The 132,791-nt window shown below is 34.6% G+C and overlaps 14 protein-coding genes, 2 long non-coding RNA genes and 1 pseudogene across 24 annotated transcripts; 8 read left to right on the forward strand and 9 right to left on the reverse strand.

Moving 5' to 3' along the window:
* Positions 1 to 29,990: 29,990 nt before the first annotated feature.
* Positions 29,991 to 32,314, forward strand: LOC110649139 (trihelix transcription factor ENAP1). Its single transcript, XM_021803574.2, has 2 exons — positions 29,991 to 30,170; positions 30,553 to 32,314. Exon 2 carries the CDS (start codon positions 30,851 to 30,853, stop codon positions 32,048 to 32,050), a length of 1,200 nt encoding a protein of 399 aa, XP_021659266.2. The 5' UTR covers positions 29,991 to 30,170; positions 30,553 to 30,850; the 3' UTR covers positions 32,051 to 32,314.
* A 372-nt stretch (positions 32,315 to 32,686) lies between these two features.
* On the reverse strand, positions 32,687 to 37,564 carry LOC110649138 (pentatricopeptide repeat-containing protein At3g16010). 4 transcript variants are annotated; one of them, XM_058149375.1, is made up of 5 exons: positions 36,851 to 37,564; positions 36,375 to 36,532; positions 34,358 to 36,232; positions 33,213 to 33,477; positions 32,687 to 33,103 (listed from the first exon to the last, which is right to left on the reverse strand). In XM_058149375.1, exons 2-3 carry the CDS (start codon positions 36,457 to 36,459, stop codon positions 34,392 to 34,394), a joined length of 1,926 nt encoding a protein of 641 aa, XP_058005358.1. In that variant the 5' UTR covers positions 36,460 to 36,532; positions 36,851 to 37,564; the 3' UTR covers positions 32,687 to 33,103; positions 33,213 to 33,477; positions 34,358 to 34,391. The 4 variants fall into 4 exon arrangements, with proteins under 4 accessions (XP_058005358.1, XP_058005360.1, XP_058005371.1 ...); XM_058149377.1 differs by having other exon boundaries at positions 36,375 to 36,681; XM_058149388.1 differs by adding an exon at positions 33,563 to 33,668 and having other exon boundaries at positions 36,375 to 36,911.
* Positions 36,803 to 37,905, forward strand: LOC110649140 (uncharacterized). The gene is made up of 2 exons (XR_002493699.2): positions 36,803 to 36,921; positions 37,557 to 37,905. It is a non-coding gene; the product is annotated as an uncharacterized LOC110649140 (long non-coding RNA).
* A 683-nt stretch (positions 37,906 to 38,588) lies between these two features.
* On the reverse strand, positions 38,589 to 44,271 carry LOC110649137 (heat shock 70 kDa protein 14). Its single transcript, XM_058149370.1, has 10 exons — positions 44,096 to 44,271; positions 41,689 to 42,922; positions 40,861 to 41,088; positions 40,648 to 40,743; positions 40,338 to 40,562; positions 40,005 to 40,199; positions 39,760 to 39,906; positions 39,503 to 39,652; positions 39,285 to 39,415; positions 38,589 to 39,040 (listed from the first exon to the last, which is right to left on the reverse strand). Exons 2-10 carry the CDS (start codon positions 42,856 to 42,858, stop codon positions 38,827 to 38,829), a joined length of 2,556 nt encoding a protein of 851 aa, XP_058005353.1. The 5' UTR covers positions 42,859 to 42,922; positions 44,096 to 44,271; the 3' UTR covers positions 38,589 to 38,826.
* A 13,609-nt stretch (positions 44,272 to 57,880) lies between these two features.
* Positions 57,881 to 65,061, forward strand: LOC110649145 (regulator of telomere elongation helicase 1 homolog). Of its 4 annotated transcripts, none has more exons than XR_009149937.1 (5): positions 57,881 to 59,010; positions 59,832 to 59,885; positions 63,948 to 63,975; positions 64,065 to 64,519; positions 64,594 to 65,061. XR_009149937.1 is itself a non-coding variant. In XM_058149409.1 (5 exons), exons 1-4 carry the CDS (start codon positions 58,930 to 58,932, stop codon positions 64,163 to 64,165), a joined length of 264 nt encoding a protein of 87 aa, XP_058005392.1. In that variant the 5' UTR covers positions 57,881 to 58,929; the 3' UTR covers positions 64,166 to 64,195; positions 64,484 to 65,061. The 4 variants fall into 4 exon arrangements, 3 of the variants coding, with proteins under 3 accessions (XP_058005392.1, XP_058005389.1, XP_058005385.1); XM_058149409.1 differs by having other exon boundaries at positions 64,065 to 64,195; positions 64,484 to 65,061; XM_058149406.1 differs by having other exon boundaries at positions 57,881 to 58,047; positions 58,146 to 59,010; positions 64,065 to 65,061.
* Positions 60,726 to 61,779, forward strand: LOC131181362 (uncharacterized). Of its 2 annotated transcripts, XR_009149939.1 has the most exons (4): positions 60,735 to 60,924; positions 61,174 to 61,231; positions 61,306 to 61,410; positions 61,729 to 61,779. It is a non-coding gene; the product is annotated as an uncharacterized LOC131181362 (long non-coding RNA). The 2 variants fall into 2 exon arrangements; XR_009149938.1 differs by having other exon boundaries at positions 60,726 to 60,924; positions 61,306 to 61,773.
* On the forward strand, positions 64,255 to 68,425 carry LOC131169164 (uncharacterized; annotated as a pseudogene).
* A 111-nt stretch (positions 68,426 to 68,536) lies between these two features.
* Positions 68,537 to 69,888, reverse strand: LOC110649146 (transcription repressor OFP14-like). The gene has a single exon (XM_021803581.2). It carries the CDS (start codon positions 69,786 to 69,788, stop codon positions 68,925 to 68,927), a length of 864 nt encoding a protein of 287 aa, XP_021659273.2. The 5' UTR covers positions 69,789 to 69,888; the 3' UTR covers positions 68,537 to 68,924.
* A 2,685-nt stretch (positions 69,889 to 72,573) lies between these two features.
* Positions 72,574 to 74,064, forward strand: LOC110649144 (uncharacterized). The gene is made up of 2 exons (XM_021803578.2): positions 72,574 to 72,974; positions 73,288 to 74,064. The coding sequence occupies exons 1-2, from the start codon at positions 72,773 to 72,775 to the stop codon at positions 73,899 to 73,901; spliced, it is 816 nt and encodes a 271-aa protein (XP_021659270.2). The 5' UTR covers positions 72,574 to 72,772; the 3' UTR covers positions 73,902 to 74,064.
* Positions 74,065 to 79,556: 5,492 nt separating this feature from the next.
* On the reverse strand, positions 79,557 to 80,183 carry LOC110649143 (uncharacterized). The gene has a single exon (XM_021803577.2). It carries the CDS (start codon positions 80,181 to 80,183, stop codon positions 79,557 to 79,559), a length of 627 nt encoding a protein of 208 aa, XP_021659269.2.
* Positions 80,184 to 81,232: 1,049 nt separating this feature from the next.
* On the reverse strand, positions 81,233 to 82,682 carry LOC110649136 (uncharacterized). Its single transcript, XM_021803568.2, has 3 exons — positions 81,899 to 82,682; positions 81,675 to 81,746; positions 81,233 to 81,570 (listed from the first exon to the last, which is right to left on the reverse strand). Exons 1-3 carry the CDS (start codon positions 82,457 to 82,459, stop codon positions 81,562 to 81,564), a joined length of 642 nt encoding a protein of 213 aa, XP_021659260.2. The 5' UTR covers positions 82,460 to 82,682; the 3' UTR covers positions 81,233 to 81,561.
* Positions 82,683 to 83,534: 852 nt separating this feature from the next.
* LOC110649135 (ras-related protein RHN1) lies at positions 83,535 to 86,653 on the forward strand. Its single transcript, XM_021803566.2, has 7 exons — positions 83,535 to 83,751; positions 84,396 to 84,473; positions 84,564 to 84,731; positions 85,000 to 85,048; positions 85,615 to 85,688; positions 85,966 to 86,059; positions 86,300 to 86,653. Exons 1-7 carry the CDS (start codon positions 83,713 to 83,715, stop codon positions 86,398 to 86,400), a joined length of 603 nt encoding a protein of 200 aa, XP_021659258.1. The 5' UTR covers positions 83,535 to 83,712; the 3' UTR covers positions 86,401 to 86,653.
* Positions 86,654 to 87,134: 481 nt separating this feature from the next.
* On the reverse strand, positions 87,135 to 92,833 carry LOC110649141 (protein ALTERED PHOSPHATE STARVATION RESPONSE 1). Its single transcript, XM_021803575.2, has 4 exons — positions 91,575 to 92,833; positions 91,146 to 91,321; positions 89,589 to 89,812; positions 87,135 to 88,078 (listed from the first exon to the last, which is right to left on the reverse strand). Exons 1-4 carry the CDS (start codon positions 92,575 to 92,577, stop codon positions 87,295 to 87,297), a joined length of 2,187 nt encoding a protein of 728 aa, XP_021659267.2. The 5' UTR covers positions 92,578 to 92,833; the 3' UTR covers positions 87,135 to 87,294.
* A 6,903-nt stretch (positions 92,834 to 99,736) lies between these two features.
* Positions 99,737 to 100,809, reverse strand: LOC110651596 (probable glutathione S-transferase parC). Its single transcript, XM_021806971.2, has 2 exons — positions 100,432 to 100,809; positions 99,737 to 100,341 (listed from the first exon to the last, which is right to left on the reverse strand). Exons 1-2 carry the CDS (start codon positions 100,747 to 100,749, stop codon positions 99,997 to 99,999), a joined length of 663 nt encoding a protein of 220 aa, XP_021662663.2. The 5' UTR covers positions 100,750 to 100,809; the 3' UTR covers positions 99,737 to 99,996.
* Positions 100,810 to 124,713: 23,904 nt separating this feature from the next.
* Positions 124,714 to 127,567, forward strand: LOC110651595 (putative Peroxidase 48). The gene is made up of 4 exons (XM_058149420.1): positions 124,714 to 125,173; positions 125,749 to 125,937; positions 126,013 to 126,178; positions 126,766 to 127,567. Exons 1-4 carry the CDS (start codon positions 124,823 to 124,825, stop codon positions 127,353 to 127,355), a joined length of 1,296 nt encoding a protein of 431 aa, XP_058005403.1. The 5' UTR covers positions 124,714 to 124,822; the 3' UTR covers positions 127,356 to 127,567.
* A 48-nt stretch (positions 127,568 to 127,615) lies between these two features.
* LOC110651597 (probable glutathione S-transferase) lies at positions 127,616 to 128,660 on the reverse strand. 2 transcript variants are annotated; one of them, XM_021806973.2, is made up of 3 exons: positions 128,454 to 128,660; positions 128,193 to 128,369; positions 127,616 to 128,085 (listed from the first exon to the last, which is right to left on the reverse strand). In XM_021806973.2, exons 1-3 carry the CDS (start codon positions 128,505 to 128,507, stop codon positions 127,744 to 127,746), a joined length of 573 nt encoding a protein of 190 aa, XP_021662665.2. In that variant the 5' UTR covers positions 128,508 to 128,660; the 3' UTR covers positions 127,616 to 127,743. The 2 variants fall into 2 exon arrangements, with proteins under 2 accessions (XP_021662665.2, XP_021662664.2); XM_021806972.2 differs by having other exon boundaries at positions 127,703 to 128,085; positions 128,193 to 128,649.
* Positions 128,661 to 130,371: 1,711 nt separating this feature from the next.
* Positions 130,372 to 131,423, reverse strand: LOC110651599 (probable glutathione S-transferase parC). Its single transcript, XM_021806974.2, has 2 exons — positions 131,015 to 131,423; positions 130,372 to 130,922 (listed from the first exon to the last, which is right to left on the reverse strand). Exons 1-2 carry the CDS (start codon positions 131,336 to 131,338, stop codon positions 130,533 to 130,535), a joined length of 714 nt encoding a protein of 237 aa, XP_021662666.2. The 5' UTR covers positions 131,339 to 131,423; the 3' UTR covers positions 130,372 to 130,532.
* Between the last annotated feature and the right edge of the window lie 1,368 nt (positions 131,424 to 132,791).

The following is a 132,791-nucleotide window of genomic DNA, read 5'->3' on the forward strand; positions in this document are numbered from 1 at the left end:
TCAAATTTTAAAATTTAGAAATTATTGCATCATACATGAGGTAAGATGATGATGTGATAATCCACTTTTTTTTCTTTTCTTTTTCTATTTCCTCCATTTTTCTATTCTTCTTTAATTTAATTTTCTATTCCGAATTTTTCATTTCTCCAATTTTATTGAACAGTTAGGTCAGGAGCCAACTCTAAGGGTGAATTGATCAAATTGCCCATCGCTGGTTCGATTCGGTTTGCAAGTTATTCGATATTTCTTTCGGATCTCTGACCTAATTATTTGACCTACTTAACAATTCTTTTCTGTGATTTTCTCTTTTCCACTATGTTCGCAATAGTCCTAAGGACCGTAGAGTCACATTTTCCGGTTCAAAATTCAGGTTAAGACTGACCTCGCAGTCACTTTCCGGGAAGGTCACCCATCGCTGTGACTCCCGGCTCATTTAACTTTTTATGTTCTATTTTTCTTATTTGTACTTACCTATTAGGTAGTTATTATTTATTTGAGTTCAAGGCTTATCTATGTGTCTTAGACATGGTTCTAATTCCTTTAATTGTCCGGATTAACACCGATCACCGGAACAGTAAAATGTACCAGGCTATGTAAATAGGGGTATTACAATTCTCCCCCCCTTAAAATAAATTTCGTCTCGAAATTTTACCTGGTATTAGTTTTTGAACAACTGTGGGTACTGTCTCCTCATATCCTCTTCTCGTTCCCAAGTAGCCTCTTGGCCTGAATGATGGTTTCACAACACTTTAACCAATGGTATCTGCTTGTTCCTTTGCTGCTTCACTTCATAAGCCAGAATCTCTATGGGTTCTTCCTCATATGTGAGGTCTGGATTCACTTCAATTTCTTCCACTGGTAACACATGAGATGGGTCAGATCTGTACCTCCTCAACATATACATATGGAAGACGTTATGTATCTTTTCTAACTCTGGAGGTAGTGCCAAACGGTATGCTAAATGAACCACTCTCTCCAGAACCTCATATGGCTCAATGAAATAAGGACTCAGTTTTCCCTTTTTGCCAAATCTCATAATTTTCTTCCAAGGGAAAACTTTGAGGAATATTTTCTCACTCACTGTATACTCAATATCTCGCCTCTTTAGATTAATATAGGACTTCTGATGATCTGATTCAGCCTTAAGTCGATCTCTAATCAATCTGATCTTTTCCTCATTCTGTTGAATAATTTCTGGGCCAATAATTTTTCTTTCACCCATGTCATCCCAACACAATAGAGTTCTATATTTTTTGCCATACAGAGCTTCATATGGAGGCATCCAAATGCTTGATTTATAGCTATTATTATAAGCGAACTCAATCAAAGGCAAGTTTGTGTCCCAACTGCCCTCAAACTCAATTACACAAGCCCGTAGTATGTCCTTCAAGATCTGAATTACCCTCTCAGACCGGCCATCTATCTGTAGGTGAAATGTCGTGCTGAAGTTCAATCTAGTTCCTAGGGCTCTTTGAAGACTACCCCAGAATCTAGAAGTAAACCTAAGATTTCTGTCAGATACAATGGATACTGGCACTCCATGCAGTCTTACTATCTCATCAATGTATAACTTGGCCAATCTTTCTAGACTGTAGTACATCCGGACTGTCAGAAAATGAGCAGACTTGATCAGTCTGTCAACTATGACCCATACTGCATCATGGCTCTTATGTATCCTCGGAAGTCCCATCACAAAATCCATCGTTATTCTCTCCCATTTCCATTCCGGCACTGGTAGTGGATGTAATAAACCAACTGGAACTTGATGCTCTGCCTTCACTTGCTGATAAGTTAGGCATTTGGAAACAAATGCTGCTACATCTTTTTTCATACCCGTCCACCAATAGTGCTCTTTCAGCCCTCTATACATTTTAATACCACCAGGGTGTATAGCAAAAGGAGACTCATGTGCTTCCTTCATAATGATCGATCTCAAATCTACATCATTAGGAATGCACATTCTGCCCTAGTATAGCAGTAGGCCTTCATCTCTCACTGAGAATTCTGGTTTCTTACCCTGTCTGACTTCTTCTAATAGCTTTTGATATTTTTGGTCATTCTGAGTAGCCATTCTGATATGATCAATCAACATTGGCTGTACATGCCATGCAACTGCTGTCTGCCCCTCGTCATTAATCTCTAAGCTGGCATGCAATGCTCTCAACTCATGTACCATAGACAAAGGAGAAACATGTAGACTTGCCATAGTCTTACGACTTAAGGCGTCAGCCACAACATTTGCCTTTTTTGGCTAATAGTCTATCAGACAATCATAGTCCTTAATCAATTTTAACCATCTCCTCTGTCTCAAATTTAGCTCTTTCTGAGTGCCCAGATACTTCAAACTCTTATGATCTGTGTAGATGTAACACTTCTCCCTATATAAATAGTGTTTCCAGATCTTAAGAGTAAAAACAATAGCTGCTAGCTCCAAGTCATGTGTTGGATAATTCCTCTCATGCGATTTCAGCTGGTGTGATGCATATGAAATGACATTCCGATTTTGCATCAGTACACAGCCTAACCCATTGTGAGAAGCATCGCTATATACTGTGTATTCTTTACTCGAGGTAGGTAAAGTCAGGACTGAAGCCTCAGTCAAACATTTCTTCAATGCATCAAAACTCTATTGGCATTTATCCGTCCACTGAAATTTTATATCTTTTTGTAGCAGCTTAGTCAATGGAGATGCCAACATGGAGAACCCTTTCACAAAACGGCGGTAGTATCCAGCTAAACCCAGAAAACTGTGAATTTTCGTGATATTTCTGGGTGGCCTCCAATTAAAGATAGCTTCAATTTTACTTGGATCTACCTTGATGCCTTCTGCAGATACTATATGCCCCAAGAAGGATATTTTCTTCAGCCAAAATTCACACTTCGATAATTTGGCGTATAGTTGTTTCTCCCTCAAAGTCTGCAGTATAATTCGTAGATGTCTATCATGCTCTTCTGCACTCCTCGAATAAACCAATATGTCATCTATAAACACCACTATAAACTGGTCGAGGTATGGTTTCAAAATAGTGTTCATCAGATCCATAAATGCAGCTGGAACATTGGTTAACCCGAATGGCATGACCAAAAACTCATAATGACCATAGCGGGTTCTAAAGGCAGTTTTAGGAATGCTCTGCTCTTGTACTTTCAACTGATAATAACCAGATCTTAGGTCAATTTTGGAGAACACAGCTGCACCCCTCAACTGATCAAACAAGTTATCAATGCGGGGCAATGGATATCTATTCTTTATTGTCACCTTATTCAACTGCCGGTAGTCAATACGTAAGCGAAGAGTGCCATCTTTCTTCTTAACAAACAACACTGGCGCTCCCCAAGGTGACATACTAAGGCGGATAAAGCCCTTGTCTAGCAACTCTTGCAACTGTACTTTCAATTCTTTCAGTTCTGCTGGTGCCATTCTATATGGTGTTATGGAGATTGGGTCCACACCAGGCATGAGATCAATTTCAAACTGCACCTCTCTCTCCGGAGGTAATCCTGGCAACTCATAAGTAAATACGTCTGGATAATCACATACAGTAGAGATGTCCCTTAACGCTGGACTCCCCACTCGGGTGTCCATCACATGTGCCAAGTATGCTTCACACCATTTTCTTATCATCTTTCTGGCCAGTGCAACTAAAATAATGTTTGATGGCAATAACTGCCTCTTTCTGTGTATTATTACATCACCATACTGAGGGAGATCAAAACTGACTGTCTTCAATCTACAGTTAATCATAGCGTGATGCCTGGCTAACCAATCCATGCCCAAAATGATGTCAAAATCTCTGAAGGGCATTTCAATCAGGTCGGACAGAAAAGTATGTCATTGGATCACTAAAAGACAATCCCTATATATTCTATTTACCTTGACCTCCTGGCTTAATGGACTAGTTATTAGCACATCATGGTCCATGCTTATACACGGAATAGCAGTAGAACAAATCACACTAGCACTGACATACAAATGTGTGGAGCCAGGATCAAATAACACATATACGTCTTGGTCAAGAATTGAGAAAATACTAGCTACTACATCTGATGTTTCAGCCTCCTCCCTATGACACATTGTGTACACTCTAGCTGGCGCACCACTAGGTTTTGGCTGATTAACAGTGCTTTGACTTCCTGGGGTGCTACCCCTACCTCTGCTTCTACCTCTACCAGATGGCTGTGACTCTCTTGGAGTAGAGACTTGGACTGATCCCTCAGATGTGGCAGGAGGTCCAGATCGGCGTGGACTAGTACAATCCTTGGTAAAATGTCCAGTCCCTCCACAGTTAAAACATGCACCGGTGGCCTTGAAACACACCCCACCGTGTGTTTTACCACAAGTCTCCTGCTTGCCCGGTGATAAAGCTCCCTAGGTGCTTGCCGACTGCATCGGGTGGTCGGCGAGAAGAATCTGCCTTTACCAGATCTGTGGGAGCTGGATCCCCCAGACTGTTTCCTCTTCCTAGAACTGCTCTCAGTAGGTTGGCTAGTAGCTTTCTCGGTTTTCTCTTTCTCTTAGGTATTCTTCTTCACTGACCCTTCCATTTCTATCCTCTCACATTCTAAGGCTTGTGATATCAACTCAAAAAAATTCTGGTGTCGGAACCCCACTACTTGGATTCTCAATGTAGGCCTTAACCCCGCCTCAAATCTCTTACATCTATCTCTGGGAGTGGAGACCAAGCTTCTAGCATAGTGGTTTAGTCTTGAGAAGTCCCACTCATATTCTGCTATGGTCTTGTCCCCTTGCTTCAAATTCAAAAATTCTTGCACTTTCATGTCAACATAGGTATTGGGGACCCATTTATGTCTGAACTCCCTCAAGAAATCTGCCCATGTAAGAACAGGTGGCTCAACTAGGCTATAAGGGATGGTCTTCCACCATTCATACGCATCCCCTTGCAGAAGAGATACTGAGTATTCAAATTTTAATTCCTTGGCACATTACAACTTTCTGAACACCTTTTCCATTCGTTCTAGCCACTGTTCTGCTTCTCCCTTAAACTCAGTAGCCCCAAATTTCATTAATTTCTTATATTGCTGAGCCGGGGGCTGTGGTTATGCTGCAGGTGCTTGCATCTGAGCTTGTGATGGGACATTTCCCTCCATTTGTTGAAAGAATGCAGCCATTTGTAGTGCAAACAAAGCAGGGAACTGCGGTGTTTGAGAAGGAGCTGGAGTGGCTGACCCACTCAAGTTCTGGAGTGTTGGGGCTTCTCCTTGGGCCTCAGCCTCAACAAATTGCTCTACGGAATGATCTCCCTCTTTCATTCCATTTTCAGAAATTTCTACTTTCTGAAATCAAACACAAGGAGGTTGACCTCCATTAGTGCATATTCATGATGTTAATATGTCATATGTATCAATTTAGGACACTTGAGTAATTGTACTTATCAAAAGAAATATGCACATGCACAATCAAAAAATTCATTTTAAAACCATGCTCTGATACCACTAAAACATATCACACCTTACCCCTCTGTAAGGCCTAACATGATTCTGTAGTATACTTAATGACTTACCGAACTTCACCTACCGATAACCCATTAAGTACACTATAAGGGATTTTAAAACTATTTTCTTACTTTTTGAAAGTGATGAGTATTTTTGGTAGAAACCAAAAACATTTAATTGAAGATTAAAAGCTAGTTAAAATTGTTGTCCATTTTATTTTTTCGCAAATTCTGGAAAATTTTCGGCAGAGTGCCTACAGTAATTGAGAAAAATAAAAAATTTACCTGTGAAAAAACACTTCCAATAATAGCACTTCATCAAATCTCAACCACCAAATCACTCAATCAACACAAATCCATCCAATCTCCACAATTCAAAATAAGATTGTCATCCCAAATTTTTCCAAAATAAGTTATATACCATGCATTTTAAATATTTAATTTCATTCACAATTTAGTTCACAGACATAAAAAAAAAAAACCAAAAGACAATGTGATTACATATGACTGTACAACTGCTCAGTTACAAAAGTACATATGACTATAAAATTATTTACATCAAGAAATTACATGGGTATAATCAAATACCCATACAAAAGTATCTGAGTAGTCTCCAAAATCAGCAGCTCACTCTGCTGCTTTTTCCTTGTCTCTATCTGCAACAGCAAAAGAAGCTATCGCTGATTATAAAAATACTCAGTAGTGCAAAATAAAATATAAAATACGTAATGTAAAACATTTATTAACAATTCACAATTTCTTTTCACAAATTTCATAACTCATTATAACACAACTTTAGTCAAATAATTTAATAACACAGTGTTATCAATCCATACACATCTTAAGCCATGAAATAAAATTTCCGATCAATGCCGTGTTGTACACCATGATAAAGCAATCTACAACCTCACTAATCAAAATCAATGAGGGAGGTGGCTAGCTAGCTAATGAGTACTCATCCGATCTCGACCTCAACTGGTAAGCCAGAAAGAGAGGAAAATAAACAATCTCAACGCCATAAATGGACGAGGAATGATGTGGTACTATCATGCTAAGTGTGAACATAAAATCAATTCAAAATAATTTATTCAAATAATTTGTGAGAAATCTGGTCAATTTTCAAAGTCATATTCACAATCATAAATGGCAACACAATTCATAATTAATTTAAAAATTAAATTTTTAAAAATCATATATTTAAATAAAAATTACTATGCACAGACTTGATATGAGTCGCCTCTAGGCCTTGACTCAGTTATTTGTCCTTTCCGAGTCTTTTTCAGCTGAAACACATAATTGATAGTATTTCAGTACCTTATTTCATAATAAATCCAATAATTAATTCATATATACTCAATTCTAGCCCCAATATGCTTAAACTAACGTTCTTGAAAATTTTCATTTCGGGGTTACTATTCATATCAATATGTTGACTTTCTTATGCTTAATAGGGATGGGAAATCCACTTATACCCACATACCACATTTTGGATGCCAAATTTGTTGGTTTTGATTGTTTCTTTAAATTTTAGATCTCTTAGGTATAATTTTAAAATTTTCAAATTTGATGTCCTATTTTGTACTTTTTCATTGGTCATGTTGCTGTAGGAATTTGGTAAAGTATTCTTTATAAAACTTATTTCTTATTGTCTTAACTTTAATTCTTTTTTTTCTTTGAATCACTCCATTTGGAGTTTTGTAGCCCAAGTTATAGCTATTTGAACATGGCTAGCCGAATTGGTCTACCCAGAATTTCTGGGCACTTAATTTGGTTCTGGCAGTTTTGGATCACTACATTTGAGTGGCAAAATGACTGGGTTATGAGCAGATTTGGTTTGGTGTTCTTCAGGAAAGTTGTAGTGCTATGTCATACCTTTCCAATGCCACAAAAATCAGGTTATTTGGATCTGTATAGCCCTAGTTGAGTTCTAGGTTAATTGAGCTAAACACACAAATAATAAACTAAAATTTTCAACTTAAATTACTAACCTCCACTTGACTTTCAATTCTTCACTTTCTTCCTTTTCTTCTTTTCTTTCTTTCTTCTAATGCCTCCTCAAGTGAAGATAACAAGTTTTTATGAATTAATTTTGGAAAATTTAGGGTTTTGTTGAGTGAAATCAAGCTTGTATTCAAGCTTTAATAGAGGTGGAAATGGAAAGAGAGAGAGAGGAGAGGAAGAAGGCTACTGCACTTGAAGAAGACCAAGTAAAAAAATTGATTTTCATTTTATTTTAATTGTCTTTTAAGTTATAATTATCCCCTAATATCAAATTTTAAAATTTAGAAATTATTGCATCATGCATGAGGTAAGATGATGATGTGATACCACTTTTTTTCTTTTCTTTTTCTATTTTCTTCATTTTTCTATTCTTCTTTAATTTAATTCTCTATTCCGAATTTTTTTTTTCTCCGATTTTATTGGGCAGTTAGGTCAGAAGTCAGCTCTAGGGGTGAATTGACTAAATTGCCCCTCGCTGGTTCGATCCGGTTTGCAAGTTATTCAATATTTTTTCCGGATCCCTGACCTAATTATTTGACCTACTTAACAATTCTTTTCTGTGATTTTCTCTTTTTCACTGTATTCGCAATAGTCCTAAGAACTGCGGCGTCACATTTTCCAGTTCAAAATTCAGGTTAAGACTGACCTTGTAGCCACTTCCCGGGAAGGTCACCCATCACTGTGACTCCCGGCTCATTTAACCTTTTATGTTTCGTTTTTCTTATTTATACTTACCTATCAGGTAGTCACTATTTATTTGAGTTCAAGGCTTATCTATGTGTCTTAGACATGATTCTAATTCCCTTAATTGTTCGGACTGACACCGATCACCGGAACAGTAAAATGTACCAGGCTATGCAAATAAGGGTGTTACGACAATCAATCTTTGAAGCTGATTAAAATCGGTTGCTATTAACAATCAATTTTTTCCCCCAAAAAATTTTCACTTTTTTTTTTATTTTGATTCGCAAATGATTTGCAAAATCGGTTGCTGCAATAACTGATTTATGCAATCGATTGGGAATTGATTATAGAATTTTACTCCAAAAAATTTTCGCTCAATTTTTAAAAAAAATTAGTAATCAATCATCAGTTGTTAATTCACTTATATAAATTACTACTCATTTTCTTTCTCTTCTACTCATTTTTTCTCTCTTTTTTTCTCTTTTCTCTCATTTTCTTCATCATATTTTTCATTCTCACCTATTTTATTTATAATTTTTTTTCTAACATATTTTCTTTATCATTTTTTCTTTTTCATCTATTTTCTCATTTTTTTCATATATTTTCTTTTTCATATTTTTCTTTCTCATATATTTTCTTTTTTTTATATTTTTTTCTTATTTATTTTCTTTTTCACCATCTTTTTCTTTATCATCAATTTCTTCATTATCTTTTTTCTTTCTCATCTATTTTCTTCATCTTCTTTCTCTTTCTTATCCTTTTTATTTAATTCATTTTTCTTTGACATAAAGTAAATTTTTTTGCACAAATGTATTTTTGTTAGTAAATTATTTATAGTATTAATTTTTGGCAATTTTTTTGTTATAATATATATATTTAGTAACTTATCTTATAAATATGTTTCTATATTTAATTTTTTTTGTTAATATTTTTTATAATAGTTATTATTAATAATTTTTTGTAATATTTTAAATTAAATTTTAGTGCTAATTTTCATTAATAATTTATTATTTTAGTAATATTTAAAAATTTGATTTATTTAAATTTTTTATTTCTTATTTAGAAATTTAATTTTTTTTATAATTTTTTAAAATTAGTAATCGACTTTTTAATTATTAAATTAGTTATAAATAGCAATCGATTTATAAATTGATTACAAAATTATAAATTTAAAGACACTAAATTTTTTATAACTGATTATATTTCAGTTGTTAGTAGCAACTAATAGTTTTTTTATCAAAATTTTAATTTATTATTTTAAGTTTAATTAATTTAATAATCGATTTGGTTATTGGTTACTATTTATATCTAGGCTCATTGCAACCGATTGAATCGATTGCTAAATCAGTTGTTAAATCAATTAACAATCTATTTTAATATATTAGTAACCGATATAATTAGTTGCTGATTTTTTTTTTAGAATATTATTATTATTAGTCTTTTCTAATATGATGGCTTATCTACTTAGATTAGTTTTTCTCTTAAAAATTCTAAATTTTTTATAGGCCTCATTAGATACTATAATTAACTTTAAGTATTGTACAATAATTACGTATTCACTAATATATGATTGATTTTTGCTTTGATTTTTTTTAAGCGTATCCGATATGATTGGATATAATATGATAAGATTATATCAAAATAATAGAATAAAAAATGGGTCAGCTACTATAAGCATATTCACATATTAATTCTTAAGCATATAATAAATATTTGAATAGTATAGTTTAAATTATATTTACTGGGCAATTAAGAAAATATTATATATATTTAAGTCGAGGGCTCTCTTATTGAGACACTTATCCGCTTGAAAATCAAACATTCAAAAAATCACGCTTTTTAATTATAAAATAATTAATAAATGTAAATGAAAATAGTATTAAAATAAATAAAATATTAAATTTGAAATTTAATGATGAGAATAATAAATGAGAAAATTAATATTAAATGCAAAAAATAATTAGAGTTTAATAGAAATTTATTATTATTATTATTTTCTCAAATTAGACATATATTAATTGTCATTCAATACTTAATAATTGATGGTGTTTAATATATTTTAAATTATTAAATTCTCATATAAATATTAAATATCAATAATTAAAAATAAATTATAGGTGTACATGCAATGCATTTATTATATATTATAGACTTTGTGTGAATTTTATTAGAGAATTTTACTCATTGCATTATTTTAATTGATGATGTAATTGGTTTCTTTTTTCTTTAATATTTAATTTATCCCATATTTTAATTATACTTATACATTTATCTATGTTTCAATAAATGCCATTAAGAGTTTGAACTTTATATCTATTAAATAAAAAAAATCAAAATCTTAATAATAATAGAAACTTAGATAATATTTTTTTAATAAAGGATAAAAAATGACATAATCGTCTAATAAGAATTTAATATGCATCAGGTAAAAATCATTTTATAATATTATATTATTATTTTATAATAATTATACCTTATAAAATATAATAATTAATCAACCTTATTTTTTTTTCTTAAGTTTTTAAAGATAATAATAATAAATAATAGCAAAATTTTTATTAACAAAAAAAAAAACTGTTTGATTGATTAAATTCCAATAAAACTAAGATTAAAATCAAATACAGATAGAAATGATTAAAATAAAAAAAAAAAAACTTATTAAGTTTAAATTGGAATAGTTTATTTCAGCACTTGTTAAAAATAATAAATTCATATTTTTTTAATTAATTTTTTTATGAAAATTGATATTTTTTTTAAACATGGAAGTTATAATTTTTTTTAAACAACGATTTTTTTATTTTAATTAATTATTTTTATATTTTTTATTTTATATTACAATAAAAATATTTTTCATATAGTAATAAATATTAATAATTAAGTAAAAAACCTTTAATTAGAAGAAAAGGACAAAAAAAAATTTTAAAACACTTTGAGTATCACTTGGTATTGATCAATTTTTTTAAAAGTTATGAATTTATGTTTTTAGTTAATTCTTTTTATGAAAATCATGTTTTTTTTAAACATGAATGTTATGATTTTTTTTTTGAAATGATTTTCAAATTATAATTAATTCTTTTTCATAAATTTTTCTTTTGAATTACAAGAACAAAGAATTTTAAATTTTTACAAAATCTAAAATTAATTTAAATAATAAAAGATAATATAGTTATAAATAATATAAAAATTGATGATATTTTTGTCCATCCATAAATTCGTACTCCTTCGTATTTTAATTTTTTTAAAAATATTATGAACTCATAGTTTTTTTAATTAATTTTTTTTATCAAAATTGATAATTTTAAAAAAAATGGAATTTGTGATTTTTTTAAATGATTTTCTGATTTTTAATTTTTTTTATCAATTTTATTTTGGATTACAATATAAAAAGCGCTTCTCATATATTGCATTAAAGTAAAAATTTTTAATAATTAAGTAAAAATTGGCTTTAGAAGAAAAAAAGCAATAAAAAAATAAAATTAAAACATTTTGAATTTTAATTGGTAATAATCAATTTTCAAATTCTTTTTATGAAAATCAATAATTTTTTAAACATGGAAATTACCATTTTTTTAAAATTATTTTTTGGTTTTAATTTTCTTATAAATTTCTATTTTGAAATACAATAAAAATTAATTAAGTAAAAATGAAATATAAATAGGATAATATATATATATATATATATATATATATATATATATATATATATATATATATATATATATATATATATATATATATATATCAATTCAATTTAACTCCATAAACAGTTAGGTACTTAAGTTTAGTGCTTAATCTTTACATACATATCATGGCCTTTATCTATTTAGTTATTGTTGAGATCTCAAATTTAAAATATTGTTGCCATACTATCTATTATATCCAATTAATTAAAAAATTTATCTGTGATTTTTTTTAAATAAAAAAATAAAGCTTTCATTAAATAAATGCTAAATATAAATATAATATATAAAATTTTATATTACCATCATTTTGTAGATAAAAATTTAAGAAAAACCAAAATACACAATATAATAAAAATTATCTTATTTGAAAAACTTAATTGAGTTAATAAAGTATTTGACGTTGTCATTCAATGAGAAGTATGCTCTACTCAATAGTAATCTACCACTGTCACGACCCAACCTATAGGCTGGACCGGCACTAGGACCTGGGCTAGCCTAAGGCCCCTGAAGCCCGTAGTAAGCCTAACTATTCCTTAACCCAACTCTAAGGCCCATTTGGGCCCAATTTCAAGAATTCAACCGGACAGAGTCTTTGACTCACTCGAGCTGTAAACACAATATATATCAATTGGGGAGCTCAGCTCACTCTCCACATACTCATAACAACATAAAATAAATGGGAGCTCAGCTCCCTCATCTAGCCCAACACACATGCATAAAATAATAAGTTTACAGGTCCAAATTGACAATTTATATTACAGACCTAATTCAAATAAATATTTATAACACATGCGGAAATTCTAAGAGTTAATAAGTTTATACAAACATTAATAAACGACCTGCGAGGGAGAAAAGCAGGTTAACCTCAAAAATATCCTCCTGTAGCCTGGAAAAATATTGAATAGGAGTGAGCGTTCGACTCAGAGAGTAAAGTATCAATTTTAACCATAATCTCTATAACTATCTAAAGCTAATGCATCATGTAGAGTAAAATGCAACATCAGTAATATTTTCACATCAAAACCGAAAAAAGGTAATTTGGAGCACTCACACACCCAGTAATATCAATCATAATATATGGGAGTTGATCCCCTATACAGCTCTCTTAAATCCAACCTGTGCCAGCGAAGAACTCAAGCCGAACTTTCGCTTAATAAACCAAATCGGGGCCCCAGCGAAGAACTCAAGCCATGACTACCCCGAAGGACCGGGTCCCAGCGAAGATCTCAAGCTGTGACTACCCTTCCTATCCATAGCCAACACCACATCACACGCACACCAACGCACGCACACTGCTCCAAATTACCGCAACAATATCCATGGCACTTTAACAGTTGTGAATGCAACATAAAACGTGCCTAGAGTTTAACTACATAGATATATACATATAAGTGATGCATGGGCATGCTTGAACATATAATAATAGCGAAATTACAATTAAAATTAATATTTTACTCACAGACTTGACAGCGGTCACTGAGGAGGCTGGGCGGAGGAAGAAGGCTGGGCAGAGGATACAATCATTTAGTAAATTTGACTCAATACAAACTAAGAAAAGACCAAATACGTCCTAAGTCGTGTCGAAAATCTGGCAGAGTCTCTCTTACACCTAGGACATACCCAACTTACAAAAGGGCTCAAAACGCACTTCTATATTCACAATTCATACACTCATAACTCAATCACATCACATAGCCCCTCCTGGGCCCATCCAAACAGTCCTCAATCACAATATGTAAATTTACAGTTTAGTCCTTATAATTGATCATTTTTGCAAAAACTGCCCAAATAAGCTCTAAAAATTCTAAAACTTTGCCCCGCTATCCTTAGCAATATTACTAGCCTATTGCAAAAAGAATTATAATTTTCTGACCTATCACGAATATTCTATGGATTTTTAATCCCATTTAAGTACTAGAAAATTACGAAAAAGTAATGTTCGGGTTTACCTATGCGGATTCCGACTTCTGGGATGCCCTCGGGACGTCTGAAAATGGTGGGGTAGCCAAAATATCGATCCAATTCGGAGACTTTTTTGGTAGCTGATCTGTCTGGCCGAAAATTCACATACCTGGACAACTGTCGAATTTCTGCTAATTGAAGATACCTACAATAAGCCCACAACACGGGGGTTAGTGCATAAATTTTACGGAATTTTCTAAGCTTATTTAATGGTCGAAAAAACTCAGCTACGGTTCCATGGGACCAAAAAGCGATTGTCAAAAAATTTTTGAAATTTTTATTCATGGCTCGGCGAGTGCTGCTTTGGTACTCTCGGTTTTCTCGTGGGGTTTGCAGTGATTTGTGAAATGCAGCCCAAAATTGGAAAATAGACTAAAACTTCACGTGGGATAAGAAGTGGACCAAGCCTTGCTTCCCAGATGGATTTTTGGTGTTTTTTGGTGTCTATGGAAAACTCGAGAGAGTATATAGATGGTGTGTTTGACATGAACTACCGACTAAATGGTGAGTGCGAATCTGCCGGATTTTGGTCGGGAAGATGAAGCTGTGGCGTGCGTCCAGCGTCGCTCATGTGCCGATATTTCGGCTGGCGTTCGGGCGGTGCCCGGCAGTGGGGTGGCTGAGGAGGCGTCTTGGCCAGTGAGAGGAGGCGGGGCGGTGAGCGCGAGGGAGTGAGAGGAGAGAAACGGAAGAGAGAAAGAGAGAGGGAGGAGGAAACGTGCCCGGAAGAGAGGGGAGAATAAGAAGAAAAAGGAGGCGCGGGTCAGTAGGCCCAATCCAGTCCGGTTCGATTCGGCCTATTCGATTCATGATACAAAATTTTGAATTTTTACTCTACATTAAGACCGAAAATAAGGCCCAAAAATTTTGAAAAAATTCTAAAAAACTCAAAAAAATTCATAGACTCCAAATATATTTTTACCCAACTTGGTTTGCCACGCATTAATTAACTTCAAGAATTAATTTTAAAATCATCAAAGTTTTTATTTTTGAAAAAAATCGAACCAGATTTCTAAAATCACGAAAAGAATTTTAAATAATTTCCTAAAATTCAAATAAAATAAAATATCAATATTTACCCCAAAATAATAAATTTAAAAATTAGGAGTGTTACGTGCTTCACCCACTACGAGGAAAATTAAGTCCTCAGTTTCACACAAAGCAGAATAAAATGCAAGGGATTACACATTAAGCGAATGGGGGTACTTGCTATGCATGTCCCATTAGTGACTCAGTACTAACTTCCAGCAGCTGGCTCCTCCACCAAAACCTTATGTAACCATAGGGATGCAGCTTTGATCTTAGGTACCTCACTTGGTAGTCCACTTATGAAGTACGGTAGCTTCCTCAAAGCGTTTGCTCCTCAACTTCAAGTTTTCTTTTAGCATCCTAATACATCGAATTTGTAGTACATGAGAAGGATCGGGAATGTATTTCTGAGCATGGAGATGTGAAATAGGATGAACATGAGAAAGGTTGGGTGGTAGCTCCAACCTAGGCACAACTCCCAACTCTATCAGTAACCTCAAAAGGTCCAATATACCAAGGTGCCAACTTGCCCTTCTTTCCAAATCTCATGACTCCCTTTATCGGAGAAACCTTCAGGAATACATAGTCACCTACTGCAAACTCTACATCCCTCCGTCTCCATCCCTCTCTCCGCATAACTCTTCACTCAATCGTTTTTCAATCGTTTCCTGATTAAAGGAACTATCTCTGAAGTGTACTGCAATAGGTCTACATCATGCACCTTTGCTTCTCCCATTTCCGTCTAACATAGAGGAGACCTACACTTTTTTCCATATAGTGCCTCATAGGGTGCCATCCCAATGCTGTAATGGTAACTGTTGTTGTAGGCAAATTCCACCAAAACTAGCTGATCATCCCATTGACCTCCAAAATCCAAAACACTCATGCGAAGCATGTCTTCCAGTGTTTGGATTATCCGTTTGGACTGTCCGTCTGTCTGAGGGTGGAAAGCAGTACTAAAGTTTAACTGTGTGCCAAGTGCCTCCTGCAGCTTCCTCTAAAACCGAGAAGTGAACTGGGGCCCTCTGTCAGATATTATGGAAGCATGAACTCCATGCAATCTAACTATTTCTCGAATGTAGAGTCGGGAGTATTGTGCCACAGAATATGTAGTCTTCAAAGGCAAGAAGTGAGCTGATTTAGTTAGACGGTCTACAATTACCCATATCGAACATATCCTCGCGTGGTACGAGGCAATCCAGTCACAAAATCCATAGTAATCATCTCCCACTTCCATTCTGGGATAGGGAGCTCTTGCAGCTTTCCTGACGGTCTCTGGTGTTCAAACTTCACCTTCTGATAAGTCAAGCACTTGGACACGAAGTCTGCTATGTCTCTCTTCATGCCATTCCACCAATAGTTATCTTTCACATCATGGTACATCTTGGTGGAGCCTGGGTGGAATTTTACAGTGTATAGTGTGACTCTTGCATGATTTCGTTTCTGAGATTGTCCACATCGGGCACACATATCCTAGAACCTGGTACTAGGGCACTATCATTGGCAAATCCAAACTTACCAACTTCACCCTGCTGTACTCTTTCTATGATCTTTATCAATTGTTGGTCTCTGTGCTGGAAAACTCTAACTCTGTCTCGCAGGTCTGGTCTCACTGAAAAATGAGCCAACAATACCCCCTCATCTGAAAGATCTAGGATTAAATCTTGATCCATCAACTCATGTACTTCCTGAATCAACGGTCTCTTCTTTGCTGAAATGTGTGCTAAGCTGCCAGAAGATTTTCTGCTCAAATCATCAGCTACTACATTGGCCTTCCCAGGGTGGTACTAGATGGTGCAATCATAGTCCTTCAGAAGCTCCATCCATCTCCTCTGTCTCAAGTTTAAATCCCTCTGTTGGAAGATGTACTTCAAACTCTTGTGGTTGGTGTATATCTCGCACACTTCACCATACAGGTAGTGTCTCCAGATTTTTAGTGCAAAGACTATAGCCGCCATTTCCAAGTCATGGGTGGGGTAGTTCTGCTCATGCCTCTTCAGCTGTCTTGAAGCATAAGCTACTACTTTTCCATTCTGCATCAAAACACACCCTAAGCCAACTCTGGAGGCGTCACAATACATGGTATATCCTTCACCACTCATCGGTAGTGTCAACATTAGGGCTGTGGTTAGACACTCCTTAAGCTTCTGGAAACTCTCCTCACAGTCATCTATCCAAATGAATGGAATATTCTTCCGAGTTAACTTAGTGAGGGGAGCCGCTATCCTGGAAAAATCCTGCACAAAACACCTATAGTAACCAGCTAGACCCAGAAAACTTCGCACCTCAGTGACTGTTGTAGGCCTAAGCCAATCAGTTATAGCTTCAATTTTCTTGGGATCTACTTGAATGCCTTCACTAGAAACCATGTGTCCCAAGAATGAGATGCTTTCTAGCCAAAATTCACATTTTGAAAATTTGGCATACAGCTGGTGCTCCCTCAAAGTCTGCAACACCATCCTCAAGTGCCACACGTGTTCTTCCTCGGTCCAAGAGTATACCAAAATGTCATCTATTAATACGATGACAAAACGGTCCAAAAATGGCTTGAACACCCTGTTCATCAATTCCATGAAGGCTGCTGGTGCATTAGTGAGTCCAAAAGACATCACCAAGAACTCATAATGACCATATCTTGTCCTGAATGCCGTTTTGGACACATCCTCATTCCTGATTCTCAACTGATGGTAGCCTGATCGCAGGTCTATCTTGGAAAAGAATTTAGCTCCTTGGAGCTGATCAAATAAATCATCGATCCGAGGAAGTGGATACTTATTCTTCACAGTCACCTTGTTCAGTTGTCTATAGTCAATACACAACCTCAATGACCCATCTTTCTTTCTCACAAATAGAACAGGAGCACCCCAGGGTGAAGTGCTCGGGCGTATAAAACCCTTGTCCAAAAGCTCCTGTAGTTGCTCCTTTAGCTCTTTCAATTCTGCTGGTGCCATCCTATAAGGCGGCATTGATATGGGATTTGTATCAGGCACAACATCAATGTAGAACTCTATTTCCCTTCCTGGTGGCAACCCTGGAAGCTCCTCAAGGAAGACATCCATGAATTCTCTGACAATAGGAACATTTTCCATGTTGACACTTTCTACAGATGTATCTCTCACCAATGCCAAATACCTTTAGCATCCATGCCTCAATATTTTTCTAGCACAAATTGCTGACACCAAATTATATGAAGCCACGCTCCTGTCACCATCAAAGCTAAACTCTTCCACACCAGGCATGTGGAAATACACCTTTTTGTTCCTGCAGTCTAAAGTGGCATAATGAGTTGCCAACCAATCCATTCCTAGAATTACATCGAAATCCATTACTGGTAGAGGAACCAAGTCTGCTGGGAGGATCTTCCAATCCACTACTACTGGGCTACCCAGAAAAACCATATCTACATCTATGTTGTCACTAAGCGGGGTAGCTACAGACAAAGGACATTCTAAAGTTGTAGGGTTTCTACCCAATCTCATGGCAAACACAGGGGAGACAAATGAGTGCGTAGCACCCGGATCTATCAAAACACAAGCCTCATAGGAACAGACTAGAAGAATACTTGCCACAACTGCATTGGAAGCCTGAGCATCCTGGTGGGTTAGGGTGAAAACCCAAGCTTGACCCCTATCTTAGGTGGCAGAACCCTGATACTGACTTCTACCTCCTCATCTGCCTCCAAATCCACATCCCCCTTGTCCTCAGCCCTGTTGGCCACTGAACTGACTGCCTACCATGCTGGAAGCACTAGGATACAACTGACGAGGAACATTTGCAATAGAACCCCGTGACCCTATCTGTGGCTCACTGAACAGGGGGCATTCCCTAGCAAAGTGACCTTGTTGGCCACATCTGAAGCATACTCCTGAACCCATCATACAAGGTCCTGAATGTCCTCTCCCACACTGTGCGCAAGGTGCCAAGGAGGATCCTGAACCAAACCTAATCGCTGTACTCGAATCGTGACCACCGCTGGATCTCAGATTCCGGTGCGAACCTCGAGGCTTGTGTCTAAAACCACTCTTCTTGTTCTTACTTCTTCCTCTGTAATTACTCTGGCCACCACTATCCGGAGCACCCATGTGGGGAAGACCTAAAGAACCCTCTGCTCTGTTTTTCTTTGCTCTTCCGCCGTCATCCACAGCATAGCTAATCTCAATCTGTCTGGCTCGATCAACCACCACATCAAAAGACTGATCAGACATCATGGCCAGGTTTGCATACCTCCTGTCAAGCCCCTTTAGAAACCTCTTCACCTTCATAGTTTTTGTAGCTACTGCTGTAGGGGCGTACCTGCTCAATTCAAGAAATTCTGTAGCATATTCATCTACAGACCTGCCATTCTATCTTAAGGCCTCAAAGGTCCACTGCTTTTGATCTCTGAAACTTTCTGGTACAAACTGGTTGATAAACAGTTCCACAAACTGAGTCCACGACAAACCCTCCATCCAAGGTAATATGTAGTCATTCATCCATTGTCTAGGCATAGGCCCCATGACATGCTGCATACACTCTATAAGTCTTCTATCAGTCAACTACAATTCTGTTCCTGCCTATCTGCAGGAATCCAAAAACCGGTATGCATCGTCTGACATATCATAAGTACTAAGCACCAACTTCTTGAAATTAATTATCTATTTGTAAGGCTCCTCTCTTGGTGCGATAGATGCTGCTGCTGTGGAGGGTGGACCATATACTGCGCCATCTCTGTAACCCAGCTAGAGTAGCTGCCATTGGGTCCATGGGACCCTGTTCCATAAAAGACTGATCCTGAACTGGTGGCAGCTGCTCTTCTACTTGAGCAGCACTAGGCCTCCTACCCCGCCTCCTAGTGGTAGGCGCCTCATCCTGTGCCGACACCTCGTCAGGCACATCTGGTTCTGGTGTAGTGGCAGCTCTCCTGCTTCTACACATTTTCCTGAAATTCAGCAGCATTAGCCCACAATATTCAAAACAGCATGTTACACAGCTCCATAGACTCATATTACACACAATTATATGAAGCAGAAACTAGAAGCAAAGATGACAATGCAAGATGAATGTGGACCCTATTTTTCGCATGTGACTCCTATTAGACTCTTCCCAACACTTTAGACAAATTTTCCCTATGAATCTGAAGCCTAAGCTCTGATACCACATTTTTCACGACCCAACCTATAGGCCGGACTGGCACTAGGACCTGGGCTAGCCTAAAGCCCCCGAGGCTCATAGTAAGCCTAACTATTCCTTAACCTAACTCTAAGGCCCATTTGAGCCTAATTTCAAGAATTCAACCAGACAGAGTCCGGCCATAAAATGGACCTTTCAATGGGGAGTTTTTGACTCACCCGACCTGTAAACACAATATATATCAATTGGGGAGTTCAGTTCACCCTCCACATACTCATAACAACATAAAATAAATGGAAGCTCAGCTCCCTCATCCAGCCTAACACACATGCATAAAATAATAAGTTTACAGGTCCAAATTGACAATTTATATTACAGACCCAATTCAAATAAATATTTCTAACACATGCGAAAATTCTAAGTGTTAACAGGTTTATACAAACATTAATAAATGACCTGCGAGAGAGAAAAGCAGGTTAACCTCAAAAATATCCTCCTGTGGCCTGGAACAATATTGAACAAGAGTGAGCGTTCAACTCAGAGAGTAAAATATCAATTTTAACCATAATCTCTATAACTATCTAAAGCTAATGCACCCTGTAGAGTGAAATGTAACATTAGCAATATTTTCACATCATAACAGCAAAAAGGTAATTTGGAGTACTCACACACCCAGTAATATCAATCATAATATATGGGAACTGATCCCCTATACAGCTCTCTTATATCCAACTTATGCCAGCGAAGAACTCAAGCCGGACTTTCGCTTAATAAACCAAATCGGGGCCCCAGTGAAGAACTCAAGCCGTGAATACCCCGAAGGACCGGGTCCCAGCGAAGATCTCAAGCCGTGACTACCCGTCCTATCCATAGCCAACACCACATCACACACACGCCAACGCACGCACACTGCTCCAAATTACCACAATAACATCCATGGCACTTTAACAGTTGTGAATGCAACATAAAACGTGCCTAGAGTTTAACTACATAGATATATACATATAAGTGATGCATTGGCATGCTTGAACATATAATAATAGTGAAATTATAATTAAAATTAATATTTTACTCACAGACTTGATAGCGATCACTGAGGAGGCTGGGCGGAGGAAGAAGGCTGTTCCGGCTCACCTGACAATTTTATTACAATCATTTAGTAAATTTGACTCAATACAAATTAAGAAAAGACCAAATACGTCCTAAGTCGTGCCGAAAATCCGGCAGAGTCTCCCTTATATCTAGGACCTACCCAACCTGCAAAAGGGCTCAAAATGCACTTCTATATTCGCAATTCATACACTCACAACTCAATCACATCACACAGCCCCTCCTGGGCCCATCCAAACAGTCCTCAATCACAATATGTAAATTTACAGTTTAGTCCTTATAATTGATTATTTTTGCAAAAACTGCCCAAATAAGCTCTAAAAATTCTAAAACTTTGCCCTGCGGTCCTTAGCAATATTACTAGCCTATTGCAAAAAGAATTATAATTTTCTGAGCTACCACAAATATTTTATGGATTTTTAATCCCATTTAAGTACAAGAAAATTATAAAAAAGTAAGGTTTGGGTTTACCTATGCGGATTCCGACTTTGGGGACACGCTCGGGACGTCTGAAAATGGTGGGGTAGCCAAAATCTCGATCCAATTCGGAGACTTTTTCAGTAGCCAGTCTGTCTGGCTGGAAATTCATAAACCTGGACAACTGTTGAATTTTCTTGAATTGAAGATACCTACACGAAGCCCACAACACGGGGGTTAATACATAAATTTTATGGAATTTTCTAAGCTCATTTAATGCTCGAAAAAATACTACGAAGTTTCGTGGGACCCACTAAAAAATGGTGTCGAAAAATTTTGAAATTTATATTCTCGCGAAGCTCTCTACTAGTGGAGCGCTCTGATACTCTCGATTTTCTCTTGGGGTTTAAGGTTTGCGAGAAATCTAGCCTAAAAGTCGAAATGGGTTAAAACTTTCCGAACAAAAATTGGACAAATCGCTCTATGGATTTTGGTGTTCTTAGTGTCTATGGAAAGCTCTCGAGGTGTAGATAGTGTTTGACACAAGACCCCGCCCAAATGGTGGCTGGATCGGCTGGATTTCGATCGGGAAGATAAAGCGGCGCACTGCGCGTCGCGTTGCTTCGCGGGATATTTCCCGGCATTCTAGGTGGCGGCTGGCGAGCTGGGGTGGCTGGGGAGGCACGCCGGCGAGGTGGGGAGGCTAGGGAGGCGGCTGGCCGGCGAGGGGAGGTGAGAGGAGAGAGAAAACAGGAGAGAAAGAGAGGGAGGAGAACGGGCGTGGGAAGAGGAGAAGAAGAAGAAAAAGAAAAAGGAGTCGGCCCGATTTGGTAGTCTGATCCGATTCGGTTCGATTCGGCCGGTTCAATTCATGATTCAAAATTTTGAATTTTTACTCTGCTTTAGGACCGAAAACGAGGCTCAAAAATTCCGAAAAAATTCTAGAAAACTCAGAAAAATTCGTAGACTTCAAATATATTTTTAATTTTACCGCGTGGTCTTTAAATTAATTTTTAAAAATCATCAAAGTTTTTGTTTTCGGAAAAATCAAACTCAATTTCTAAAATCCAAAAAATTTCAAATAATTTCCTAAAATTCAAATAAAATAAAATATCAATATTTACCAAAAAATAATAAATTTAAAAATTAGGGGTATTACAACCACTATTTGATTTTACGGTCTTTTATGAGAGAGACAAAACACAAATCTATTAATAATAATAAACTGAGAACTAGTCAAAAGGATACGAATTTAGAGATAATTGTAAAAATATTTATTTTGACTAAAATTTTAACTTTTTTTTTAATAAATAATTTTTGTTAGATATATACCAACAATAATATCTTTGTAAATCTAAGAGTGTGTGATTCTGAAGTGATCAGCTACAATAATTAAATTTAATAATTAATGGTCAATAATTGAATAATTAAAGATTAGAGAATTTCAAACTTCAGCCATAAATAATTTTAATTTTTAAAAATTTTATTTAATAATTATGTTTATCAAGCACTCCAAATCAGTGATAAAAAATTTACAAAGTTAAAATTTGATTCTCTATTGCTCAATTAAATAAGCACTAAGTTACTTTTTTAAATTAATTTTATTTACCTTTTCTTTTAATGTAGTAAAATTTTTTTTACTCTTGAGAAAAATAAATTATCTATTACTCTAAATATAATTTTTTTTTTTTTTAACTAGATGGCTTTATAGATCAGCTGAAACTGTAGAGCTGAAAGACAACCATTAAACTCAAGGGTTATTAGATATATGAAAAATAATTTGCTTTTAAGTTTTTTTTTTTAATTAATTAATTAATATATATTTTTTTAATAATTGAATCCGCCTGAAACGCAAATTTAGACCTCAGGACCATGAAGAACAATTCAATACAATTGAGAAGCTCATTGATTTAGTTTTTATTATTACTAGTTATTTTAACTGCGCAATGCACAAATTATTTATTATTTTATTTAATAACATAATTTAATATATATTTTATTATATTTTATATTTTTATAATTATATTATAAAATTTTAATTAATTATCATTTTATTTAAAGTTTAATAAATAAATAAATTGATTAATAGATTACTTTTTATTAATATTTAAATTATTTGATATATATTAATAAAAAATAAATAAAATAAAAAGAGTATACATATGTCACTTCACGATTTTGGAAATATCTTTATTAAAAATTTTATATTTTAAACGTAATAAATATTTTTAGGAATATATATTTAAATTTTTTAAATAATTTTTAATGAATAATTAATTATATATATAATTTTTAAAAGTAATTCATATTTTTTAATGTAATTAAAAATTTAATTAAAATAATTGATTTTAGGAATATATAAAATGATGTGTATAGGTTTATAATGTTTGAAGTTATAAACTTAAAAAAATTTTAAAATTCTTAAAAGATATAGTAAAAATAATTTTAAATTTTAATAATTAAGATAAAATTTTAATAGTTGAAATATTTAAATAAAATTAATATTTAATATGATAAATTAATTTTCATAAACAAATTTAAAAATAAAGATAATAAAAAAGTGTGACATGATAATTTTTTAAACATATTTATTAACTTATATGGCACGCTCTTATGAAGACTTCTAGAAACTACTGCCACTTCTAATAAAAGCAATAATAGTAATAGCTAAGTTAATAATAAGTTAGGGAACTCCAAAAATATAACTGTAAAAGTTCATAAATTATAATATTTAGAGGGGACGAAGATATAAAAAAGAAATTAACTGTAAATTATAATTTTCACTGTTGTTGTATAAGAATTCTAAATTGAAATTATAAATTTTAATTTTAATTCAGCTTAAATTATAATACCCCTAATTTTTAAATTTATTATTTTGTAAAAAAATATTAATATTTTATTTTATTTACATCCGAGAGCTTTCCATAGACACTAAAAACACCAAAATTCATCAAGCGGTTTGCCCAATTTTTATTCGATAAGTTTTAGCCCATTTCAACTTTTGGGTTAGATTTCTCGCAAACTTTGAACCCTAAGAGAAAACCGAGAGTACCAGAGCGCTCCACTCATCGAGAGCTTTGTGGAAATATAAATATCAAAAATTTGTTACACTGTTTTTCGGTGGGTCCCACTGTCACACCTTACCCCTTTGTAAGGCATAACATGATCCCGTAGACTACGTAATAAACTACCAAACTTCACCTACCGATAACTCATTAAGTACTCTACAAGGGATTTTAAAATAATTTTCTTACATTTTAGAAGTTGCAAGCATTTTGGTAAGAATTAAAATTATTTATTCAAAGTTTAAATACTAGTAAAAAATTTTGTCAATTTTAATTTTGTCACAAATTTTATAAAATTTTTAACAGAATTCCGTCTGTATTTTGAGAAAACAGTTCTTCAAATACCTGAGAAAAACACTTCCAATAAATTTTCCACAACTCCCAACCTCCAAATAATTTCAAGCCAACTCAATTCAATCCACTTCAAAATAATTTCACAATATAATCAAAGTTTATCATCTCAAAATATTTCATTCACAGTACATATGGTACGAAATTCATAAATGCAAATATTAATTCACAGAAAGAAAATTAAAAAATAATATTATTACAATTTATTATACAACTACTCAACTTTATATTGATACATAAAATATTACAATATTTACATCAAAATAACTACAAGGGTATAAAACAATACCCGTACAAAAAGACTAGTGCAGTCCTCAATATCAGTAGCAGCTCACTCTGCTGCTTTCTCCTTGCTCTTATCTGCGACAGCAAAACAAGCTATCGCTGAGTATAAAAATACTCAGTGGTGCACAATAAAAATTTAAAATATAATACATAAATCATTCATTGCTAAAACACAATTTAAATATTTCTCAATCACATTTCACAAATTATTAAAACTCATAATAACACAATTTAGTCAAATAATTTAAGAACACAGTGTTGCTAATTCATACACAACTTAAGCCATGACACAAAATTTCCAATCAATGCCGCGTTGTACACCACGACAAAGCAATCTACAACCCCACTAATCAAAATCAATGAGGGAGGTGGTTAGCTAGCTAATGAGTACTCATCCGATCTACAACCTCAACTGGTAAACCAGAGAGAGAGGAAAAATAATCGATCTCACCCCATAAATGGAGGAGGAGTAATAATATACTGTCATGCTAAGTGTGAATCAAAAATCAATTTCAAACATTTTATTCAAATGATTCGTGAGAAATCCAATAAATTTTCAAAGTCATAATTTCATTCACAAGATGGCAACACAATTCATAATTAACTTCAAATTTTCATAAATCACACTAAATCAATTTTTCAATGACAAAAGGCTCAAATAAGGTTTATTGTGCACAAACCTGATGTGAGTCGTCTCTAGGCCTTGCTCAGTCTCTCAGACCTTCCAAGTATTTTTCAGCTGAAATACACAGTTTCACAGTGTTTCAGTACCATAACTTAGCATAAATCCAAAAATAAATTTAACTTCACTTTTACCTAGCTCTAATGTGTTAAACTCGACGTTCTTGAAATTTTTGTGTTTCGGGTTACTATTCACTATACTATTCAAGTCAAATTGTTGACTTTCTAAGGTTTAATAGGTATGGGAATTCCAACTTCACCCATATACCACATTTTGGTCACTAAACTTGTTGGTTTTGGTCATTTTCTCAAAACTTAGGTCTTTTAGGCAAAATTGCCAAATTTTCAGTTTTGGTGTCCCTAGTTGCACTGTTCCATTGGTCACCTTACTGTTGAAATTTGGCAAAACTTCCTTCATAGAAAATGTTCCTATTGTCTTAAGTTTATTCTCCTTTTTGAATCACTCAAATTGGAGTTTTGTAGCTCAAGTTATAGCCAAAATACAATTACTGTTCATGCTGCAGATTTTGGTTCTGGCAGATTTATTGATCCAACTTCGTTCAGCAATTTGATCAAGTTAAGTCCATAATTTGGTCTAATTTTCTTCATATGAAATGTTCTACTATGCCTTAGGTTTCCATCGGTTCAAGAATCACCTAAATCGGAGTTTTCTAGAGAGAGTTATAGCCATTGAAACTTTACTGTTCATATGGTAATTCTGCAGTTTTACAGATTCAGTGATTCAATTTTGCTCAGTAATTTGATTGGGTTAATGGCATAATTTGGGTTTGTGTTCTTCATGAAAGTTTTAGTTCTATATCTCATCTAACCACTGGTAAAATTTCAGGTCATTCTGACCTACCTAGCTCAATTTATGACCAAATGAACAAACACTGTTTATTTGATCAATTTGTGCAGGCAGCCTATAATTTTTCAACTTTGGTCAATTTGTTCACTAGGTTTTAGTCACTTTTTGGGCATGCTTCCTAAATGAAAATTGTTTCATTTAGTGCCTATTTTCATCCCCAATTGGTCCCATATTCATTGGACTTGTAAAATTTCATTTTTGGTCCCTCAAAGGAGATTTGGTCATGTTGCCAGCAGCATGACCATATCCAATCCGAATTGGCCTTTGATTCAAACACTTCAAACACACCACTTTAGGTCACAAATGACCATTTCTCACTTCACATTAGGTCAAAGACACCATTTACAAGTTTTTCACAATTTTGGTCTCTAAACCCTAATGTCCAAACCCTAATTCACCAACCTCATGCATTTAGCTACCTTCAAAGCTTTTAATCCTAATCATTCAACTAACTAAAGTTCCTAAACCCATTCAAACCATTCAAATCATGCAAATCACCCTCCCCCTCTTACTGGCAGAAATTCAGTAATGGTCCCTCACAATTTTTTTCTTTTCATTTTAAGCATATTATAAGCTAATTCAAGCTAAAAACACAACAATTAAATCTCAAACTTTCAAATTGATGTGCTTACCTCACTTGAATTTGAATTCTCTAATTTCTCTCTTATTTTCTTCTTTCTTTGATGACCAAGCTTCTTCTCAAGTGACTAAATCAAGTCTTTGTAAAGCAAGTATGGAAGGATTTGAGGTTTAATGGTGATTTCAAAGCTTGAAGCAAGCTTTAATGGAGGTTTAACTATGGTGAGGGATGTCGACACCATATTTTGGCCGATCCCCGAAATCAATAGACTTTGAAATCGATCCCAAGCACCAAGTCTCCATGTCATTCAGTTCATTTCCGATATCTCTTCATAGGGATAAAACCGATACCAAGTCTCCTTGCCAGTCAATCACATTTCCGATCTCTCTTCAAAGAAATCGAATCAATACCAAGTCTCCATCATTTTGTAGATAAAAATTACTTTTTTAAATTAATTTTATTTATCTTTTCTTTTAATGTAGTAAATTTTTTGTTACTCTTGAGAAAAATAAATTACATATTACTCTAAATATAATTTTTTTTTTTAACTAGATGGCTTTATAGATCAACTGAAACTGTAGAGCTGAAAGACAACCATTAAACTCAAGGGTTATTAGATATATGAAAAATAATTTGCTTTTAAGTTTTTTTTTTTAATTAATTAATATGTTTTTTTTAATAATCGAATCCCCCTGAAACGCAAATTTAGACCTCAGGGCCATGAAGAACAATTCAATACAATTGAGAAGCTCATTGATTTAGTTTTTATTATAACTAGTTATTTTAACTGCACAATGCACAGATTATTTATTATTTTATTTAATAATATAATTTAATATATTTTTTATTATATTTTATATTTTTATAATTATATTATAAAATTTTAATCAATTATAATTTTATTTAAAGTTTAATAAATAAATAAATTGATTAATAGATTACTTTTTATTAATATTTAAATTATTTGATATATATTAATAAAAAAATAAAAAAAGAGTATACATATGTCACTTCACGATTTTGGAAATATCATTATTAAAAATTTTATATTTTAAATGTAATAAATATTTTTAGGAATATATATTTAAATTTTCTAAATAATTTTTTAATGAATAATTAATTATATATATAATTTTTAAAAGTAATTCATATTTTTTAATGTAATTAAAAATTTAATTAAAATAATTGATTTTAGGAATATATAAAATGATGTGTATAGGTTTATAATGTTTGAAGTTATAAACTTAAAAAAATTTTAAAATTCTTAAAAGATATAGTAAAAATAATTTTAAATTTTAATAATTAAGATAAAATTTTAATAGTTGAAATATTTAAATAAAATTAATATTTAATATGATAAATTAATTTTTATAAATAAATTTAAAAATAAAAATAATAAAAAAAGTGTGACATAATAATTTTTTAAACATATTTATTGGCTTATATGGCACACTCTTATGAAGACTTCTACAAACTACTGCTACTACTAATAATAGCAACAATAGTAATAGCTAAGTTAATAATAAGTTAGGGAACTCTAAAAATATAACTGAAAAAGTTCATAAATTATAATATTTAGAGGGGATGAAGAAATAAAAATTAAATTAACTGTAAATTATAATTTTCACTGTTGTTGTATAAGAATTCTAAATTGAAATTATAAATTTTAATTTTAATTCAGCTCAAATTTTATTATTTAAATTTCCTATGAAAAATTTTTATAAATATAAAATAATTTAAATTAAAAACCCTAAGAAAAATTAATTTAACTAATAGTTGAATGGTTGTGTCCATGTCTAGAAATGCAAGAGATTAAAAACATAAAGTAAATAAAATATCATAATTTATTGAAAAAGCGTAAAAATGATTAAATAGTTCTCTGCTAAGGTATGAGTATGCTCTAAATTTGACACTTTTAAATTGATCCATTATTACAGTCTCCTTAATCTAGTTCTGTATAATAATACAAAAAGGTAAAGTTTTGAGATTTGTTTGATCACGATGACTTATTGTATCTTAATAACGTATAAATATTATTATGCTTAACTAAGGTTTAAGAGCTCTCGGCTAGTTATTTATTATTATTAATATTTAATTTTATTTATACATTTTTTTTAAATATGAGTTGACATGCATGTTTCAGAAATATTAGTATATATAAATATAAAAATTTATTAATGAACCAAACTACTTGAAATAGTATTTTGTGAATTATATGTGAGCATGGAAGAACAATCACTCTAAAATTTTCCTCTCAACATAAACTCTCTATTTCACTATCATATTGCTTCTTGTTGATGATAACTAATTTCTCCCTCATTCTCTTTTCTTAATCTTTTCTTCTTTTATCTTTTTTTTAAAATTTTTTTTAATTTTTTTTTATTTTTTTGTGTTTTCTTATTTATATGTTTTTACTTTTATGTGTTTTCTTTTAATAACTTTCAGATTATTCTCAGATATGTTCTTATTAATAAATTTTAAATTTATTTGCATTCTTTTTTTAGTGAGAATTATTACATTTCTATCTCCAATTTTATGATAATTCCTCATTTTTATGGGAATTTGGTATTAAAATTATGATATTATTAATAAATTTATATATTTTTTTTAAAGTGTGAGTATGGAGAATCCAGGGCTTGGTTTTTGGGCCTTTAGTCTTACACCAAAATCGTTTTGAAAGCATTGGGCGTACTTTAGCCGCAAGCCTTCTTTAATCCCCAATTTTTACTCTCCCCATTTTCACATTTCTTGTGTTTTCATCTTTGATTTTCTTCGAAACTTGTTTCAATTCTTTAAGTCGGGGGTTTTTTACAAGCTTCAATTATTGTTCAGTATCAGGGAAAATTTTCGATTTTGACTTCTTTCGAGTATTCAAAGTGATTTTTCGTTGAGGTAAGAACCACGGGCTTTCTTCTTCTTCTTCTTCTTCTTCTTTGATTATGATTTTAGCGTAAAAATGGGTTTTAGGGGTCATTTTTGTTATTATTCAACCGTGGATTCTGTTTTCATGGCGTTTTGATCATGTGGGAAGAGAGGAAATGTTAAGTTTCAGCTCAAAATTTGGTTCTTCTGAAAAAGAAATTGTCAGGGCTTTGTTTCTCCTATATTTGAATTTGAAGGAATAGGCGAGTCTGGTGATCTTGAAGTAGAAAGTTTTTATTTTTGCTGGATGACGAATCATGTAAGTTTATTCTCTTACTTTATGTTTCTAAATTTTATTTTTTTGGGTTTGGTACTATGTTTCTGGATTATTTGGTCATCTGCAACTGAACAGTGAGATTATCCGTTAGTGAGATTCTTGGGGTTTTGCTGTTTCTGGAACTGGGTTTTATCGCCCAATGAAATTATGGAACTGGATATGGCGACAGAAGCTTTTGGGGTTTGTTGACTTGCGAACACTGATTTGATGAAGAATAGGGAAGTAAAATTGGGAGTGGAAATTGACATACTTTTGGGCTGAAAAGAATTATAGTTGGTGTTGGGGGAGTTGGATTTTAAAGTGAAGAAGAAATTGGTCATTTGAAGTTAAGTGGATTTTTAGGGTTTTCTTGTTCTTGAGGCTGAACTTAAAAATGGATGACACTGAGGATGATGCAAGGTACCCACCAAACCCATATGGTGTGAATCACCAGCAGGGTTATGGTTCTTCAAATCGACAAAAACTTCCTGTGAAGAATTCTCCATATTCCAGGACAGTGGGCAATCAATATGTTGATGATGACGAGGAAGATGAGAATGAAGGAGAAGATGAAGAGGAGTTGGGGGAGGATGATGGGGAGAATAATCAAAATAATGGTATCCAGTATGTGGGAAAGGAAGTGGATGATGATGACTACGATGAGGATGATGAGGATGCAGATGTTGATGAAGAAGAGGATGAGGAGGATAATCAAAAGAACTATAGTAGGAGGATCAATGATGTTGATTTGGAAAGGCATCCTAAGATGCGAAAGCTAAAGAGCATAGTTTCAAGCTATGAATTTGCACCTCGTGTCCCAGCACCTCCTGTTACTGCCTCATCAGCTCCAAAACCTTCATTTGCTGGGCGTAATCCACTTACTGATTGGACTGAGCATGAAACTTTTGTTTTGCTGGATGCTTGGGGTGATAAATTTGTGCAACGTGGGAGGAAGAGTCTTCGTTCTGAGGAATGGCAGGAAGTTGCTGAGAAGGTATCAGAGGTATCAAAGATCGAGAGGACTGACACGCAATGTAGGAATCGTTTGGATACATTGAAAAAGAAGTATAAAAAGGAGAAGATTAATCTAGCAGACGTGGGTGGCAGTGGTAGCAAATGGGTTTATTTCAAGAAAATGGATATGCTAATGTCAACATCTGCACAGCAAGGCGGGCTTTCATGTGGGGTGGACTCAGGAGAGTATGTTTTCATGAGCCCTAAGGTATATCTAAACCGTGCGAATGGGTTGGATGAGATGAGGGACAGTCCAGGCAATTCGGAAGCAGCTGATGAGGTAGAGGATGACTCAGATGGACTTCCGCCCAAGAAAAGAAAGTTTGGAAGGGACCGCGATGAAGGGTCCTCATTTAGCTTGCTTGCAGATTCTATTCAGAAATTTAGTGAGATATATGAGAGGATTGAGAATAATAAAAGGCAGCAGATGTTGGAACTAGAGAAGATGAGGATGGATTTCCATAGGGATTTAGAAATGCAGAAAAGGCAGATCATGGAGAGAGCACAAGCTGAAATAGCTAAAATTCAGCAAGGTGATGATGACAATAATGACATCTCTGCTGATAATGCCAGTGGATAATGCTTCTAGATCTTATTTGCATCTGTAACATTAATTAGCATATTAGCTAGTTGTTGTATAATGTTGGGGCCTTCTTTTACTCTTCCAAGGCAATTGAATTGTTGGCGATATTGTATTGGCTATACCAGAAGAAATAACGTAATGCTTGAGGATTTATTCATTCAACTTTGCTCCTAGGTAGATGTATCCAGCTCTATTTGGGCAACAGTTAAGATTTCTTATCGAATGCAATTGCCGGCAACTGAGCTGCAGCCTGTGATGGGAGATCTCTTGAGTTTCTGTGCCATGATTGGAAATTTCACATTAAGATATTCCTTTCTAAAGCTGATTTCTTCTTTTATATGTTCTGGTAGTTAATATTTATCTCTTATTTGTCTGTTTCCATGTTTGTTTACTTCCCAAATCTGTCTGCCTATAATTTGATTAACAATTGTGAAAATGTGGTGTTTGGAGACAACCTAATCTAATCTGTCACAAGGATCTGAACTATTGTGAAGGAAAAATTGCATCCTGAAGCATTCATTCCCCATCGGCCATCTCATGTTTTGTAGACGAAGAGTGCTCGCATAAAAACAATAAATCTGACAGATGAAAACTGCCTTTCAGGATTTCCAATTCCATCCCAACAAATAGAAGTTATAACCAAATAGGAATACTGTGCTTACATTTGTTGTATATGTTTCTGCTTCACATCCTGCAATTTCCTTGATACACATTGTAACTTATAATGTTAGTTTCTCGTGATACATTTCCCCACTTACATTAACTTGAAACCCAGAATAATGAATTGCGTCAATGGGGGGTCTCAGAAAGTTAGATTATGCACATTATCGCCACTTTGGATACAGCACAGCAGTCTTTATATTCAGTTCAATGTCGAATGAAGTTGAACTAGGATTTCCATTCCAGTGTCTGGTACACTTTTGAAGTTGGAAAAAGCCATGACATCAATCTTGCAGAGATAGACTCCACAGTTTCCCAGTCATATGAAGGATTAAAAGTTCTACTGGTTTGGCTTCATGTGTTCATCAAGTCCGGACAAATCCAATAAACCTACTACCAACAAAAGCCTGTCAGTTAAATGACCCAGTTCATACTCTATACAGGAAGATTGAAGCTCAAGTGCGACAGTATTTTGAATAAAATATAGGAAGAATTTTACCACAGAAAAAGGTTCTGTGCTACTTCAACCTTCAACCAAAATTCTTGCGATTTCATATAGGTGCTTGGTTGTTCAAAAGAATGCTGATCATCACATCATCCTTTCTAGTTTTTTTTTTTTTTTTTTTTTTTTTTTGGGAGCATCATCCTTGTAGTTTATGGGCCTCCTTAACACTTTATGCATTAAAATTAGCCAGTGTCTTTGCAGTGGGATATTAATTTTCATTACAGTAATGTGCACAGTGCACCATACCTTGCAGTTGGGCCTGCAGTCAACAAGTCAACCACTTTAACAAATTGTGGAAAAAGCAATAAAATACCAAAACCAGATAAAATATTTCAGAGTCTCACTGTAATGTTAATTCATCATGCATACTTTCATCAGATAACCAAAGATTCAGTTCTGCCCCAAAATTCATTAAAGACCTTCTCTCTCTTCCCCAGGAAATTTCCTTCCCTTTGATAAGAAAAGAAGGAAGGTTAGCACACCCTTTAACATGACTTGCAATTGCTTTGCTTTAACTAGCTTCAACTGTGAAAATCTTCCAAGTATATTTAACAAAATCGAGATGCGTATTGCTTCAAAAAATAATAATAATAAAGATAGGTATATACAAGAGATCCCTATTCAGTTCAGTAGTTTCATATAGATTAATCATTTTCTCTGACTTGTGCCATTAGTAATATGTCAGAGTTGATAGAACTTATCGACTTGCTTAATTTCCTTGGAAAAAAGAGAAAGCCAACAATAAAATTGACACCCTCCGCAGCATTATGATTTTAAGAGAAAATTAACTACCCCATTTTCCATGACCAGCTTTTTGATTTACTGAAGTTCTTTTTCTTTTCCCAAGTAGGAGCACTAGCCCAATTTCCTTGATTTTATTTACATTAGCTCAGCGACTGCTAGTTCACTTCAGAATAACCAAAGAATGTGCAAGCCCCATGTAAGAGATTTTACTATGTGATTACTTCAGATAACCAACCTTCTAATGAATTTGCCCATGCAAATTTAGTGGCCTCTAATCATGGTATAGTTTTGCACCGGATAACCAGGAAAATGATGCAACATTGGCCTCCACTGGTGTTTTTATCAATTATAAAGCATATGAACCATAAGTAAGAGCATTATAAAATCAAAAATACCTGAAGGAACTAATCTGACGATGCCAGGTCCCTTTCACAAAACATTAGGTGCATCATCTTCATCAACCTTACCAACTGCCTCAAGAATTGATGAATAAGTGATGTGATCATATTCAAATCCATTTGAATTCATCTCTTTCATAAGCTTTGCAGCTTCCTCAAACATACCAGCGCGGCTCAGACAGCCAAGAAGAGTGTTGTAAGAAACTGCATCTGGCTTGGTCATAGAATGTTTCATCTTCGTGAACATTTCAATTACCCGGTTGGGGCCAGCTGTCCTAGCCAAGCCATTTAGGATAATATTATGAGAGTTTATGTCTGGAGAGCAGCCATTTTCTTCCATGGTTCTAAGCCAGGAATGAGCTTCATCTATCATGCCAGCTCTCACCAGCCCCGACATGAGAGCATTGTAAGCATACACATCAGGTTTGCATCCAAGTTTCTTCATTTCATTAAAAAGACCTTCAGCATCAGTAAGACGACCACACTTCCCAAAATGCTTGATCATTACAGCATATACACGAGCATTTGTGCATCCACAATTCTCTTTCAACTCTAGAAATAACTCATTTGCAGCTTCATATCGTTTTGCCTTCCCAAGACTGTTTATCAGGCTGCAATATGCAGCTGGACAAGGAGGAAAACCCTTTTCATCCATCTCTTCCAAAAGCAATAAAGCTTTCTCAACTCTATTTGTTTTGCAAAAGCCATCAATAAGAATTGAGTAAGTAAATGAGCTAGGAGTAACACCGTTTGCTTTCATTTTCTCAAACCATGAAACAGCCTCAGAAGCTGGAGCTTTGCATTCAAATAAAGCCTTAATTACAGTATTATAAGTTACCGCGTTTGGTTTACACTGCCAAGCCCCCATTTGGTTAAAAAGCCTACGTGCATCTTCCAAACGACCTACTTTGCCCAGAATATTAATCAAATTGTTAATGACCACAACATCAGGCTTGCAGCCTTCCTTTAACATATCCAAGAACACACTGTAAGCATCATCAGCCTTCCCAGCTTTTCCAAGGCCCTTAATCCACTCTGTGTAAGTAAAGACAGTAGGGGTGCAACCCTTATTTTTCATCTCCTGGATCAAATCCAAAGCTTTCTCAACCTTATCTAACTTAAAGTAAATTCCCAACAAGGTTGTATAAATCTTAGCAGTGGGATGTAGGCCACTATCTTTCATCTCATCAAACAACCTCATTGCATAATCATCTCGACCCAATTTCCCAAAAGCTGAAATAAGTGCACTATATGTTATAGTGTCTGGAAAACAACTGCCTTCATTACACATCTCATTGTAAAGTTCATGGACCTTCTCATAGTGGCCTTCTTGCATCAACATCGAAATCATAGAGTTATAAGTGCTTGCCGTTGGTTTGCATTTGCGACCTTTAATCTGGTAAAATATGGATAGTGCCTTGTTCACCATCTTGGCATTGCCTAATATTTTAACAACTTCAGATAAATCAGCAGGACCCATAATGCATGGACTCCTAACGATATCTTGGATTGTCTTCCACATTTCACCATACAATCTAGCTTCATCCAAACAATGGATTAAAGCCATGTATGTAGTGGAGTCATGCTCAAAGTTTCTCCTTTTCCCAGCCCACTTGAAAAACTGGATTTTCACATTAATCTCCACATCTATCTTCAGAACATCACGAATCAACCGATGATCAACTTTCAGCTTTAGCACCTCTAATGCCTTTTCAGCATCAGGTCCCCACTTGAATATCTTCAGAATCCTTATGAATCTCTCATCCAATATCCGAACTGAAGTGTTCTTCCTCGAAATCTTTGGATGCATGGGCAAGTTTTGCTTCTCAACCTTCAGACTGGGTAGCCGAAACATTTGGACTATTTCATTTTCTGCTAAGGAGAACCAGAAATTATATGATAACATACAAAGTTTTACACAAATCTATTTTTATCCATTGTCAAGCGTCTATCAATTAAAACATAAATAACAAATGATATTAAAAATGAAGAAACATAGAATATTGAACGCTACCTGTTTGCTTAATTCTCTGACAGAGACGAGTCCAAGTTGATATTGATCGCTTTGAAGCAATGGATTTCACAACCATCTTTGCCATTTTCCTAAAACTCTTTGCACAGAAAAATCGAGATCACTTCACCAACTCCACGAGAAGACTAATATAACATCACCTGCCGACACCACCAGAGAGAACCAAAGACCATCAAACGTTGTACGCAATTCCCCGAAATTTTGCAAGATTGAAACTTTAAAATGAAAATACTCCTGGGTCTGGTAACAGAGTTGTTGAACTATTTCCAAAAACCCACAATCACTAGGACTGCAATGATAGAGGGCCAAATGATTATCTAGGTGGGGTTCTAGAGTATCACAAGTGAATTCCAAACTAAAACAAGGAGTACAAAAACCCTTTTTTACCAACTATTTTTCCCTTCCTGTTCAAAATGTTTTCTTCCTTCGTAAATATAGAGAAGGGCAGGCGGGAGTACCTTGATGCCATGTGAGGGAGCGAAATTCTGAAACAAAAGCCAACAGCAAGAGGAACAGATCAGCAGAACAGGTAAATCCGTAAAGGTGGAAGAGTAGTTGTAGGCTGCGTTTCTCACCGTAGGAATTGAAGCCCTTATTTATCTTACTTGGCCCATGCAGCCCCTTTTTCTAATTAAGGGAGGTATTAACTTGATCAAAATTATAAAATTTAAACATAAATTTAATTGAAATTTTATTTTTTAAAAGCTTTATAATCACGTCTAAAAGCTCAATAAAAAGCTAAAAATATTAGCAAACAAATTATAAAATATGTATCCTTTATACGCTTCATGATATGGTTGATTGGTTCTGTGACTTTGTTAACCTTGCAAAGAAAAATGTTTTTATTTTTTCAAAGACAGTAATTTTTCTATATAGAAGAATAGGTTTAATGGCTGATTTAGAATATAAGAGAATAAATTTAGAATATGTTTAATCACTGATTAAGAATGTACATAGAGCCTCTATGCAACAATCAACTCTCTCTAGAACTTCTAGAAAGAGAAAATTTTCTGAGAGTTTTTGAAATTTTGATTTTCTCGTTTTAGCTGAGGTTGCTCCTGGGGGCTTCCTCTGCCTTCTGGGGTAGGGATGGCATCTCCTCCAACTAGACTGGGCTCTCTCCCCTTCCTAGTTTGGATTACAAAATTTTGGTTTTATTTATAGTTTTGCAGATCTTGGTATGCAGTTGGAGAGGGTGATTTGGTGCAAATCTGCTTGAGGAAGCTCTAAATTATGAAGTTGCGTTTGCAGCTTCTCGGTGTTATGGTGGTCCTTCACAAGGCGTTCAAGTATCGACGTAGGGAGAGGATTTTCGAAAGACTGCTCGGGAAGTATAAAGCTGATGTTATTAAGTGTTTGTCAGCTTCCCACAATTGAAAGAGACTGAGAATGTCGTGACCCCTACTTTTTCCCTCTTTCCATAGCTTCAGTGTTGCCTTTAGTTCTTTACAGGGAAGAGTTATTCTACTCGAGCAGTTGTAAAATGATTAGAATGTCTTGTTTATTTAAGGAAGGATATTCTTAACTTCTAGCGGAATTCTCTCATCAAGCCCCTAGCATCGACGATGTTATGAAGGACCTGTTGCTTATTTTCTGATACTGATGGCGCTGGGAAAGAAGACTCCTAAGTGTGACTTAGTTTGCTACAACTACGATTTATTTTCTTTAAGGGCTGGGCTTGATACGTTTACTGGTAGGGTATAAGATTAGGTGAATGAGGCTTAGACTTTAATTGTGTAATACTGCTTGCCCAATGGACCATGCAATGCATTTTAATTTGCAGTTAAATAAAAAAAACAAACATAATAAAGCCTGTACGCCAATTTTAATTGACAAAAGTGACTTTTTCTCTTCATAGCATTGCAGTAGTGTCAAGTATTAATACTTTTTAAGAGTTTATAATTGGCATATAGGGCAGTGAAAAGACCATCTGACCCAGTTACTCATTCTGCTCAGTGTACCATTTCAAGGAGTTAAACAGGGCTTATGTCGACTTCTGCAGCTGTAGAAGGCATAATAAAAACCATTTTTTCTGCTAAAGAAGAAAAACGACTTCAATTTATAACAATAGCAGCAACAAAATCAAGACCTAAAATGATGTTTGTAAAATCGAGGCATATCCTACAGATCAAAAAATGGTAAATACTTGAATCCTTGAAAAAGTGAAACTTTCTACCCAGGACACCAGAACTCGGGTAGGACTGTAAAAGGCAAAGTCTTTCATTTTTCTCTTCAAAACCCTTCTTTAAAAAAACCGGATTCTAGAGACTTGCTGATAAATAATAAAAATTAGGCAGACAATTCAACAAGAAAGGCGTATAAAATGGAAGTCATCAAACATCCCAGGTGCCTCCTCCATGTCAAACCCACCAAAGAGTTCGCCTCCAGCTCACATAGTTCTTACACATTACGAACCAATTCTTTTTCTGCTGAATTACGCATCTGTGCTGTCTGGATTTTCAGTCTCCATTGGTTCTCCAGATGCTGGTGGAACCTCACCACTTCCAGCTCCACCGTCATCATTGGCACCAGGATTGGCTTCTCCACCCTGTGGCTGCTGTTCACTTCCCTGCGGTGGAGGTGTTGCTGGTGTTTCAGGAGTAGCTGGTTTAGCTGGTTTTGGTTTCATCATTATTGGCCTACAGAACCTGTGCACAAACGTCATATAACCTTCAGCGCGATTTCCATATAGGAGAATAAAAGCAGCTGATTCAAAGAAATTCATAGAAGATACTCCACAAATACTAAACCCTTTTTCCCATGGATATGGTCCAACTGCAATAGAAACCATTTCCCACAGAAAACCTTGAGTAACAGGAAGAACATCTCCATTTATATCATGACAAAAAGGAAAGGAACAAATATGAAAAGGCTATAAGACAATATCAGTACCGGTCAAGAGCTTCTGCCTTCCTCTTCACATCAGCCGACAAGAGAACTGGAGTAGCATATTTAGGAAGTGAGTCCTGCTGCTCCTTTTTCTCTCTTAACCAGGCTTCTGCTTCAACACACTCATTCAATACCTACAGAATATAAAAGTATTGTTTAAAGAACACCAAACAAGGAAAACAAGAAGTAAGACCAGGTAAAGAGAGATTGGACAAGCCTACTTTCTGCTTCTCAGTCATGTCAATGTGATCAAATTTAGGATCACTGGACATTGCTGCCTCTCTATAACTCTTAATACAATAACAAAGTTGTTCAATTACAGATCCCCTTTCTGTGTACTCCTTGTGGCGCTCTTCAATGGGATCACCTTGCTGCAATTTATCACATCATTAAACACGAAATGCAAACAAGAACAGCAAGGAAAGAAAGAAACACAACAAATAACCACACGATGGGGAAAAAAATGAGGGACACTCACCTTTTTGAGCTCTTCAAGCTTGGCAATGTAAACGCCTTTCGTTTCATCCTCACCATCTTCATACAACCAATCTTCAACCTCCTGCAGCTTGGTTGTGAATTCTTCCCTCTCTGGGTCAGTAACAAACTCCTGATATTTGTCACTAAGCTGGAAGAATAAAAGAATTAGAAGTCTATTCACATACACATTACCACTAACCCAAGGCTATCAATCAAAGCCATGCAAAAAAGTGACGAGAAATCTACCTTGTTTCTCATATCATAGACATAGGCTTCAACAGCATTTTTCCTGTCTTTGGTTTCTTCCATAACCCGATCTTGCAATGCCATTTCAAACTCCTTTTCTACTGCTTTCTGCACATCTGCTGGGAGCACTCCCCCATAAACTAGCTCTGTGACAGGTATATTTGTCTTCTTTACTTTCTTCTTTGGAGCCTCAACCTAACAGCCACATACAAGTAACCAGCTTATAAGTAAAGAGCATATTTCCAAGGGCAAGAGTAGCATTTTCAACATACTTGATGACATCTGATAAAATTTTAATAAAATCCTGTTAATCTACAAATTAGGGCTACGTACCTTAGTCTCAGTTTCCATTTGTGTAGGCTTGTCCCCAGATTCAGAAACACCATTCTCAACCCCAGTAGCATCAGCAGTTCCTTTAGCATCTTGCATATTGACATCAGCCTCATTTGAAGAGGGAGGAGCAGCATCACTAGGAGCTTCATCAGTGTCCATCTTGGTAGCTTCCTTTTCAGGCTCTTGTGTGACAGGAACGTCAACCTCTTCCTCCTCCTCCAAAAGCTGACAAAAGCACCACAGAAATTAATTGTGTTCACACTAAGATCAAGAGACTGCAACTAGGATCCCAAATCTCCACAAGACTCACCGTGGCTGACTCAACAGATATAATTCCATGCAGATTTAGGCGAACTTTCACCTTCACTTTTGCTCTATCACTTGTTGAACACTGGAAAGGACCAATCTGCGAAAAAAGAAAAAAGCATAATATAATATTTTTTTTCAACTTGGGTAAAAATCATAGCCATGATCATGTAAACATAGATTGTATGTCATTGAGTAGTGAAAACTAAATCCTTACCGTATATGTACTGATCTTAGCAGGCACCTGTAGTTCACTCACATCAGCATATTGTGCATCGACAGTGAAAGTCCCCGACCGGTAGAATGTCAAAGCCTTGATACTGGATATGGGATTTCCCTTGGGGAAGACGATAGTGCTTTGATGATTATCTGCTGCTCCACTCTGAGAATCTGAAGCAGCACCTTTCCATGATAAAGCAACTGAAAATGGAAAGCTCTCATGAACCTACAAATAAAACCATAAATTCACCAAATAAGTCATGCACAGAAAAAGCACAAACGGAGATAGATTTTGCTATTCTCCAACTTCAGTTCTTCTAGAAAACATAGAAAGGAACATTAAAACCCACCAAAATCAATGCCACATTGCCAACTAAAAATTTAAATGCAACTTTCTTTTACAATGTGATTAACATGACTAGACAATAAAGAATAAACCAGAGACACAGATAATGACATACAAACCACACACAAAATCAAACCCTTTAACAAAGGCACAATTCAACACCAATAGTAGAATCACTTTGGATAAAGTTGCATTTGATCTAAAATCATGTTAGACATAGCTATATCCTCTTACCTAAGCATGAATTTCTTTGCACTCTAATGTACATTATTATACAGAAAACAGAGGTAAAAATGATCTCCACAACCACAAGGCAAATCAAACCCTTCAATAAATGCACCATTTCAAAACCAAAAGTAGCATCACTTGAATAGATAAAATTGCAAATAACTAAAATCATGTTAAAGTAGTCATAGCCGTTATCTTCTAACCATCTAATAGACAGTATGGAATAAGAAACAAGTTAAGAAAGGCCTTTACCTGGAACTCTCTCACTTTGAAAGTGGGACTGAGAATGGCACACTGCAGAGCACAACCCCTGGCAACACACTCACTGGCATTCATGGTACGCCTAGGCTCCTTTCCAAAGAATTCAGTCAAGATCTTGATTATAGCAGGTACGCGAGAGCCAGATCCAACCACCTCAACCATGTGAACATTATCAACTGTCAGCTTAGCATCTTGAAGTGCCTTCTCCAAAGGCCTTTTGACACGTTCCAAAATTGGGACACTAATCTGCTCAAACTCATCTCTCTTGATGAAGCCTCTAACATCCTTCTCGTCCATTAAGCATTCAATATTCAAAGGTGCCTCAGGGTTGGCACTAAGAACCTTCTTCAACTTCTCACAAGCAGCCCTAAGCCTAAGACAAGCCCTAGCATTCTGGAAAACATCAATCTTATATTCTTCCTTGAACTTAGCAGCAAAGTGAATAAATAGAACCTCATCAAAATCTCTACCACCCAAAGACCGATCAAAAGAATGAGCCAAAACCTTGAGTTGGCCTTTTTTGAACCCAGCAATGCACACTTGCATGCTTGCGTGTCCAATGTCAACAAAAGCAACATTCAATTGGTCATTCTCAGGCAAATCAGTCTTATAAATACCATATGCCAATGCTGTAGCCGTGGTTTCATGAATCAAACGAAGAGGATGCAATCCTGCAATTGTGGCCGCATTCAAAACAGCCCTTCTTTGAAGGTCAGTGAAATAAGCAGGAATTCCAATGCAGCAATCCACCACTGCTGCATTTAGATTACTCTCAGCTATGCCTTTCAAATTTGACAACACCATGCCCAAAACTTGTGTTGGTGTAAATGTCTTCATTTCACCCAAGTACCGTGCATGAATCAAAGGGAACCCATCAGGACCTTCAGTTACAACAAAGGGCAATGACTTGAGATCCTTTTGCAACTCAGGATCAGAGAATTGGCGGCCTATTAGCCGCTTAATCTGAGATATAGAGTTTTTGGGGTTCATCATAGTTGAGGCAGCTCCTGCAGTACCAATGAATCGCTGTTTGTCACCGAAGCACACAATAGCAGGAGTTTCTCGCTTCGATTCATCATTAAGCACAACATCAATCCCTCTTTGCCGTGCAACAGCCACAATGCAGCTCTCATTGCCAAAATCAAATCCAACCACACTCATTTTATATAAAATTTACCGATTTATGGGATAAATTGGTGTAGTCGTTACAAAGTTATATTGTAACCTGCATGAAACAATTTATAAATCAAATGCACTACACAGTATATAACCAATAAGAGAAAACATGTTCACCATAAATTAGCATTTACTGCATTGATCAACTTAATCCATCCACAAGAGTAATCATACAACCAAATGGAAAATGATATAAAATCACTCTGAATCTTAGAATAATACCCAACGAGTGCGCAATCAAGCTTTCAAGACTCATTAATATTTTTGCAGTTAATCAGAATCACTGAGTTTCAGGGAGAACAATAAAACCATCCACAGATCATTACATGCAATGTTCATAGATCCATGAGAAGGGAAGAATCTATCACAGTACACAAATACTAACCCATGCACCTAAATTGAATGTAAACCAAATTTACTCCAAAATAATTGAAGCAACTAAAAGAATGTAATCATCACAAATTATAATTCAGTGTGTGCTTCAATAAATCACTACTCCATATCAAATCCACAAAGACATCCAACAAACAAAGGTGAGATCATGATACTTTAGCAGCTTTCCTTATTTTGAATGCAATAAAATTGTCAGTAACTGTGCTTTAAATTTAAAGCTAATACGGCCTTTGTTAGAGCAAGAAGAGCATCGAACTATCCAGAAGAAAAATAGCACAACCTAAACAATTAACATACGCAGAGAAGTTTAAAAAAAAAAATGAAAAACTATCAATAATGTGCATAAATCACTACCTGCAACGTGCATAAATAGATTATCAATGAAAACCCAATAGAGAGTGGAAAACCAGAAACTAAAATGCACATGCAAATGCCAATCTAAAACTTAACCTAATTAATATGCAAAAATTGAAAAAGGATCCCAATTAATATAATATAAACGATAGATTAAAATGGGGGAAGGAAAAAAAAAAAAAGCACAATCAGTACTAAAAACAAGCCAATCAATAAATTTTAAAACCAAAAAACCTCAAATCCACAAGAAGCTCAAAATGATCATCAAATCTAAGCAGCGAATTACCCACAAAAAAAAAAGTTCAAAAACAGCTGTCAACTGCACCTGAAAAGCTGAATCTATCTAGAAATACAATAAATGATCAGAAATAAAAAAATCGCCATTAAAAAGCTAAATCTCAAAAGAAAAAAACCACAGATCTACAACTTAGGGGGAAGGATATATTGACTGAGGTGAGGAAGAGCTGTTTTGTACCTGGAATCAAAGGAACAGAGAAGAAAAGGATATGTCCTTGCGGTTCTAGAAATCCCCTTCGTTGCGAAACCAACGTTGGAGACGGTATACTAGAACCTTTTATTGTGGGGATGAAGGACAATCGTCTAAGGTGGTTCTATACACAATACACGGAAGAGAAAAAAAAATAATTTTTTTCTTTCTAAAAATTTATTATAAAAAAGTAATTTAAAAAGTTAAGATGAAAAAAAATTTAATTAATTAATTTTTTTTTAATTTTATTATAAAAAGGTAATTTAACTCTCATGATTGGATCAGAGCTAATCTCATTTTAGATCGTCTTTATTAGAAAAATTTTATCTAATATTACTCCGAATTTAAATATAAGCTAACATATAATTAAATAAAAAAAAATAAAAAAGGCATATTTTTTCTAATCGGAAGTAAAGTCATTGGGTCCAGGTGGTCCTAGAAGTGTCTAGAGTTTGAACTTTGCTAGTTTGATTTGGTGCTTCTAGAAAGATCTACCAGAACGTGTATTTTTTGACGTGGGAATTTCTATCAGACTGGACTTCTATTTTAAATTTTGATACTCGTAGCCTTAAAAGATAAATTTAATAATATTTAAATTATACAATTAGTTAATTCGATTTTAAATTAATTTTAATTTTTTTTTTTTTTCGCTTTTTTTTTAATATAATAAAATTAATTTTTTTTTTTTTTTTTTTTTATTATATATTTATTAAACACACATTTTATTATTTTTATTCAATACACCGATTAATAATGTAGATTTACTGTTTGTGCTATCATATTGTTAAGAAGTGAGTGATGGCTTGCCTTATGTGTGAAGCAGCAAGCTCTCATGTTCAATATAATTTGTTGCCCATTTTGTAAACATTTGTTTTTATTACTTTTTTTCCTATTTATTATGATGAATTTGTGTTTATTTTTATAACTAATATATATTATATATATATATATTAAACTTAAGTCTCCACATAAATTTATAAATAAATATCATATATTTAAGTAATTAACTTAAATATATATCATTTGTTCATCAACTATCATTATCTTTTATTAATTTATATAAATAATATGATTTGATAAAAAAATATTAGTTAATTAATATATTATGTGATAAAAGATATTGATTAATTGATATGCAAATAAAGATATAGAGATAATAATTATTTAAAATTCACTTGAGTTTATTTATCATTTTTATTTTAAAAATTTAAATTTAAAAAAAGATATTAAATATTAATTTTGTCTTTTTTATCCGATAATATGTATATATGTACTAATTAAAAAATATAAATAATCAATTATTTATTAAATTTCAAATTTTAAAATTTAATAAAATTCATTAATATTAAAAAATAAATTCATTTTTTATCACTTTTATTAGATATTAAATATAGTGCTTATTAAAATCTCTCTATTTTCAATAATTTAATTATTTTTTATATAATTATATTTTTAATTATTTGTTTTTTTTTTCAAAATACCAATATTTATATTTGATAAACTGTTTATCAAATCTTATATATGCATAAATACATATTGTGCTTCAAAAAATAAATATTTTTATAGAAGATTTTGAATTTAAAATCATTTAATATTTAGAAAGTATAAAGATCATAACTAAATTTTATTCACAATTTAAAAATAATATATTAATCAATTTATTTATTTATTATGCTTATAATAAAATTATAATTAATTAAAATTTTTATAATTAATAAAATTTTATAATATAATTTTAAAAATATAAAATATAAGAATACATATAAATTTATGTTGTTAAAATAATAAATAATTCGCATAATATATAGGTAAAATAACTAATATTTGAAAGTGTATCTAATTTGGAATTTATTATGAGACAATAGTTTTTTAAATGTGGGGTGATTTGGTAATTTGCCAAGTCTTGTGGTTGTGGTTGACCCATTCAAACTCTGTACTGACCTAATTTCAATCTCGAAGCTGGTGGATTAGGAGATGCAAGCGTTTTTTGAATTTTGAAAAGTCATCCGATGCCATGCTGTAAAGACAAAAGAAAATGCCATTATTTTTTAAAATAAAATTCTGATCTATTTTGACCATTTTACTAATAATTGAATGTTACTAACGATGAATAGAAATTTACGATTAATATATTATTCGGTAATTTTAATTATTTTAATAATTATTAATTATTAAATATTAATTATTAGTAATTAATTATTTATATAATTATTAAAATTAAAATGTTTAGTAAAAATAATTATTAAATTAATTATTAAATATAAAATTTTTATTGACATTAATCGAAATGTTCTTTCAATCTTTAAAAGATAGAAAAGATAATTTTTCATGGACCGTTTTATCGATCTCTAAAAATTAATATAAATACTATATCATTAAATAGTATAAATAAAAAAAGTAGTGTTTTAATTTTAATCAAAACACTAAAAATTACTTTAAAAATTATTATTGAATAAAGCCTTAGAGGTATTTGATTTATTTTATAAATCGATTAAATTTATTTATAAGTATAATTTTTGTAAGTAAATTAGCATTTAGAAGGTATTAGATTTTATTATTTAGTTTTAAATTTTAATTTAAAATATATTTTTTAATTTATAAATTAATTTAAAAATAAATAATTAATTATTTAATAGAATTTTTAAAATTAACTTTTAAATAGTTTAAGTGTTTGATTAAGAGGTGATTAAATAAATTTAATTTGTCAAAAATGACCAACAATTATATATAATTAAATTTTGTGGTTGTTAAAATGTGAATAATATTGATATTTTTAAAAATTATTAGAATAACACAATTTTTTTTAGTTAAATAATAATTTTAAAATAAAAAAAAGTTATAAGTAAAAAAATAGTTTACTTATAGCTTTTACTTATTTTAAATATTTTTTTTATTTATAACTCAAATTAAATATTAATATATTTATAACTTTTTATTTAAAAACAAATTTGAAAGACTTATAAATTAAAAAAATTAATTAAAATAAATAAAAAATCATAGATGAAATACTTCACTTAAGTTATTTTAAAATTACTATTCGATAAAATAAAAATTATATTATTTTAATAATTTTTAAAAATATCAATATTATTTTATTTTAATGATTACAATACTAAATTATATATATTTTTACTAATTTCAATATATTAAATTATTTTTAATTATATACTTAAATTATTTAAACATTATTTTTAAATAATTTATTAAATAATTAATTATTTATTTTTAATTTGATTTATAAATTAAAAAATATATTTTAAGTAAAAAGTGTAAAGTAAATGGCAACCAAACCATTTGGAAAAGAGTTTAGGTCCATTTTCCACTGGTAATGTCACGACTAAATTTCTTAGATAGAATTGACACTCGGATCTGAATTAGTATAAAGTTTCTTAAAACTCATAATAAGTTTCGCTATTCTCAAATCCATAACTAAAATCAAAATCAAGATCTAACATGCATACACAAATAAAATAAAATATTATAAATTTATTTTGGACCAATTCAATTCAATTTCTATAAAGAAACTAAAATTAAAAAAGCCTAACCCAATTATAATATCCATTATGTGTAAACTATTTAATATCATAATTTTTGTTTAAATCAAAATCCTTCAACTGTATTTATAACCTTTATGGGTGTGTGTGTATATATATATATTAAATTATAATATATAAAAAAATAATACTTTTAAGTTTTAAATACATATTATTTTATTAAAAAAACACTTTTATCAAATCTCTAATTAATATAATACAAGAATATTATTAGTATTTTAAAATAACCTCTTACATAATAAATTAATTAAATAATAATAATAGTAATTATATTAAATTTAGAAAAGTCAAAACATAAAAATATAATCAAAATTCATTGTTCCATATGATTAAATTTAAGACTTCAAAATAATCTTATAAAATATATTAAAATAAATAAATAATATTAAAACAATCAAATAAATAAATTATTTATTCCTTAGCTAACAATGAGATTAAATATAACTTAATATTATGTAATATAATTTATTTAACTATAAATTAAAAAAAAAATATTAATAAATCATCTTACTTATAATGAAGTTTTTAAATGAATTATACAATATTAAAATAATGTCAATATAGGGTATTACAATTTTCCTCTGTTAAGGAAATTCGTCCTTGAATTTTTTTTAAACAAACAGGGGATAAAGAAAGAAAAGTTATTAGAACATGTGCGAGCATTAGCTCCTTTGGCTGTGCAGAGATGATAAAAAAAAAACACTTTACTTGTAACTGCCTCTGCTGTAGCATGCTATCTACCATCCTCCATTAACTAAGACATGACATCTAACTACTCATTAATCTTTTTTTGATATCTCTGATAAACATCGCGCTTCCACTACACTCTGATGTAGTATCTTACAATATTAGCCTTTGTTCCCTTCTAATATTAATCTTTGTGATGCAAAGATGTGACTCACACTATTTGCCTTGTAAAGTCTCATTGAAGCGTCTTTCTAAAATAGCTACTTTTACACGCATTTTACTAGAAATCATTGCTGATCCCATTTGGCCATTGGAGCTTTTGCCAAGACTTTTCTCCGTGCTAAAAGCACCTGCATTTCTAATTCCATGATATTGTGAACTTTCCACTTATTTTGTGCCACTACCAAGGCCCTTGTACTAACTCCTATCCATCTTAAGTAACTCACTCTTCTCGAGCCTTTCTCTAGTCCTTCGGTCTTATATGCTCTCTTTTTCTTATTTTTGCTATTATTGATATCTTTGCCACCAATTGTACTTCCCCTCTAACCCTTTCCTCGAGTTTTGAGCTTATAGCATCAGTAGTGCTTAGTTGTCCAAGTTGTTTGTCCTCAGTCTTATCCTTTCTCACCTTGTGCCTTTTCCTTCAAAGATATCCATCTCACTAGCGTTGACTCTAATTTTCTTCTTATTTCTTAATCCTAACTTAATTGCTAACTCCACTACTTCTGGAATTCCAACTCAGCAATTTGCTCTTATCAATATGTCTTTCATACCATACGACACTAGCAATTCAACATGAAAGGTTCTTTCTGTACCTCATTCTCCAAATTGACCATCAAAATATTATCATTCTCTAATACCTTTTATAGGGAAAATGCTCATCATGGTCAGCTAGATGCCCTTGAACCTATAAGTTTCAGCTGAACTAACCATTAACTAACCATGGCAGTGGTGAATGGTTGTTCAGCCATTACCCTAACAAGATATCTTATGTGTTCATTCTCTTTGATATTGATAGATCTACTGCCATAGCTTTCCAAACTTCAACCTCAAAATTACCCATATCTCTTAATATCCCACTTCAAGTTTCAACATCTCTTTGCTACTAATGTGCTCTTTCTATATAATATCAACTACACCAACCCTCTGTTGTACCACTATTCCGCTCGATATCTTAGAATTTATAATCTCTTTTTATTCTCCATTTGTTCTCCAAATTTACAATTATTTCTCTAGTGGACCTTGTACTCTGCTATAATATGGAGGATAAAGCACCAATGGATTCTTCCAGAACTAACTCTAATCTTGCCAATAATCACTCCTCTAATCTTTATACTTTCCAATAACTTGTGAGTAACATCTATACCTATCTTGTCCCTTCCTGTCTTCTACTAGTGTTCTGTTACATATTATCATACTGTCACTCATGCTTTCTTACAAAGTTATCCTATTGGTCGCATTGAAAATATCTTCGTAACTCCACTTACAGACTCTATGACTATTGTCTTTACATTCAGAATTTTAACATCAAGTCTTTATGCCATAATCCCTCATTCTATTCTCTCATCATGCATATTTGAATCCATTAGGTTGACTTTTGTTCAACTTACTATTTACTGACTCCGCTTCTTTGTCTGATAAGATAGTTCAAGTTGCCATTGCACACCTTCTGATTACTACCTACTTTGTTGCATACCTCACTTAACTTTCCTCATTCTATTAGCAATCTAAAAGGTCCTTGTCCCATTGCCCTTATTCTACCTTGGGGATAGAAAATAGACAAAATTTATTCCAGATCCTGCAACTCTGAGCTCTATGTTCTGGCTCCTAATACTGCACCAACTATGATCTAATTTGAGTTCTACACTTCTAGGTTTGATACCTTGACAAACGTTCTCCTTAATGTCATCCTTTTCTAAGCTCTCTATTCTTACTTTTCTATTTACCTTGTTTACCTTCCCTAGAATCACATTTGCCTCCTTCGTATCTTGACTTTACTCTTGCTAATCTTATCCTAATCTGGGCCTTTCGATTTGTCCTTTAGCCTATCTTACCCAAAACTAAACTTTAACTATTTTATTCTTTAGCTCTATTCTCTTTCTTGACCTAATCGCTATGTTTAAAACTTGTACCTTTTCACTGTCTCTATCAAGCATTTTACACCTTGGTGTTATTCAGAATCAGTCCTTTAACCACTCTAACTAGTACTTCCACTAATATTCAAGTTATGCTGCATCTGTAAATAACTATCCAAATTTTCATTTCTACATTTCTTCTATTTACTGGCATTTTGTAATATGTCTTCGCTAACTTACTGTCCTTAACATTATTTTGTTTAGAGTATACTCTTGTCTTAAGTAATATGAAGTTGAAAAGGAACTCAGGAAATTGCAACCATGCATTCATTGTATGATCTCAATTTCTATTCTTTAGACCATATACTACCCCTTGCGACCTTAAAGAGGGGATCTATAGGAATTATATTTTTCCATATCCATTCAATTTGTCAAAACTTAAAATACTGGGTACCATAACCCGTCATTCAATTCACAGACCTTCCATCCATCATGTTTTGATCACTTATAGTTTCTACAAAGGAACTTATATCCTCTCTAGGATACCTGAGCCAACAACTCTTTACCACACTCTATAGTCCCATTTGGGACACTATTCCATAGGTCATCATCGCCAGTAGTAACCTTTTGTCTCTCCTGAAAGGATAAGACCATACCTTACATCACAATTAACTATAAAAGGTACTGCATCTGCCACCTTGCCAAAACCATGACAGACTATCTGCTCTCTTATCATACTACAAACCCCTTAAAGCGTCATTTCAAAGACTATAAACATCATTCGTAGTATCCGATCTCCTTCTAGGGAAGCAAAATCGTACTCTATACCTTGCTTACTACACAAAGAAGATGCTATTTTTACTAAACTTTAGGCACAACGTTCCATTGTAACACTAATACTGTCCAAGAGCCCTTATTAGAGACCAGATGGTTTTACTCTGTAGGTGCTGCCCTTTACTTATGACTATACTGAAACCTCTAATCTTATGGTAACTCTTGATGTAACTCTAGCCCAAGCTAGGATACCCGAGTCACTGACTCTAGTTACCGCTTAACTATGACATTCAATATTCTAGCTCAAGGTTTTAAACCCCTAAGTAGGAGTTTCAAACTCTTCTGCAGAAGTAGAACTCTATTTTGGCATAATTATACCAAAACAGAGGCCATCTGTAAACACCCTTAGGAAACACATTGGGGATGCACACAGCTCTACACAATAATCCTATGTCGATACTATAATCTGTAGCTTACAGCACAAACATCGAAAATATTACATAGTTACTACGGTACGTCTTAACAAATTAGGTTTCCCAAAATCTTATTTCTCTTGAATCCACTAATATCATAAACTTACTCTGACTGGGTTATTCACTAATGGCTACTAGTAGTGGTACCTTCTGTAACACTCCTCACCTGACTACAGTATAGCCGAGCAAGGCGTGCTACATTCGGTGCTGGAGCACTCTAACTTACCTTACTTTATTTCTTTAAAAATTTTGTTCTCGTTATATTTAATATCGATTATTTTTCGACGAAGAAATTAACGGAGTTTCCTCTATTTTATTATCGTTTGACGTGTTTTACTATTCACCTATTTGAAAATTTCAATAATATTTTATAATAAAAATCTCATCAATTATTTTCATAATAATCTCATAATTTACATCTCATTCATATATCTCAATTTCATATTCATTCCCATGCATTTCCATTCATGCATAATTTATATATATAAGTTCTCAAGTTTCATTAATTTACATGATTTACAAACTGATTACATAAATTCAATAATTTACATGATCTACAAATTAATTACAGTTCTATAATCTATATTTCAATATACAATTCATAGTTTACATTACAAATAATAACTAATTATAATGTACAAAATACATAATATGATCTATATGGGCTCTATCTACATGCATTGCTGAGGAGGTAACAACCTTGAATACTCTGCAGATCAAAACTCCAAAATCTCTGTTTGGTATTCGCTGGGCTTTAACTTCAGTACCTGCGCGAGGAAACAAATCCATCGCTCTAAGCATTGCTACTTAGTGGTGCAATAATATAACAAGGAAATAATATAACAAGTAAATATAATTGGAGCATATTTTCTATACTCAAGAATTTTACTGGGTTCATATGAAATTTTTCATATAATATATCTTTCGTCATTTATGTTGCTCTCTAGAATCACTTCTTTCATAAGTTTACAATAATCATTTATATAATGTACAAATAAATCTAAAATTTAAACTTATACTTATATTCTTAAGAAAGTCACATTTGTAATGTTATTTAAGTTATAATTCTTCTACTAGTCTTTTTATCACTTCCTTGATACTTTCTAAGTTGTTTACAATCATTTCTTAATATTTAAAATTTTTTTTTGAACTAATTTAATTTACTTCATATCATTATAAGGAACAAATTTTTGGAGCTAATCTAATTTATTTCAGAACTTCTTCTCATTTATTTACTTTCTAGCATTTTTAATTGCTAATATTCGTAACTTATTTTAATAAATTAGACTGCCCAAGTAATCTATGACAGGCTGACTAAACTGAATAACGGGTCGTTGGCACTGGACACCGCGGTGCCTCGGGCAGTCATACCATGGAACGCAGAACGTTAACCACGTATGCAGTCAGTAAGGCTAAAAAGCCATGATAACACATAATCGGGCACTAAGCCATGAGTGCGGGCATAAAGCCATGAATGCAGGCATAAAGCCATGAATACGGGCATAAAGCCATGAATATAGGCATAAAGCCTTTCACAGTACTGCTGTAATAATACTTTATTGGCATGCCAATCTATCCAATCTAACACACGTGTCTAGGCAATACATGGGCATATAGTACCATTAAGAGTTTATATGTTTCATCATTTCATTATATTTTTTGTTATTATTTTTATAGCATTCTAATTTTATTTATAATGGAAACATAATTTCCAAATTCACATTTCTAGATAATTTATGCATTCATCGTAATATTTATACTAATTACAATTCACATTCATTTAATCTCATGTACCATTCATATTCAAAACATCTTTCCTTTCTCTCTTGATGGGAACTTAAATCCCAAATGACACTTTTATCACATTTATTCATTCAACAATCTATTTATGTAAAGTATATTTCATACTTTAAGTTGTATTGCTAATATATTATGAACTCCATTGGTGTTGGGAGTATAAGTCTCAACAATTCATCTAGGTTAATTTCATTTCATATTCAAGTGGTATTACTCATGTTTTATTAGACCTACTAGTAATGGGAATACAAATCTTAATTATATATTCACATAACTTAATGTTCATTAAGTCATTTAGGTAAATTACTATTTCTATTCCAAGTAATCCATGAACATTTCATGGATTCTAAATTTCATACCTTAATTTCCTCTACCAATTTAGTTCTTACACTTTGTGTCTTTGTATTACTATTCACATTACTATTCACTTAAATTGTTAACTTTTTAATATATAATAAATTTATTGAACCTAAGTTCACCAAGATACCACATTTTTCATTTTATTTTTATTGGTATTGATTGCCAATACAATTTCAAAGCTTATCTTATGTTATTCAAAATTTTCAGATTTCATACCCTAGGTTTACTGTTCCATTGGTCATTTGTATAGTAGGAATTTGACAAAATTGTCTTTATGAAAGTTATTCCTTATTGTGTCTAGTTACATTTCTTTTTTTGAATCACTCTATTTGGAGTTTTGTATCTCAAGTTATGATCATTTTACCATAACTGGCCGGATTGACTGTACCTAGAATTTCTGGGCAATTTGGTTCTGCCAGATTTGGTGACCTAAGTTTGGTTGGCAATTTGACTACGTTATGGTCAGAATTTGGATTTGTGTTCTTCATAAAAGTTGTAGGGCTATGTCCTAGCTTTCTTCTGGTAAAATTTCAGGTTAATTAGATCTTTCTACACTGAGTTATGATTAAATGAATGAACACTGCTCATTTTATCATTTTGCCCAGTTAGAATGTAAGTCGCCCGGATTAGGGTAATTTTTAGGTCAACTTAATTTGGTTTTCTGAGCAGAGTTTCTTCACCAAAGTTTTGCTATTATGTGTCTAGTTTCATGTTCAATTAGCCTTGCACTAATTGAACCTATACAACTCAAATTATAGCTGGCCAAACATACTGGACTCACATCCAGACCTGCAGTACACACTGGACAACATACATAACCTCAATTCCCATGGCACAAATCACTTTATTTCCTAATCAAACATAGCCAAATGGTTACTAATTGACCATTACAACTTTAGTTTATGTCCATTTTCATCCACCACCAAAATTAAATTTCAAAACCCTAACCCTAATTGACCAAGCCTCCAATTCATGCATCTTACTCCTAATTTGCTATACTAATCATATAATTTATACTAGGCGCAGCTAATATGTCACTTCAAATCAAAGAACTTTCCTAACCCTATCTCATGTCAAGGTTGCCAAAATTTCATGGAACATAATCATGCCTCATTAATTTAGTTTTTATCAAATTTTCAACTTAATTTAGCTTAAATTCATGTTTAGAAAGATGTAAAAGCAAGGAATATTGCACTAACCTTGATTTAGCCAATTCTCAAAGCTTGAGAACTCATTTTTTTCTCTTTCTTTTTGCTGTCCAAGTATTGTGCTAGTGGTGAGGATCAATTTTTGTGAAGGGATGATAGGGTTTTAAGGTGAAATAGTGGGTGAACTCAAGCTTGAAGTGTGCTCCAATGGAAGATTCTCTCTTCTCTCTTTCTCTTTTTCTCTTGTTACGGCTGCCCATGGTGAAGATGCAGATTGGTTTGTCAATTTGTCTCATTTATCTCCTTTTTAATTGGTTTTTAATGGCTTGTTGCAAGGTGATTGGGTGGAGAGTGTTTAATGACATCATGTGATGTCATAATTCATAATTTCTTTTATTTTTCTTTCATTTTCTTTTCTACTCATTTTCAATTAAATTTTTAGCAATATTTATTCACATTTTATGTTATAATAATTATTTACTTAACTGGACAAGTTGACCAAAAATCATCTCTGAAAACGAAATGACCAAAATACCCTCCATTTGGCTTAACAGACTAAAATTATTTGTACCAATTGAAAAAAATTTCTAAACTTTTTCTTGGCATTCTAATACCATAAAACCCTCAATGACTCTTCTCTGGAGTCCCAAAAATTATTTTATGATTTTTCTCCCGAGTTTAGGGCCTTTAGCTGCGAAGACCGCAACTTCCCACTGGGTTATCCATCGCTAGAGCACCGGCTCATTTAACTCGGCTGTATTTTATTTCTAAATTTTTTTTCTAAATTTTTCTTATTAATATTTGAGCTAATTATGGTTCCTCACTTTAGTTTAAATATTTTTCCAAACGTTCTAGCTGTCCGAACCGACACTAGTCACTGAAACAGTAGAATGTACAGAGTTGCTACAATGAGGGTGTTACACCCTCATCCCTATCTGGGATGGCTACACTATCATAAGTCACCTTTATGTACTCATGTCTTGTGTTAGATAGGCATGCCACCTAGTCCCATACTGACAAAAATACAATACTTCTAGGAGTACGTATCCCCATGGAAGACCTCAACACGTCTGCTAACTCTAGTTCACATCACTATGTACTCCACAAAAATTGAGACACTAAATTAAAACACTTTTATACTACCTAAGGAATAATGCAAAGTCTAGAAATAATGAACTACAGAAGAAGACTATTCAAGATCTCATACTCTGTGTGTGACAACTCTAGGTATATACTTTCCCATGAATTTAGAGCCTAAAATCTGATTCCAACTTTGTCACAACTCAATTTCACGGGCCAGACCGACACTAGTACCTGAGTCAACATAAAGCTCCAAAGGCCCGTAGTAAGTCTCATTATTTCCAAATCTATAACCATGACCAAAATCAAGGCCCAACATGCAATTACAAATAAAATAAAATGTTATAAATTCATTTTGAGCTAACTAAACCTTATTCCTATCAAGAAACCAAAACAAAAAGAGTCTAACTCAACCCTAATACCTATAATATATAAACAATTTGGTATCATAATTTTTCTTTTTAATGTCAAAATCCTTCAACCGCCACTGCCATGCTACTTTCACGGTAGCAATGGTCTTGTCATTTCATCAGTGTGTGTATATATTAAATTATTATACATGAAAAATAATACCTTTAAAGATTTAAATACATACTAGTTTATTAAAAAAATGCTTTTATCAAATCTCTAATCAATATAATACAAGAATACTATTAGTATTTTAAAATAAACTCTTACATAATTAATTAAATAATAATATTACTAATAATAATAGTAATTATATTAAATTTAAAAAGGTTAAAACATAAAATTATAATAAAAATTAATTGTTCCAAATGATTAAATTCAAGACTTCAAAATAATCTTATAAAATATATTAAAATAAATAAATAATATTAAAGCAATCAAATACATAAATTATTTATTCCTTAGCTTATAATGAGATTAAATATAACTTAATATTATGTGATATAATTTATTTAACTATAAATTAAATAAACTTATTAATAAATCATCTTACTTATAATGAAGTTTTATATAATATTAAAATAATGTTAATATTTATAAAAAAAATTAAGATATTACAGGTAAGATTGAAAGGAATGGTCGGATTGCAGGAACCAAATCTAATGATATGCCATCTAACTTTGACACCTTGTTTGGATAATAGTTTTATAATGTATGTTATGGTAATATTACTTGTTTATAAATACTATTATTAGAGAATGGTAATTTTAAGTTGTAAAGTGATATTTTATTAACTATTTCAAATCATCAAATTAGTAGTTTAAGGTAGTTTAAAATTTTTACATTCAAATTTTATACTTATATAATTTATAAAATTTTAATTATAACTTATTCTTTTTATTTAAAAACGTTTTTTATTTCTCATTTTTAGTTTTTACCTTCAACAAAAAAATCTTCAATATCTTATATATGCATGTCCTCTATTATCTCTCACATTACAGTTTTTTTCCTTTTTTTTTTTTTTATTTCTTATCATCAATATATATATATATACTCAAAAAGTTTTTTTAATAATAGATATATAATTTATAATATTAATAAATTAATTAAAAATATATTTTAAATGAATTTTTCATCTAAATTTTTTTTATTGATTCACTACATTAGGAGGTAAATTATATAATAGGTAAAAAATTAAAGATTTATAGATATATTTTCAATAATTTAAACCCTTCGTGTACAAGTAAAGTTTAAAATAACTTTTTATATATTTAAAACAATTTTCATATTTATTATTCTATACCATATCATTTAAAAAAAAAAAATGAAACTATATTGTATTATGTCGTCTTTCTCGATTGTTTAACAATAAAAGCCATATAATCCAATACATGCCACATGATCCAAACAAGGGGTGAAGGTGCAGGCCTATTTTTATACTTCGGGAACTCACAGCCAGCTCCGGCGAGTTATTCAAGATATGGGCTGGTGTTGTGCCAGCTGGCCCGTCAGGGCGTCCATTCAACTCATCTTATAGAAGTCGCGATTCAATAGATTACAATCAGGAGCTTGGGAATGCTATTGGTATGTAACACAATTGTGAAAAGCAATAATAGTGTCTCAGTTATCATATCTGAATCTTATTTGAGTGATTATTGGATTTTATGAATCTTATGTTTCAGTCAATTTTGCTCGAATTGTACATGATGGATTGCTCATGTTGTTTCCATCTTACTACCTTCTGGCAATGCTTTGGGTGCTAGAAGAATGTGGTGAGGCATCAAGCATGATCAGTTGTATTGCAAAATCTGTTTCCCGTAATTCTGTAGATATCCAATCTTTTTGGGATAAATCGCGGGATAAAATTTAATTTAGTTCTACTACTAGAATCCTTTTCAATTACTTAATGATAGAATTCATAGGTTCGGAATAGTTCTTAAATGATAAAATTCAATTGAATTTTAGTGTTTGGAATAATTGAAAAATGAACTGGATTTATGTAATTTCCTGCACTACTGCTACTTATAATAACAAGATCTGTTTTCAAGGGTGTTTTTGGTTTTCATTGATGTGCCTCACAACCATTGAACTGAATAAATTGAATTATTGCAAAATCAATCCTAGATGATTTCCAATTCTTCCAAAAGGCCTTTTTTCCCTTTAAGATTCACACTAATAAAGAGGTTTCAAACATGAGAATTGAGCAAATTTGAATTCAATTGAATTCTTGCATTTTAAGACTTTCTGAATACATTATCGAGTATATTTATGTGTTATGGTTCAGAGTCAAGCAAAATTCAACAACAATATGGAAAGAATATGCAAACATTAGAAACCTGTTGTAGAACCTAGACAATCTTCACTGTTTCCTTTGGCAATTGAAGCAACTAACGCTATCTGCAAGTTCAAGTATCATCATTCAAAATATTTATCATTTGCAATCTCTTAGCATGTTTTTTTGGGCGTATGCATGTGTGTTTTGGCTTGGCCAAGCTGAAAGATACCTCCACTTCTGATGCAGTTCTTTTTGCTGTTTGTCATGGCAAGGTATGTCTTTGTTTGGAGTTTTGATGAACTATTTTTTGTGGTGCTCGGGAAAACTTCTATACGCTGCACTGAGTTATGAAAATGCAGAGATATTTGCTTCAAAATGTTTTTATTCTTTTATTACTGGAAGTCTTCATTTGAAACGCTTCATGATGACATGATCTTTTTAAGATGCATATTGTTCTGTAGCTGTTGACGCTTGTGTCACTTTTCTTGGTGAAGCCTCTAGAATATTGCGACATCTATTTCATAATTCAATGACTACTTATTGCTTAAATAAAAAAAATAGAAGTTCTCTAATCTAAACAACCAAAAATCCAAGGATTTTTCTATCAATGGCTTTGAGAATATTTTACTCTGGATTTGTATCAATAGTTGAAATGAGTTTTTGGGTGCTATATGAGTCCATTACATTGCCAGCTGCTTTTTGTCTACTAAGCTCTCCGCTGCATTTTATCCACTAGCTTTATAAAATTCCAAGTGGCATTTCTTTCTGTGATCCTTATGTGGATGTTGAATCACCTGATAGTATAGTACTAAAGTTTTAAGAAGTAACTGATAAATCAACAGTATAGCTGTGGTGTATATTTGCTGATGGGTATCTGGCATACATTAATGTTGTCTTGCTCTTGCATGATCTTTCCTCAAATATTTTGCATTTCTGGAATTGTCATTGCTTGGCATCTCTTGCTTTATAAATGGTGTTTTGACTGCTAAATACCAATCATGTTTGCTTCAAATTTTAACTTCATAGAGTAACACGAAAATTTGTCACAGTGTCCAGGCTTGCCTGCCATGGTTGATTGTTACTAATTTGTCAGGTGAGTGAAGGATTGGATTTTGTTGATCATGCTGGAAGAGCTGTAGTGATTATTGTTATGCCCTTTGCCTCAAGGAATGATCCTAAGGTTCAATGATCTGTTACTGTTATACTACTTTTCCCTAGGCTTTAGTGTTAACTTGCAGTGGGAGCAATAATACCCAATGACGCCTCATTTACATGTTTGAATACGATTAGGTTAAATTTCTGGCCCTCAAATATGTTGCTTTGTTTGTCCTCAAGATGTTATTCATCCATCACCATCATTATACCTGAGGCTATAGTGCGATGATTCGTTGAACATTTAAAGATCCAGGATGTTTAAACATTTGATGTCCCATTTTCATTCTGGTTATTTTTGCTGACATTGATTCTGATGAATCAATCTGTTTTTGCCCTGATTTTATGTTTTATTGCTTGTGAGTGTAATTATTTTGATTGTAAGTGCGACTTTGAAATTTTTATTTTGTAATGTTACACTATTTTGATAATTGATTTTCTACTTGTCTCTAACTACATCAGTCAGTTTTATGTCTTTATGTAAACATCTTTTTTTTTTTGGTAGTTTTTTATTCTTAGAGGCTACTTCACAAATATGTGAGGAAAAAAAAGTGGGGACACACGGCTTGGAATTGGTTTCTGTATTTGCTGATACTATGACAATGATTATGTCCTGCGTGAAAAGATACCATCTGTATCCTTGCTATGCTGGATCTAAGGTGGCACTTTTCATGAATATCAATGACATTGATTTTGCTAGTCGCTTTGCTACATTATAATTTGTACTATAGCATATTTCATATTATGTATGGCAGATTGGATTAAAGCGTGAGTTCTGGATGAACAGTTGCACTTGCAAAGGGAGGAATGCAAGGTAATTTGAGCAATATACATCATGTAGGACATTTCCTTTTGATGATCTATGCCTAAAGCTGCTGACTGTATTCCTGCTTATTTGATTAGATGCTGAAGTTGCAGATTCTAAGTCGAGAAGATTGGTAAAGTCAACAAGCATTAAGAACTGTGAATCAGGCTGTTGGACCTGTAATTCGTCACCGCTATGATTATAGCACAATTATTTTCTGTGATTAAAGGTTTTATCTTTTCTCCCCATGAAATATATGATTTTAGTTTTGTCTGACCATTCACTAAAATGTACGCACATGACCAATCTTCAAATATTGTGGTTTTTACTGATTTTATGAATCACTTTCAAAATTGTAATTGACATTAGATTAAATTGGATTTGGTGGTCAAAATTGTGGTTGCTGTAAAGTGTTGATCAACATGATTGCGGTTTTAGATTTTTGTGGTTCTTGCTTAAACTTCTAAATATGTAACAGGTCTTCAAATTCAAATTCTCAGTTCCAAATATCACTCTGGATACAGACTCATATCAAGGTACAAGCTGTAGTCTTTTGAATGCTGATTTTGGTCTACAAAGCTTTTGCATGTACCTATTTCTGCTTTTTCAGTGTCATTCCAAATTTGGGGATGTGGTTTTACATTGAGCTGCTTTTTTCGAGATGGAGGAGTGCAGGTTCCCACAAAACTTAAGTCAATACAAAGTGAAGACATTGGTAAAATATCTTTGTGCTAAATGATATTACTAGTTTATTGTTACTATGCTTTCTGTCTGTAGCTCTGTTCTGTTTGTTTAATAATATTGGCAGTTTCTGTTTGCCATTGGTGAGCTGCCCTACTGATATGGAACCCTGGGTGCTCGTTCCTGAAACCAGAATAATATATTTCAACCAAAAACAAAATATGCTTGTAGAGGCTTGAACCTATGCAGTGGAAAGATATCTCATTCTTTTTCATTGTTGAATTAAGTCTTCCATTCTTGTCTTTTAAACAAAAACAATTTATGCCTTGACTTGGTGATGTCTTTGGTGCAGAAAGTGCCAGGGAGGTGAAAACTTCACAATCTGTGGACTAATTTTACCTGGTTCTTAATTCGGTAAATTTTCAATTTTCTTCAGCATGTGCATATATTTTTTTGTAGATAATATTTATATCTTTCATGAACTTTTGCCCGATCGTATCTGCAGATCACACCAACGGATCAGAGTTACACCATGAAATCATTGTCCTCTTTACTTGATGTTAGAAGAGACAAGGATTTGAGGCAATTGGAGGAGGTTCTTCCTGCTAATTGATCATCTCTCACTACTTTCAAGGAAAATCAGGATTTCAAATTGAAGAATTCAAGTGGTCTAATCTGTAATGAGAAAACATAGCTAATTTTTGGGAGGAAAAATATGCAACATCAAAATCACAAGACAATTGATTTGACTGGCAAGTGTTTATTGGATGAAATCCCAAGCAGAGAGAAATTGTTTGTACCATATACTGCAAAGAAGCATAAAGGATTTAACTTGGAGCTTGAATTAAAGAGCCGGATAGAAAATACTCAGGAGCACTCATCTAGTGTCAAAAGGTGACATTCAACTAATCCTTATTCCTCTTTTACTTTGGTGATGAAACCAGAGAATCCGCAGATTTCTGATGATGGAAGCAGGCAAAACGCTCAAGTTGTTTCGGTGTTGCTATGTAGAGATCATGGTATTGCACAGGAGGACTCAGAATTCCTCGCTCAGAAAAACAAGGTGTTCACACTACTCTGGTACCTTGTAGTGATGAGGACGACGAGGAAAAAAGAGGATCTGCATTTCTGATTCAGGTGAAATGTTTTGGCATATGAAGAATTTATACTTGTGGCATTAATTGATGCTGGTGAAGGAACTGCCAGAAAAAAATGTCATTTGCCCAGTTTTTAACATAAATACAGGCTGTTCAACATGTTAACCGTGAAACAGATTAACCTGTACCATAGCTTATGGTTATTAATACAATTTTCTATCATCATGTTTTGCTGTGGGATGTGGTGGTTAGATTGATATCAACTCTACTAGCCTCTTTTCAGATTTTAAATTATTGTTGATTTTCTTCCAACTTTAGACAAGCAGCTATACCTTTTATTGGGTTGAATACCATATCAGAACCTCTTAAATATATTTTTTAAACATATTATTGGAGTTAGTGTAGCAAAAGGCTTAAAAGTCCTCTCCCACGACATCTGCAGGTTTACTTGCTTTGTCAATATGCTTTCTGTTGGAGTGCATCTTCCCTGTAGACCCTGCATTTGAGTTGTCAGAACTATTTCTGCTAATTTCTTTTCATTGTGTTCTATCTTGCAGTAGCATATCTAGGTAAAATTTGGAGCTAATTATATTAACAATTTCTCAACTTTATATCTCCTAGAATCTACTGTGAGATTATTTTCAGGACCAGATACGCATCCTTTTCCTAAAAGGTCTGTTAGAGTTACCTTTACCTGTCCTTATATAGAGATTGCCAACTTGGTTCTAAGTTTTTACTTGGATGTCTGGATCTGGTCCTAGCTTTTTGTCTATTTCTGTTTTTCATTCTATGAAGATATTGTATTGTGAGAGCTATCATCGACTCGATAATATGGTGTTTATTTTTCAATTAAGTGAGGGTGTTTGTTTTATCATCTTTCTCTGTCTCTCTATGCATTAACTTTTCAGTAATATTGGAAGTAAATATTATCTTTTATTGCTAATAGCTGATTCATATCAGGATCTCATTCTACTGTTGTGTTTGTTAACAGATTCAAGGATTATATTCCTACAAAGTATCATTCTTTATACGAGCACTATCTTGAAGCAAATGATGAAACACTATATAACCAAAGTAAGGAATCTACTCATGTAGTATACTTAAAAGTCCAAAGTCCGAGACTCTTTTGGTGCCATATTAGATTTATTTTGGGTGTACCCTTGTAGTAAGTGTATGGTTTTTTTTTTTGGTAGTTTTTTAATTCTTAGATGCTACTTCACAAATATGTGAGAGAAAAAAAACTGGGGACACATTGCTTGGAATTGGTTTCTGTATTTGCTGATACTATAACAATGATTCTGTCCTACGTGAAAAGATACTATCTTTATCCTTGCTATGCTCGATCTAAGATGGCACTTTTCATGAATATCAACTACATTGATTTTGCTAGTCACTTTACTACATTATAATTTGTGCTATAGCATATTTCATATTATGTATGGCAGATTAGATTAAAGCGAGTTCTTGATGAACAGTTGCACTTGCAAGGGGAGGCATGCAAGGTAATTTGAACAATATACATCGTGTAGGACATGTCCTTTTGAGGATCTATGCCTAAAGCTGCTGACTGTATTCCTGCTTATTTGATTAGATGCTGAAGTTACAGATTCTATGTGGAGAAGATTGGTAAAGTCAACAAGCATTAAGAACTGTAAATCAGGCTGTTGGATGAGTAATTCGTCACCGCTATGATTATAGCACAATTATTTTCTGTGATTAAAGGTTCTATCTTTTCTCCCCCTGAAATATATGATATTAGTTTTGTCCAACCATTCACTAAAATGTACGAATATGACCAATCTTCAAATGGGTTGCCATCATATTTATTATGGTTTTTACTGATTTTATGAATCACTTTCAAAATTGTAGTTGACATTAGATTAAATTGGATTTGGTGGTCAAAATTGTGGTTGCTGTGAAGTGTTGATCAACATGATTGTGGTTTTAGATTTTTGTGGTTCTTGCTTAAACTTCTAAAAATGTAACAGGTCTTCAAATTCAAATTCTCAGTCACAAATATCACTCTGGATACAGACTCATATCAAGGTACAAGCTGTAGGCTTTTGAATGCTGATTTTGGTCTACAAAGCTTTTGCATGTACCTATTTCTGCTTTTTCAGTGTCATTCCAAATTTGGGGATGTGGTTTTACATTGAGCTGCTTTTTTCGAGATGGAGGAGTGCAGGTTCCCACAAAACTTAAGTCAATACAAAGTGAAGACATTGATAAAATATCTTTGTGCTAAATGATATTACTAGTTTATTGTTACTATGCTTTCTGTCTGTAGCTCTGTTCTGTTTGTTTAATAATATTGGCAGTTTCTGTTTGCCATTGGTGAGCTGCCCTACTGATATGGAACCCTGGGTGCTCGTTCCTGAAACCAGAATAATATATTTCAACCAAAAACAAAATATGCTTGTAGAGGCTTGAACCTATGCAGTGGAAAGATATCTCATTCTTTTTCATTGTTGAATTAAGTCTTCCATTCTTGTCTTTTAAACAAAAACAATTTATGCCTTGACTTGGTGATGTCTTTGGTGCAGAAAGTGCCAGGGAGGTGAAAACTTCACAATCTGTGGACTAATTTTACCTGGTTCTTAATTCGGTAAATTTTCAATTTTCTTCAGCATGTGCATATATTTTTTTGTAGATAATATTTATATCTTTCATGAACTTTTGCCCGATCGTATCTGCAGATCACACCAACGGATCAGAGTTACACCATGAAATCATTGTCCTCTTTACTTGATGTTAGAAGAGACAAGGATTTGAGGCAATTGGAGGAGGTTCTTCCTGCTAATTGATCATCTCTCACTACTTTCAAGGAAAATCAGGATTTCAAATTGAAGAATTCAAGTGGTCTAATCTGTAATGAGAAAACATAGCTAATTTTTGGGAGGAAAAATATGCAACATCAAAATCACAAGACAATTGATTTGACTGGCAAGTGTTTATTGGATGAAATCCCAAGCAGAGAGAAATTGTTTGTACCATATACTGCAAAGAAGCATAAAGGATTTAACTTGGAGCTTGAATTAAAGAGCCGGATAGAAAATACTCAGGAGCACTCATCTAGTGTCAAAAGGTGACATTCAACTAATCCTTATTCCTCTTTTACTTTGGTGATGAAACCAGAGAATCCGCAGATTTCTGATGATGGAAGCAGGCAAAACGCTCAAGTTGTTTCGGTGTTGCTATGTAGAGATCATGGTATTGCACAGGAGGACTCAGAATTCCTCGCTCAGAAAAACAAGGTGTTCACACTACTCTGGTACCTTGTAGTGATGAGGACGACGAGGAAAAAAGAGGATCTGCATTTCTGATTCAGGTGAAATGTTTTGGCATATGAAGAATTTATACTTGTGGCATTAATTGATGCTGGTGAAGGAACTGCCAGAAAAAAATGTCATTTGCCCAGTTTTTAACATAAATACAGGCTGTTCAACATGTTAACCGTGAAACAGATTAACCTGTACCATAGCTTATGGTTATTAATACAATTTTCTATCATCATGTTTTGCTGTGGGATGTGGTGGTTAGATTGATATCAACTCTACTAGCCTCTTTTCAGATTTTAAATTATTGTTGATTTTCTTCCAACTTTAGACAAGCAGCTATACCTTTTATTGGGTTGAATACCATATCAGAACCTCTTAAATATATTTTTTAAACATATTATTGGAGTTAGTGTAGCAAAAGGCTTAAAAGTCCTCTCCCACGACATCTGCAGGTTTACTTGCTTTGTCAATATGCTTTCTGTTGGAGTGCATCTTCCCTGTAGACCCTGCATTTGAGTTGTCAGAACTATTTCTGCTAATTTCTTTTCATTGTGTTCTATCTTGCAGTAGCATATCTAGGTAAAATTTGGAGCTAATTATATTAACAATTTCTCAACTTTATATCTCCTAGAATCTACTGTGAGATTATTTTCAGGACCAGATACGCATCCTTTTCCTAAAAGGTCTGTTAGAGTTACCTTTACCTGTCCTTATATAGAGATTGCCAACTTGGTTCTAAGTTTTTACTTGGATGTCTGGATCTGGTCCTAGCTTTTTGTCTATTTCTGTTTTTCATTCTATGAAGATATTGTATTGTGAGAGCTATCATCGACTCGATAATATGGTGTTTATTTTTCAATTAAGTGAGGGTGTTTGTTTTATCATCTTTCTCTGTCTCTCTATGCATTAACTTTTCAGTAATATTGGAAGTAAATATTATCTTTTATTGCTAATAGCTGATTCATATCAGGATCTCATTCTACTGTTGTGTTTGTTAACAGATTCAAGGATTATATTCCTACAAAGTATCATTCTTTATACGAGCACTATCTTGAAGCAAATGATGAAACACTATATAACCAAAGTAAGGAATCTACTCATGTAGTATACTTAAAAGTCCAAAGTCCGAGACTCTTTTGGTGCCATATTAGATTTATTTTGGGTGTACCCTTGTAGTAAGTGTATGGTTTTGTTTCATGGATGATACTTTTGGGTTAAAAATTTAAATTGGGTATGTACTTTGCATATTCCAAGGTATAGGAATGAAGAATTAATATGGCCACTATGTTCTGGCAGAGTGTATATGCTGATTATAGATGTGCTATTTTTTTCTTGTTACTTTCTATTTTTTGATATGTAGAGTTGCAACATGCAATAAGTCTCAAGTGTGAATTGCATTATCTTGACCACAGTTCTTCATGAAACTGGAGTAATGACTGATGGATGCAAGCAGTGTTTGGCTAGAGTATGGAATGTAATTGTATTACATCTAGGAGTAGATGAAGAAGTAATTAAGATGAATATAAGATGCTAGAATTTCAGATTAAAGAGAATTTGGGCATCTAGATAATGATAACATAAAGTCGTGGATGGGGTGGTGTTTCCTGGGGTTAATAGATCATAGTTCAGATGTTATCAAGCAAGCAAAAAGATTTTTTTAAACAAAAGGATTTAGCAGATAATTTCTTGGGTATCTTTGGCATTTGCATGCATGCCTGTGCATGTGCTATATGATAGGCAAGTGGGCATGCATAATTGTTCTTAGCATCCCAAAGGACTAAATTAAAGGGTCTTTCACCTTTTTCCTAGAGGGTGCTGGGGCTTTGGGGTGGTTCTTTCTCTGTGTTGGGTCCATTGGCATATCATAGAAGAATCTAACTATATATATATATATATATATATATATATATATATATATATATGTTCAAGGAAAGTTAAATTTTCATTTATGCAGTGCAGCATAAGTGATTGGAGAAACTGTATGGCCACATCTAAAACTGCCAATTGAAGCATTTGAATTGTATAAGCAATTCTTTTACTGGAATCCATATTTCTCGTGTGGTTGCAGTACAAGTAGTAAGTAATTGTTCTCTCTGATTCATTGGTATATTTGATTCTTTACTTGAATATTCAAGCAGCTAATTGTTTATCCATTCCTGGAAATCTTAACCTGTAGGCTTATGGTGTGGTGTTAATGTCACCAAGGGATAAGGAAACTTTTTCCTGTAATTTGGTTTAAGGCTACACTCCTTGGCTGACAAGTGATACTTTTTTTACAATGTTTTTGGAATCAAAGCCAACAAGCTATGCTGATATATAGTCAAGTACAGCACCTGTAACTGTGATGAATGTAGAGATCAAATTTGAAGGACTCCCATCTCCCTGATTGCTTCCTTTTTTATAGTGCAGCAAAGAATTTGCGGTCGCCTATTATTTATTGCAGAACAAGTTTACCGTTTGTATACAAGTTTGAAGAAGCTTTTGGGATCGAGGCTGCAATTGAATGCATCAAAATTAGTAGTTCGTCTTCTCTGATCCAAAAAGAAAATGTTTTGAGCCTTCTGATTTCCTTTTTGGATGTACTTAAATGGTGCTTTAGAAGGTTAAAGCAGGGCATCTATAATATAAGAAACTTTTGTTAATGATCAATGAAACTGAGTTTCAATTCTGTTTAGTGATAATTTTTCCAATTTTTAGTTGCAGGTGCAGGGACCAGATGGATCATGAAAAACACAGTATAATCATATGAATTTTGGTAAAAGAAAATTATATTACAGAACATGAATCTTGAAAGGGAGCTTCATCTTACCTAAAAAATAAAGTACCCATCTTATAAAATCTATAGCTTGTATTTCTAATTAAATTGTAAATTAATCATAAATATAGACAGTTGGTTGAGACAAATCTCTCTTCATGTATGACATCCCATCCATGAATCCCTAGTGAATCACCAGGGAACAAGCAACCGACAAGACCATCTGCAATCTCTCACCAAAAACCACAAGATTACAAATCGTAAATCTTAAATTAAAGTATTTTGGTCTCGAAATTTACTAATCAACGCATAAATAATGCATATTGCATGTGAGGACTAGGCGAATAAGGCCAAAAACAGTAGTATAACTAAAATCTTACGTAACATTCCTCAATTTCCTCCTCCTCTCACTCCCAATTCAACAACTACTCCTCCTCCGTGGCTTCGCTGGAACTTTACCGGAACGTCGACGCAAACCCACAATAAGATCCACGAAAGCACTCAATATGAACTTATGTGACTTCTTTTCATTTAAGTCCAAGTAACAGAACAAAAGTTCTTGCATGAAATCCCAACCCACCTTCCCTTTCTCTTGTAATCTTGCTTCCACCATTTCCTGCATGGACTGCCGGAAATCGTCGTTCGGTCTCCGAGAGTACTTTATTAGTGCGACACAATCGTTAGGAAGTGCAACGTTTATGTTCTTTACGTCAATACTATTAGAACAACTTATCGCAGAGTCAATTATGGTGTTGCAGCTGGTTGAGGTTGAACTTGATTCTCCTTCCACGGAGGTGGCGGTCAGACTCGACCGGGCCTCCTCGATGAGCGATCTGGACGAGCCAGCGGTGACGAAGAATCGGTGGGACCCACAGAGGTCCGGTGGTATGTCATAGAACCTAGGGGATAATTCATCATGATCGTGATATAATACCCAGCGTGGACTGCGAACTTGATCATAATCTCCATCTTCTTCTTCTTCTTGTCGTTCTTCTCCTTCTTCACTTTTCTTCTTTGGGTAATGATCATCCTCGCCGTTTTTAATATAAAGAGATTTAAAATTCTCAAAGAGGAAGCGATCAATATCGGAGAGTGTCGCCGCACCATCCCTATCGTTGTGTCCCTCGACGTTTAGGCTACGATCAGTGGTAAATGATGGGGTCTTGGGGTTTCTGCAGCCAGATAAAACCCAGTTCTTAGAATATGAAAAAGAAATAGGAGGAGTAGGGGGTTTGATCTTAGAGAGGTAAGCATGGAGGGACTTGTGGAGTTTCGCTGGCATTTTCTCGTATTGAACTAGGAGGAGTAGCTTGTTTTGAGAGTTATCTGCTAAAAGACAATGGCTGAGTGGTGATGGTGTGGTGGGGGGTGATGAGTTAAGACATAAGATATGGAGGTTTGAAAAATGCGTTTTCTTTAATCCATAAAATAATATAAATTCGGGGAAAAAAAACCACTTATATTAAATGCTGCATATTTTTAAAATTTTACCTTTTTATGGAAAATTTTACTTTTGGGTTGTTGAGTGGTGATGATCTCAATTAAACTGCACAATTAGGGTTAATTTCAAAAAAGAAAGCTGAAGTAATTGTGAATCTAGCTAAATGTGTTGACAAATCTAGTTGTATTAACTTCATATTTTCTAACTATTCTTGCTTGTGGTATTAATATTTAAAATGTTTAAAGTTGGTTATAGATTTCAATTTCTCTACTTATAGTCAAAGTTTACTCTCTAATTAAAACTCTGTTTGTTTTACAAAAATATTTTTCTAAAAACTAATTTTTAAAATTTTTAGTGTTTGGGACACTCAGAAAAATTGATCAACAGAAAAATTTTTCCTGATCAAAGGAAAAATAAATTATTTTTAAGAAAATTAATTTTTATTTTTTAAAAGATGAAGTCATTTTTTATTTTTTAAACTTTAAAAATCTTATTTATTAAAATGTGAACAAATATATATATATAGCTATTAAAAAAATTAATATTATTGAATAAGACATAAGCTTCATTTATCTCACGAAAAATGACTTATATATAAAAAATATTTTTTATGAAATAAATAAATATCATTAATTTAATTCTACAATCAAATAATAGAAAATATTTTCATGAAAAAAGAAATATATTTCATGAAAAATATATATATAAGTCATTTTTCATGAGATAAATGAAACTTATGTCTTATTCAATAATATTATATATATATATATATATATATATATATATATATATAATGAACTATAAGTTTAATTTAAATATTGTAATAGAGTAAATATATATTTGATAAAGTCAAGTGCAGGCAGAATAGGTCATCTAGCATGCCACCATGCATGGCTTTGTACGGTGGTTATAAAATATATAGTGTTTATTATAATATATGATTTAAATAATAATTAACACTCTATTAAGGTCCAAATATTATATATTATTATTACTATTATAACACTTTATAAGCAGTTAGCTAGCTATAGGTTGTTACCTTTTGCTTCGTTCTAAGAGTTCATCTATGCGAGAGGTTAATTAACCCTTATTAATCTTTGCTATCAATGAAATGGATTCATTCTAACCTCTTTACATTCATAAATAGATAAAATATTTTAAAGTTTTAAAGATTTATATATTAGCTTTAAATGATCAGAATGAAATATTTAACCTAATTTGATCCAATAAATAAAGATATACCAGTCACATGATAAATTCATATTTAAGTTCTTATTTCTCTAATCTATTTATTAATAAAATAAAATAAAATATTAAAATGAATATCCTACTAGTTATATAAATACACACTATTTATTTTATATATATATGTGAATCATTTTATACATTATAAAAAATAAATTTCATATTTATGTAAGTGAAAAAAAAAATACAAGTATTTTCTAATTCAGTGCTTATAGAATTTTTTTTTAATTTGGAATGTTTGGAAAATTCAAAATATTCTTTATGATAAGAGGCAATTATTTATATAAAAAAATCATTAATTATTATTTAATTCATAAATTTTAATGAAATTAATAATCAGTTTCTGTATTTTAAAAAATACATTATTTAGTATTTATGTTTTACTTTTGTTAAACTATTTAGTTTCTGCATTAATTTTTTCATCAATCAATGCCAATTAAACTACTATTGAGTCTATATTTTTTAGTGAAACTAATTAATTAATTCTTATATTTTAAAAAATACACATTAATTAGTTTATATAATTTGATTCTATTAACTATTTAGTTTTATAATTACTTTTTATGTCTAAATTATCATAATCTCCTTCTCTTATTTTCTCTCTTATCTTTTCTTATTCTTTCTCTCCATATTTCTTCTATACTTGCACCATTCTCTTTTTTATTATCTCATTGTTTTTCATTTTTTGATAAAATATCGTACAAGTTGTTTACGTAAAAAGATTAATCAATTCCCCTATAGAACTATAAGTAATCAACAAAAATTATCTTTTAAGCAGAGAAAATACAAAAATAATTAGATTTAATATCTACAAACAAAAATTTTCATTTTATCCAAAGAATATGTATTTCAAAATATTTTCTTTTTCAAAATATAAGGACCAATTAATTAGTTTTACTAAAATAGATTAACTAAATAGGAACATTTCTCAAAATATAAGAATTAATTAATTAATCTCATTAAAATAAATGTACTAAATAGCAGTTTAATTGATATTATCTACTTGAAAATTGACGAAGGGACTAAATAGTTTAACGAAATCAAAATATATGAATTAAATAGTATATTTTTTAAAATACATGATCAAATAATTAATTTTATTAAAATATAATCACTAAATAATAATTTTCCTGGATAATAAAATAATAATAATAATAAGTGTGCATTGCTTGCCTCTGAAAAGTGGCCGAGGGTTGCTCTTAATAGAGTTTAGTTTACCCTTAGCAAAACAACTTCAATCTTTTCTAAAGCCTAATAAATAATTAATTGTTCTACAGGGTGAATGGGAGGCTTCATGTATTGAGTGAGAGAAGGCTTTCAAAAATTTCTGCAAATCCTTTTTAGGGTTGCCGGATTTAGATCTATCTCTTGTATTCGGTTCTTGGGATAATATATATTGAGGCTTTGAGCTTTCTAATTATTCTATTTTGGTCTAATGAAGTAGAAGAGATAATATAAACTGGAAATGCAATTTTCACTACGACACCGTTTCTCACATAACAGAAATAACTAACTGAAAGGACGATTTTCAAAGGCAGAAGCTTGGTGTGAGGCAGAATTGGGAGCTTGGCAAGAAAGATATGGATAGCGATGTCAGACAAGAACGAAGAAGAAAAATCATGGAGAGAGGGAGTGATCGCATGGCTCTCATCACAGGCCAAGTCAAAACTCTCAGTTCATCGCCGTCGCTTCCATCATCATCAACTCAACGTCAACATCATGCACACACAGAATCTTCCCCATCAATTATCTTCTCTCCTAATGATAATGCTCAAATCAAGGGTACCCATTTTCACAAATCTGTTTATTAGTATAATAATATAATTTCCCTGAATGATTCATTATTATTGATCTTGGAATCAGGCTGATGATAATTTGGATTTGCAATTATTTCTTTTTTAAATAACTTATATTTGCATTATTGAGTTAATTTTAATGCAAACCATTGGAGAAAAAAAAAATATGAAGTTGATGGACAATTTTCTTGATCTGGTAGATTTAGATTTAGCATTTGATTCTATTTGATGGTGAAAAATTTTTTGGGTCATCTGAAAACAAGATGTTGGATTATTCATTTATGGGTGCATGTTTGCAGCTGGTCCTGAGGAAAAAGAAGATGACTCTGGTTCCAAGTTCATGAAAACCAGGACCATCAATGAATATCCAGGGGCGAGAAACTTCCATAGAGGAAACCAAGCGGAACCTCGTTTGGTGAAAAGTGCGACAAGTCCTGACTCCATCACGAAATTGGAGCAGCAGGCTTCTGGGATCACACCATCAGTTGAAAAGGCATCACCTCCCCCAAATTTTTTCTCTTCCAAACGGATAAATTCCTGCATTATAGCTTCTGAGAGAACGCGAGCTAATTGTTCTCTCATTATAGCTTTTCTAGTGGTTATATCTTACATTGATTATCCAATGTTTGGACTTGACATTCTGAGTTCAGAGAACTTCATTGCCTCCAGGCCTTTTTACATAATCCTGCTAACTGATGTAACAATTGTGCTTGCTCAATTGTTTCGAGAGAATGGAAATGACTCTGAGGAGGTTGAGAAAGAAAGAAATGAAGCTCAGGAAGAAGAAGATAACTGGGCTAAAGCAGTCAAGATCTTGGAGAGAGGTTTGGTCCTGTACCAGGCCATTTGTGGCCTCTTAATTGATTGCAGTATTTATTTGGTTGTGGTCATCTGTGGCCTCTCTCTGGTGTAGCTTTGGCTACAAATAAAAAGGTTGATTAATATAATTTTAACATTCTGGCTGCACATATACAATATCTAGGCAGTGCAGCCAGAAAATAATTTTGTTGAGATCTCTTTTGATTCATTTATATATTTTCCCAGTTTCAATGAACATTACATTTTCTTTGGTGTTATTGCCTTCCCTAATCTCTGTTAAAAAAAATCTTTGTGAATAAAATTTCAAGCCCCCTATTTTGCATCATACAAACATGCTATTGTGAGTTCTTCTATTAATTTTATTCTTATTTATATGCATTTCGCATTTGCTTAATTACCTTGGTGTGAAGGTAAGGTAAGTATTGCTTTGCAGTAAGTCGTAACTTCAGAGATAGTGAGTTCAAATCTTGAAAATAAATACCGGTGTCTTTTCAGTTTCTATATCTTTGAATATTTGGTTTTATGAGGCCAATTATTAGAGCTTATGTTTTAAGTTTTTTCATTCATGAATGCAAGAATATCCATAAAAGTGCTTGTATGTTTGCTGCTCAAAAAATATGAGCGGCTTACTGATTGGAAACTCATAACATGATAGTACTTGTTTGGGGATATGAGATTAATTATTAGTTACTTTATCCTATTCATGTACAACCATAATGCTAAGTGTTAAAGTGGTATAAATTGTTGGGTTGCTATTACACCGGTCATGATGAACAGACCAAGGATTTAAGATTGAAAGAAATGAACAGCAACTCTAGACAACTAACCAAAGGCTTGGATGCTTTTTTTTTTTTTTCCCCTTCTTTAACCTATTTTACATGGAATAGTTAAAGTTAATTACCATTGTCAATTTCACTTGATGTAGAAGTATGCCACGAAGAATAATGCAAAAGAGTAGCAGGTGAGATTGATGAATGACTTAAATGGGTGGGGTAGATGTCCTCCCAAATTATTAAAGCACCCCAGCTGGTACGGATCATCTTGTTGGTGACTAGGTGGGCTTACTTCAAATTCATTCAATGAATTGGGGGACCATTTTTACTCATGAATTTTTGACCACTTATATGTAATGATCATCCTTGGTTTAGTTGTCTAGTTTTTCCCATAGCAATAGTGCAGTGGAGCCAAAAAAATGATTAATTGATAATTTGCTTTTCTTTCTTTTAATACTTTGCTGTTAAGTTGCAGAAATCTATCTGGCAAAGCACTGAAACAACTACAAGGGACAACAAGTGACAAAATATAACAGGGGAAACAATATTTATCTTAGTAATGATTAACTATTTCAATTTAAATCAGAAGCATTTTCTGGGTGTCCCTAGATAGTTAGTTAATTTCTTTTCAGAGTTTGTTATTCTTGTTGTTTTTACCAACTTTTATCTTGAACAATGAATGAGTTTGTTGCCAACCTTAGTAGGTGAACTTGATATTCAAGTTGTCGTTTGCTCTGTTTTCAAACCAGTAGTACAGATACCATAAATCCAGCAGTTGGTGCAATGAAGACTTAGTTTCAATGCAATAATTTAACTTGCAGAAGCAACTTATAACAATACAGCTTCTTTGTTTTTTGGCTGACTTTAAGTATCCAGAACCATATATTCTCCACTTTCGGTCTGTAGGACTCCTGGTGAGGTATATCACATGTATGCAGCACCTTAAAGGTATTCTGTATTGGACCCACTATAGGGAATTGCTTTGGGATGCTTAAAATTGCAACCCCAAAAAATTTGACAAAGTTTGAAGGCTCAGGCTATAGCTACTAGCTCTCTCCCTTTATAATCTTGGGATCTAATTAGCTTGGGAAAGGCCTAAAGGTAAAGGAGGATAATTTGGCAAGCACCATCCTAGTATATGAGATTCTCTACTTTAGCTTTGGTGGCCTTTTCTTTTCAACTTGGGATTAGTTTGATTTTTGCCCACTTTGTCTTTTTGGTGGTAATCCACATGTGAGTTGCTTGCCCTTGCTTATTTTGAAAGGATCCTCGAACCGAATTGTAGTTAGGAAACTAAAAAAAGTGCTTTTTGAATGGGAATTTTTAATTCCATGACAGGGTAAGTAGGCTATCCTCTACCATTGTAATTTGCTTGTGGACCTTCGTATGGGGGCTGAAATGGAGTGTGAACCCTAGGAATATACAACTTTTACTAGTTTGAACTGAAATCAGAATCAGCATACAGTTTTAATGAGACAGCTGGGTCCCTGTGTGACAGGAATGGTGCACATGCACTGTCTTGCCCCGTATGCTATCAGCTCACTGCATGTCCTCAAGAATTGTCCCCAAGAAATAGATGAAAAAGAAGATGATGAGGAGGAAACATTTTCAGTTTTGCTTGAAAATGACCTTGATTTCACCATAACAAACGGGTCGTCCATTTAAAGCACTACTGGAAGCTGTTCTTGGCTTTTCTTTACAAAAACACATATGCATATAATTAAATTTAATATATTTAACATTTAACTTAATTTCCCCTGTAAATTTCAAGGATTATGCATATATAATGGAAATGTCAAGGCCTATTCATTAATCCCATTGTGAATGGGGCACATGCACCCACGTATTAGTTATATAGAACATCAGCTGGTACAGTGCCCCACTCTTGCGCAACTTCTGGACCACTAAGCAAAATGATTATTATAATTGCAATAATTAGTAAGCTCAAACCAAGCTGCAACACCCCCCAATTTATATATCTAATAAAAAACTATAAATCACTGATCACTGCCTTTCAAGAGATAAGAACAAAAAAAGGAACACTTTGAAGAGCCAATGACCTATTCTTTTTTAATAATTAAAGCATTTCTTGAAGTTGCAAAAAAATGTTATAACTTAATTAATTAGTCAATTGCTCACTTAGAGATTAATAGTTAAATATTTTCTTTAATTAGTCATCATTATTGTTTAGATTATTATCATGAGGGTATGTTAGGTTAAGTTGCTCCAAATTTACTAAGACAGAAAAAAAGAAAAGGATGGCATAAATCCAAAAGCATCTTCAGTTACTTCTGATCTAAGTTACAAGAAGGAGAAATGAAGAAGAGGCCAAAAACACATGAACAAAGTGAAAATAATTCTAATATACCGTAAAGAAAAAGAAAATTACATATTGAATATCAAGAAATTATAACAGAGAGATGAAAGAAACCTCAAAACTCCATTATCTTTTCCCAATCTATACCCAAGAATGAGTCTTGTCAAAGATCCTGGAAGGGACTGCAAACCTAGCGGAGAAAGAGCGAGACATGTTATCAGGATCAGACCACATTGAGCCTTGATCGAAATTCTGAGAGTAGGTATAAGGATCATAAGAGAAATGAATCCGACCACTGGCAGAAGAGCAATCAAAAAATTTCTTCTTTTCCCTCATTATTTTCCTCCACAACAACCTCCATCTCGGTCTCTTAGATGCGGAACTGCTCTCCAACACATTAAACGACGACACGATTCGATCATACCGGCCATTCATGTAGGCATCCATGGTAGAGCTAGCAGTGCCGGAACTGCACCAGTTGCCAAGTTCCATGGTAGCTAGCTAGACAGATCTTGGAAGTTCAAATTTTGGGTTTGTCAAGTGCCAGCAGCTGTAGCTCTCTGGTTCTTATATAGAGCAATATAATAGCAAGTCTGAATGTCAAAGTTGCACATATACAAGTTGATTAATTTTAAGACCTGACCACATGGAATAATTGAGGGGTAAAGTTGTCATTTTTATAGGGTATACATGGCATAGCCAGTATTTAATCCTGAAATTAAGTAGCATGTATACATGTTAGTTGGACTTTGTTACAACAATTTGAATGTTTCATGGCTGAGTTGATTGGCAATTGATCGATGTGAGCTTTCAACAGCTGATATTGATTACTGGGTTGATTGGGTCTCTTTTGCTAACTGAGTTGTAATATTTTTTTTAATAAAACTCAAATAGGTCCAAACCTTTTCATTTAAACTCACTCAATAGTTTTAATAAAGAAATATTTTTTTTTCTTAATTTATCGATCATAAATTCAAGATATAAGATTCATTTGGATAACTTTACACCACTAATTAAACTATTTGTTGGTAATAAAAATATTTTTATATAGAGGTATTAATACCGATTATCTTATTAGTGGCATTAATAGTTAGCCTTTTGACGCATGTCTCCACAATCTCCATATATAGTTAGACGTAAACTTATTTTGCTTTGTATTTTCTTACCTCATCTAAGCCTCTTCCATTAAATATTTATTCTCTTTTATCTTTTCTTTTGTCCTCCTTTGCCAACGCAACTCGTACATTTCGCTTACGCCCACATTCAATTCTCTATATCTGATGCTACCGGAAGTTATGGGGTCCTGGTCCTAATGTTAAGTAAACTTGCAAGATAAAAGAGGATGAGGTGGATGACCTTTTGGCAGGTCCGACGCTCAAGTTATAGAACTTGATGTGTGAATGATAAGAGAACTGTAGTGAAATTTTTGAGAATAAGAATATGCGTATCTGTTTCTAATTACTTGGTTGATATTTATAGGTTTTTTAAGGAAATAGTCATTGTTTCGTTTATAGATATAATCTTTGGTTGAATCTCCGATATAATTTACATGAAATCCGCTCTTCGCTTGATTGCTAACCTGATTATTGCTCGGTACGTGAAATTCAGACTCTGCTTGATTATTGACATGGTTGCTGTTCGGTATGTCTTTTTGTTAAAGTTTTGTTCGGCTCCTTTTACCTTTTGACCATCTAAAATAGTGTCTGACTTTTTTACTGTCACACTGACTATTTGACTTAAATTTTTGACAAATAGCATCAATATTCCTCACCTACCAAGGCTACCCTTCGTTCATTCGAACCAAACCATTATATTTTTTTCCACCTTACCCTTATTTATTTCACTACAAGCTACCAATAATTAAATGAAATGTGTCTTCTTCATGGCTCCATATATACTTAACTGGTTCTGCAAATGCTATTTTGATTCTAAAACAATTGTGTTATGCGACTCGTTAAACATAAAAAATAAAAAACAAAAAAAGATTTTTAGGTGGCAATTTTTGATGCAATTCGCTATTTCAATTCAAGGTTAGTCTTTTAAATATGTATTTAATTTGAAATAATTCATAAAATTGACGGTTAACCTCGATGAAATTGAATGATCAGATACAGTTTTCCTAATGAGTAATAAATTAAAATCTAGTGAAATAATTAATGAGAATTAATAATAGTTTATTAATCAAAGTTTATAACAAAGGTTGAACAAAATAATAAATAAAAGAATGTCATAATCAAACAAAAGTAATTATATATACATGAGCTATATATGATAAACATTGTAAATTTAAATTGAGACATAATTCCAAGATGCTGATAGCTGATATCTAAGAGAAACAATCATTGAATGAAACTTCAGATTCTTTTTTTTCTTTTCAAATGTTTCATATGATGATAAAAGAACAACTAAGATTTTCAGAGAAAATTTATGCATAGGAGAGGGCAAAAGAAGTGATCATACAAGCTTAATTACCAAAAAATAATGAAATATGAAAATCTCTTTTTCATCGACTAGAGTTCAACTTTGCTAAACAATATTTTAGAATTATTTGTCATGAATGTATTGAACCGATGAGTGAGTGCACCTTTAAGATTGTTCAAGAAGGAAACTTAATTTCCATGATGAGTGAATATTAATTCTGCTTCTTGTAAAATGGGAATTAATTAGACTTTCGGATTAGTTTTTTAGAAATGTCAACCCCAAATCCAGCCAACTCTATCAAGCTCTCATCAATCTCTTTCATTGGCGAGTCAGCTAAGCCATTCTTATGGAAAGCTTCATCGCAGAGACCGAAATTGGAAATTGCAGCACTAAGCATAGTATTGACTGCGCTAATATCGTGAGAAGAAGAAGCAGCCATAGCTTTTCCAAGATCATCAATGACCTTATTATAAGATTCAACACATTTATCAAGGCAGCTAGAAATTACAGACGATTGGGAAGGATTCTGGGTCGCTTTGTCAGAAATGGTGATGGCCCTCTCTACCTGTTTATAGATAGCTTCTATGATCATGTTCAAGATCGAAACAGCATCTGTAGGACCAGATGTGTATGGAGCAATAATGGAGATACATTTGTGAGGGTTTTCTGTAACCGAACATATCTTTTCAAGGGTAGGATCAACGGGTGGCAGTGGCGCGTTTGCGGTAGAAGAGGAAAAGAAATCCTTGGATGGAAAATGTGGGGATCCAAGGGAGGGAGATGGGGAAGCCTCAGGAGATTGGGCAGTGGAGAATGACAGAAAACAAGAAAGCAAAAGCAGAACAAAGATTTGCTTGTTGTCCATTGATCTTTATGTGTTGGTGAGATGATAAAATGAAGAAGAAGAAGAAGAAGAAGAAGAGGAGGAGGAGGTTGCTTTATTGTGGTTATGGAAAAGGCAGAGATTTATAAACAAAAATAATTTCAGACAAATAGCAATTTCCGTTTATACATGAGATTACGGTTGAGTATGAAAGGTTGTGAATGCATTGCATTCTACTAAATTGTATCTATTTCCTTTTTCCTTTCCTTTTATGGAGATTTGGGTTGTGGTAGTTACAAATTATAGTTAAAGCGGTTGTAGTTAGGTTATTTTAGCATCTTTGCCCATTATTAATTTCGTTATTCATTTTTTTCTCTATAAATATGGAATTTATATTTTGTAAAGCACAATAAAATACAACCAAAGAAAAAAAAATGACAACTAAATTTATACAAAGTTTTTGTATAAATATATTTCTAAATTGAGAAATTCTTGTGCACACTCAATTTATCACAATATATGTAATGAGAATTATATATAAAATAAATGAAACCCGAGAAATTTTAGAATGCAATAGTTGTATCTACATATGTGTAATAGTTATATTATAATCATTGATTATGATGAGTCACATGTAAATTTTATCATAATCAACGGTTAAAATATACCTATTGTGTCTTGAATAAAAATTTGAAAATTCTTTTTTAAACCTATTCCACCATGTACCGAAAATACAAAAATGTAGGAGTCATATATTTAGATAAATCCTGCTATATATCTTATACTTTGGTTATAAAGTGAGCTAAGTTCAAGTAAGAAAATTTTTTTTCTAAATTAGATATATTGTAACATTTATTAAACATCACTCAAAATCACATAATGGTAATTAATATTTGAGATTTCTATGATAGTTTTATATATACTTATAAATCGAGGGATTATTAGGAGTATCTGGTACATATGCATAATATCTCATAATCATGTGGGATTCAGTCTTTATATTACAAAGAGAGTCCACTTTTTTGTAAGAAATAGTATTACTCTTATGTATACCAAGAATATTCTATAATCTTCTTTATAAAACTCATAAAAATTGGAATGATGACTTATAAATAGAGGGATTATCACGGTGTACACACAAACACACATATGTATCCTAAATAATAACTAGATGGTAAAATACACACCCGATTACATTACATTTCCACCAGTGCCTAATAATATGACATAGAATTAATTAAATACAAAGATAGAAGAAACAGGCATATATAAATATCTGCAGCTGAATTTTGATAGATAACATCTTACACGCATGTTTTAAGTTTTTCATACCCAATCCTTCTTATGTACAAATGAAGGGTTGTAGAGACATATCCACTTAGCTTCTGGTGCATACACCTCCCTCATTGCCATAACTTCACTACTTATTCTGTATCATGAAAACACATTTACATATATCAGTTAAATAAATAATATATACTCTTATACTCATAGACAAGAGGCCTCTCTCACTCTCTCTATTTATATGTATACCTCAGAGAAACAATTTTGATGAAGTATTGACTGGTTGTTTGTGTTCACCAAAAGTTGACATGACATTTTTGCCTGCTTGAGAATCAAAAGAAAGACGATATAAAAGAGAAATTAATTTACATTCCAATAAATTATCATGAACATCTTCCAATATTGTTTATAAACAAAAAACCAACCATATACCAAATCTTTGAAGAGGTAAAGAATAAGCTGTGATGCATTACCTTCAAAGGGTACTCAAAGAACAACAAACCAAGCTTGCCAGTGAACACTGTAGCAGTATCCAAGGGCACCTTGCCCCTAGCCAAGTCCTCAAGCAAGGACATCACGTCAGACAGAATCCTGACCCCACTGAACTCCATCACAGCATCTACGCAGGATGATTTTAGGGCTCTCACGTGCCCTTGCCCTGATCTTACCTTCCCCAGCCTCTTCCCTCTATACTTGAGAGCCACATCGATGTGCCTAAAATCCATGGAGTACACATCCACATTACGTACTTTTACAGTGAGGTGCAGTGATACGTCAATGCTGATTACGGGCAAGGTGTGGACGTGTAATTTGTTTAGATGCAACCGGACGATCTTGAGGGACGGATCGGAGGGCCAGAAGAGGAAGAGGAGAGCAGCCAGGAGGAGGAAAAAGACGGTGGTGATGATTATGCGCCAAAGAGGACGGCGGATGGTTGGGCGGCAAAAGGGTAAAACGTTGTAGTTTCGATCGTGTTGACATGGTATAGGAGCGTAGTAGTGAGGAGGTTGCCGTTCAAGTTTGGAAAAATCCATGGGAGCTTAAGGAGGGATGAAGGCAGTGAGCTTTCTGGAGGGATCAAAAGGTAAGGTAAAAGGGAGATGAGGTTTTTTGGCTTTTTGCTCTTCAATGTGTTCTGTTTTTGTGTGAGGAAATTGTGAAGGGAACTTCCTAGCTGTTGTACTAGTGTTTGTTTCTAGGGAAAAAGAATCTTTAGGGGTCCATCTCCATCATCATATGGACTATTTGGGGACAGGAGTATGATTTTTTTCTTTGATCATTGTAATGTGAATCTTCCAACATTTTTATTGGAATTTGAATCAAGGACATCCAACATATAAGGTGAAACTCAAAATTTTTGATGCTGTTTTTAATGGTTAAGATTTCCTTATAAATTGTGTGGTAATGCTTTTCAGATTTTTTGAATTGTTCACTGGTATATATATAGATGTGTTTTTGTCCATCAATTTCTTCAATCAAGATAGCACCCAGTATTCATCACTGACATCAGTTTGGATTATTCTTTTGCATGCACAGGGAATCTTTAAAGGGGTGGATGCTGAGCTATCTACTTAAGTTATTGGACAGATGTGGTTTGCTTATCTCCCCAAGGAGGGGTATGTTTTTTTAACGTCTTTGAAAGCTGATTGATATTTTTAGAGAAATAAGGAATAAAAATTCTCAAATAATTAATGATACCAAGAAATTGCTAAATTTATTTTATTTTCAAATTTTTATCAAGAAACTTGAGTAATTCTCGAGCAACATATGAACCATATTTATTTTAAAAAATTACTACAACTTATAATTGCGCACCGCCCCATATTTAAAGGGCATTAAGGGTCAGAGCCCAGAAATCCCACCGATAAAATTGGAAAAGTGCCCAACTGAATAGCGTAGTTAGGCCTCATCACAAAAGAAGTAGAGGCCCAACTGAATATTGCTGGATTATCCACTTTGGCATATAAATTATACTTTTTAGGAAAATCAAGGCTTTTGAGTGTTGTGGGTTCCACAGAATCTAATGGGCATTGGCCCACAGATACACAGAGATGAGTATCTGCAGGAGCAGCAACAAGAAAACTACCAGTCAAAGGGGTGAAATCTACCATTCTTTGCTCAGAATTCCTCCTGACATATCCCTGACTTTCTTTGTGAAACCAAACATATGTTTCCTTCTTCAAACATTACCGATCTTTTTCGCTGAAACTTATATTGTATACAACCATATCCCAATCTCTCAGTCTGACACTTTTTCTTTACTTTGATAATTCCAAGTTAATTTGCAATGACTAGGCCTGGCAACAGGATCATACAAGCCAAGCTGGTGGGTATGTCTTTCCTTTATATTTTATCCCCCTAAATGGTTTTTTTCCTTATAATTGGGTGAATTGTAGTTCTTGGGTGTGTTTTGTTAGAGCAAGTTCACTGAGCCCCAATAGTGTTGCTCTCATTCAATTGTTTGCTCAATCATTTTTTTTCCCTTTTCATTTGCTTTAATTTGTTTGCCCTGAAATGTGATTGTCATGTGTATAATGTATACTAATGATATAAAGAATTAAATGACCAAAATTTTGTAAGCATCAATGAGAAAACCATTTTCCTTGATGGGTATGGTGTAGGAGAGATTCTTCAACAAATAAGTTTGAACTCCATTTGAAAAATGCATTAGTGCCTATTAGATTGTATAATCATTGACTACACCAAATTTAGTTTAGTATTTCCCTCATGAAATACTGTTAAGAGAATTATTTCTTCAATTAATTTGGGATGTTATATCAAAATTAAAGGCTAATGGTTAAAAAGTTTTCAAATTTTTACTACCATTAGATAATGTGATTCAGACCAGTTTTCTTATTGCCAATTCATCATGATTTTATAGTCCAAATTCAGTGAAAATATTTGTGTTTTCAGTTATTGTAATTGCCCCTGCATAATATATTCTTAACATGTTTAATTTCTTGTTTTCAGGTGCTTCTGGGGGACATGGGAACTGGGAAAACCAGTTTGGTATTAAGATTCATCAAGGGCCAGTTCTTCGATAACCAGGTTCAAATGCACCTCTGGCCTTTTCCATGTCATCTCCTTTGTTGTCAATTAATAGCTTTCTTAGTTGAGGACATTTTTCTATATATCCAGGAACCAACTATAGGAGCAGCTTTTTTCACACAGATATTATCATTAGCTGAAGCAACTGTGAAGTTTGATATATGGGACACAGCGGGACAAGAAAGATATCATAGCTTGGCTCCAATGTATTATCGTGGCGCAGCAGCAGCAATAATAATGTATGATATCTCAAGCATGGTAAGCAAGCCTTTACTTCTTGTGGCTATGCTCAGTAGTTTGTTTCCATCAATGATTTAAGCAATTTCATTGGTCATATTATTGACAGTCTTAAAAATAAATTGTTGCGTACAAGTTTCCGAATTTGTTGTCTTAAAGGATTGAAACAACCTTACTGGTAACTTGACTGAATTCTTTGGGACAAATCAGACATGACCCTGTCTCTGCTGGCTTGCTTCTTCTTATGTAAAAAATATCTGCTATGATGTATTTTGGCATTCTACTGCAGGATACATTCATTAGAGCCAAAAAATGGGTTCAAGAACTGCAAAGACAAGGTGAGGCTTCCAATTGAAATAAAAGCCAACCCAATACATTTTAATTAAAGCTTTGTGTTTCCATTACAATCTTTCATTCTTTCATATTCACTTTTCCAATTCCTATGATGTTTCCTCACAGATTAGTAGCAAAAGCATCGAAGTCTGTGATAATGTAACTTGCAAACTTCTAATCAGAATGTAGCTTGTTTTTGTTCATGAATTCAACAGCATCAATTAAATGAATATGCCTTATGTGAAACACTGCCATTTTGATTCCATTCTCTTGAGTTAAAACTATGTTCTCCCCCTCTTCAATTACACTAAATTGTGCTGTCAACAGTATCTGTAGTGCTTTTATCTAAATCCATTTTAGTTTAATTAAGTGTGCACAGTGGGCTCTTATTCTTGCTGTCAATTATGACTCCCTTCTAATGAATCTGAACCCTTCTTTATTTTTGTTCTGCATAAATAGATGGCTGAGCCTTCTGTCGTATGCTTATTTTTCTACTTTCTTTTAAGTGTGATTTTGTTCATATGTAGTTGATTTGGGACTCATAATATCATTTCCTATATTATTGTTCTAGGAAATCTTAATATGGTTATGGCATTGGTGGCAAACAAATCTGATCTAGATTCTAAGAGAGAGGTGCAGAATGAGGTATTCTTTCCTGGCATCAATAAAAAAGTGCATATCATTATTTTTTGTGTGCAGATGCTGAATAACATTAACATTTTTTGGTTGATGCAAGAGATCAGCTGTATTATGTACACACCAAACACTTGTTCATACAATTAAACATTAACACGTCATATGATCTCTACACTTAAAGTTTTGGTTGTTTCTGCCTAATTATATTGCTGTTTCTTTGTTAATTTTGTTGATAACGATTCTCAAAATCAACCATTGTTTCTTTTTCCTTTCTAATATATTTCAGGAGGGCGAGCAATTTGCTCAAGAGAATGGAATGTTCTTCACAGAAACATCTGCAAAAACTGCTTACAATATCAATGAGCTTTTTTATGAAATAGGTAAACTTATTTTCATTTATCTTGGTAGAAATTCATGATCTGTTAATCCAGTTACAAGGACGGTCGATCACATTTCCCATCTGATATCATTGATCAGTCAGGGCCATCTACAAATTACCTTAACCTAGGATATTATTAGTGATCACTGATCAGACATGTCATTCTCCATTTACCTTCTATGTGCTTGTATGAGAACTTGATTTTGCAATTCTTAGATGGTGTTTTCCTTTCCATTTGCAGCAAAGAGATTGGCAAGAGCTCACCCTCCTAAACCTGCTGGAGTGAATCTAAACAATGAAACGCAAAGTAGAACAAGAAAACTATTTTGTTGCACTGGGTGATAGGGCATATCAAGAGTCCCTGTATCAACAATAATCGCAAGCCCACTTGCCATTTATGTAAAAAACAAAACTTTGTAATTGCTTTTGGAACAGGTGGTCATTGCTTACTTCCCTTTTGCGCCACTAAAAGAAAAAGGAAAAACAAATCAAGACTATTGATTTCTCTTATAAGCTCCCTTCCCTTTTAAGCTGAGTTAAACATGAACTTTTGTAAAGGAACTACTTACAAGAAATGAAGAACATATAACGGATACCCTCTTCTTTATTATTATTATTTTTTTAGTATAAATAACCTTATTTGGATTGATAGATTTTCTTACACGAAGGTGTTGTACCAACCCTGCCTGCTTGCCTTACCTGAACAATCCAGTGAGAGAGAGAGAGAGAGAGAGAGAGAGAGAGAGTTCTGACTGGTAAGGCCTAAGGGGTGAGATTCTAACCAAGAAACAGCAGCTTTCTCAAACATTTAAATTTACTTGACCAGGCTAACTGTCGTAAGGGCATTCACCAATGGGAATCAATCTATCAAACAGCACTCCTGAGAGTGAAAAAGGGAAACGAGAAACAATCCCCATTAAATTTAAGGCGCTTCATGAATTCTTGATGCCTGAAAAAACACACCACCAGCTTCTTTAAGCTGTGGCAAACAAAAATTTTGCATTAGGTTACTAAAAAACTATTTCTTTCTTCTCCAATCCTGAAACTGAATCATTTTGATGAAACAAACAACATGATTGTGAGGAACAGTTCCATATAAAGATTGCAGCAGAATTACGAGTTAAAAACAAGACAAAATACAAGGATTTTCTTTTCCTGGACGCTGTTTATTCTTCTGCAGGGTATACAAGAAAATTACACAGGCGTAAAATTGTATATTCATCATGAGTTCTGTCTTTAATTTTGGTGTTGCGCTATTGACCTCAAGTTACTGTACATGTCTGTACAAGCTTGGGCAATATCAGTCATCGCTCTAAAGAGCTCTGGCAAGAGAGTTTTGAGACTAGTCAAAGACTTGTCCCTCACCTGTACACTAAGCTTTTGGCATGCTTCCTCTTCTTCTTCCAACTGCTTGCTCAGTGAATCCAAGATAAACTGTCTCTCTACCATAGCATCCCTGTGGGGATTGTCTTCTGCCCCATCAGGATCAGATTCATTATTTGCAAACCCTATCATATGCTTTTTCTTCCATTCTTCAAATTGCCTGGTCTTTCGGTCGAGCTCCTTTCGCGTGGCCTCGCATTTTTCTCTCATCTTCATCTCATCTTCTTGATGATTCATGATGCTCTGCAATACAGCAGCAAAATTACTAATTGCACTTCTTGCAACCTCATCTGGAAGTTTTTCCAAATCATCATGCCAAGCTATAAGAAGCGCATGAATTGGAGGATTCTGAACCCTTGGCGGAGAAGAAACCTTTTCTTTCAAATTGCTTTCAATAGGAATGAGGTTTAGTTTTAACCAACTGTTGAGTGCCTTTATGTACTCTTTCTGAAAGTCTATAAGTTTACAAAAATTTGTATGCCAATCTCTTACAATCGAACATAGCTGACAAGTGCGATCATAATGATATTCACTAGTTTCCTTGGGGGACTGAGAAATATCCAAAGATCTCAGGGCAGATACAAGCTTCAACTGGGCCTCGTGGTGAAATCGCATGGTATCCCACATCATGGCCATCCTGAAATTTAAACCATTTACATTTCAAACAAGATAAGATTGGTGCAAGGAGATGACAGTAAATATTCTATCATTCATATTCAAGCCAAAGCCACTATCTTCCTTTCATACCTAGTTTCTTTTTAGTGATAAACTGCCTAATAAAGAATTCAAGACACTTTTCATTTTGGAAGTTCAAAAATGAAAACAATGTTAAAATAACGCAATTAATTATATTCAGTTCAGGTATTCCTATGGAACGCATTTAAACAAAATAAACATCAATAACTCTTTATATTGAATGGTACCACTAATATGAAAACAATGAAAACAATGTTAAAATAACGCAATTAATTATAACGCAATTAAGTTCAAAAATGAAAACAATGTTAAAATAACGCAATTAATTATATTCAGTTCAGGTATTCCTATGGAACGCATTTAAACAAAATAAACATCAATAACTCTTTATATTGAATGGTACCACTAATAGCACAATAACAAGAATAGCAACTCAGTAGGTATTATATTGCAGCATCATGTGAGGTTCATCAGTTCAGATGAAAATTTCATAAAATCAAAAACATTAGTTTGCCACTGCTAGTGCATGGGATCATAAAAAAAAAATTGAAAGAACAATTCCTACGCACAAAAGTAAACATGTGGAATTAAAAAGGATAATCAATTTTGCCTATACTGTGGTTCTTGCCCAAAAGAACGCAGATATTTATTTAAATAAGTGAAAGAATTTCTCCCATACTATAGAACAAAATTATTACAATGAAATTGGTTTGGTTTGCATCAAACAAGATTGTGATTTAAACGACACATTTGATGATAATGATGATGATAACAACAATGAAAAGTGAGCATAGCACATGTGGCAATAGCAATAAGAAAGAAACATAAAAACAACAAAATGCAATTGATATCATCTTAGAGTATCCAACCTACTACTGATAGACCAAACTTCATATAAAAATCAATATTAGATTAATATATAGTAGAACAGAACAGAAAATAGATCAATATGCTCATATACTGAGTGTATCCTAAAAAAGGATGCAGCGACAGATTGGATAACTGACAAATATATAAAATGGGCAGAATGAGGAATGAACGCACATAATAAGAGAGGGAAATCAATTTGATAATAAATTAAGAAACCAACTGAGATCGTTTGCTTGAAAGAACAAGGAAAAAATTCAAACAGACTGGAATATCATTTGATAAAATGGCTCTAATTAGGCAGAAGTTAAAAATAGATCCCGAACAGTGAATTTAAGCAGACAGATGGCCACTTCACCACCCAGGATTTTGAATTAGTTCTATCAGCTTTTGGTGTGATAAACCATGAGTATCATTTATCTCCCATTCTCCCTGCAAACTCTATGTTGTTGAGTAGGCTTTTAGATGCATAACTTATAATGTTTTTATCATGATATACAAAATCTCATAAATATGTCTAAATTCATCAAGAAAGATCCCACACAACCTCACCTAATGAATTCTACTGTTTTTAAGCAACTTACCCATTCACAAGCTGAACAAGTTTTGGATATAATTGTTCATCTCGCAAACGGTTTATCTCTGCAACTGTCGAGTCCATTGATTGCATGTCTACAATGTATCTTGTATGCAGATGGCTTACAGCTGCTTTTAATTTCTCCAATGACTCAGAGTTACCACCCCGTTTCTTCTGCTTACTCAGTAAAGCAACCTTCCTTTGATAGTCAAATTTCATAATTTCACCTGCCTGTCCAGCAGCAGTCAAACCACTTGTGACATTCATCATAAACCAAGACATAAGAAAATTGCCACATGTGCTTTGTAATACGCAAAAGGAGGAATAAAAGGAGTTCAGATACAGCCAGAATGGAAACTGTACATGTAGTGAACAATGAACTAATGCATTAAAGGTCCCTTTAGATTGCCCAGGAAATGAAAATGGAAGGCATGAATTCCATTCCACTATATGGCCATACGAAGAATCCAAAATTGCATTGCATGAATTCCATTCCATTATATGGCCATACGAAGAATCCAAAATTGCATTACTAAATTTATGCATTTTTTTTTTCCTCAAATCAATTTCAGAGCAAAATGATGTAAATTTTGTATATAATTTTCAACATTACCAATAAACCACACTTGATCTCAAAAATAAACCATTGAGGGAATTCTTTGAATGGGATTATCTAATTTACAGCAAGCATATCCCACTCCAAGTGGACAAAGAAAAGGTCAAACACAAGTTTGCAAACTAACAATTCAAACATATGAGATACCAAGAAACCAAACAAATATGTCATGAATGTTGATTCAAGGAAAGTGAAAAACAAAGAAACTAATTCTTCTTCAGCTCCTAAAGCTTGTCCTGTGAAGAACAATCAGTTGCAGGTGAACTCAAAATTGTCTATACTCATAGGAGGGAATAGTCACCCAAATATGTTTACTGATCCACGTCAACAAATTCTTCTGCATTCTTCCGCATTCTTCCATGAACCAATCCAGAAATAATCCAGAAATTTATTAACTTCTTGAAAAATTCTATTTATGTCAAATTAACTTCCTGAAATTTGGTATTTCTCTAAATGAATATTTGTTTAGAGATATAAATTATGTTAAACACTAGCAGATCTCTCAATTTCCATTGTTGTAGTCACAAGAGGAAAAGCAAACTTCCAGTTTTGCAGATATTACAATTATAAAGTTCATTACATTGCCAAGCGGCAATTTCTAGTAGTTAGTTATACTGAAGAAAAATAAATTTGTGCACTAAACATTTAAGGTTAGCCATGCTGCATAAGAGGCCATTCCAATTCAGTAAGCCACACATATGCAAAAACCTTTCATATGAGCTAAACATGTGCAACCAAATACAATTATATATATATATATATATATATATATGGGGCAATTCATGAACTTCAACGATCAAAACTCAAGAGTGGGTAAAAAGTAAAAACATCTGTAAACATTGTCAATGTGAAAATAAGGACGGGAAATAGTGATTATCCAGGAAAGATAAAAAATAACATGCAAACAAAGGATGAATGGATGAAGCTGAAGCAACCATGAAAACATACTTTGACTTCATCATAAAGCTTCTTTTCCCAAGCTAGCATCTTATCCAATACAGTAGCATGAGTTTCATGCTCATCTGTGTCGACATCATCCTTACCATCATCAAAACTAGGCATTCCTTTAAATGACCGATTCCATGTAATAACACGCATCACTCTTTTAGAGTGGTCAATATGTCCTGCAATACCGGTGTCAGGGTCATTTAAATGGGAAATATCTATAGCCTGTGTAAGGTATTACCAGCGTGAAAACATAATGAATCAGTAGCTCTTTTTTCAGGTAAATCATCAAAAGAAAGGTTTTAATACAATTTTTTCCCCATTTTCACCAACTCAAACAATTCAACAGATAATGCATGATAAAATACTAATCACAACTAAAATTTGTGAACAAATCGCGGCATATTAGTAAAGAAACAACGAACCAATTACCTCGATTATCAGCAAAATTAGAGTGATAATGCAACCGTGTGGCCTCCAACATCTTGGAAACATCATGGGCACTCTCAGAAGCCTTCAAGAAATGATCATCAAGCTCAGCAAATATGACCATCAAATTCATCGGTTTTCCCACCCTCCTCCCCATTTCTCCACCGCCCTTTTTCACTACCTTCTTCTCCACTGCCGGTACTGGCACTGGCACTGGCACCTCGACCGCCTTCTCCACCTTTTCCTCAACCACCAACACCGGATTCTCCTCCTGCTCTTCTTGTGGCACTTTATTGGCCTTTTCCTCAAACTCCCTCCGCCCCAATTCGTCCACCTCCAACGGTTCTGCCAAAGTAGGCCCCGGCATACTCTCCACCGGCGCAAAAAAGTAATCACTCCAAGACGATCCCTGATGCACCGTCGGGCCCCGAATCACCTCCTCTTTCCACTGCTGCGATGGCTGTGGCTGTTCTGCGCCCTGCTCCATGTGATGTTGACGTTGATGATTCTCTTGCACAGCTCCTCTGTTACTGCCACTGCCTCTTTTACTACTACTACTTCGCTTCCTTATCAATTTCTCATTATCAGGAGTATCAAATTCCATCTCCTCGTCTTCCATTATCGTGGGCCCCACCGATTTCGATTCAGGCTTCTGGATCATCATCTCCGGCATGCTCGCGGCGCGCTGAAGCGGAAGCGGAGGAGGAGCTGCCGACGTCTGAAAGTTAGGGAGTGGCGGAGGTGGAGGAGGGAGCGTGTCGACAGAGGAAGAAGAAGGGGCGACTGTAGGGGCGGCGTGAGCAGGCATAGAGGAGGAGCGGTGTGCGACCTCTCCATGGGTGTAGTCACTGAGGGCGGCACCGGTGTTCTTTAAAGTTATAGCGCAGGCGAAGTGAGCGGAGGCGAAGGCGTTGCGGGCGGCGACGGCATCTTTCATGAATTTTTTGCGGTCTTTGCAGCGAGAAACGGCTTCTTCGTTCTCGATCTTGGACTGGGTACAGCCCATCTCTCAACTCAATTTTCAGTAGATTCTCAGTTTTGGATCTTGCGAAGAGATTGCTGAACCAAGTTTTTGCTCGTAGCGTAGTGGTAGAAAAAGCAGAGTGGTGGATTTTAGGTACAGGGGGATCCTGGCGGTGGTGAAGTCGTTTTACTGATAGTTGTTAAAAAGTGTTTTAGGGATCGATGAAATTTGTCAGATTTTGACGATTATCGGGCCTGGATTCCGAGGTAACCAACACTGTCAAACAGATCTATGAAATTAATTTTTTTCAAAAAATTATAATATAATTAAAATTTAAAAACAGGCTTATTAGGAAGCACAATAGGTGACCTAGTTGGATTGTCCTGATTTGCCACTTTCCCATGAGCATTTGTAGTTTGTGAGGCAGAGGATCTACTCCAGATGCTGATATGCTTGCCAGGCTGGCAGTGGGATAAAGTAGAAACTAGCTGGCATAAAGTTAACATCTCGAGCTAGATTTTTTTTTTTTTTTTTTAAACAAAAGATTTATTATGCAGAGATTTGATGTTAAATATGGGCATAAAATCATTCTTCTAACAAACATAAAATTCACTTCAATAAAGTCACTAGCAAATGTAAGAATATCAACAATCAAACCAAAAATCTCAGTAGGATGATCCTTCCCTTCCAAAGCTTGAATAATTGCTAGAGTGTTCCTCCATCCAAATTCGTTGGAAACCTCTAATTTTGGCAAGAAACATCACTTTCTTGCAGATTAAAGCTTCTGCCATTGATGGTTTCGAAATTACTGAAAGCTGTTTGCAGACCAAGTTATTAAGGGGCTAGAGTGATCTCAAGCAATGGCTGCCACCAACTTCATTCCAACTTTAAAGGAAATAGCAGCATCAAAGTTAATTTTAAGATTCCTTCCAGAGTAGGAAGCCAACGTTGCATAGTGATAGGATCTATCTCCATAAATGTGTTATAGGGGAGAGACAGAAATCTGCATGGTATTGAAAGCTAAGGGATTGATTCTTGAAAACAAGAGCATTTCTAGGCTTCAAAATATGTCGCATCTAAAAGACTGCCATAACAACAAACTCCTTAATGTTTTCGTGATTAAAAAGAGGCATGCAATCCATCATTGTTGCACCTGACATAAAAGAAGATCTGATTCGAAGGAGGAGGAGGAGGAGGGGGGAAGGAATTGGATCCAAATTTCCAAAGCTCTCGGGCATTTAAAGAACATATGCTACTATGTTTAGCTCCACAGTAAAAGATTTGCTGCTGCAAATAGTTTTTCACTCTTATCATTCAAGTATAAAGAATTACAAATATAAATAGTGTTACAAAGATAAGTAAACAATAGCAAGATATAACAGCTATACAACTAGATTTTAAGGGATAATACAACTAATATAAGTAAATAACAGCAAGATATAACAGCTATACAACTAGATTTTAAGAGATAATACAGTTGATATATTTGAATAAGTAAAGGAATTTTATCTATTATGCAACAGACGTGGGTGACTTGGAGATATTCTCAATATGCCCCTGCAAGATGGTGCTCCAATTGAAGACACCAATCTTGGGCCAAAGTTGCTGTAGGCAGACTCTTGATTGAGGTTTGGCTAGTAAATCAGCCAATTGATCTTTAGTGGATATGTGTTGAATAGTGAGGAGCCCAGAAGTGACTAATTCACAAATAAAATAATAATCAAGTGAGAGATGTTTCATCCGTGAGTGGAAAACTAGATTAGCGCAGAAGTATGTGGTGCCAATGTTATCACGTAAGATCAGGGGCTTGTATTTAATTGTTGATTGAAGCTCATGAAGTAAAGATTCTAGCCACAAGAGTTCAGAAGTTGTTGCAACAACTGATCGGTACTCAGCTTCGATTGATGACCGAGCAAAGGATCGTTGACATTTGGAATGCCAGGATACCAGTGTCCCACCAAAATAAATGACATAAGCACTAGCAGATAAGAGGTGATCTTTATCACCAGCCCAGTCAGCATTGGAAAACGCTGTGAGAGAGAATTTTTTGTAGGGGCAAAGTAGGAGACCATGATAAGCAGCACCCTTTAAGTAACGAAGAACCCGTTTCAATGCCTGCCAATGTAAGTTAGTAGGTTGATGCATAAACTGAGCTAACTTGTTGACTGCAAAACTAATATCAAAATCAGTGAAGGACAAGTACTACAAAGAGCCAATGACACTTCAGTAAGTTTTTATATCAGTGGCACTACTACCATATAAAAGTCAAAGTGTACTGCTGGTGGCAAAAGGCGATCTAACTGGTTTTACTTCATCCATGCGAGTGCGTTTCAGCAGATTGATGATATACTGATGTTGAGATAACAATAAGCCACCATTGAATTTATTAACAGAAATGCCAAGAAAGTAATGTAGCGGTGCTGGTTCTTTAATAGAAAACTTTTGCCCTAAGCTTTCAATGAAATCAGTAATTTTATTGTTGTCATTTCCAGTAATGATAAGATCGTCCACATACATAAGAAAATATATGTACAGCCATCATGATTGTAGAAGAACAGAGAGGCATCGATCTTGGAATTTTTGAAACCAAAGGAGAGTAAAAATTCAGAAAAAGCAGTATACCACACTCGAGGCGCTTGTTTCAAGCCATAGATGGACTTATGCAGTCTGCAGACAAAATGAGGAATTATTAGAATCAACAAACCCATGGGGTTGAGTCATGTATACCTTGTCCGTAAGGGGACCATGAAGGAAGGCACTGTTGACGTCTAACTATTGTAAAGACCAGCCATTGGATAAAACAATAGTTAACACAACACGAATGGTGACAGGCTTGACAACAGGGCTGAAAGTGTCAGTGTAGTCTTGTCCAGGTCACTGATGAAACCCTTTAGCAATAAGTCTCGCTTTGTATCTAGCTATACTACCATTTGAGTTTCGTTTAAGACGAAAAACCCATTTGCAGCCGACAGCTTGTTTTCTTGGTGGTAAAGGAACTAGACTCCAAGTACCATTCTGCATTAATGCATTAAATTTAGCAGATAAAGCATCTTGCCAGTTCACATCCTTCATTGCTTGAGTGACACAAGTAGGCTCCTGTAAGTTGGGTGAAGGATGTTTGACAATGGAGTGAAGTTGTTTTGGTTTATATATATTATTCATGGACCAAGTAGTCATTGTGTGAGTTCGAGTAGGTTCGGTAAGTTCAGGTGGTGGAGAGGTAGTGGAGACAGGGAAGGATTCTAATGGGTTGCTTGTTGTATTTGGTGTGGAGGGAGAAGAAATAGGACGAGGCTCATCAGTCAAGACAACACAATTAAGAAGACACACCCACCTGAGTGGTTGAAGGAGAGTCCACCAAGTCATTTACTTGCTGAATGTTAGAGGTGCCATGAACAATAGGAACACTGTAAAAAGGAGGAGTGTGAATAACAGAAGATAACCAATCTGACTTATTCAAATGTGTAACTCTGGGAAGAGTAAGATTATGGTTAGCATAAGGCAAGATAGATTCTTCAAATTGAACATGCCAAGAGACATACGTTTTACCCGTCGTGTAATCAAAGTAGAGATGCGCACTTTGAGTAGGTGAGCAGCCTAGAAACACACAAGGAAAGGATTTTTATTGTAACTTATGACGTGTATAGGGGCGGAGCCAAGGAAAATAGAGACAACCTAAAACGCGAAGTTTGGAATAGTTAGGAGCAGTCCCAAAGAGTGTGTGATAGGGAATAGACATGGAGATAACAGGTGTAGGAAGCCGATTTATTAAGTAACAAGCTGTTTGGAAGGCATAAGACCAAAATTGAATAAGGGAAGCAGCATGAAGTAGAGTGAGACCAGTTTCGACAATGTGCTGATGTTTCTATTCAGAAATACCATTGTGTTGCAGTGTATGAGGTGGAGTGATTAACGACGAGAACATAATATCTAAAATTATCAATAGAATTGAAGAGAGCTAGGCCCCAAACATCCGAGTACACAAGTTCTAGTGGAGAAGTAGATGACAAAGAAGAAGCACCAAAAGGTAATCGGTGACTTTTATTACATGAACAGAATTCACAAAATGAACTATTGGAATAAATAATAAGAGAGTTATTTTTGGACAAGTGATAGTAGGATGTTACGAGATGGATGACCAAGACGATGATGCCAATTGACCATGACACTAGCAGCAGCTGTTGGTGACATAGAAATAGGTGGACAGACCTTCGTTGGCCACTCATATACACAGTCTTTATTCCGGCCTTGAATGAGAAGCGCCCCATGTTGAGATCCTTCACCTTAAAAGACAGAGGAAAAAATTCAACTGAGACGTTATTGGTTAAACAAAACTGTGAAACAGACACAAGATTCTTTTTCATAGTGGGAACACATAAAACATCCTTTAAATGAAAGGGAGTTGAGGAATGAGTAAGAGTTGTTTGTCCTGTATGTGTTATTGCCAAACCTAAACCATCACCGATAAGGATTTCGTCTGGGCTTGTATAATCAAAGTGAATGGATAGGTTGCTAAGGTCACTAGTAACATGGTGAGAGGCTGTTGTATCAAGGAGCCACTGGGAAGAGTTCAAGTTGGAAGCAACTGCTGCATTTGCAGATGGAAATTGATTGTTCCTGTGCTTAACTTTGAAACATGTTTTGGCAGTGTGCCCGTAACGATCACAGAACTGACATTACACTTGAGACTGTGTGTGAGAGCCATTGTTCCTCAGCTGAAAGGAATGAGAGGACTGTCCGCTGGAGCGAGAAAAATTATTTGGTTGTGAGAAGGACCGTGGCTAAGAGCTAAAAGAATTTCTGAATTGAGAGTTGCGTCTTATGACATTAGCAATAATGGTGGAAATTTCAGAAGATTGTTCTTTCTTAAGAGAAGTATCAAAGTCCATCAGTTTCTCATGAAGTTCTTCAAAAGTAATCGATGTTTCGCGAGCTTGAACTGCAATAGTCAATTCACGAAATTCTGATCCAACACCATTGAGGACAAGAATGGTGAGATCATCATCGGTTAAGCACTTATCAATAAGAGCAAGCTCATCAACAGTGGATTCAACAAACTGAAGGTATTCAGGTAGTGGTTTTGAACCACGAGAAGTTGAAAGCCTTTCTTTAAGATGCATGATACGAGAGCGAGATTTATTAGCATAGAGTTTTGCTAATTTTTCCCAGGCTTCACCAGATGTACGTGAGGCTAAAATTAGTGAAATTGACAAATCAAAAACTGATGCCAATATAGCATGAAGGAGGAGACTGTCTTGACGAAGCCAAATAGCATGAGCAGGATTAGAAGCAGTGACTCCTTCTTTCCTTATTGCAACTGGAGGGCAGGGAATTGTTCCATCAATATCTCTAGTCAGATCAAGACAAATGAGGAGGGCCTGAAATTAAGCACGCCAAGAAGGGTAGTTGTTGGAGGACAATTTGAGAGGAAGCTATGTGGCAGCATTGATGGTGATTAAGGTGTTTTGTGAATTAATTGGAATAGCGAAGGAGGTGACTTGTGGTGGGTTGACAACAGTATCATTGGCCATTGTGGGATCTGGACTCGTTGAGTGTTCTTGCTCTGATACCATAAAAAATTTGTTGCTGTAAATAGTTTTTCACTCTTATCATTCAAGTATGAAGAATTACATATATAAATAGTATTACAAAGATAAGTAAACAACAGAAAGATATAACAGCTATACAACTAGATTTTAAGGGATAATACAGTTGATATAAGTAAATAACAGCAAGATATAACTGCTATACAACTAGATTTTAAGGGATAATACAACTGATATATTTGAATAAGTAAAATGAATTTTATCTGTTATGCAACAGACGTGGGTGACTTGGAGATATTCTAACCTGCATTCAAGAGTAAATTGGGGCAATCGACGGTAAATGACAAAGAAAAATGGATAGTTTTGAAGGAAGGGGCATTTTCCATATCTTCTTCCAAAACAAGTGGCTCTCCCTTCGAGCTTAAGAACCAGGTCTTGATACACCCCATAAAGCAAGTTGGAGACTATGGGCTATGAAATAAACGGATTTGACTGTGTAAATGCTTCTTTTATAAAAATGTCATACAAACTTGTCTTCATAGAAAAACAAAGATATCCGTACAGAACAAATATTATTTCCTAGCCTTGAAAATTCTGATGCAATTTCTGACGATCCCAAGACCAAGAATTGGCATTAAAGAGCTGTGAGACTTAAACCATTAAGGAATGATGGTCAGACTTGGCATTAGGTTTATCAAGAAAAGGATTTGGAATCCACCTATTCTCTTTGCATAATATAGATTCACCATTTACAATGTCACATTTGATTCCCTTTTTCAATAACATGTCTACCCCATAAGATGCTCTGCCTAGGGTGAGCAGATTTTGGTTCAAATCGAAAAATCGAATCGAATCAATTCGATTCAATTGGTTCAGTTTTAAAATTTAATCAGTTCGATTCGGTTTTATATTATAAAAATTTCAGTTATTTTGATTCGATTTTGAAGAGAAAAAAAATAGGTTAAACCGAACTGAATAGTAATTTTATATATTCAAATCGAATCAATTGAATCGAATCAATTTTTTAATTGATCTATTTTTATAGAGAATTTATGAATTATATTTAATTATATATATATATAAATTATTTAATTTAATTAATTAATGGTTATTAGGTTCAAACCAAAATTAAAATTAGATCAAATAATTTAAAAATTAAGTTTAAATTAAAAAATCAAAATTAATCTATTTGAATTGAATTAAAGTAGAGTGATTCATTCAATTAATTTTTTTTTATTTTAATTCAATTTAATTTCTAAAATACGTAATTACCCCCAGCTCTGCCAGCCTTAGGAGTAGTAGCTACCTTGCCTAGCCCGAAGGAAGAAGAAAACGGGAAATATTTCCCTTTTGGCAGCCGGCTTAAAAGCTAGTGTGTGTCAGTTGGAGGAGGAGAACAACACAAAATACAAGGAATGGGAGGACATTTTGAGTTTTGCACTTCTTTTGAGACCCATCCTTGGGAAATGGGCCAAGATTTACAAGCCTGTTTGACATTTTTAAACCTTGTCCATTATAATTTGCCTATAAGGTTCTAAGCATCTGGGCAACACAATGGAGTAAGCCTTATTCTATCCAATTTAGACTACCATTGAAAGGGGTCTTAATACTATCAGAATTATCTATTGTTATGAAATCTTAAATTTAAAAATTAATTAAAAGAAAAAGGAGAAAAGCTAAATTTCAATAACTAAATCATCAATTTGCTAGTCATACTATAAGAGCAATAGTATCGCTAATGATCCTAGGATTGTTTTCAGGGTTATCAGTTTTAATAGTTTATAAACACCAGAAAAAGCTGCACAAGCACAATACAATAAAACTAGCTTGCTAAAATAAACCAAAGAACAAGTTGAGCAATTGGATTTCAACTGTAATTTGATTGAACTCCAAAGCCACTCAACAACGATGTAATTTATTCGAGGCTCAACTTGGCTTTGAACCGCAAACTCATTTCATAAAACTTGCGCTTATCCCATATAGACTTGGACACAGTCTCCTTTTGCGAGCATCTCTTAGCCCACTCCACTAGCTGAGGGCATTCCACTTCCATGCTGAAGTTTCCCAGGCTCTCAAATGTGTAGAATACGTTGTAGAATGGAATCAACGCCAAATCTATATAACCAAAACTCTCCCCATTAAAATATGCCTTTTCACCAAGCTCACTGTTCAATGTTTTCAAGCTCTGGATCAGATCTTTCCTTGATGCTTCCATGATCTCTCCTTTAGACCTCCACAGCATTCTCCCAATTGGGTAAATCTGCATGTTAATTTAGTAAAAAAAAAAAAAACAAAAAACAAATTTAATTAGTACATGATTAATGAATATTTAAATTGAGCTGGAGCTCACCTTCTTATCAATGTAATCAGCCCAGAATCTGGCATGAGCTCGTTGGTAAGGATCAGAAGGCAACAATGGAGACTTATGGTTCCAGAAATCATCAATATATTGGACAATGATCATAGACTCGCAAATGGGTTTCCCATTATGGATCAAGACAGGGACTAGCTTATGAACTGGGTTCATTTGGAGAAGAAGAGGGCTCTTATTGCTCAAGTCTTCATTTCTGACTTGGTAATTTGTGATGCCTTTCTCTGCAAAAGCTATCTTCACCCTTTCTGCAAAAAGACTATACTCAGAAGAAAGCAGAATTAGCTCTTCAGCCATTACACGACAAAAACTTCAGCAACCACAAATCCAATAGATAAGGTTAGCAGTTGTAAAGTTCCAAGTGAAATTGGAACAAAATCCAAGTATTTATTAGCAAAAGAGCATCGCCTTTTTTTACGTCATTGCTTACGTCAGAGTTATAATTCTCATGATTTCCATATGCCAGCAGTGAGTCCACTCAATTCCATACTTTAGATGTTTGTTAAGGTGTCACTTCCACATTTTAAAACAGAGATTATTGAGTGCTATTGATATATTATAAATAATAATAATAATAAAAAATTTTGCACTCGTTTATATATATATATATATATATATATATATATATATATAGCTTTTAATGTATAACTATCACTTGCAATTAATAATCAATAGTAATAATAATTTATTTTATTAATATATTAACTTAAATTCTTAATTTTATTTTGTTATCTTTTATATAGTATCAAGTATATAAGCTTTTTCTATATATTATGTTTACGTTAATGTATCAACATTTATTTAAAAAAAAAAATTTATTATTATAAAAATTTTAAATAAATATTTAAATTATTTTTTAACAAATATTTACATATTAAAATTTAATTAAATTCATTTTAATAATTACTTATAAAATATGTAAAAATATTAATTATAATAAAATATTATTATTAATTTTACAATATTTATTTAATAATATACCAATTAAACGCTGAATTTTAAACTCTTAACTCTCTGCCTTTACCGGTTCGATGACCGAACCAAGTTTAAACATTCTTAATGTCACACCTTACCCCTCTGTAAAGCATAACATGATCCCGTAGCATACCTAATGAACTACCGAACTTCACCTACCGATAACTCACTAAGTACCCTACAAGTGATTTTAAAACAATTTTCTTACTTTTATAAGTGATAAGCATTTTCTAATAGGTATTAAAATCATTTATTTGAAGTTTTAAAACTAATAAAAAATTTTAGCCCATTTTGTTTTTTCGTAAATTTTATAAAAATTTCGGCAGAGTGCCGTCTGTATTTTGAGAAAACAGTTCTTCAAATACCTGTAAAAAGCACTTCCAATTATTTATCTCAACCACTTCTTCAAATTCACAATCATCCTAACCAATTTCAACATCATTTATCAATTTCCAATAATTCAAATCCACAATTTCCAATATTCAACGTTCCTCAAAATACCATTAATCAATTTCATTCAATTTAAAATAAAATACTTCCATTCACATTTCATTAAAGATAAAACAATTTATATACATCATTACAAAAATTTACATTAAAAGAAATTCAAACTAAAATTTATTACAAACTTTATACAAGCTGCTCAAGACCAATTTTACATGTCCATACATTTATGTGCATTACATACATCAAAATGAATTTTTACAGTCAGGGTATAAAATATACCCAATAACTTCAAAGCAGGTAGCTCCTCTGTCCTCAAAGACTCACTCACGCTTCTTTAGTCTCTATATCTCATGACAAAGAATAATACATCACGAGTACTAGGACTCAGTGGTGCACAACATACTAAAATAATCTTTATGCAGAGTTTAAATCATATTTATTCAAAAATTGGACTGAACATGAGAATTAAATACAAAACATGAATTATGAGATTTTAATCCAAACAATTTCATTTCGAAGTATCAAAACCAATTTCATAAAACCCACAGTTATATCATGCCATTCGAAACAAATATAATCTCAATAGCCAGAGGCTAAGAAGAAGTCACATCACAAGGCTAGCTAGCTCAAATATATGGATATCCATTCAATTTCTTCTTCTACTGGCACACACCTCAACACTTCAGCCAGAGAATGAATCAAAATTCGAAACTGATTACCCCCTAGTCATGCTAGTGAGGTGTTCAAATATATGGTCCTAACACTGTGGTTTCAAAACTTATCTTAACAATTTACTAAACATTTTTGCCATCTCAAATATACACAAATAACTTTCAATAATTTAAATCAAAAGCATAATAAATATTTCATCACAATGATGTCACAATTCAATATTTCAAATTATTCAAAACAATATGCAAAAGATAATTTACAGAAATTATACGTTATGCACAAACCTTAAGCGAGTCGCCTCTTGGCCTTGACTCGATTCCTCGAGTTCTTTCCCGGTGTTCTTTTCAACTGAAACATACAGTTTCACAGTGTTTTAATATCATAACTTAGCATAAATCCAAAAATAAATTTAATTTCACTTTTACCTAGCTCTAATGTGCTAAACTTGACGTTCTTTAAAATTTGTGTTTCGGGGTTACTATTCACTACACTATTCAAATCAATTTATTGACTTTCTAAGGCTTAATAGGTATGGGAATTCCAACTTCACCCACATACCACATTTTGGTTACTAAATTTGTTGGTTTTGGTTGTTTACTCAAAATCTAAGTCTTTTAGGCAAATTTGTAAATTTTCAGTTTTGGTGTCTTAAGTTGCACCGTTCCATTGGTCATTTTTCTGTTAGAATTTGGCAAAACTTTCTTCATAGAAAATGTTTCCTATTGTCTTAACTTTATTCTCCTTTTTGAATCACTCCATTTGGAGTTTTGTAGCTCAAGTTATAGCCATTTGAATCATGGCTGCCGGATTAGACCTAACCCAGATTTTCTGGGCAAATTTGGTTCTGACAGTTTTAGGCCACCAATTTTGAGTGGCAAAATGACTTGGTTAAGGGCATAATTTGGGTTGGTGTTCTTCATGAAAGTTTTAGGTCTATATCTCAGCTGTCCACTGGTAAAATTTCAGGTCATTTAGACCTGCCTAGCCCAAGTTATGGCTAAATGAACAAACACTGTTCATTTGGTCATTTTTGTACAGGTCAGACTGCAAAAATCCGGATTTGGTCAATTTGTTCACTAGGTTTTGGTCACTTTTTGGGCATGATTCCTAAATGAAAAATGTGTCATTTTGTGTCTATTTTCATTCTCAATTGGTCTCATACCAATTGGACTTGTAAATTTTCAGTTTTGATCCCTCAAAGGGACCTTGGTCCTGCTGCCTGCAACATGACCATTTTCAATCCGAATTTAAACTCACCTCTAACACTTTCAACACATCTCAATTGGTCACAAATGACCATTTCTCACCTCAAACTAGGTCAAGCACATCATTTCACAATTTCTGACATTTTTGACTCCTAAACCCTAAGTGTCTAAAACCTAGTTCACAATTTATTGCATTTAGCTAATTCAAAGCATATAACCATAATCATTCAACTCCTTAATGTTCACATTCCCCTCTAATTCAATCAAACCATGCAAATCATACCCCCACACATGCTGGCCGAATTTCCCTCTCTTCTTAATCATGAAATTTTTTCCAATTTCTTCATATAATCTCATCCATTTCTACCCTAAATCAATCATGTATACTAAAAAGAAAGGTTGGATTAGCTTACCTTAAGTGAGTAGAATTTATATCTCCAATTCTTCAAACTTTACTTGATTTATTTACTCCCAATCTTCTTATCAAAGCTCAAACACAAGTTTTAGTTAAGGGATGTAGGGATTTCATGGCAAAATTTAGGGTTTAAGAGAGCTTTAGGTGGGCTTCAATGGAGGTTTTATGAGAGAAATGAAAGAGATGGGAGAGAGAGGGTAGACGGTTTGAAGATAGGAAAGAAGACCAAATTTTTTTTCTTTTCTTAATTTTTTTTTAATTGTTAGAAATTATCCCAAAATTTCAAATTTAAAAAATAAAAATTTATTGCATCATACTTATGTCATGCATGATGTCATAACTTTTGATTTTTTTTTATTTTTCATTTCTTTTCCATTTACTTCTTTAGTTTAATTTTTTTATCTTGAAATTTTCTTTTCTCCGATTTTATTGGACAGTTAGGTCAGGAGTTAGCTCTCGGAGTCAATTGACCAAATTGCCCCTCGCCGGTTCGACCCGGTTTGAAAATAATTCAATATTTCTTCTGGATCCCTGACCTAATTATTTGACCTGCTTAACAATTCTTTTTTGTGATTTTCTCTTTTCCACTGTGTTCGCAATAGTTCTAAGGACCGCGGCGTCATATTTTACAGTTCGAAATTTGAGTTTAAATCGACTTTGCAGTCCTTCCCGAGAAGGTCACCCATCGTTGTGACTCTCGGCTCGTTTAACTTCTTATATTCTGTTTTTCTTATTTATACTTAACTAATTGACAATTACTAATTATTTGTGTTATGGCTTATCTAGTTGTTTTAAGTATGGTTCTAATCCCCTTAATTGTCCGGACCGACACCGGTCACCGGGATGGTGAAATATACCAGGCTATGCACATAGGGGTGTTACAATTCTCCCCCCCTTAAAATAAATTTCATCTCGAAATTTTTGCCTGGTATTAATCTCTGAACAGTTGTGGGTGCTGTCTCCTCATGTCCTCCTCTCGTTCCCAAGTAGCCTCCTGGCCCGATCATGGTTCCACAGCACTTTTACTAACGGTATTTGCTTGTTCCGTAGCTACTTCACCTCATAAGCCAGAATCTCTATGGGTTCTTTCTCGTATGTGAGGTCTGGATTCACTTCAATTTCTTCCACTGGTAGTACATGAGATGGGTCTAATCGATACCTCCTCAACATAGACACATGGAAGACATTATGTATCTTCTCCAACTCAGGAGGTTGTGCCAAACGATATGCCAAAGGCCCACTCTTTCCAGAACCTCATATGGCCCGATAAAACGAGGACTCAGTTTCCCCTTTCTGCCAAATCTCATAATTCTCTTCCAAGGAGAAACCTTGAGGAATACTTTCTCACCCACTGCATACTCAATATCCCTTCTCTTTAAATCAATGTAGGACTTCTGACGGTCTGATGCAGTCTTAAGTCAATCTCTGATCAATCTGATTTTCTCTTCAGTTTGCTGAACAATTTCTGTCCCAATCATCTTTCTTTCACCCACGTCATCCTAACACAACGGAGTTCTACATTTTCTGCCATACAAAGCTTCATATGGAGGCATTCCAATGCTTGATTGGTAGCTATTGTTGTAAGCAAACTCAATCAAAGGCAAGTGTATGTCCCAACTGCCCTCAAATTCAATCACACAAGCCCGTAGCATGTCCTCCAAGATCTGAATTACCCTCTCGGTGGCCATCTCTGCGGGTGGGCAGCGATCAAATTCAATCTAGTTCCTAGGGCTCTCTGAAGACTATCCCAGAATCTAAAAGTGAACCTAGGATCTCTGTCTGATACGATGGATACTGGCACTCCATGCAGTCTCACTATCTCATCAATGTACAACTTGGCCAATCTTTCTAAACTGTAGTCCATCCGAACTGGCAGAAAATGAGCAGACTTGGTCAATCTGTCAATAATGACCCAAACTGCATCATGACTCTTCTGTGTCCTCAGAAGTCCCATCACAAAATCCATCGTTATTCTCTCCCATTTCCATTCTGGTAATGGTAGTGGATGTAACAACCCAGCGGATACTTGATGCTCTGCCTTCACTTGCTGACAAGTTAGGCATTTAGAAACAAACTCTGCCACATCTCTTTTCATACCCATCCACCAGTAATGCTCCTTTAGCCCCCTATACATTTTTGTGCCACCAGGGTGCATGGCAAAAGGAGACTCATGTGCTTCTTTTAAAATGATCTTCCTCAATTCAACATCATTAGGAACACACATTCTGCCCTGGTGTAACAGTAGACCATCATCTCTTATTGAAAATTTTAGTCTCTTGCCCTGCCGGACTTCTTCCAACAGCTTCTGATACCTTTCATCATTCTGAGCAGCCATTTTGATCTGATCAATCAACACTGGCTGTACATGCCATGCAACTGTTGTCTGCCCCTCATCATTAATCTCTAAGCTGGCATGTAATGATCTCAACTCATGTACCATAGACAAAGGAGTAACCCGTAGACTTGCCATAGTCTTGCGACTTAAGGCATCAGCCACCATATTAGCTTTCCCTGGCTGATAGTCTATCAGACAATCATAGTCTTTTATCAACTCTAACCATCTCCTCTGTCTCAAATTCAACTCTTTCTCGGTGCCCAAATACTTCAAACTCTTATGATCTGTGTAGATGTAGCATTTCTCCCCATACAAACAATGTCTCCAGATCTTAAGAGCAAACACAATAGCTGCAAGCTCCAAGTCATGTGTCAGATAATTCCTCTCATACGGTTTCAGCTGGCGTGATGCATAGGCAATGACATTTCGATCTTGCATTAATACACAGCCTAACCCATTGTGAGAAGTATCACTATAAACTGTATATTCTTTACCCAGGATAGGTAAAGTCAGGACTGGAGCCTCAGTCAAACACCTTTTTAACTCATCAAAACTCTGTTGGCATTTATCCGTCCACTGAAATTTCACATCTTTTCGAAGTAGCTTAGTCAATGGAGATGCCAAGATGGAGAATCCCTTCATAAATCTACGGTAGTATCCAGCTAAACCCAGAAAACTGCGAATCTCCATGATATTTTTGGGTGGCCTCCAATTAAGGACAGCTTCTATCTTACTTGGATCTACCTTGATGCCTTCTACTGATACTATATGCCCCAAGAAAGATATTTCTTTCAGCCAAAATTCACATTTCGATAATTTGGCATATAGCTGTTTCTCCCTCAAAGTCTGTAGTACAATCCGCAGATGTCTATCATGCTCTTCTGTACTCCTTGAATAGACCAATATATCATCTATGAATACCACAACAAACTGGTCTAGGTATGGTCTGAAGATAGTATTCATCAGATCCATAAAAGCAGCCGGAGCATTAGTTAACCCGAATGGCATGACCAAGAACTCATAATGGCCATAGCGGGTTCTAAAGGCAGTTTTAGAAATACTCTGCTCTTGTACTTTCAGCTGATAATAACCTGATCTCACGTCAATTTTGGAGAACACAGCTGCACCCCTCAACTGATCAAACAAGTCATCAATGCGGGGCAATGAGTATCTATTCTTTATTGTCATCTTATTCAACTGCCGATAGTCAATGCATAAGCGGAGAGTGCCATCTTTCTTCTTAACAAACAACACTGGCGCTCTCCAAGGTGACACACTAGGGCGAATAAAGCCCTTGTCAAGAAACTCTTGTAATTGTACTTTCAACTCCTTCAATTTTGCAGGTGCCATTCTATGTGGTGTTATGGAGATTGGGTCCACACCAGGCATAACATCAATTTCAAACTGCACTTCCCTTTCTGGAGGTAATCCTGGCAATTCATCAGGAAACACATCCGGAAAGTCACATACTGTAGGGATGTCCCTCAATGCTGGACTCCCCACTTGGGTGTCTATCACATGTGCCAAGTATGCTTTACACCCCTTTCTGATCATCCTTCTAGCTAGTGCAGCCGAAATGATGTTTGATGGCAGTAAATGCCTCTCCCCATGTATTACCACATCACCATACAGAGGGAGACCAAAAGTGACTGTCTTTCAGTCTACAGTCAATCATGGCGTGATGCCTGGCTAACCAATCCATGCCCAAGATAATATCATAATCTCTGAAGGGCATTTCAATCAAATCTGACAGAAAAACATGTCCTTGGATCACCAAAGGACAGTCTCTATAAATTCTGTTGACCCGAACCTCTTGTCCTAATGGACTAGTTACTAGCACTTTAAAACCCATTTGGACACATGGAACAACAAGTGAACTAACTATGCTAGCACTAACATATGAGTGGGTTGAACCAGGATCAAACAACACAAATACTTCTTGACCAGAGATAGAGAATATACCGGCCACAATGTCAGAAGTTTCAGCTTCTTCCCGCTGTCTCATAGTGTAGACTCTGGCTAAAGCACTTCCTTGTGCTGACTGACCAACAGTGCCCTGACTGCTAGAAGCAGTGCCTCTACCTCTACCTCTGCCTCTTCCTCTGCCAACTAATTGTGAACCTCTGGGAGCAGGACTCTGAATAGATACTTCTGTAGTCGTAGGAGCTGGACCATATTTAGGAGCACTAGTGCAGTCTTTTGCTAAATGGCCCTTGCCTCCACAGTTAAAGCAGGCTCCCGTAGCCCAATAGCATTCTCCCCCATGAATCTTGCCATAAGTCTCACAGGGGCGGGCAAGATATGAACCCCTGCTCGACTGCTGACCAGACCTAGGGGGTCTCTATCCAGAGAATCGGCCCCTTCCAAATCTTCCACCTCGACCTCTACTAGGTCCACCAAATTTCTTCCTCTTCCCAGAAGTACCACCAGAACTTTGTTCAACTGATTTTTCCCCCTTGTCTTTCTCTGATTTTTCAACTTTTTCTGATTTTTCTTTTATTGGGGTCGCTTCTGATTCAATCCTTTCTAGCTCAAGTGCTTGAGAGATGATCTCAGAGAAGTTGCTATGTCTGAATCCCACTACTTGCATCCTCAAACTGGGCTTCAAACCAGTCTCAAATCTCTTGCACCTTTCCTTGCTGGTAGAAAGGAAACTCCCAGCATAGTGGCTTAAGCGGGAGAACTCCCTCTCATACTCTACCACTGATCTGTTCCCTTGTTTCAGGCTCAGAAATTCTTGTAACTTTTGATCTACATATGCGTCTAGGACGTATTTTTGTCTGAATTCTCTGATGAAGTCATCCCAGGTCAGTACTGGTGGTTCAGCCAAGCTGTGGGGGATGGTCTTCCACCAATCATACGCATCCCCTTGCAGTAGTGACACAGAGTATTCAAACTTCAATTCATCTTGGCAGTGCAGCTTCTTGAACACTCTGTCCATTCTTTCAAGCCATTGCTCTGCCTCAAGCGGGTTTACTGTACCCTTAAATTCAGTAGCTCCATACTTCAATAACTTGTCATACTGTCTGGCTGGAGGTTGTGGTTGTACCACAGATGTCTGGGTGGAGCTTGAGCAGGAATACCCCCAGCCATTTGTTGAAACATCGCAACCATCTGCTGTGCAAACTGTGCAGGAAACTGCGGCATTTGTGGGGCTGGTGCTACTGATCCACTAACATTCTGTAGAGCTAGGGCTTCCCCTTATGCCTCAGCTTCAACAGATTGCTCGACTGAGCGATCCCCTTCTTCCATTTCAGTCTGAAATTAGGGTATCTCCTGAACAAATAATACAAGGAGATTTCCCTCCGTTAGTTTATATTTATGATGTAATGCACTGTATGTAACAAGTAAGGACATTGAGCAGTTGTACTTAACAAAGAAAAGACACAAATTCATAAGTTAAAACATACTTCAAAAATTTTGCTCTGATACCACTAAAACATGTCACACCTTACCCCTCTATAAGGCATAACATTATCCCGTAGAATACCTAATGAACTACCTAACTTCACCTACCGATAACTCACTAAGTAACCTACAAGGGATTTTAAAACAATTTTCTTACTTTTATAAGTGGTGAGCATTTTCTAATAGGTATTAAAATCATTTATTTGAAGTTTTAAAACTAGTAAAAATTTTTTGCCCATTTTGTTTTTCAGCAAATTTTATAAAAATTTCGACAGAGTGCCGTCTGTATTTTGAGAAAACAGTTCTTCAAATACCTGTAAAAAGCACTTCCAATTATTTATCTCAACCACTTCTTCAAATTCACAATCATCCCAACCAATTTTAACATCATTTATCAATTTCCAACAATTCAAATCCACAATTTCCAATATTCTACATTCCTCAAAATACCATTAATCAATTTCATTCAATTTAAAATAAAATACTTCCATTCACATTTCATTAAAGATAAAACAATTTATATACATCATTACAAAAATTTACATTAAAAGAAATTCAAACTAAAATTTATTACAAATTTTATACAAGCTGCTCAAGACCAATTTTACATGTCCATACATTTACGTGCATTACATACATCAAAATGAATTTTTATAGTCTGGTATAAAATATACCCAATAACTTCAAAGCAGGTAGCTCCTCTGTCCTCAGCAGCTCACTCTGCTGCTCTTCTAATCTCAATATCTGCGACAGCAATAACAGCCATCGTTGAGTACTAGGACTCAGTGGTGCACAACATACTAAAATAATCTTTATGCAGAGTTTAAATCATATTTATTCAAAAATTGGACTGAACATGAGAATTAAATACAAAACATGAATTATGAGATTTTAATCCAAACAATTTCATTTCGAAGTATCAAAACCAATTTCATAAAACCCACAGTTATATCATGCCATTCGAAACAAATATAATCTCAATAGCCAGAGGCTAAGGAGAAGTCACATCACAAGGCTAGCTAGCTCAAATATATGGATATCTATTCAATTTCTTCTTCTACTGGCACACACCTCAACACTTCAGCCAGAGAATGAATCAAAATTTGAAACTGATTACCCCCACTAGTCATGCTAGTGAGGTGTTCAAATATATAGTCATGACACAGTGGTTTCAAAACTTATCTTAACAATTTACTAAACATTTATGCCATCTCAAATATACACAAATAACTTTCAACAATTTAAATCAAAAGCATAATAAACATTTCATCACGATGATGTCACAATTCAATATTTCAAATTATTCAAAATAATATGCAGAAGATAATTTACAGAAATTATACGTTGTGCACAAACCTTAAGCGAGTCACCTCTTGGCCTTGACTCGATTCCTTAGGTTCTTTCCCGGTGTTCTTTTCAACTGAAACACACAGTTTCACAGTGTTTCAGTATCATAACTGTAACACCCCTAATTTTTTAAATTTATTATTTTTGGGCAAATATTGATGTTTTAATTTTATTTAAATTTTAGGAAATTATTTGAAATTTTTTCAGATTTTCGAAATCGGGTTTGATTTCCCGAAAATATAAAACTTTGATGATTTTTGAAAATTAATTTAAAGACCACATGGCAAAACTAAAAATATATTTGGAGTCTACACATTTTTCTGAGTTTTCTGAAATTTTTTTCGAAATTTTTGGACCTCGTTTTCGGTCCCAAGGTAGAGTAAAAATTTAAAATTTTGTATTCCGAATCCAACCGGCTCCTTCTTCTTCTTCTCTTTTTCTCCCCCGTGCATTTCCTCCTTCCTCTCTTTCTCTCCCATTTTCTCTCTCCTCCCTCCTCCCCTTGCCGAGCCGCCGCCTCCTCTGCCACCCCAGCCCACCGGCGCACGTTCCCAGCCGCCCCAGCTCGCCGGTCCCCTCCTGGAACGCCGGAAAAAGGCGCCCGAAGCGACGCGACGCGACGCGTAAGCGCGCCGCTTCATCTTCCCGGCCGATCCGGCCACCAATCGGACCGGGTCTTGTGTCTAAATCCATCTACTCGCCGAGAGCTTTCCATAGACACCAAGAACACCGAAATCCATCAAGCGATTTGTCTAATTTTTGCCCGGGAAATTTTAGCCCATTTCGACTTTTGGGCTAGATTTCTCGCAAACCGTGAACCCCACAAGAAAACCGAGAGTACCAGAGCGCTCCACTCGTCGAGAGCTTCGCGGGAATATAAATTTCAAAATTTTTCGACATCGTTTTTCGGTGGGTCCCACGGAACTTCGCAGTGTTTTTCCAAGCATTAAATGAGCTTAGAAAATTTCGTAAAATTTATGTACTAACGCCCGTGTTGTGGGCTTCGTGTAGGCATCTTCAATTCACGAAAATTCGACAGTTGTCCAGGTCTGTGAATTTCCGGCCAGACAGACCAGTTACCGAAAAAGTCTCCGGATTAGATCGAGATTTTGGCTACCCCACCATTGTCAGACGTCCCGAGAGCGTCCCCGCAGTCGGAATCGGAATAGGTGAGCCCGAACTTTACTTTTTCGTAATTTTCTAGTGCTTAAATGAGATTAAAAATCCATAAAATATTCGTGATAGCTCAGAAAATTATGATTCTTTTTGCAATAGCCTAGTAATATTGCTAAGGACTGCAGGGCAAAGTTTTAGAATTTTTAAAGCTTATTTGGGCAGTTTTGCAAGAATGATCAATTATAAGGACTAAATTGAAATTTTACATATTGTGATGGATGACTGATTTGATGGGCCCAGGAGGGGCTGTGTGATGTAATTGAGTTGTGGATGTATGGGTTGTGAATATAGAAGTGTGTTTTGAGCCTTTTGCAGATTGAGTAGGTCCTAGGTATAGGGGAGACTCTGCCGGATTTTCGGCACGACTTAGGACGTATTTAGTATTTTCTTAGTTGTATTGAGTCAAATTTACTAAATAATTGTAATAAAATTGTCAGGTGAGCCGGGACAGCCTTCTTCCTCCGCCCAGCCGCCTCAGTGACCGCTGTCAAGTTTGTGAGTAAAATATTAATTTTAATTGTAATTTCGATATTATTATATGTTTTAGCATGCCCATGCATCACTTATATATATGTATCTATGTAGTTAAACTCTAGGCACGTTTTATGTTGCATTCATAACTGTTAAAGTGCCATGGATGTTGTTGTGGTAATTTGGAGCAGAGTGCGTGCGTTGGCGTGCGTGTGATGTGGTGTGGACTATGGATAGGACGGGTAGACACGGCTTGAGATCTTCGCTGGGACCCGGTCCTTCAGGGTAGACACGGCTTGAGTTCTTCGCTGGGACCCCGATTTGGTTATTAAGTGAAAGTCCGAGCTGAGTTCTGCGCTGGCACAGGTTGGATTTAAGAGAGCTATATAGGGGATCAGCTCCCATATATTATTATCAATATTACTGGGTGTGTGAGTGCTCCAAATTACCTTTTTACTGTTATGATGTGAAATTATTGCTGATGTTGCATTTCACTCTACAGGGTGCATTAGTTTTAGATAGTTATAGAGATTATGGTTAAAATTGATATTTTACTCTCTGAGTCGAACGCTCACTCCTGTTCAATATTTTTCCAGGCCACAGGAGGATATTTTTGAGGTTAACCTGCTTTTCTCCCTCGCAGGTCGTCTATTCATGTTTGTGTAATTCTATAAACTTCTAGAATTTTCACATGTGTTAGAAGTATTTAATTGATTTGGGTCTGTAATATAAATTGTTATTTTGGACCTGTAAAAATTATTATCACATGCAAGTTTGATGGACTGGATGAGGGAGCTGAGCTCCCATTTATTTCTATGATGATATGAGTGTGTGGAGGGTGAGCTGAGCTCCCAAATTGATTATTTATTGTGTTTACAGGTTGGGTGAGTCAAAAACTCCCCGTTGAAAGGTCCATTTTATGGCCGGACTCTGTCCGGTTGATTTCTTGAAATTGGGCCCAAATGGGCCTTAGAGTTAGGTTAATGAATAATTAGGCTTACTACGGGCCTCGGGGGCTTTAGGCTGGCCCAGGTCCTAGTGCCGGTCCAGCCCATGGGTTGGGTCATGACAAATGTGGTATCAGAGCTTAGGCTCCAGATTCTTAGGGAATGTTTGTCTAAAGTGTTAGGAAGAGTCTACTAGGAGTCACATGTGGAAAATAGGGTCCACATTCATCTTGCATTGTTATCTTTGCTTCTAGTTTCTGCTTCATATAATTATGTATAAATATGAGTCTATAGAGCTGAGTAACATGTGGTTTTGAATATTGTGGGCTAATGTTGCTGAATTTCAGGAAAATGCATAGAAGGTGAGAGCCGCCACGCACTGTAACTGCATGTGCCTGACGAGGTGTCAGCACAGGATGGGCGCCTGCCTCGAGGAGGCGGGGTAGGAGGCCTAGAGCTACTCAAGTAGAAGAGCAGCTGCCACCAGTTCAGGATCAGTCTTTTATGGCACAAGGTCCAATGGACCCAATGGCAGCTACTCTAGCTAGGTTGCAGAGAACCATCGATATGATGGCACAGTATATGGTCTACCCTCCACAGCAGCAGCAGTCCACCGCACCAAGAGGGGAACCTTACAAACAGATAATCAATTTTAAGAAGTTGGTGCCTGGTACTTATGATGTGTCAGACAATGCATATCGGTTTTTGGATTCTCGCATGTGCAGAAATGTAATTGCGATTGGATCGATAGAAGACTTATAGAGTGTTTGCAGCATGTTATGGGGCCTATGCCTAAACAATGGATGAATGACTACATATTACCTCGGATGGAGGGTTTATCGTGGACTCAGTTTGTGGAACTGTTCATCAACTAGTTTGTACCAGAAAGTTTCAGAGATCAAAAGCAGTGGGCCTTTGAAGCCTTAAGACAGAATGGCAGGTCTGTAGATGAATATGCTACAGAATTTCTGGAACTGAGCAGGTATGCCCCTACAGCAGTAGCTACAGAAACTATGAAGGTGAAGAGGTTCCTAAAGGGGCTGGACAGGAGGTATGCAAACCTGGCCATGATGTCTGATCAGTCTTTTGATGTGGTAGTTGATCGAGCCAGACAAATTGAGATTAGCTATACTGTGGATGACAGCGGAAGGGCAAAGAAAAATAGAGCAGAGGGTTCTTCAGGTGTTCCCCACATGGGTACTACGGATAGTGGTGGCCAAACTAATTACAGAGGAAGAAGCAGGAATAAGAGGAGTGGTTTTAGACACAAATCTCAAGGATTGCACTGTGGTACGGATCCAAAGAAGGGTCACGATGGGGTACAGCAGCCTGGTCTGGTTCAGGATCCTCCTTGGCACCTTGTGCACAGTGTGGAAGAGGACATTCAGGACCTTGTATGATGGGTTCAGGAGTATGCTTCAGGTATGGCCAACTGTGTCACTTTGCTAGGGAATGCCCGTGTTCACGAGCCACGATGGGGTCACAAGGTTACATTGCAAATGTTCCTCGTCAATTGTATCCAGGTGCTTCCAAAGATGGCAGCAATCGATACAACAGGGTCGAGGACAAGGGGGACGTGGATTTGGAGGCAGATCAGGAGGTAGAAGTCAATATCAGGGTTCTGCCACGCAGGGTAGGGGTCAAGCTCGGGTTTTCACCCTGACCCACCAGGATGCTCAGGCTTCCAATGTAGTTGTGGCAGGTATTCTTCTAGTCTGTTCCTATGAGGCTCGTGTTTTGATAGATCCGGGTGCTACGCACTCATTTGTCTCCCCTGTGTTTGCCATGAGATTAGGTAGAAACCCTACAACTTTAGAATGCCCTTTGTCTGTAGCTACCCCACTTAGTGACAACATAGAGGTAGACATGGTTTTTCCGGGTAGCCCAGTAGTAATGGATGGAAGGATCCTCCCAGCAGACTTGGTTCCTCTACCAGTAATAGATTTTGATGTAATCTTGGGGATGGATTGGTTGGCACCTCATTATGCCACTTTAGACTGCAGGAACAAAAAGGTGTATTTCCACATACTTGGTGTGGAAGAGTTTAGCTTTGACGGTGACAGGAGAGTGGCTTCATATAATTTGGTGTCAGCAATTAGTGCTAGAAAAATGTTGAGGCGTGGATGTCAAGGGTATTTGGCATTGGTGAGAGATACATCTGTAGGAGGTGTCAACATGGAAAATGTTCCTATTGTCAGAGAATTCATAGATGTCTTCCCAGAGGAGCTTTCAGGGTTGCCACCAGGAAGGGAAATAGAATTTTGCATTGATGTTGTGTCGGGTACGAACCCCATATCAATGCCGCCTTACAAGATGACACCAGCAGAATTGAAAGAGTTAAAGGAGCAACTACAGGAGCTTTTGGACAAGGGTTTCATATGTCTGAGCACTTCACCCTGGGGTGCTCCTGTTCTATTTATGAGAAAGAAGGATGGATCATTGAGGTTGTGTATTGACTACAGACAGCTGAACAAGGTGACTGTGAAGAACAAGTATCCACTTCCTCGGATCAATGATCTGTTTGATCAGCTCCAAGGGGCGAGATTCTTTTCCAAGATAGACCTGCCATCAGGCTACCATCAGTTGAGAATCAGGGATGAGGACGTGTCCAAAACGACATTCAGGACAAGATATGGTCATTATGAGTTCTTGGTGATATCTTTTGGACTCACTAATGCACCAGCAGCCTTCATGGACTTGATGAACCGGGTGTTCAAGCCATTTTTGGACCGTTTTGTCATCGTATTCATAGATGACATTTTCGTATACTCTCGGACCGAGGAAGAACATGTGTGGCACTTGAGAATGGTGTTGCAGACTTTGAGGGAGCGCCAGCTATATGCCAAATTTTCAAAATGTGAATTTTGGCTAGAAAGTATCTCATTCTTGGGACACGTGGTTTCTAGTGAAGGTATTCAAGTGGATCCCAAGAAAATTGAAGCTGTAACTGATTGACTTAGGCCTACAATAGTCACTGAAGTGCGAAGTTTTCTGGGTCTAACTGGCTACTATAGGCGTTTTGTGCAGGATTTTTCCAGGATAGCGGCTCCCCTAACTAAGTTGACTCGGAAGAATGTTCCATTCATTTGGACAGATGACTGTGAGGAGAGTTTCCAGAAGCTTAAGGAGTGTCTAACCACTGCCCCTGTGTTGACACTACTTATGAGTGGTGAAGGATACACCGTGTATTGTGACGCCTCCAGAGTTGGCTTAGGGTGTGTTTTGATGCAGAATGGAAAGGTAGTGGCTTATGCTTCAAGGCAGCTGAAGAGGTATGAGCAGAACTACCCCACCCATGATTTGGAAATGGCGGCTGTAGTCTTTGCACTAAAAATCTGGAGACACTACCTGTATGGTGAAGTGTGCAAGATATACACCGACCACAAGAGTTTGAAGTACATCTTCCAATAGAGGGATTTAAACTTGAGACAGAGGAGATGGATGGAGCTTCTAAAGGACTATGATTGCACCATCCAGTACCACCCTGGGAAGGCCAATGTAGTAGCAGATGCTTTGAGCAGAAAATCTTCTGGCAGTTTGGCGCACATTTCAGCAGAGAAAAGACCGTTGATTCAGGAAGTACATGAGTTGATGGATCAAGGTTTAATCCTAGATCTTTCAGATGAGGGGGTATTGTTGGCTCATTTTTCAGTGAGGCCAGACTTGCGAGATAGGGTCAGAGTTTCTCAGCACAGAGACCAACAATTGATGAAAATCATAGAAAGAGTACAGCAGGGTGAAGGTGGTGAGTTTGGATTTGCCAATGATGGCACCCTAGTGCAAGGTTCTAGAATATGTGTGCCCGATGTGGACAATCTCAGAAATAAAATCATGCAAGAGGCACACTATACACTGTACAATGTCCACCCAGGTTCCACCAATATGTACCATGATGTGAAAGATAGCTATTGGTGGAATGGCATGAAGAGAGACATAGCATATTTTGTGTCCAGGTGCTTGACTTGTTAGAAAGTGAAGTTTGAACACCAGAGACTGTCAGGGAAGCTACAAGAGCTCCCTATCCCACAATGGAAGTGGGAAATGATTACTATGGATTTTGTGACTGGGTTGCCTCGTACCACGCGAGGATATGATTCGATATGGGTAATTATAGACCGCCTAACTAAATCAGCTCACTTCTTGCCTGTGAAGACTACATATTCTGCGGCACAGTATGCCCGACTCTACATTCGAGAAATAGTCAGATTGCATGGAGTTCTTGCTTCCATAATATCTGACAGAGGGCCCCAGTTCACTTCTCGATTTTGGAGGAAGTTGCAGGAGGCACTTGGCACACAGTTGAACTTTAGTACGGCTTTCCACCCTCGCATGCACGGACAAATTGAAAGGACAATCCAAACACTGGAAGACATGCTTCGCATGAGTGTTTTGGATTTTGGAGGTCAATGGGATGATCAGTTAGCTTTGGTGGAGTTTGCCTACAACAACAGTTACCATTCCAGCATAGGGATGGCACCCTATGAGACCCTATATGGAAGAAAGTGTAGGTCTCCTCTGTGTTGGACGGAAATGGGAGAAGCAAAAGTGCATGATGTAGACCTAGTGCAGTACACTTCAGAGATAGTTCCTTTAATCAGGGAACGATTAAAAATAGCTTTCAGTAGGCAGAAGAGTTATGCACACCCCAGACGGAGGGATGTGGAGTTTGCAGTAGGCGACTATGTATTCCTAAAGGTTTCTCCGATGAAGGGAGTCATGAGATTTGGAAAGAAGGGCAAGTTGGCACCTCGGTATATTGGACCTTTTGAGGTTACTGATAGAGTTGGAGCAGTTGCCTACCGGTTGGAGCTACCACCCAACCTTTCTCATGTTCATACCGTATTCCACATCTCCATGCTCAGGAAATACATTCCTGATCCTTCCCATGTGTTACAACCAGATGTAATAGAGCTGAAAGAAAACTTGACGCTTGAGGAGCAACCTGTAGCCATAGTGGACTACCAAGTGAGACAGCTAACATCAAAACAGATCCCTATGGTTAAGGTTTTGTGGAGGAGCCAGTCAGTGGAAGAGTGCACCTGGGAGTCAGAACGGGACATGCGTAGCAAGTACCCTTATCTGTTCAATGTGTAATCATGTACTTTATTCTGCCTTGTGTAAAATTCGAGGACGAATTTTCTGTAAGGGGGGAAGAATGTAACACCCCTAATTTTTTAAATTTATTATTTTTGGGCAAATATTGATGTTTTAATTTTATTTAAATTTTAGGAAATTATTTGAAATTTTTTCAGATTTTCGAAATCGGGTTTGATTTCCCGAAAATATAAAACTTTGATGATTTTTGAAAATTAATTTAAAGACCTCGTGGCAAAACTAAAAATATATTTGGAGTCTACGCATTTTTCTGAGTTTTCTGAAATTTTTTTCGAAATTTTTGGACCTCGTTTTCGGTCCCAAGGCAGAGTAAAAATTTAAAATTTTATATTCCGAATCGAACCGGCCGAATCGAACCGGACCGAATCGGACCGGTTCCTTCTTCTTCTTCTCTTTTTCTCCCGCGCGCGTTTCCTCCTTCCTCTCCCGTTTTCTCTCTCCTCCCTCCTCCCCTTGCCGCGCCACCGCCTCCCATGCCACCCCAACCCGCCGGCGCACGTTCCCAGCAGCCCCAGCTCGCCGGCCGCCACCTGGAACGCCGGAAAAAGGCCCCCGAAGCGACGCGACGCACAAGCGCGCCGCTTCGTCTTCCCGGCCGAAATTCGGTCGATCTGGTCATCAATCGGACCGGGTCTTATGTCTAAATCTATCTACTCGTCGAGAGCTTTCCATAGACACCAAGAACATCGAAATCCGTGGAGCAGTTTGTCCAATTTTTGCCGGGAAGTTTTAGCCCATTTCGATTTTTGGGCTAGATTTCTCGCAAACCGTGAACCCCACGGGAAAACCGAGAGTACCAGAGCACTCCACTCGTCGAGAGCTTTACGGGAATATAAATTTCAAAATTTTCCAACACCGTTTTTCGATGGGTCCCATAGAACTTCGCAGTGTTTTTTCGAGCATTAAATGAGCTTAGAAAATTTCGTAAAATTTATGTACTTACCCCCGTGTTGTGGGCTTCGTGTAGGTATCTTCAATTCACGGAAATTCGACAGTTGTCCGGGTCTGTGAATTTCAGGCCAGACAGACCAGTTACCGAAAAAGTCTCCGGATTGGATCGAGATTTTGGCTACCCCACCATTGTCAGACGTCTCGAGCGCGTCCCCAAAGTCGGAATTGGCATAGGTAAGCCCGAACTTTACTTTTTCGTAATTTTCTAGTGCTTAAATGAGATTAAAAATCCATAAAATATTCGTGGTAGCTCAAAAAATTATGATTCTTTTTGCAATAGCCTAGTAATATTGCTAAGGACCGCGGGGCAAAGTTTTAGAATTTTTAGAGCTTATTTGGGCAGTTTTGCAAGAATGATCAATTATAAGGACTAAATTGAAATTTTACATATTGTGATGGATGACTGATTTGATGGGCCCAGGAGGGGCTGTGTGATGTGATTGAGTTGTGGATGTATGGGTTGTGAATATAGAAGTGTGTTTTGAGCCCTTTTGCAGGTTGGGTAGGTCCTAGGTATAGGGGAGACTCTGCCAGATTTTCGGCACGACTTAGGACGTATTTGGTATTTTCTTAATTGTATTGAGTCAAATTTACTAAATAATTGTAATAAAATTGTCAGGTGAGCCGGGACAACCTTCTTCCTCCGCCCAGCCGCCTCAGTGACCGCTGTCAAGTCTGTGAGTAAAATATTAATTTTAATTGTAATTTCGATATTATTATATGTTTTAGCATGCCCATGCATCACTTATATGTATGTATCTATATAGTTAAACTCTAGGCACATTTTATGTTGCATTTATAACTGTTAAAGTGTCATGGATGTTGTTGTGGTAATTTGGAGCAGTATGCGTGCGTTGGCGTGCGTGTGATGTGGTGTGGACTATGGATAGGACGGGTAGACACGGCTTGAGATCTTCGCTGGGACCCGGTCCTTCGGGGTAGACACGGCTTGAGTTCTTCGCTGGGACCCCGATTTGGTTATTAAGTGAAAGTCCGAGCTGAGTTCTTCGCTGGCACAGGTTGGATTTAAGAGAGCTGTATAGGGGATCAGCTCCCATATATTATGATCGATATTACTGGGTGTGTGAGTGCTCTAAATTACCTTTTTGCTGTTATGATGTGAAATTATTGCTGATGTTGCATTTCACTCTACAAGGTGCATTAGTTTTAGATAGTTATAGAGATTATGGTTAAAATTGATATTTTACTCTCTGAGTCGAACGCTCACTCCTGTTCAATATTTTTTCAGGCCACAGGAGGATATTTTTGAGGTTAACCTGCTTTTCTCCCTCGCAGGTCGTCTATTCATGTTTGTGTAATTCTATAAACTTCTAGAATTTTCGCATGTGTTAGAAGTATTTAATTGATTTGGATCTGTAATATAAATTGTTATTTTGGATCTGTAAAAATTATTATCACATGCATGTTTGATGGACTGGATGAGGGAGCTGAGCTCCCATTTATTTCTATGATGATATGAGTATGTGGAGGGTGAGCTGAGCTCCCCAATTGATTATTTATTATGTTTACAGGTCGGGTGAGTCAAAAACTCCCCGTTGAAAGGTCCATTTTATGGCCGGACTCTGTCCGATTGATTTCTTGAAATTGGGCCCAAATGGGCCTTAGAGTTGGGTTAATGAATTATTAGGCTTACTACGGGCCTCGGGGGCTTTAGGCTGGCCTAGGTCCTAGTGCCGATCCGGCCCATGGGTTGGGTCGTGACAATAACTTAGCATAAATCCAAAAATAAATTTAATTTCACTTTTACCTAGCTCTAATGTGCTAAACTTGACGTTCTTTAAAATTTGTGTTTCGGGTTACTATTCACTATACTATTCAAGTCAATTTGTTGACTTTCTAAGGCTTAATAGGTATGAGAATTCCAACTTCACCCACATACCACATTTTGGTTACTAAATTTGTTGGTTTTGGTTGTTTACTCAAAATCTAAGTCTTTTAGGCAAATTTGTAAATTTTTAGTTTTGGTGTCTTAAGTTGCACTGTTCCATTGGTCATTTTTCTGTTAGAATTTGGCAAAACTTTCTTCATATAAAATGTTTCCTATTATCTTAACTTTATTCTCCTTTTTGAATCACTCCATTTGGAGTTTTGTAGCTCAAGTTATAGCCATTTGAATCATGGCTGCCGGATTGGACCTAACCCAGATTTTATGGGCAAATTCTGGTTCTGGCAGTTTTAGGTCACCAACTGTGGGTGGCCAAATAACTTGGTTAAGGGCATAATTTGGGTTGGTGTTCTACATAAAAGTTTTAGGTCTATATCTCAGCTGTCCACTAATAAAATTTCAGGTCATTTAGACCTGCCTAGCCCAAGTTATGGCCAAATGAACAAACACTGTTCATTTGGTCATTTTTGTACAGGTCAGACTGCAAAAATCCGGATTTGTCAATTTGTTCACTAGGTTTTTGTCACTTTTTGGGCATGATTCCTAAATGAAAAATGTGTCATTTTGTGTCTATTTTCATTCCCAATTGGTCTCATACCAATTGGACTTGTAAATTTTCAGTTTTGGTCCCTCAAAGGGACCTTGGTCCTGCTGCCTGCAACATGACCATTTTCAATTCGAATTTAAACTCACCTCTAGCACTTTCAACACATCTCAATTAGTCACAAATGACCATTTCTCACCTCAAACTAGGTCAAGCACATCATTTCACAATTTCTCACATTTTTTATTCCTAAACCCTAAGTGTCTAAAACCCTAGTTCACCAATTTATTGTATTTAGCTAATTCAAAGTATATAACCATAATCATTCAACTCCTTGATGTTCATATTCCCCTCTAATTCAATCAAACCATGCAAATCATACCCCCACACATGCTGGCCGAATTTCCCTCTCTTCCTAATCATGAAATTTTTTCTAATTTTTTCATATAATCTCATCCATTTCTACCCTAAATCAATCATGTATACTAAAAAGAAATGTTGGATTAGCTTACCTTAAGTGAGCAGAATTTATATCTCAAATTCTTTAAACTTTGCTTGATTTATTTACTCCCAATCTTCTTACCAAAGCTCAAACACAAGTTTTAGTTAAGGGATGTAGGGATTTCATGGCAAAATTTAGGGCTTAAGAGAGCTTTAGGTGGGCTTCAATGGAGGTTTTATGAGAGAAATGAAAGAGATGGAAGAGAGAGGGTAGACGGTTTGAAGATAGGAAAGAAGACCAAATTTTTTTTCTTTTCTTAATTTGTTTTTTAATTGTTAGAAATTATGCCAAAATTTCAAATTTTAAAAATAAAAATTTATTGCATCATGCTTATGTCATGCATGATGTCATAACTTTTGATTTTTTTTTTATTTTTCATTTCTTTTCCATTTACTTCTTTAATTTAATTTTTTAATCCCGAAATTTTCTTTTCTCCGATTTTATTGGACAGTTAGGTCAGGAGTTAGCTCTCGGGGTCAATTGACCAAATTGCCCCTCGCCGGTTCGACCCGGTTTGAAAATAATTTAATATTTCTTATGGATCCCTGACCTAATTATTTGACCTGCTTAACAATTCTTTTTTGTGATTTTCTCTTTTCCACTGTGTTCGCAATAGTCCTAAGGATCGCGGCGTCACATTTTATGGTTCGAAATTTGAGTTTAAATCGACTTCGCAGTCCTTCCCGATAAGGTCACCTATCGCTGTGACTCTCGGCTCGTTTAACTTCTTATGTTATGTTTTTCTTATTTATACTTAACTAATTGACAATTACTAATTATTTGTGTTATGGCTTATCTAGTTGTCTTAAGTGTGGTTCTAATCCCCTTAATTGTCCGGACTGACACTGATCACTTGGATGGTGAAATATACCAGGCTATGCACATAGGGTTGTTACACTTAAACCAATTGGATTTAATTATACCTACTAAAAATTGTAAAGGGACATTCATTCAATTATTATTTTTTTAAGAATGTTAATATCTTAATGTGCTGATCTGATAATCCATGGATAATATAATAATTTGTTATATGACATTAATCATAATATATAAATATTTTTAATTTTAAATAAAGATAGCCACAAATTTAATCATTATTTAGAAAAATAATTATTGACATGCATAATGTAATTTTTTTTATTTTTTGTAAAATATATATTTATGATTTAATTTTCAATTTAAATTTTAATTATAACGTGAGAAATAAATTAACTTATTAATTAAACTATTCCATAAACAATATAGTAATCATGGAGTTATGAAAATGCCAAAATTTAATTTAATTTTTTAATATTTTAATTTGATTTAATTTAAATTTTTGATATGTATTAATTTTAATTTCGATTATTCAATTTATTCAAATTTAATTTAATTCTTAATTCAATTCATTATGAATTTTAATAAAAATTAAAATTAAATCAAAATGATAACATAAATTCAATTTAATTTTGTAGTATCATTTTTTTTCCAATTTTATTCTATTTTTAAGTGCCTATTGTCGTTATATTTGAAAGATCGACATGAATTTTTAAATAAAAACACAATTTTAAATATTATTAAAAAAAATTTTTTAAAATAATTTTATTATTTTAATATTTTTATGATTAAAATTTATTAAATTTTATTTTAAATTATTTTTAATACCCTTTAATTAATATATTTAGAAAAATAAATTCTCCAACAGCAGTGCCGATAGTAATGATAAATAAACTCTTAAGTGTAATTTAAAACTTTAGTATCCACCAAAATTAGCTAATAAGGGCATTATTGTCCTATTACAAGTTATCCCCAACAATCTATAAGTTACAGTGGCATTTTAGTCATCTCGCGTCCCTTTTCCCGCCACTTCCCATAATTTCGTTAAAATCCGCTGCTGCTGCTGCTACTCCGGTAACACAACCCCCAAAAGCGAATAGACAAATCAATAGATTTAAAGATAATTGAAGCAAGAGATATGCTGAATTTAATCTTTGAAGTTATGATGAAACTTAGCTTTCTCATTTTCCTTCTCTGTATTTTGATCTCTCTCAAGAACCAAAATGCAGAGACCAAGAAATGTTCTTCGTCTTTCCCCATCGCCATAAACTGGTCTCCTTCTTCCCGGGATTTGTGTCCTTCGGTATTATTGTCTGTGGAGGATGAACAAGAATTCCATTCTCGACGCTCACTGGAGTATGATTTTTACCGTGATTCCTGCCCACAAGCTGAGAAAATTGTTCGAGATTTGGTTTGGGATATTTACAGGGTCAGGTCCAGTGTCGCTCCAGCTCTCTTGAGGCTTGCTTTCCATGATTGTTTCGTTGAGGTGATGATCTTTCTTTCTTTTTCTTGTTTATTTTTTCACGGGGTTGCCGTTTCTTGGTGCAAATCGATCTGGGTTTGCGTATATTTGTGCTTTTGAATTTTTTTTTTTTCTTATTCTTGTTACTTTTTCCCCTTAATTCTCAGATTATCATCTAAAAAATTTCAAGAATTCTGATGGGTTTTGTCATAATGAATATGTTTGTATTATTTGGCTCTTTAAATCAGGGTTTATAGTTTTCCAGCTTTGGCCAGTATATTTTGCTAATAATTTTGTTGCTATTTCTGCTGGTAATACCCTTTCCTGCTGATTTCATTCATTCATTATTTTTTTTTTTCAATGCTTAATTCTCTGCTGTTTATTATATGTTTGGTTTAGTCTCCAACTTTTTGAACAGTGCTTTTGGAGAACCCGTGTAGTTACAGTTTTGTATTGAAGCCAAAATCTTGCTCTCTGGTTCACTATTTTTGTTCGTTCTTGAGATTTCTTGATTTGTCATGCTGTATCCCTACGTTTCATTTCCTGTTAATTGAACTGTGTAAATTTGATTTAATTGCTTTTTAAGGCAACTTTTGCAGGGCTGTGATGCTTCTATTTTATTGGATACTGCTGGAGGCTTAAAATCCGAGAAAGAATCTACCCCCAATCTGAATCTGAAAGGATTTGATATAATTGACATAATCAAGTCACACCTTGAAGAAGTATGTCCTGGAGTTGTTTCTTGTGCTGATATTGTCGTTTTAGCAGCCAGAGAAGGTGTTGTTCAGGTTTATATCTCCGCCCTTCTCCTTCTTCCTCCTCCACTATCTCTCTGAGAGTCTTACTGAATTTGTAAATTTCAGACTGGTGGTCCATTCTATCCAGTGTTCACTGGCAGAAGAGATGCTACCCATTCTTTCCCAGATAAGGCGACATCTGAGCTTCCTTCACCCCAAGCTCATCTACCTGAAACCCTTGCATCATTTGCATCTAAGGGCTTTGATGAAAGAGAAACCGTCAGTCTCTTAGGTATTATTCTTCCCCATTTACCAATGCTCCTTAATTACCTAGTTGATTAAATTTAAAAACTTGATTGGGCATTGTACAATTGATTTTTGCTGTTTATATTTCTACAGTAGGTCTTTGGTCTGAGCTCACCTAAAAAGTTCTCATTATGCATTTTAGTGTTAAACTTGTGTGATTCCCTCTACGATTTGAGAATAGAATGACCTCAATTCAATTGAACTTCGTGCAGGCTTAGCTGAGAACGAGTTTTGCTCGCTTTTATAGGATACTAATCTTTGTTGATCAATATTTATTTGTTTATTTATTTTAAATGGGTACCACTGATATGATATCTAATCTGTAAAAACTGGTGACAAGTTTTGTTATGTTGAATAGCTCTTCTGCATATTCCTTATGACCTTCTGTTTTTGTCTATGAAGCCATATATTTGTGTGTTAGTTTTGCCCCAGTTTTAAAGGTATCTCTAATCGAGTATCAGGCTTCAGCTATTGATCTTTGTCTAGATTGAACAAAATAGCGTTATTTTTGGTGTTCCTAACATATAACTTGGAATCTGAATGCATCTAACTGTTTCCTTGTCTTGCTTCCAGGTGGTCACAGCATTGGAATGATCCACTGCAAATTCTTCAGAAATCGTCTCTACAACTTTAATGGGACTGATAAGCCTGATCCCTCTATTGATACTCAATTCCTTAACCTATTGAGGATAATATGCAACAGCTCCACATCGGCATCATTGCCATTATCACCATCAACACTGTCAGCTTCGTTTGATTGCTCAAAGTTATCATCAAAGGCATCATCATCATCTTCCTGCAAGGGATCACCATCTTCATCTTCTGAGAAGCCAAGGAGGGGTGCAATATCTGTTCCATCACTCCAGTTGCAGAGCTTAAAGTTGTCCTCACTTGAGGATCCAGGAATCAACCTGGCCTATGAGGGGCATGGAGTAGATTTTGGCGGAGTGTACTACCGCAGTCTTCTACATGGTAGAGGAATCCTAGTTTCTGATCAACAATTAATGTCTGGCGAAGAAACAGCGAAATGGGTGAGTACATACGCTTCAGATGCTGCTTTGTTCCGCCAAGACTTTGCACGAGCAATGGTGAAGCTCTCAAATCTCCATGTCTTGACAGGTTCAGATGGTCAGGTCCGGCTCAATTGTTCAAAAGTGGTATGAGATAACATAAGGAAAACTGAATTACTTGTTGAGCTTCCCCCTACACAGGTTTTTGGGATTTTGTTCTTGCCAATTTGAATTTTCAGGAACTTGGATGGATTTCTATTGTTACCTTCTATTGTTACCTTGTAAATGTAGTATCCAGATTAGAAGCAATATTGTCAAATAATAGTTCAACAAATGCTATAATGGAAATGAGCCATCTGTACTAATTCCTTGTAGATCTACTGAGACTTTCCACAAAATTAGGTAGCAAGATCTAGTAAGAGATTGATTTACTAGGATGCATTGACTAAAAACCAAAACTGTAAAATTACCTGCTAATTAGAACAAGAAGAGAAAACAAGGACAAGAAATGAAAAGCAGTTGAATTTCCACTTGAATTTACTCAAAACCCCAATTTCTCTTTCATGAACAAAGCCGTTTCATAACTTTTGTGTTCATCGTATATACTCTTGGACACACTTTCTTTCTGCAAGCATCTCTTAGCCCATTCCAGAAGCTTAGGGCACTCCACAGCCATGCTAAAGTTTCCCAGGGTCTCGAACGTGTAAAACAAGCTATAGAAAGGAATCAATGCCACATCTATGAAACCGAATCCCTCACCTCCAAAATATGGCTTCTCTCCAAGCTCTCCTTCCAAAATTTTGAAGCACTCGATCAAGTCCTTCTTGGATGCTTCTTTGACTTCACCTATGCAGGACCATAGCATCTTCCCAATTGGGTAAATCTGAAATTTGCATAATTCCAATAAGATTTTAACATTGATTTGCATGAATTGTTTGATGAAGTCGAAAATAGAAAGAGAAATGTTGAATCTTTACAAAATAAACTCACTTTCTTGTCGACATAATCAGCCCAGAACCTGGCATGAGCTCGTTGGTAAGGATCAGAAGGCAAAAAGAGAGATTTATGATTCCAAACCTCATCAATATATTGGACGATGATCAATGACTCGCAAATGGGCCTGCCATTATGGATCAAGACAGGGATTTGTTTATTAACTGGGTTCAACTGCAAAAGAAGAGAGCTCTTGTTAGTGACATCTTCTTCCCTTGCCTCGTACTGAATTCCCTTCTCAGCCAAGGCGATTCTAACCCTGGCTGCAAAAGGACTGAATTGGGTTTCCAGAAGAACTACTTCATCTGCCATTACTGCAAAATCCAACCGAGATTATTTCTACTTTTGTTTAACCTTGAAGGCCTGTGCAGCTATTGGTGCGAGACAAAGTCATGTGTGTATTTATAGGGAATATATAAATCTTATCTACCGACACATTACCGTTCTGTAATAAAATTTATTAAACCAATCAACGACAACGAGACAGAAATTGGTGGTTTTGAAAAATGTGTCCCTTTTGAAGATTTGATGATGATATTGCAATCTGTAAAGAATGGGTGCGCTGCAAAAAGTTTTTTCTTTTTTCTAAAAAAAGTTGATCTCACCATTGAGCACATTTCAGCACAGGCCCCATTGCTAGGATGGATCACATAAAGCAAACCCAACCTCCCAAAGCCCAAGCACAGAATAGAAACCCTAGAGCTAGGAAATGGGTATTCGATCAAAACCATAAAAAATTGGAAGTATGAGCACAGTATACCATAGATTCCTCTTACACAGGAGACAGACTAAGATAATACTCTCTCTACGCACCCAATTTTTATTTTTTTTAAAATTTTATTTTTATTTCTATTAAATATAATAATTATTTACATAATTTTTTAAAATTTATAATTTAATCAAATTAAAAAATATTTTACTATACTTTAAATAATTTAATTTTTTTTAATCACCATACAAAAATAATAAACGATAAATAAAAATCACAAAGAACATCTAATAAATACGGGTATAATGGTATTATATGCAAATAAATTATCTTATTCATGAGTTTTCAAGAAGGGAATAAATGAGATTTAACAATGTTTGTATTTGCATTGAGAATGCATATAATTATGAGGTGCATTTCTTTTAAAGTTAGGGTAAGATTGATAAGAAAAGGCCAGGACAATGGGTAAAAGTAGGGGCTTGGAAAAGTAGAGACATTGATGTAAAAGAGAATAGGATGCTTAAATTTATATTTTATATTTTGAATTTATTAATTTAATTTAATTTAATTTTTCTTCCTTAGCTTTGAACTAATCTTAGATTTAAAAAAAAATTAAATTTCATAATTTTAAATTTCTTAATTAACATCTATATGTCACTATGAATCAGGATCTAGGGAAAAATTTTTCATATATCATGCCCAAAAAAAATGTTCTTTAGAAAATTTAGTCTGTATAAATTTATTAAAAATTTCACCTATACTATAGAGAAATTCAGATAATAACAATAATTGTGCTAGAATAGAAATTACATGAAAATTACAATAATATTTAGTATTACATAACCAAAGTTGTAATGTAATCGCAATTTCATTACATATTTGATATATTGTTTATTAACACAAAAATTTAACATAATGAAATAATAATTATGTAATGTAATTAATTATACTTAAAGTAACGTAATAGTTATTATATATAAAAATAGATGTGATTATGATTTTTATTTTGATTTTTTTTTATTTATTGTCAATACTATCACTACCGCTATTACTCTACCATTATTACTGCCATCATCATTATTTTTACTTTGTCATCACCACTACCACCTTCAACCCTACAACAGCTATTATCATCATTATCATTCTTTTACCATCATCACTATCATCATTACTTGATTACTATTATCACCGTTTAATTATTGTCACTTCTATTATCACCTGCCACTACTATCACTATTACCTTACTTTGCCACCACCGTTATTACATAATTGCCACTATCACTCGACTATCAATTACTGTAATCATTATCATTTATTATTAACATTATAAATAAATTAAATATTATAATAAAAATTATTATTTTATACTATTTATATTTTTATTTTACAATCAAACAGGAAAAATATAATGACAATTATATTATATTACATTACATTAATTTTGATTTTATTACATTACGTTAAATGAAACATAACATAATTTCTTTGATTGCATTACATTACGTTGTATCAAACATAACCTAACTTCTTAGTTATTATTGGATAATTGAAACATATTATTTCTTTATCTCCTAAATAATTTCACGAAACTGCATTGTTCATAAACATACTACAAAGATTTTTTTTTTTTATGAGTTTAGTGGGGTCAAATCAATTGAACCCACTGAACTCCACTTGGGCTCTGGTCCTCCCCTGCTTAACTCTAAGAGAACTTCATAGAACTTGCGCTGGTCACATAAAGTCTTGGAAACACTCTCCTTCTGCAAGCATCTGTGAGCCCAATCCACGATCTTAGGGCACTCCTCTACTATGCTCAAGTTTCCCAAGGTCTCGAATGTGTAGAAGAAGCTATAGAATGGAATAAGTGATAAATCAACGTAACCGAAGCTTTCACCTCCAAAGTATGGCTTGTCTCCAAGCTCTCCCTCCAATATTTTAAAGCATTCAATCAGATCCTTCTTTGAAGCTGCTTTCACTTCCCCTTTTGATGCCCACATCAACCTTCCAATAGGAAAAACCTGTAGGTAATAAAATCACAGATTTATAACTTCTTCAATCCACCAATCTCAAAAAATTTATAATTTAACTAGAGGGCCATATATTAACTGACCTTCTTGTCGATATAGTCAGCCCAGAACCTGGCATGTGCTCGTTGGTATGGATCAGAAGGCAACAATGGAGATTTGTGGTTCCAAACCTCATCAATGTATTGAACTATTACCATTGACTCGCAAATGGGTCTGCCATTATGGATCAAGACTGGGATTTGTTTGTTAACTGGGTTCATCTCAAGAAGAAGAGAACTCTTGTTACTCAAGTCCTCTTGTCTGGACTCATAATTTAATCCCTTTTCAGCCAAGGCTATCCTCACCCTTGTTGTGAAAGGACTGGGATGCCAGTCCAAAAGAGTTAGCTGCTCATCAGCCTCGGCCATTTTTGCAGAAATTAAGAAGACTCGTTTAGATAGTAGATATAGTTTTTGTTTTCCCTTTCTGATGTATTGTCTATATATCAAAAGTGAGGCCAAGGCAAGCTTTTTATATTGCAATTTCATGTTCTAGTCGAATTGTAGTGTTGAAGGCAAAGGCTATGATGCTGTCATTGCTCGCATCAGCGTTCAAACTAACCCATGGACAATGGAAAAACTTGTAAATTTTATCATATATTATATCTTAAATTCACCATAAATCCAATTCATAATTGATGTATCGTTTTCATTTGTTTTCTAAGTCAAAGAAGCTGCAATTATTAGTGGATTCTTTTTTTTTTTTTTAATAATTTTATAAAGAAATTCATGGCATATTATGTGAATTCTTCTTCTTTAGTAATTTTATAAAGAAAGGCAACGACCAACTGTGATTGATTAGTATAGAATGGAATTAATCAAAGTTGGATTTGATTGGGGAGCATTTTAGGAGTAAAAGCTTTCAACGTACCAAGTTGATATAACAATAATATTTTTAAAGTTGATTTAAATTTAATTTAATTTTAACATATATATATATATATATATATATATATATATATATATATATATATATATATATATATATATATATGTAAAGGGGTGGGTCAGAAAGTTTAATCTGTGGGTTGAAAAATCATTTTATTTAATTTAAATTAAAAAAATATTGTATGGAATAATAAATTATTTAATAAGAGAGAAAAAAAATAAGAATGCATGTTTCAACTTACCAAGTTGATATAACAATAATATTTTTAAAGTTTTTTTAAATGTAATTTAATTTTAATGTATATGTAGAGAGGGTTGAGTAAGAAAGTTTAATCAGTGGGTTGAAAAATCATTTTATTTAATTTAAATTTAAAAAATATTGTATATAATAATAAATTATTTACTAAGAGAAAAAAAAGAGCACCGCTAAATAGCTCAATTTGAGCTGGCTCAAATGGTACTAATGTATATAGTTTTACTATTATACTCTTAAAAGAAAGAGATGAAACAGCTTAAAAATGACTTCAAAACTTAGAGTTAGTGAGGTAACTCATTTAATAGCTCATGCAAAGGAAAGCATGCATGCAACAAGCTATTATTGCTTGCAGCCATGAACACAATTCAAGAATTGATGATTCGAGAAGTGTGCCTATTGCATTAATGCATGCACATATGAGCTACTACATTCAGCAGTGATGAGCTAACATAATGAATTAGATTACAGAGAAGAATTAGATATAAATATAAAAATAAATATTACTGGACATGATATACAATTTTAACAAATAAAATTTATATTTAAAAAAAAATAATATTTATACACATTAGAGTTTGTATAATATATATATTTCATGCAATAAAATGTTAAATGAGGGTAAGTAGCCCGACTAGCATAGAAGTACGTTCAGGGTTCAAGTCCTTCTTATGTCAAATA

The sequence above is a fragment of the Hevea brasiliensis genome, chromosome 1 (genome assembly GCF_030052815.1).
Source record: "Hevea brasiliensis isolate MT/VB/25A 57/8 chromosome 1, ASM3005281v1, whole genome shotgun sequence".
NCBI classification, from domain to species: domain Eukaryota; kingdom Viridiplantae; phylum Streptophyta; class Magnoliopsida; order Malpighiales; family Euphorbiaceae; genus Hevea; species Hevea brasiliensis.

Bases quoted from the DNA above. Each gene is read 5' to 3' on its own strand.
- LOC110649136 (XM_021803568.2), bottom strand. From the start codon at position 82,459: ATGGATTTTTCCAAACTTGAACGGCAACCTCCTCACTACTACGCTCCT. The intron at 81,747-81,898 runs GTAATGCATCAC...ATTCTCAAGCAG, and splicing joins TCTTTGAGTACCCTTTGAAG to GCAAAAATGTCATGTCAACT.
- LOC110651599 (XM_021806974.2), bottom strand. From the start codon at position 131,338: ATGGCCGAGGCTGATGAGCAGCTAACTCTTTTGGACTGGCATCCCAGT. The intron at 130,923-131,014 runs GTCAGTTAATAT...TATTACCTACAG, and splicing joins CTGACTATATCGACAAGAAG to GTTTTTCCTATTGGAAGGTT.
- LOC110649137 (XM_058149370.1), bottom strand. From the start codon at position 42,858: ATGAGTGTGGTTGGATTTGATTTTGGCAATGAGAGCTGCATTGTGGCT. The intron at 41,089-41,688 runs GTAAAGGCCTTT...TTTTATTTGTAG, and splicing joins TCAAAGTGAGAGAGTTCCAG to GTTCATGAGAGCTTTCCATT. The intron at 39,907-40,004 runs GTAGATTTCTCG...TTATTCTTCCAG, and splicing joins TCTATGATATGAGAAACAAG to CTTAGTGACAAATATCAGGA.
- LOC110649135 (XM_021803566.2), top strand. From the start codon at position 83,713: ATGACTAGGCCTGGCAACAGGATCATACAAGCCAAGCTG. The intron at 83,752-84,395 runs GTGGGTATGTCT...TCTTGTTTTCAG, and splicing joins GGATCATACAAGCCAAGCTG to GTGCTTCTGGGGGACATGGG. The intron at 84,732-84,999 runs GTAAGCAAGCCT...ATTCTACTGCAG, and splicing joins TGTATGATATCTCAAGCATG to GATACATTCATTAGAGCCAA.
- LOC110649146 (XM_021803581.2), bottom strand. From the start codon at position 69,788: ATGCCAGCGAAACTCCACAAGTCCCTCCATGCTTACCTCTCTAAGATC.
- LOC110649141 (XM_021803575.2), bottom strand. From the start codon at position 92,577: ATGGGCTGTACCCAGTCCAAGATCGAGAACGAAGAAGCCGTTTCTCGC. The intron at 91,322-91,574 runs GTAATTGGTTCG...CCGGTATTGCAG, and splicing joins TAATTTTGCTGATAATCGAG to GACATATTGACCACTCTAAA. The intron at 89,813-91,145 runs GTATGTTTTCAT...GCTGCTGGACAG, and splicing joins AGCTTTATGATGAAGTCAAA to GCAGGTGAAATTATGAAATT.
- LOC110649139 (XM_021803574.2), top strand. From the start codon at position 30,851: ATGGATGACACTGAGGATGATGCAAGGTACCCACCAAACCCATATGGT.
- LOC110651595 (XM_058149420.1), top strand. From the start codon at position 124,823: ATGCTGAATTTAATCTTTGAAGTTATGATGAAACTTAGCTTTCTCATT. The intron at 125,174-125,748 runs GTGATGATCTTT...CAACTTTTGCAG, and splicing joins TCCATGATTGTTTCGTTGAG to GGCTGTGATGCTTCTATTTT. The intron at 125,938-126,012 runs GTTTATATCTCC...TGTAAATTTCAG, and splicing joins CCAGAGAAGGTGTTGTTCAG to ACTGGTGGTCCATTCTATCC.
- LOC110651597 (XM_021806972.2), bottom strand. From the start codon at position 128,507: ATGGCAGATGAAGTAGTTCTTCTGGAAACCCAATTCAGTCCTTTTGCA. The intron at 128,086-128,192 runs GTGAGTTTATTT...TGCAAATTTCAG, and splicing joins CTGATTATGTCGACAAGAAA to ATTTACCCAATTGGGAAGAT.
- LOC110651596 (XM_021806971.2), bottom strand. From the start codon at position 100,749: ATGGCTGAAGAGCTAATTCTGCTTTCTTCTGAGTATAGTCTTTTTGCA. The intron at 100,342-100,431 runs GTGAGCTCCAGC...ATTAACATGCAG, and splicing joins CTGATTACATTGATAAGAAG to ATTTACCCAATTGGGAGAAT.
- LOC110649138 (XM_058149375.1), bottom strand. From the start codon at position 36,459: ATGGCAAAGATGGTTGTGAAATCCATTGCTTCAAAGCGATCAATATCA. The intron at 36,233-36,374 runs GTAGCGTTCAAT...TCTCCTTAGCAG, and splicing joins TCAGAGAATTAAGCAAACAG to AAAATGAAATAGTCCAAATG.
- LOC110649144 (XM_021803578.2), top strand. From the start codon at position 72,773: ATGGATAGCGATGTCAGACAAGAACGAAGAAGAAAAATCATGGAGAGA. The intron at 72,975-73,287 runs GTACCCATTTTC...GCATGTTTGCAG, and splicing joins TGATAATGCTCAAATCAAGG to CTGGTCCTGAGGAAAAAGAA.
- LOC110649143 (XM_021803577.2), bottom strand. From the start codon at position 80,183: ATGGACAACAAGCAAATCTTTGTTCTGCTTTTGCTTTCTTGTTTTCTG.
- LOC110649145 (XM_058149402.1), top strand. From the start codon at position 58,930: ATGCATGTGTGTTTTGGCTTGGCCAAGCTGAAAGATACCTCCACTTCT. The intron at 59,011-59,831 runs GTATGTCTTTGT...CTAATTTGTCAG, and splicing joins TTGCTGTTTGTCATGGCAAG to GTGAGTGAAGGATTGGATTT. The intron at 59,886-63,947 runs GTTATGCCCTTT...TCTTGATGAACA, and splicing joins GAAGAGCTGTAGTGATTATT to GTTGCACTTGCAAGGGGAGG.